This window comes from Catharus ustulatus, chromosome 20 (assembly GCF_009819885.2).
Source record: "Catharus ustulatus isolate bCatUst1 chromosome 20, bCatUst1.pri.v2, whole genome shotgun sequence".
Lineage (NCBI taxonomy): Eukaryota > Metazoa > Chordata > Aves > Passeriformes > Turdidae > Catharus > Catharus ustulatus.
In genome coordinates this window covers 1,911,371-2,039,102 of record NC_046240.1, presented here as the reverse complement: position 1 = coordinate 2,039,102, position 127,732 = coordinate 1,911,371, and the positions used below count along the sequence as shown (strand labels likewise).

Below are 127,732 nucleotides of genomic sequence, written 5' to 3'. Positions count from 1 at the left end.
GAGCCATGATTCTATGATTCTAGCTGAGATCACCTGACTTTGGGGACGTTGCCTTTCCAGTGGCCAAAAACAAAGCCATTCTACTCAGAGAGCTCTTCTAGGTTTTTGCTGTTGTGCTGTGCAGGGTGTGCACCCAGCTGTTTGCACACCCTGAGGCAGGAGTGAGGCACACAGCCAGGTAGCTCTGGGCAGGAAGCTGAGGGAAGTCTAGCTTGAATGGGAAGCAGTCAGTGAGTTGAGGTGTCTCCAGTTATTGACACTTACCAGTGATTTGAGGATTGAACTTAGTGTCAGTAGGTCCCCATAGTCCAGTGGTAGAACATAAACCCTTTTTTTGAAAATGGTCCAAATCTCAGAAGAAGGTTGTGAAGTAGAACACAGCAATGAAAGGGATTCTTTAATCCAGATGGCTATTGAATATCTCCAAGGATGGAGATTACACAATAGCTCTGGGAAAGTTGTGCCAGTGCACAGTCACTCTTACAGGAAAAAAGCATTCCCAGATTTTCACAGGGTGAAAATCTGTGTGTCAGATGGTGCCCATTGCCTCTTGTCTTGTCACTGGGCACCACTAAAAGGGGCCTGGTTCCATCCTCTGTGCACCTCCAGGTATTTATTTCCATGGAAATGATTCACCTGATCATTCATTCTCTTCTCCAGGCTGAACAGTCTCTGCTCCTTCAGCCTTCCCTTAGGAGATGGATGCTCCAGTCTCTCATTCATCTTACTGGCCCTTTTCTGGACCCTCTACAGTAGTTCTATATCTCTCTTATGCTGGTGAGCTCAGCACTGGACGTCACTCCACATGTGGCCTCAGTGTTGAATTAAGAGCAAGGACCACCTCCCTCAACCTGCTGTAACACTCCTCCTAATGCAGACACCATTCACCTTCTTCACAGAAAGGACACACTGTTGGCTCATGTTCGACTTGCTGTCCCCAAGAACACCCAGGTTCTTTTTTAGCAGAGCTGCCTTTCACCTGGTCAGCACCCAGCATGTACTGGTGCCTGGGCTTGCTCCTCTCCAGGTTCAAGGCTTTGTGCTTGCTTTGTGTTATTGGGTCCCATATGGACATCAGGGTTTTGCTTCACCAGTACTCATCTGCACACTGTCCTTAACACAAAAAACATGAAATGTTTAATGGGCCTCAGCAATTGCAGAATCACAGAGACCCAAATCTTACTGACACATTTATCTGTATTGCTAATTAAGCTATAAAAACAAGATAAAATGTTAAAATATCAACAACTTGAAAGCTCTAAACTCACCCCCATTTCCTTTTTTCCTCTTTTGCATTAATGAAATAGGACAGAGAACAAGACCTTCTTTTTCAATACTTTGAGTGCTGTTTTTAAATAACTTTTTGGTGGAAATTAGAGCTAAAGCAATGGCAACTGTAAAAGCATGCATTGTGAATACAGGTAGTATATGAACTCTCAGACAATGTCTACAGGGGAAAGACACTATGTTTGTGGAGGCTGGAAGAAGAGACAGGAGCAAATGCAATACAAAAGACTGGGCAAATAACCCAGCACTCCATGTTGTACTGTATGACAAAAAGCTCATGAAAAGTGAAGTGTTTGGTCAGCTCTCATAAGCACCCCTGGAAAGCAGTCTAAGCTACTGAGCATCTGTTTGGATTTGGTTTCATTTATACAGTTCTTCTCTTTCACCATGGTATCATTTATATGACAATGGTATAGTGGTTTCTTGCAAATAAGCAAGAAGTCTCTAATCTGAAATGGATCACACAGATTTCACTGTAGTTTCACTCTCTAGGTCCCAAAAAATTACTTCAGGAGAAACTTTGCCATGTTTCCTCTATCCAGGTACAGCAAGGAGAATTCTGTCCAGGAAGCAATCTGTTGAAATAAGTGCAAGCACCAAAAAAAAAAGGAAGGCAATGTTTCCTGGGAACCATTAATATTCTGTCAATTCTATTTCCATCTCTGCAGGGTGAACTTCACTGGGACCAGAAGCAAACCAAAGGGCAGAGATAAATGGGAAGAGGCAGGCTGGAAGCCATCTCTGGATACAGACTGTGCTGCACAGCAATGCAGTATCATTAAGGTGCACATTCCCCAAGGAGGAGAAAGGATTCAGTCGTGCTGAAAATAGATCCTTCTTGAGACAGTGATCAGACAGCTGCTCCCTTTCTGCCTGGGCCTAAGATGGGTATTCTGTTCGACCCAACCCAGCAGTTAACTGAGAGATAAGGAGTGAGAAGGCACTTTTTACCCAGGCAGCAGCCAGGCTGGGGAGGGCAAGGGGAAGTTCCTGCAGGTGCTGTGTGTTGGCCACTGAGAACCTCCCCCTCCTGCCTGTTCAGACTCATCAAGCTCATGGACTGGAAACACAAGAACGGCCTGTATGGGCAAAGGTTTTGCAGTTTTGGAGTTTTTGCAAAAAAAGGAATGTTTCTTTGTAGTCTTTACCCCTGGGAGCTACTGTCAGGCTATATGCTCTGTGATTCCCTGAGACAGACGGCCCTCCAAGGTGGCCCCTATGGCTGGGGACGTGTCCAGCAGTCCCCTCTGGCAGGGGGAGTCTCCAGGTGTTCCTCTGACAGGGGTTTGTTCAGGTGGTCCCTCTGGCTGGGGGAGTCTCCAGGTGTCCCCTCTAGCTGGGGACATGTCCAGCTGTCCCCTCTGGCAGAGGACATATCCAGGTGTCCCCTCTGGCTGGGGAGGTCTCCATGTATCCCCTCTGGCTGGGAGTGTATCCTGGTGGCCACTCCCATGCAGCTGAAGCCATGGCCATCAGTGAAATCTTTTATTTCACTTCATTCAATTAACAGACAGGTAATTCCATGCCACTTGCCAAAGCATATCCCTCCAGAACACCAAATCCATAACACTGCTTCTCATGAACATCAGCTGAGATGTCCTCAGCAGCAGCTGCTGGCTTTGGTTGCTTTCAGTCCTTGAAGAGCAGCATGACCTTCAGGCAGTCAGAGATCTGTGGAACTCATTGGGGCAGCAAAATGCATCACACCACATCTGGAAGGAGCCCTGCCAGGTGAGGAGCAGCAAGGCAGGCAGAGTACAGGAGAGTCTTCTCATTACTACAGGCTGGACATATTCTCAGTGGTAACTGTATGCTGGTAAGCATTTCTCCAGGTCCATCACAGGAATTTAAGGGTGTGGTACAAATACTATTTTTTTTTCATTCTGAGTTACCCAGCATGATTTTTCAAAAATATGTTTATGATACAGCAGTAACATCACCTCTGTGGGCTATTTCTGACAATAACACAACACTGAAGGAAATAAGATTGCATGAGGTCCCTACCCGTGTCAGGGAGATTGGATTAGGTGAAATTTAAATGTCTCTTCAACCCAAACCCTTCCGTGATCTGTGTGACTCTCTGAATGGCTGTATTGGGTGAGTCCAAAGGAACAGGCAGACTCTCACAACCAAGACGTTTGTCATCATCCTGCTCTCCCCAGACACCCAGCCTCTGCATGACATTCCACCCAGGTGGTGGCACCTTCAAGAGAAAAAAAACACCAGTTCAAGATGGTGAAAAATGTCGTGTGAATGGAACAAAAATCAAGTAACTTACACATGGAAAACTGTACTGAAAACAGCAATGTGTTCTGTGTGTCCCTGCCAGTAATAGGAGACAGAAGCACAAGCACATTCCTGCTATCTCTGTATGAAGCCTAAGAAACCTTTGGCCTTCTCAGGTCTCAGTGACCTATTTGTACCCCCACGTGGAGCCTGTAATGGTCATGAGACAGAGCAGATATCCCGGAATATCAGGGGATATCAGGGATCCCCTTGCACACTCTGTTAGTGAGCCCTAGGAGACTGGAGAGGGCTCAGAGCTGCTCAGCTTCTGCTTCAGTAGGAAACCTCTTGCTGTGGGTCGAGGATCTGTAGATCAGCTCAGGTGCCTTACACAGAAAGAGGTGTCTGCTTCTGCCTGGGGACAGGTCACTGCAGCTCCTTCTCTGGCGATTGGGGTCCCTGGTGCCCTGACAAGCAATTGAGAGGTGCTCAGGGCCATGGAGGTACCAGGTATGAGCAGGATCTGCATGGATGTGCTGCTCCTCTGAGCACACATTACAGCTAAGATGAAGGGAAGTCAGTACTGCATGTCATGGGTCACTACTGGTGATTACTCTGCCCTACTTCAACCAAATCAACTTGGTGGGTGACTGGTGCCCAGACCCTGATAAACTGTGGTAGGTGTTCCATAACGTGCAATCTACAGACATCTGTTCATTGTTTACACACACATTTGATGTGTTATCAACTCTCTTAACGTGATGTCACACGGGAACAGACAAGCAGCTGTGCTTGGGCATGCTTCTGAAATTGGGTTCCTCTCAATGACAGTGGGTGAGACTCGAGAGTGGCACAGCCCAGCTCAGAGAGCAGTGGGGAGACAGATAAAGCAGCAAACTTTCATTTGGGATGAGAAGTCTCCGTTGAGTTGTGCTGTTAAGGACTCCTCCTGTTCCCAGCAAACACCAGCGGAAGAGCTGACCTAGGAGGTGACATTCAGGATGTCCTTTCTGTCACCCACCACAGCAGCTGAGGAGCTCCTGTTACAGCGCAGGGGAGTGGGGTGGGCAGGCTAAGACGCCTCCGGGTAAGACAAAGTCAAAAGACACCAAGTGGCAAAAGGGGGAGGGAAGGAGAACTAGGATTAGGTGCATAATATTAGCACAAGCAGCAACTGCATCCTAAAAAAGACAGCAATGAGGTGGTGTCTTCCTCAGTTGGCACTCATTTGGGACAGATGCACAAATCCTCCTTCTGGGCAGGTTTCAGTGCTGTAAATGGAAATAAACTGGTATGGAATTTCTATAAATCTGCTCACTTGAAAAATTAGACTTTTCAAGATTTAGACAACCCAGTGGATTACCAGAGAATTTTCTGAGTGACACTCACTGTAGTGAAGTTGCAAACAGGATACACAGCAGAATCTTCTAGTGTCATTTCTAAACTAACTCGTTCTTGAAGAAAAGTTCCTTTTGCATCCTTAGAAAATTTATCAACTGTTTCATTATTTTGTATTGGAAAACAGATTCCCTTGTGTGTCAGGCTAAACATTTCTTTAATTGCTCTTTGCATTCATCTCATGTGCCAAGGGAAGAATACTGCTGCTTCTGAAGGGCAAATTGGTTGTGCAAAGCAGAGCAGCTCCAGGTTTTTTTTCTTGAATGATCCTATATAAAACATATGCCACATATAAAACACAGGCCACACAAAGAGTGACAAGCCAGGTCCTGGAGGGGTGGGCCACAGCTCAAAACTTGGACCACTTTTCACCACTCCCATCCACTTTCCCTCTGCCAGAGAGAAAAGCAGCTCCTGAGGCTGCTGGACTCCAACCCAAGCTGCCTTCCCTGCCTGGGGAGCAGAGGTCTGGCCATGCTGGGGGCTTCCAGGCTCCACCTGAGAGTAGCCCCTGAAGTCTTCAGCCCTCTGGGAAGGCCTGGATTTTCTCTTTGTCCTCCCAGTACAGCTTGTGTTCCCAGGCTTGGGAAATGCTGCCTGACGATTTGTTCCCTGCAGTGCAGACGGCTTTGCTCAGCACTGTGTCTGGGCATGAGTGACAAGCCTTGTATCTTCTCAGCAGTAATGAAACAACAGAAAAAATACAGCAAATTATTTCTTCAGAACTAAGCTTTACAAAGAATTTCACAGGTTGAGTATGAGTCAGTTGTTTGCAGATTACCAGTGTAATGTTTCCCAGCAGTTCCCCTCAGATTTCTCCTGACCTTTAATCCCCAAACTGTTCTGTTTTCATTCCTTCCACCCCTACATCCTCTGTCTTATCACCTTGCACATATCCATCTCCTCTCTTCCTCCTCCCAGACCCTTTCTGAACTCCCCAGCACTGTTTCAACCTCAGCTCAGTTCTGGGCTTAGTTTTCCACACTGCCTCTTACCAATTTTTTTCTGCAACAAGAGTTTTAATTAATATATCAAGTTCAGCTGCTCACACCTAATGCATTGGGGCCCAGTTCTATTTCATCTGAACATGTTCAACAGGCTGTTCCTGCTCCACTTGGCTAAAAGAGGGGACAAGACTTTCTGCAATGCTGCTGTTCCTGCATCAAGCCCTGCCTCTGCTTTCCTCACCACGGAAGGGATTAATGAACTGGGGCCTCTTGTTGATCTGCAAAGCAAAAATGGTCTTCTGGGCTCACAGGCATTGCATTAATTTGTTGGTTTACCCAACAAGGGTAAACCTTGAGAGAAGGGTTGCCCCAGCCACATCCACCTTGAGGAGCCCCGACTGACTGCTGGGCAGCTGCGCTGTTACCCATGGACAGCACATCCCAGCAGGGAATGGCCATGGAGCAGGGCTGGCACTGGGCCATTGCACAGGCTCCAAATGGGAACACGCTGGATTCAGGCTATGAGCAGGGAGAGCACTGTGGGCCCCATTCTGATGTTTAACCTTTCAGCTGGCAATGGAGCTGTGCTGCAGAGGGTCTCTCTGGGGTAAGAATAGCAGCTGCTGCCTTGGGACACAGCACACGTGTCCAGCTCCTCCACGGCAGCACGTTGCACTGCCACATAGAAGGCAGCCTACCCGCCCAGGAATGTCTTCAGGCGCTATTCGTGGAAGCAAATCATCCCCACAAACAGGCACGACCCTGCACAGGAGTCTTAGGAGAGTGGGATTATTTTGGGCTTTTGACATTGAGGATGAAATGAGACACGTGATGGGCTGATCTTCCTGGTAGGGGCCTCCTCCAAAGCTCCTTTCAGCCTCATCTCCTCCTCCAGCAATGGCTCTTGTGAAGGCTGAGGGGCAGTTTGGTGTGGCCTTGGAGCACAGGAGAGGGCAGAAGGAGCTGTGAGTTTTCTGGAGGGCAGGGCCAGTCCTCAGTGCCATCAGCAATGCCCAGCTGGGCAGGTTGTGCCTGAGGGTGTGCATCTGCCCCTGAGCTCAGGGTATGGGGCTGCCTGCTTTATTCTCAACCACACCCCTGACAGTGAGAGAGATACCAGAGACTACTGTAAAGGTCCAAACAACTTGCTGAAAGCATGCATGAAATACAAATCCTTTGCATCCAGGAGGGTATTTACTTCTTTCCACCTGAAGCTCTCCATTTCTGAGTGGTTCTTCAGCACCAGAAATGTTTAGAGGTCTGTTTTCCCATCACAACTTCCCTCCCCAACTTATTCCCATCCTTTTAACATCCTCTTTCTAGGGTGGATTTCTTCCATTCCACTTTTTAATGTCTCATTTATATCTGTTTAATTTACCTTACTTTGTGAAAAGTTGCAGATTAAACTGTCAGAAAAAAGATCACCACTTTCCCAGAAGAGTTTTCTGGCTGGACCAACCAGCCAAGCTGGTCTCCCTTGTGACTCCATATTCAGCTGGACTAATACACAGCAGCAGTGTTAGCAGGCAGGAACAAGTGGTCAGGGGACTGTGTGTGTATTGGGTAGCTTATAAAGTGCTGCCACTAAATGCAGTCCCACACTCTTGGGGGTCAGTCTCATGCTGGCTCCTGGAGGGAGGCCAGCTGGCACAGTCACAGTCTTGTAGGGCATTCCCATGCACATCCAGCACTGCTGCAGACAGACTCCATCAAGCAGACAAGAGCCCCATCTCCTCATGTATGGTCAAATTATTTTTCCAGCAGCCTAATAAGTCATCCTCCTAAGTCTGGATTTGCCAGCACCTCTGTGTTTGTTGGGCATCCCCTGAGTCTGTCAGAACACATTACAATGGGTGTGGGCACTGTGCACACAAGTCCATGCTTGGCTGCTCACTTCAAAGTCAGGCTGGTGATAAAGTCAGTCTTTACCCCCCATTTGGTGCCATATGCTGTGGTTCAGGCTCCTGTGGATCACCTTGTTGGGGAGGATGAAACAGGAAAACCCTATAAATATGATTGCCTGGCAAAAGATTTTGAGAATATGGAAACTATAAGCGAGATTGAAATGAAAGCCATCTTTGAGATACCAAACCTTAGTTACTAAATAACTAGAAAACAATAGAATGGCTGGCTGAAAGTTATCCCCTCTTGATTGAACAATTCCCTCTGCTTGCAGCAGGTCCAAAGGTCAGAGAAGACTCTGCTAGCTTGGCAGAAGGGGTCCAAAGAGTAGTTTTTAAGGTTTAAAGTGTAACACAGTATGGTAATGTAATGATTCTTATAGGCTGTAGGTAAATGCTATAGGATTTGTATCTTGTATTAGATTGGCTTGTGAAAATTAGAATATTCAACACAGAAGAAGATTTATTGTATTGTAATGGGAACCTTGCTCTCTGAACTCTTTTTCTTAGCTTTTTCTCTTACCACCCTCCTATCTCTTTCTCTTACTCTCTTACTGCCCTGCTCCAAGCTGCAGCTGGCAGCTCCAGGCAAGGCCCTTCCACCCACGCCCTTTTACAATAAACCACAAGTTCCAATACCTGGCTTTAGAGATCTCTCCATCTGTCCTGACCATCCAGCCCACTGTCACCTCCTACATCGCCTTGCCTGGTGGTGACTTAACCAGTGGTCTGTGCTGTGGCAGGCTCTGTGACTGGGGTGTTGGACAGGGCTGTGTGCCTCTCTGAGGATCCCCAGCACTGCAGTGCTCACCTTGTGCTGCCCTGGACCATCATGGCTCAGCACAGGCCAAGCTTCTTTGCAGAAACTCAAGCTGCAAGGATTTGTGCCCCATGGACGTGCATTTCTTTCTACCTGTTTTATTTCTTACTGTATGCAATTGGCAGTGCAGGCTTTCCAGAGAGCTCCATTGCTACCAGCAGGCCCTGAGCCCAAACCTGCCCTCATGCTCTCAGGATCCTCCCTTCCAAACCAGCCAGACCTACATGCATGGTGTGTTATACCAACACAAGCACCACAGTCCTGGATAGAGTCAGCCCGGGGACTCCAGGTGCTGGGTGGGAAAGACAGGCTTTGGCACTGCCATTCAGCCAACCCTGTCGTGAGTCACAGCCAGCACAAACCAAAAGTGAATTCCACTTTGTGAAATGGAAACTGCCAGCAGAAAAGTGCAGTGAAGGTGGGGATTGTCCTGCTAAAGTCACATCCATGCAGAGCCTTGCAGGGGCTTCTGGAGCTGCTGTGCTCTGCCCCTGCACTTTGAGTCTCAAAGAACCAGGAACTGTGTAGCTGAGGCAAGAGCAAACAGCAAACTTTGTACCAAAAGCAGGCAAGAGGGCTGGGAGGATTACATAATAATTGCCATGTTGATGCCTGGATGCTCTGGAATGAATAATGACAGGCTGGTAAGGGTTCCCAGACTTGCCTAGCAGATTTTGCACAGCTACTCCTAAACAGTTACGACTGTTTTTCTGCAGGCTCCTGAAGGAGAGTATTGCACTGAGTAACCAGGCATTGGACATTGGGCTAGGGTCAGTGACATGGCCTAGGAGCACAGCAGGACTTTGGATTGCACCCTGAAGCACAGCACTGTCATGAGCTGCGGAGAACAAGGTGCAGCTGGTCTCCTGAGAATGTGCTGCTTCCAGGCCACAGGGGCTGAAACAGAATTCAGCCCCTGGGAAAGCAAAAGGCCTGTCAAACCTCTAGGTTTTAAATTCAGGATAAAAATTGGTCAAACTGGTCACAGAAGTAGTGAGACTCAAACCCTCAGTTTTGACTTAATTTAGTAACAAAATTTCACATTTGGAGCATCTGAATTTGCAGGTATCTATTTTATTGACACTGGCACAGCAGCAGCAACAGAAAATGTTTGTGTTGATAAACAAAAGAAAAATTACTTCCATAGCTGGAGAGAGACTTTGTGGAAGTTGTAGTTATCCCAGAGGAAGCTCATTTTTCAGTTTTCAACACCGCCTAGAAAGGAGAGGCTTTGTTTAGTCTACACATGCCAAGATGAGTCTTCTGATCCCTAAAATAATCCATCTCAGTGCTCCATCCAGCTAGGATGTGCAAGTGGAGCCTGAGCCAATGCAGGGATGTCTGGAACCCTTAAAACCACTGTGCGAATTGAATTTATGCTGGTAACACCAGGATGGCCTCCATCCACAGCTGAAGCATGAAGAAAAGATTAATTCCATTATTCCACTGGCAAAATGAGGGCTCATGCCCTGCTAAGCTTATTCCATCTTAAGAGGGGCAAAAAGCAGCAAGGTCTAAGCCTTGCATTACTGGCCTGGAGTGTTTTACAATCTCTGAACTTCTTATCTCCCTTCCCCCCTTACAACGAGGCCCCAGTCTTGTGAGAAGAAAGTTTCAAGTTTTTACCAACATTCTGTTACCTGCTTTCAGAAAATTCCATTTCTTCTCTAGCACACAGAAAACAACCCAAAGCAAACACATGATAAAACACGCGCAAAAAAAAAAAAAATCTGCAAAGCAGATACGTGAATTCTCTCACACTAAGTGGGATTTTCTGGGATTTTCTAATAGCTCCTAGGTGCAAGGGAGTATCAGGCACCTCAAAGCAGGATCTAAACCCACAGGATATTGCAGAAAGTCTGTTCAACCAGCATTCACCTGGGGATATCCAATAGAAGACACCTGAAATCTTGCCTCTGTCTGGGTTTCCAAATCAATTAGATATTGAGCATTCCCTCTATAAGGTTATTTCATGTCAGGAGACTTTGCTCAGGAACCTGGAGTCAATCATCCTAGTGCATCCCCTGGGGTGTTGGCAAGATAGCCTGGCAGGCATTGAGTCAAACTTTTACTGATGTACGGGTTAGGGTGAGGGTAGGAGGGCTCTGCAGAGGGGCCTGGGCAGGCTGAACTGATGGGCCAGATCAAACAATAAGAGGTTCAAGGAGACCAAGTGTCAGTGTTGGCCACAACAGCCACTACAGGGGGACTAAGGGCTGGGGACGGAGTGGATGGACAGCAGCCAGGCAGAAAGGGACCTGCAGATGCTGGTTGACAGCTGACTGAACATGAGCCAGCAGTGTGCCCATGTGGCCAAGAAGGTCAATGGCACCTGGCCTGGATCAGGAATAGTGTGTCAGGACCAGGGCAGTGATTCCTCCGCTGTGCTCAGCACGGGTGAGGCCGCACCGTGAGCGCTGTGTCCAGCCCTGGGCCCCTCGGTTCAGGAGCGATGTGCAGGTGCTGCAGTGTGCCCAGAGAAGGGGTGAGGGGTCTGGAACACCAGTGCTGTGAGGAGCAGCTGAGGGAGCTGGGCATGTTTATCTTGGAGAAGAGGAGGCCCAGGACAGACCTCATCATTCCCTACAAGTCCCTGACTGGAGGGTGCAGCCGGGGGGGTGAGCTCTGCTCCCAGGGAACAGTGACAGGACAGGAGGACACAGCCCTGAGCTGTGCCAGGGGAGCTTCAGGTGACATCAGGAAGAATTTCTTCACAGAAAGGATGGCTGGGCATTGGGATAGGCTGCCCAGGGAGGTGGGGGAGTCACCATCCCTGGAGGTGTTTGACAAAGCCTGGATGGGGCACTCAGGCCATGCTTTAGTTGACAAGGTGGTGTTGGGTCACAGGCTGGACTCAAAGATCTCAAAGGTCCTCTCCAACCTGGTTTTGTGACTGTGTGTGATTCTGTGACTCACTGAAAGCTGCAGATCAGCTTCTGGAAGAACCAACACTGTCTGTTGAGTCCCAGGCCAGATCCTTCAGGGGAAAGCAGATTCTCCATAGGGTGTCTTTTAGTGCAAAAATGCTTTATGAGAAAGAGGATTCTGCAGAAGGCAGCCTGAAGCCAAAGTTCTTCATTTCCTGGGTACATGCTGTAGGCACTACTTACTCTTCCAAAACATGGACTGAGAGTATTTTACTTTCAACCACAAACTAAGCTAGTCTAGTGCAGCCAAAAGGCATTACACCTGCTCAGACCACACTAGGAAAGGCAGCTCTAGATCTTGTACCACTCTTGGGCTGGAGATAGACAACTCCCCAGGAAGTTCAGCTAAGGACACAGAGCTTCTGTTCTTTTCTCAATCAGAATGCTAGTTCTTCCTGAGCTTCAGAGAAGTGCTGTTCTAGAAATGTTCACAGTTAGGTTGACTCTCATTACTTTGACTTTATGAGGCAACTCCTTAAACCTGAAACAAATGTGCTGAAACTGGCCAGGAGACTCAAGCTCAGCACCAGAGCCAGAAACAACAGAGTCACAGAATCCCAGCTCACAGAATGGTGTGAGCTGGTAGGGACCTTCAAAGGTAATCTAATGCAAAACCCCTGCCATGAGCAGGGACATCTTTCACTAGACAAAGTTGCTCAGATCCCATCCAACCAGAGCCTCAATATTTCCAATGATGGGGATCCACAACTTCTCTGGGGAACTGTGCCAGTGTTTCACTATTGTCATCATACATATTTCTTCCTTATGGTCAACATAAACATACCCTGTTTCAGTTTAAAGCCATCACCCCTTGCCCTGTCACTAAAAGTCCTTGTAAGGACTCTTTCGCTGTCTTTCTTATACAATCCATTTAAGGGGGGCAGAATAAAGTCTGCTCAGAGCCTTCTCTTCTTCAGGCTAGACAACCTGAATCCACTCAGCCTGTCTTTAAAAGCCCCTTCCGTCCAGAGCTGTCCTTTCCAAATGATGCCTGTACCACTGGCAAGGCACAAATCTGCTGCTAGACTCATTTTGAGCAAACAGCACATCTGCAGTAAAGCCTTACCTTTGTAGCAGGGCTTTCTTGGGCCTTAGCTCTGAGTTTAGTTACTTGGCTCTCAGCAATATCTGCCCTTTCCAGGGCCTCGCCTATCCTGTGCAGTGCATTTTTCAGTTTGGAGAGATCAGTATTGGCTTGTTCACTCTGAAATTACAAAACAAAAATTTAAAACCATCTGGCAACATGCAGGGGCACAGAGGCAACTTTTCAACAGTCCTATGAACAGGTAAGTAAGTATTTGCTTCATTTTATGACTCACAGCTTCCTCAGATTGTCTTTTGTAGGATTTGATTTTCATCTGCAGTTCATCTGCCAGATCTTGTAACCTTATCATATTCTTCTTTTGTTCTTCATACTGTGGAAAAAGAATATACAATTTTACATCCTTGGGAGGCAAAATATCAGAATTATTTTCTCTTTTTACCCACCTGAAAAGTGAGCTCTTTGTAACGCTGTTCATATTTGCAGATGTTTTTCATAGCCTCTGAGGATTGTTTATGTTTTTCTTCCAGTTCAGCTTCTAATTCTCGGATCTGGTGAATTAATCAACAATTGGCTTAAGCCCCCACACAGGACTTGGAGACACAGAGAGTGCTGGTACCCACCTTGGCCTCCAGCTTCTGGATCTGCTTCTTCCCTCCCTTCAGGGCCAGCTGCTCAGCCTCTTCCAGACGGTGCTGCAGGCCCTTCACTGTCTGGTCCAGGTTCTTCTTCATCCTCTCCAGGTGGGCACTGGTGTCCTGCTCCTTCTTCAGCTCTTCTGCCATCCTTGCTGCCTTGGAAGGGAGATGACACAAGAAACTGAAACAACGTGAAAGAACAGCACACACTGTGCACCAGCAAAGGATTGACTGCTGACCATTCCTGCTGCCCCACTCCCTATTTTGTTTGTGTTTTTTTTTTCCCCATGACATGATAATAGCAAAAACATGACAGGAAATAGTAGGGGAAAGGGTGGGAAAAGTCTGCCTTACTGTGCACAGAGCTGGAATGACAGAAAGGGTAAATGTTCTGTCTCACTGCACGGTCCCACTATGACCTCACTAACAGCTGGGTGCCAGGGGGAAAACAGCCAGAGCAACAGCAGAGTCTGGAAACAGAACATGGCACAGCTGAAAGACTTCTGTGCTCAACACACCTGGGGTGTGCTGAGTGCTGTGCTTCAGTGCTTGCCCTGCTACTGCCACAACCTCCTGCCACAAAGGCACAAAATAGGTTAAAATAATCTATCTTATTTAACACTAAGATTTATTTTGCTCTCAAACATTGGACTCCTACACAATACAATTAAGCACTTTGCTGAAATACTGAGTGACATTATAGTTAATGTTATAATTATATAATTACAATTACAATTGATGTAGAATTCAACAAATTGCTTTGGCAGCAAAATATCTGAAAAGGTCTAAGTTGAAAAATTAGAAAGCACTAGAAGCTTTAGATAAATATATATGTATATGTATGTATAATTTATTGTAATGTTTTCTTTCTCTTTTATTCAAACAGAATAGAAATCATTAAAACACAAGAACATCTCAACATGAGGAAGAGATTCTTCCATGGAGGGTGGCAGAGCATGGGTTGGGGGCATGGAGGCTCCCTCTCTGGAGACATTCCAAACCTGCCTGGACATGTTCCTGTGTCACCTGCAGCAAGTGACCCTTCCTGAACAGAGGGGTTGGAGTAGATGATCTCCAGAGGTCCCTTCCAATCCTAATGATTCTGAAATTGTATTTGATTTTTATTCCATTTAATGAGCAAGTCAAAAATTTTTCTTTCTATTTTAATTCCACATAATGTATCTAAGATTTTGGTTTGCTCCTCTGCATCAAAAATCATTAGCAGATTGAGTTCCATGACACACCAGTCCTATTGCCTGGCTGAGCTTTACAGATCTTGCATGGGAGGATTTAGCACCAATTTTGAATGGAAATTTATTGTTGTTAAATAGGATTTTGCAAAGATAACTATTCAGATAACTTAGCCGCTTTACTGGTTTCAATACTGCAGGATTTCTTTGCAGACTGTGTTTTCATGCAGCACTGAAGAAAGTTATTTTGTTTTCAACTGACTATATGTGAATTTAATTCTTTATGAGGGCAACAGCTCCGTCTGTCAGCAGGACATGTTCCCTGTTGCTCTAACCCTCCTCTGGCACAAAGCCTTTTAACCAGGCCCACAGACTGGCTCCTTGTCCAGCGTGTGACAAGAGTATTTCCATTAACTCCTAGCAGCAATGCCACTGGAAGCCTTGAAAATTCAAAGTGAAAAACACAGTAACATCCTCACATCTGTCATTGCCTTCTTAGCTCTTTCTTCAGCACTTTTAGCTTCATTAGTAACATCCTCTATCTCTGCTTGGAGTTGTGCCATATCAGTTTCAAGCTTCTTCTTTGTATTAAAAAGGCTGGTGTTCTATAAAGGAGAAAGAGAGAGGCTTTGAGTGTCTGTCTTTAGTCTCTTACACACAGAGACCATCAACTACTATTCATTCTTCCTTCATCAATCTCTGGACTCCAAAACACATCAGTCTTAGCAAAGCAAACTACCTGTGTGTGGAGGAGCTGTGCACGTTCAGCAGCATCCAGAAGCTCCTGCTCAGCCAGTTTCCTTGACCGCTCTGTCTGCTCCAGGGCTGCCCGGAGCTCCTCAATTTCAGCCTGCAGCAGGTTTGCTCTGCGCTCCACCATGGCCACCTGCTCCTTCAGGTCATCCTGGGCTCTGACAGCATCATCCAAGTGCAGCTGGGTATCCTGTATTTGAAGAGTCAGTTTTTTCCTAATAAATTTCTCATATACTGTGCTTAAAAAATAAATCAACCAGAAGGTAAAGCAAGACCTTGAGAGCTCCCTGGATGCTGTGCAGGTGTTTCTGTGCCTCTGCAGCCTGGTGGTTGGCACGGCTCAGCTGGATCTCCATTTCATTCAGGTCTCCCTCCATCTTCTTCTTCAGCCTCAGGGCTTCAGTCCTGCTCCTGATCTCAGCATCCAAAACACCCTGCATTGTCTCCACAATCCTTTCATGGTTCTTTTTTAGCTGGTTGATCTCCTCATCCTTGTCAGCAATCTTTCTGCTGATTTCTGACTTTATCTGAGTCAGCTCTTGGTTGACACCAAGGATTTTGATTTCTTCATGCTCAAGAGCTGCCTTCAAAAGAAAAAGGGGAAAAAACCAAGATGAAGGTAACATTTCAGAGAACATGATTACTGAGGTGGTACTCAATGACTTCACAGAACTTCCTAAAGTTTGTGGCAATCAACCTTGCACACAGCTACTGCTAGAAAAGGGAGCAGAAAGCGGCTCAGCATGCTCTTTACTTTTTACAGTAATATTTAAACTAACTCACCTCTGCCTCCTCCAGAGCTAATCGCAGATCATTTTTTTCTATTTCAGTTTGCTTTTTCCCTTTCTCAAGGTCTCTGATCATTTTGCCATTTGCAGTAATTTGCTCTGTGAGATCAGCTGCTTCCTCTGTGAGAGAAAAATGGCATCAACCAGAGGAGCTGAACTCCAGGCTTTGTTGCTGCAGTCAGCATCCCTTCTGCACACATAAATATGCATGGTACACGTCTGTAAGTATGTACAGATAAAACCAGACACAACCAACTCATGCAGGCCAAGTGGGCATTGGTGTGGTTTCACAGCCCTCCTTGCAGAGAGCCTAGAAGAGCCCTGAATGTTTTACATCTACAGATATGGCATCAGGGTCTGAAACTACCTGTGTAGTCCTTGTGTTCAGTGCATCTGTAAAACTCACTTTCAAGAGGTGCTCAGTCTCCCAGTCGCTACCTTTGCCTGGGAATGGCACCTCAAGGTCTGCAGCACATGAGAGGCCCAGGACATTTGCTTTATTAGTTTAATCACTTTACAAACATGCTTGACAGCTTTTGGTAAGACACTGATATTCTGCATTGAGATGGAGGGCACAGGAAGGACAGTGCTGTCACTTGGTGCCCTCCTGCAGCCATGAGTGTGCTCATGAGCACACCTTGCTGTGGTGGGTCTGTGAAAGCTGATGGGAAACCAGAGCCAAACACATACGCTGGAGAGCAGAGTTCTCCCGTTTGATTGTTTCAAGCTGATCTGAGGTTTCCTCATAGGCATTTTTCACTTTGAAAAGCTCTGTGTTCAGCGAGCCTGTTTCTTTAGAGAGAGCTTCCCGCTCCAGCTGGCTCTCCTCATACTTCCCCTTCCACTCTGCCATGACCTGGAAGACATCATAGAATCACAGAATGCTTTAGGTTGGAAGAGACATCAAAAATCACCTAGTTCCAAATCCTCTGCTATGGGCAGGGACACCTTCCACTACCCCAGGCTGTTCCAAGCCCTGTCCAATCCGGCCTTGGACAATTCCAGAGGTGGGGCAGCCACAGCTTCTCTGGGCAGCCTGTGCCAGGGTCTGCCCACCCTCACAGGGGAGAATTTCATCCTCATATCCAATCCAAACCTACTTCCTGTCAGTGTGAAGCCATTTCCCCTTGTCCTGTCTCTCCAGGCCCTTGTAAACAGTTTCTCTCCATCTTTCTTGTAGCTCCCTTCAGGCACTGGAAGGCCACAATTAAGTCACCCTGATGCTTCTCTTCTCTAGTCTGAACAATCCCAATTCTCTCAGCCTTTCCTCATAGGAGAGGCTATTATGTTTCATTTCCTGCTGGTACTGGGAATGTTATTTTATCTGTGACTACATGTTGTACTAGATAAATAATGCAGTCTCTGAAACCAGGACAAATTCCTATTGTCATGCCTTAGTGACCCTAGATTCACCTTGACTTCAGCATTGACTGAAGTACAGAGTGTTAATTTGGTTTTCTGAAAAGCTACATTTGAAAGATACTGTGCTCATTTAGCACCTTATCAAAATTCTGTTGCTTCCTGTCCAGGGCAGCTGCTGATGTGTTTGCTCTCTCTATGTCCAGTGTCAGATCCTCCACTTCCCCCTGCAGCTTAAACTTCATCTTCTCCAAGGAGGCACACTTGGAATTCAGCATGTCTGCCTGCTGCCCGGCTTCCTGGAGACGCTGAGAGAGCTTTTTCCTTAAGCACACAAATAAAACAAGAATACAATTTAAAAAATCATTAGGTTACATGTGTCATTTTAATTAATACTATATGCAAACCCCAAAAAAAAAATTTAGGTTAGGCTACTAAAAGTGGGTCTATGTTCTGCCCAATATAAATCTGGACATGTCGGGTCATCTATTCTGTACTTGGCCTCCTCGAGCTCCTCCGTGCGCCGAATCACGTCTGTCTCGTATTTGGTTCTCCACTGGGCCACTTCGCTGTTGGCCTTGGACAGGGCTCGCTGCAGCTCCCCCTTGGCCTCCTGCTCCTCCTCATATTGTTCCCTGAGTAAGTCACAGTCGTGGCGAGCGGACTGCAGGGCGTGGGCCAGGGCATTCTTGGCCTAAAAATTACCCACAATATCAGGCATTTCTGTTACTGTGACCAGTAACATGTGTCATCTGAAATATCATCACTGCAGCGTGGACAGAAGACAAAAGGCTGAAGTTTTGTAAGTGTTCAGGAAGCTGCTTTTACCTGTCACCAATTCTATCACTAGAAAAGACCGAAAGTGGTGCTTTCACCTTGGCATATGCTGTAACTTGTCTACAGAAGCTAAAGAAATCACATAGACCATGGCTTTAAAATTTAAAAACATGAAAGAATACAGCAACTTTCAGCATGCCAGAATCATCCTTACTGAACTTACTGCACACAGTGCTTACATGTCCTTCCCCGGACTAATTTTACTGTGTTGGACTATAGGCAATACTTAAAATCTCCCAAAATGAAACTGAGGACCTGATAAATTTTGAAGCCTTATCAGGTGCTCAGTAGTTCACACTACCTTGATCTCTTCCTCCAGATGTCCCTTGAGTTCTTCCATCTGCTGTGTAAGTGCCTGCTGGCTTCTGGACAGCTGCAACCTTACGGTTTCTTTCTCTTTGAGTTGACGGCATAGTTCACCTGTGACAAGAGAGGGAAAGCTCTCAACACTGTCCAGATAAAGCATCCTGAAAACACTCACCTATAATAATAATAATAAGTAAGTGGAATCACACAGCACTGCTTACCTTATCAGTTGCTCCCATTATGTACATATATCTACCATTGAAAAATATATTTCAATCCTTCAAAATGCTTTTGTTGTTGTTCTTTCTTTATCTAAATTTACCTGATTCCCTAATTCTAATTGTATCCCTTATTACAGTTGTCATCCACTAGATGCTATTTTTTTCCTGAAGAAGAATGCTTTCAAAAATTTGCTTGTTTCTTTTAAAGCCCAATTTTCATTTTGAAGCAGTAGGATTTTATGCTGTCACACTGGCTGAACTGACACAAAATGCTGTAGCAGTTTTGCATAATTGGCCTTGTAATGCAAGAGATAAACCTGAAAGTTTCATTTCATAAGATTTACAGTAACTGGAAAACATTTATTCCATGTCACCCTCTGTCCTGGGGGCTGAAGTACAGCTCTCCCCTTTCTTGTAAAGGTGCCTATAGCTTATGCATCATCTCCAAAACGCTCAGTAGTTCTTGTAGCCTTCCAATATTGTCTTTTCCAGATTTTTTTCCTGAGACACTTTACATTTTTTCTCAAATTTTCAGTTTTGTTCTAAGATTCCCCTTGAGCACCATGCTCAGTGACCTTACAACAAACTGGTCAGGGAATGGTACACATGAGAGAATCTGTTTGCTACTGAAGAGAAAAAAATATCCTTTCAGCACATCTTTGTGCCTTCCTTACCAGACTCTGTCTGGAGCTGCGCTTTTTGCATCACCATCTCATTCACATTCCTCTGGTGGTCCTCAAGTTTGGCTTTCATCTCACTCATCTCATCTTCCAGGGTGCGGCACCTTTTTTCCAGAATAGCCTGAAAGAGAATAAGAAAGTGGAAAGTGTGAGTTTGCAAAGTTCCCATCATATAGAAATATTGGTAATTTGAGTATTTAAGTTATAAAGGAACACCTTGGACTTGGTAATGGTCTCTGTACGACTGGCCAAGTCATCAATCTCCATCTTTAGCTCGCTCTTCTCCTTCTCCAGCTTCTGCTTCACACGTTGCAGGTTGTCGATCTGCTCCCCCAGCTCAGCTGTGCTGTCCGCGTGCTTCTTGCGCAGGGCAGCAGCCGTGGCTTCGTGCTGCAGCGTGGCCTCTTCCAGGTCACGGCGCATCTTCTGGAATTCTGCCTCACGCTTCTTGGTGAGCTCTGCTTGAGCAGTGGTGGCTCCTCCAGCCTCTTCAAGGCTCCCACGGATTTCCTCCAGCTCCCGAGCCAGCTCAGCACAACGCTTCTCTGCTTTTGCTCGTGTCGCTTTCTCACTCATGGTCTCCTCTTCCAGCTCTGCAGCACGGGCCTGGGGAACAGGAGGGAATAGTACATCAGGAATTAAATAGGGAACAAGTCATTCAGTGCTTAGGTTACTGCGTATTTGTCACAGTAGAACACCAAGAACTTTGTTTTGGAGACTGTAAGCAAAACAAACTTCCTTTGAATTTCACTGTTTTGGCATTGTAGGTAAAGACTAACTGACAGGAAAGGACCTATGGATCACCTCATTCTGGATTTAGATCACAGCTCTCTTGTTGCATTGGGTTTGAATGGCCAGATTTGGTAGTGGGGGGATACAAGGGTGACTGCTGTGAGAAGTTACTAGAGGTTTCCTCTGTGTCTAACAGAGCCAAACTGTGGGCAAGCATTATTCATGGTACTTCAGTTTAAAACAAGCAAACAGTAATGATGAATTAGGTGCATAAAGTCTCTTGCCTGCATTTCTCTGATCTTCTTCTGCAAATGAGCACCTGAATTTCGCTGCTCCACAATTTTATTTTGCATTTGATTATAATCGAAGTCTTTCCTGTCAAAGAGATGCTCTTTTTATTAAAAGAATATATGTCCAGTTAAAGTCAAATAATAAATTTTTTCACTATTTTTTCTCATACTTCCTTAATTTTTCATCTAAATGTTGTTTGTCATTCTCCAGATCTACTATGGTTTCCTGTGCAAGTTTCAAGTCTCCCTCAAGCTTTCTCTTTGCTCGTTCAAGGTCCACACGTGCTTTTCTTTCAAGTTCCAAAGATCCTTCAACCTGCAACATAAACATATATAAACATGACTGATGGAACAACTAAAGAATCTGTTCCTTCTCCTTGTGTTGAACATGCTCACGTGGTTCACTTGCTGCTCCAGCTTGATCCTGGCTTTGGTGAGGATGTTAACTTTGTCCTCCTCTATTTGCAGGTCATCCAGTGCCTGTTGCTGGGCTTCTTGCAGGGTCTTCTTCTCCTTGACTAGCTTTGCAACAGTCTCATCCAAACCTGTCACTACTTCAGTCAGATTTTTGACCTATTGTAAGGCAAAATACTGAAAGGTCACTAATAATTTTGGCCCTCACATAGGCAATGAACACAATGAACTTGCTGTTAGACTCCCAAAGAGGCTTTTACCATTGTATGGTCACACTCTACAATCTCTCTGTTACATATCAACCCTTTAGAAGTCACAAAGCAATGCCAAACTTTAATTTTAATGCGTTTTTGCATGCTTATGGGTTGGTTTTCCTGCACAACAGAAGTGCCCAGGTTCAATAACAGGCCCACAGATCTCCTTACATAGCAGGATGTAAGCATTCAAGTTTACTGTATCTTTATAGCCCATATATTGCCTAACAAGAGTAACTGTTATTAAACACTGCAGAAATAAACATCACCTTGTTTTCAGTAGCATGCTTTTCCTTTTCAGCCTTGACCAATGTTAACTCAAGTTCATCCATATCTTTCTTCAGCTCAGAGTATTCATCCTCCAGTTTCCTCTTTCTGGCTGACAGATCAGCATTCATCTCCTCATCATCTCCCAGCTTTTCCATTACCTCCTTTATTCTTGCTTCCAGCTGGAATTTTAGTTTGATCAGCTGGTCACATCTTTCTTCAGCATCAGCCAAATTTTCATTTTCCTTTTTATAGAGAACAGAAATGTGTTTCATTATCACACACTGGCACTGACACTTGCAGAAATCACCTGCTTATTAAGTGGCTGGTACATGAAATAACAGAATTTCCTTTCAGCCCTTTCCTGAACACTCAGAAAAAACTGATACAATCTGAAGAGCCAAAAAATTATTTAAATTACATACAGTTTGTACTTGCAGCTGTAGGTCCTTTTTCTCCTGCACCAGAGCCACCATTTTTTCTTCCAGTCTGTTCCTCGTGTCCTCTGATTTAGCCAGTTCTTCTTTTGTTCTCTCAAACTCTTCCTTCATCATGGCCAGTTCTTTCTCAGTTCCCACACTTTTTAAGAGGGGTTTTAACTTGAAGTACAGCTTCATCCAGGGCCACTGCTTGACCTTCATGAAAGCACGGATGTTGTACTGGATGCAGAGGATGGACTCCCTGAAACCAAAGTGATCCATCAGTACTGTGAATAAAGCCCATCTTTGAGCAACCAGACCTGGCAGAGGACACACACCTGTGGTCAAACATTATTTTCAACTCAAGTCTCCGGAGGTATCCCCTGCACAAAGCCTGGGTCCGTGTGATCAGCTGTCCTAAACAGTCATCTCTCATCTCTTCCAGGACACCCAGCAAGCCTGTCTTGAAGAACACCTGCAGCCAAAGAACAGACACTCATTGCTGGGTTTACATTTCAATGCAATGAATGTTTTCTTATCGTACGGCAAAATTAAACACTTACCTTAGTGTGTCCAAATTTGTACTGAGTATGATCTATCTCAATGGAAGACAGCAATTTTTCACACGCCTTCCTGCTATCAACAAACTTTCCTTTTGGAATGACACTGGCATTCAGAAGGTGGTATCTGATAAAATAAAGAAAAAAGCTTACCCATCGGTAGCATTTTAGTGCACAGGATGCCACAAGAACAGCTGTCAGTTTGGAGATACAGAGGAAGGCTGAGTCTGACTCACACCTCCAGCCTCAAACAGCAAAGTAGTAAGAAAAGCAGCACATAGCAGTGGATTCCAAGGATGTGTTACAGTCCTCACTGAGACTGAAGGCATGGACAGTCTGTTCTCTGGACCTGAGACACTCTGCTCGTCTGTGTCACAGTCACTATCACTACTCTAGGGGTTAGCTGTAAATTCAAAAAATGGATGGATTTTAAGAGTAGGGGAACTGCTTTTCTGAACCATATCCAGCTTCTCACATTCCTACTGAACCATGTAACCCAGAATTACACTTTCTATCCAGCAATGGACTTCCTAATCCTACACTGAGAGATTATTCCACACCTATTTTCAGCATTGATACACAAATCTGCCCTCCCACACTAATGGGCCAATGCCTTCAATTAGTGCCCAAAACACCATTTCAGCCCTTCTCAGTGTCCTGCTCTCTAGCACACCCTGCACAGAGTTCTGACTGCTTTGTTCTTAGAGATCTCACCCTACATTTGGCTTTGCTCTAACACAACAAGCAGATGACCCCAACAACAAGCTGGGTTGCCCTGAATTTAGCAAGCCTTTATAAATGTTTTATTTGCAGCAGTTCCCAAGATAAGATTTTTGGTTATGGGACTTTATCTATAAATTAATCTACTAATGCTGTAGAAATGTTAGCATGTAGAAATATTAACCCACGACAAAATGAGAGGGCCATGAGGAACTAACTTGGATTTCCTGCTGGAGTCCCTTTTGTTACTGCAGATCTATTTGTCAGTCAAACCTAGCATTTCATCAAGAAGTAGTATTGGATTTAACATAATTTCCTCTTTGTAAAACCATTCTAGTCAGAGTTATTTAAACCACACTCTTCAAAGCTCTACTAGATAGCAGTTAAACACAGGATGTGCATAGACCACCCTCTGTATTTTTGCTGAAACATGTTTGTGCCTAATTTGAGAATTAAAGCACATATCCAAACATTCAGATTACAGGAATGAATTAAAAATAGGTTTTGGCATACAGTATTAAGGAAGGCAGCTGGGTGGGCACTGCCCACACAGATCATATTATTAGATATGTATTTTGCTTTCCATGCATGTTAATATTAAAATAGTCTTTTCCCTTCAACTGTATTTAGCAAGAATCTTCTTTCAAATGAAATAAAAACTCAAATAAAAATTCAATAATGTTATTACTGACCTTTGTTTGAAATCCCCATAGGGTATCTTGTTAGGAAATCCTTTCCTGCAGATCCGAATGCCTTCCAGAACACCATTACATCTCAGCTGGTGCAGAACAAGCTTGTGATCCATCAGGCCTGTGACAAAGCATGGGGACATACTGATTGTTCTAGCATTGCTCTTTCTGTCCCTTTCTATTCTACATTTTATTAATTACCTGGGGTCTTTGTTTCATTGGGAATGATGCAACGTACAAAGTGAGGATGAGTTGTTCGTAAGTTAGACATCAGCTTATTTAGATTTTCCTGCAACACAGAGACAATTCCTAATGTCTATAGCATCTCAGTTCTCAAAGTGATTTGATTCTGCTGAAAAGAAAAAATTCAGAACTTTCTCCTTACTCTTCTAGTAAATATTCTACAATCCTGTGTAGGCATCAGCAAAGTAAATGGTTGCTACTGAAAAACTTGCCTCTTGTCTTAAAATAAAAATGTGGCTGTCATAGGTGTGAAAGTCTCTGCCAGAGAACACACTCACCCGAAAGAGTACAGAGACAGTTTGGAAGGAAGAGCCCTTCTTCTTGGTTCCTTTCTTCTTCCCACCACCTTCAGCTGGAAAATGAGATGACAGTCCAGTGAGGACCTGCTGCAGATCCCTTTGACATTGTGCATCCAACACACAGCACTGACTCAGCACTGATCTGTGTCAGGTGAGAAGTACAGTAGGAAATCTCAAACTGGAAGCATAATCTTCTGAGCTTACCTTCATCTATGGGAGCAAAATTGGCATAAAGATGGCATAAAATTTTCATGGATGATTTCTGATATAGCCCCACAACAGTTTCATTCAGAGGGTCCTTGTTCTTCTCCAGCCAACCAGTGATGTTGTAGTCCACTGTGCCAGCATAGTGCACCAGGGAGAAGTGGGCCTCAGCCTTGCCTTTGCCAGGCTTGGGCTTCTGGAAGCTGCTGCACTTGCCCAAGTGCTGGTCATAGAGCTTGTTCTTGAAAGAGGTGTCAGTTGCCTTGGGGAACATGCACTCCTCTTCCAGGATGGAGAAGATGCCCATGGGCTGAATAAAAAAATGGCATTTGCAAATAAGATGAATTCAAGCTGTAATAATACAGAGTGAAAGACATGGCTAAAATTGAAGTACTGGAGGTATTTTATAGAGAATTAGCCTGGGAGGAGCAGGTAAGCAAGATTTTTTGTGAACAGCTGGAAAGATCCTTAAAAGAACTCATAAGATTTTAATATACAGGGTTTTTTTAATACAACTACCCAGACAATGTGTGCAAAACAAAAGAAGTCAGGCAAAAACTGTGCAGTAACTTCTCAGAATACAGTAGTGACTTCTTACTCAAAAGGAACAAAAAAGCAACCAGACATGAAACTTTCTGGAATTTGAATTTAACTGAGAAAAAACCTGAGAGAGAACCAATACACAAATACAGGACAGGAAGGGAGGAAGGAAGGAAGGATAAAATCAGTGTCTTATTAGAAGACGGGATACATTCCCAGTCAGTGGATAATTAATTAATCACAAGGGTAATATTTAAAGAAACAGAGGTGGTGAAGAGATCTGAAAGCTTCCCAGATAGTATTGAAGGCACTCAGTGCAAACACTCTCAAGAACCCTTTAGAGATCCAATTTGTGTGATTGCACAAGATGCTTAAGAAACTCACCTTCTCAATGAGCTCAATGCAGGCAGCCAGGTCCATGCCAAAGTCAATGAACTCCCATTCAATCCCTTCCTTCTTGTACTCCTCCTGCTCCAGCACGAACATGTGGTGGTTGAAGAACTGTTGCAGTTTCTCATTGGTGAAGTTGATGCACAGCTGCTCAAAGCTGTTAAACTAATATTTGAGTAAGTGTGTTAGTAGAGTTAAACTGCCTCTGATCAAATTTTTTCAAAGAGATGTCATGTCAAGGTCAGCCAGACTGTCTCAAAAGGGTTTGATAACAGGGTAAAGAATGTACCCCGGGTATCCAAGCTTACAAAAAAGTTGTGCAGTGCAGCACATGGCTGCTGCAGCCTGCATTGGCCATGGTTTGGGTGGCCCTAATGTCCCTAAATACAGATTCTTTGGGCAGAGAGACAGCAGCTTCATGGCTATGCTTCTGCCATGCCCCTTCTCTTACAAAGTGGGTGATGGATCTACAAAGGCAGAAGCAGCTTCAGACAGATTTGCCCCTCTATTGAGGGCTGCACTGGGGCGAGGAGGAGGAAAGGTCTGAGAAGACAAACAAAATGGAAAAAAAAGCATTTAGAGACAGGCAGAAGTCTGAGAGCACTTCAAACCTCAAAAATCTCAAAGCCAGCAATGTCTAAAACCCCAATGAAGTGCTGTCTTGGCAGCTTCGTGTCCAGCTGCTGGTTGATGCGCATCACCATCCACAGGAAGAGTTTCTCATAGACAGACTTAGCAATGGCGCTCACTGCCTGCTGCACCTGCAGGGACAGGGTCACACAGCTGTGTCAGGGCACTGCAGGTGCACCCCAGAACAAAACAGCCCTCACCATGCCCACATACACTGCATTAACAGGCCTTAGTGGCCCCAACCATTCTCAGCTGTGACCTGCATTCACTCCTTTTCCTCAGGGAGAGGACAGTCCCTGCTGCTCCTCGGCACTCACCTGATCCACTGTTTGGCCCTTCAAGACATATTCATTCCCCACTTTTACCCGGGGATAGCACAAAGCTTTCAGCAAGTCTGCTGAGTTCAGGCCCATCAGATATGCTGCTTTGTCAGCCTCTGGAAAACAAAATAATAACTTGAAATACTTCTTTTTAGCTTGGACACACACAGGGCATGGGAACCAGCCAGAGCTCACTCTGAAACTTGCAATTTGATTGGCTTTACCCCATCCACAAATCTTGACTAACATTCTCATTTACTTTTCTGAACAGCCTTGTAGGAGTGGTCCACATGACAGAGTGGCTACAGCAGCACCAGAAGATCTGGTGAAACTCATGAGTGCACTGTTGATGGGACAACACAGAGTTTTTCCTATCAAGCCACTTCTCCACAATGTCACCCAGGCAGAAAAAACGCGTGTGTGTAACCAGAAACTGGAGAACACTACAGTGATGTGTCCCAGGCATAGGGTCCTACAGCAGAGTCATCAGGAATAAACTGGATGCAGAAAGGGCTGCTACTTGAGGAGGCAAGTTGAAAATCAAACCTACTTTTTGTACTTATCAAGGAACAACTGCATCTCTCTTGGAAGACTCCCTCCATTTCTAGTGAAAAAATGACATGGAAACAGTTGGAAAGAGTTCTCTCCCAGCCATGAAGGTATTACCTTCTGTGCCATCAGGCTCTGCCTGCTCCTCACGTGGTTTCTGCTTGAACTTCATGTTCCCATAGTGCAGGATTGCCCCTGTCAGCTTGTAAATCCCCATTCTCTCATCGGGGCTGAAGCCCAAAGTGTCAATGGCCACCTGCACACCAGAGAGATCAGCTGATGTTAACAGCGGTGAGAGGAAAAGTGAGACTGTCTCTCCTTGCTAACTGTACTCACATCTGTGGCAACAAGCTCCTCCTGATCATCGATGCTGGCCACAGAGATCTGCCCTTGGCTGATGAAGGGGTAGTCACAGGGGTTGGCTGTCACAAGGAGCATCTCTGAAAGGCAAACACAGGAGTCAGAGCCAGAGCCTGCCAAGGAAGATGGAACAATGGCTCACAAGGTTTCACAAATTCTCCTTCCTTTTGCATCCCAAACTCTTGGTTTTCTATTAAGAGACCAGAAATATACAATAAAGCATTTTATCTGCCTTCTCCTGGCTTCTAGTTTAGTGTGTTGTGAACTGAGAGCCTGGCACTCAGCACTAGCAGACACAGAACACAGGCCATGCACAGAAACAGCTTTTAAGAAAGAGGCTTTTAGATAAGGCTCATTTGTACTTGTCCTCATACATGATACACACACAGAGTGAGAGGATGGGAGCAGGAGCTCCACCTTGGCAAATGTTGTGGGTAGCTAGGAAGGATGGGCAGCGTGGACTGAGGAGGAGTAGAGTAGCTGGGTGTGTGGCAAAAGGGTCAGATGTGGGTCCATTGGTAGGGAGTGCTGTGGCAGTGGGAAGGGGGAAAAGGTCAGATGGGCTGCACTGGAAACAGGAAATAACCTTTGTTCATGTGATGAAAAGCTCAGAAAAATGGTTTGTAGATCAGGGTACCTGCCCATCCTGCACCCAGAATTGCTTACCTTTCTACTGAATATTATTCACAGGATCTGGCCCATCTAAGTTGGAATTTCCACATCATGGAGAACAGCAAGGTGTGAGGCAGAGAATATTGGCCACCTCACCTCACCTGCACACAGTTTGTGTTAGAACCCACCCAGGGAGGACCAGTGGAGATGGAGTAAAGCCCTAGTGTGACCCTGTAATGCAGAGACACAAGTACAGCTGGGGGAGCCTGGGCAGGGCCCACTTTGCAATGCTGAGGATGTAAATCAGCCCATGATCCCTGCTCTGCACAGCCTGAGGCACTCACAAAGGGGCACCTGGGGGCATGTGACACAGGCATTGTGCCCTGGTAGCTGTCACTGAGCTGGCACATGGAAATGCTTCCCACACTGACTTTACTCAATGTCACCAGGTGGTGGCTGTCCTTACCAAGCAGTTCAGGCTTCTTATTGGAGAGGATCTGGTAGAAGATATGGTAGCTTCTCTCAGCTTTCAGTTGGAAAGTGACTCTTGACTTTTCCAGCAAGTCTGTAACATGTATGCACATTTTAAAAATTTTTCATGTTCTTTATGTTCTAGCAAGGCTGTCAGCCCCCTCAGTTACTCACAGGTCTCAATGTCACCGGAGGCCAGTTTTCCAGAGGTTCCAAAATGGATACGAATGAATTTACCCTGGCAAGCAGACAAAAGGTGGTGGTCAGTGCAGCAATCTCAAAGTGTTTTTATCTCTTCAGTCCTAGTGAGAGCATCACCAAAACAGTCTGATTAGCTTTGATATATAAAGGTAGATAAAGGGGAGCACCTTGCTGCAGCAATGTGAGCATGAAACAGCTGCTAACACATCAGCATTTCATAAAAAAAACAAGAAATTGGTCAGCAAGAACATTTTTCCAAGCCAAGGGGCCCACAGTCACAGCTAACAAGCAGGCAAAGAGCATTAGAAACACAGAAAGGCAGAGGGACAGACACAGGATGACTCACAAAGCGTGACGAGTTGTCATTTCTGACAGTCTTGGCATTCCCAAAGGCCTCCAGCAGTGGGTTGGCACTGAGGATTTGATCCTTGAGCATACTCTGCAGGAATAATTGAATAATTGTTGAAAAACACCATGAGCTATGTGGTTGGATGAAATTCCTCTATGGCATGATTACATGTGCAGCCATGTGCATCTCATTGCAGCTCTACAGTGCTACTGCAGCACCTTCTTGACTCCAGTGCCAAGAACCAGCACTGGGGGTAAACAACAAATAGCTCATTTTTCTCTTATTCAGAATTTTTCCCACAGTTAGAGCTCTCAGGTCTCAGTCACAGGGACAGATTAATCCATGTCAAGAAACTGGAGACTCTGATTTTTCCTGGGCACCTATCCTGCAGACCTGGTTTCAGTCCAGGTAAAGCTACACCTTGGCAGTGTCAGTGGCAGCTCTGATGGCTTATATTTGTTGTGGTAATTTTGAGGTATTTTGAAGTAAATGTGTGTCACCAGTGCTGTCCACAGCCACAAGGGATAACATCCTGAGCTGCCCTTCATCAAGCCCTTTCTCCTCACACCTTCACCTGGGACTCCTTCGTGGTGGCTGGGTCCCCGCTGGCGGCGATTGTCGCGTAGTACTGGATGACGCGCTTGGTGTTCACCGTCTTCCCAGCGCCAGATTCTCCACTGCAGAAAGAAAGCTCAGAGTGAAGAACAATCTGCCCACATCTTGTCAGAAACAAAGTCCAAAGTGGCAGATGCACTTACGTGATCAGGATAGACTGGTTTTCACGATCTGTCAAAGGGAAAAACACCTGCAGTCAGAGAAGCCGTAGGGAAAGTGCTGGCTCTCAGGTAACTGTGACCTGCTGTCCATCAGGAGGAATGAAACAAAATCTCTGCAGGCCAAACTGAAAAGGTGCATGGTCTACTCTCCACATCTCTTCCCCTCCCTATATGCCACTTTTTGTCTTTTCTCCTTGTCCTTTGCCCATCCTGTGCTTGTTTTTGCTTCTGTCTTTTCCATTCTTTACCTTTAATACTATTAAATATGAGACAGGACTTTATTCATGTGTTTTGGTGACAATATTTCTACCAGCTCTTTTCTGGATCTATCTGCTGTTTCTACATGCAGGTGTGCTGCCAGGGACTTCCCAGACAGCATGTCCTGTCCAAGTCTACTGCCCTTTGCAGAGGTCCCTGTAAGGCTGCTTAGCTTAGTACTTAGAGCAGATAACGTGCAGCACAACGTCACTGTGCTCCAAAAATGAAGAAGACATTTCAGGAGATGGGGAAAACTGTCTGGAGCTGGTTTTGCATCAGTTAGGGTTGATTACAAAAACCAAGCTGATAAACTGCAATATTACATAGACCAAGCATTCTGCGAGAGATGGCAAAGGTGATTGAGCCATGGCAATAAGGAATGGTGCTTGGCAGAAGGCCCTGACACATTTTTTTACTCCAAGTCCTGTTAAAATAGAAAAGCTTACCAGTCAGCATGAACTGATAGGCGTTGTCAGAGATGGAGAAGATGTGTGGAGGGGCCTCCTGGCGCTTCTTGCCTCGGTAGGCCAACACCACCTCGGGGTTGTACACCGGCAGCCACTTGTAGGGGTTGACAGTGACGCAGAAGAGACCCGAGTAGGTCTGCAGGACAAAAACAGAGGTGTCACTGAAGTCCAGCTCCTGTATTTCCTCCTTTGCCAGAAGAAGGAACTTACATAGATCATCCAGGAGCTGTAGCGGTCCTTGAGGTTGTAGAGGACAGCAGGTTCATGCAGGTGGGTCAGCATGGCCACATCCTCAACTCTGTCAAACTTAGGTGGGTTCATGGCATACACATCATCAGGTTTGACAGCAACTGTCTATAATTCAGAAAGAAAGAGCAAACCTTGGTCCAGCAACTCTTGACAGTCCTTCCACAACCACAGAGAAGCAATAACATCTCTAAGACTGCACTGATTCATAGTTTTGTTCTTGTTTAACTGTGCTAAGCAAGAAATGGCTATTTCAGAGCAAACACTGCAGCCAGCCAGGAACTCTACAACACTGGTACATTGACAGGATGTAAATTTACTGGAATTGCTATGATCACATGGACATGATTTGTGCTGGACCAGACCTTTCAACACATTATCACTGCTTATGAACTTTAGATCTCTGCTACTCATGGCTGTAGGAGCCTGGGGCACATCTGCTGGCCAGCCACAAACAGCACAAGACTTATCAACAGCAAATCCATCCTTGGGACACACTTGTTCCACTTCTGCCTGTGGCCATTCCCAATTAAAGAAAGGCTCTGTCTCTACCAAGCAGCACAGTCAGCTGGGCTCACACCATGGGGGACCATCCTGTCACACAGCCAGAGCCCATGGATATATTGTGAGGGCGGCAGATGTTCACAGCTGGCAGCAGCTTCGCTCAGCCACTGCTTTCTAAAAGCCTTGTAGCACCTACTGCCAAGATGTTGGTTGTGGTTGTTCTTTGAATTGCTGCAGTTATTCTTACAAAAGGTATCGGGACACAAGCTGCTAAGACATTTCAGCGTTTTGGAAGATTAACACCTTGGATGATCCTCTGAAAATTTGCAGCCAGTGACACCAACAATATCATATGCAAAGGTGACTTGCAAGGCATCTGTCTGCTCAGCTACTAGTAAAGGAAGGAATTTATGAGTGGATATCACAGCATTAGCTGAGAAAGTGTTAAAAACTAAGTTAAGACTGGCAAGGCTATGATCCAACCTGGTTTAGAGCATTGCCTGATTTTTAGAGCCAAACCAAGAATAATTATCCAATGAATTCTTTTATCCCACCATCCAGAGCTATACTTTGCTGTGGAGACTGTGCTGGTCCCAGTCAGAGGACAGGGGAGGGCAGGGCAGATTTCCTGCCTGAGCTAGCCTGGTGCTTTCTCAGTTTGTCCCCAGCAGATGCCCTGGGTCCCTGAGCAGGGTTGGGAGAAGGGCCAGAATGAATGCACTTACTCTGCCATCCTCTGTCTCAACAGTTATCTTCCCATCCTGTGCAGCTTTAATTCTCCCCCTGGTGTACTCCACCTCGGGGTCAGCCACAAAGCAGTAGGTCTTGGCATCGAATGGCTGGTTCTGGGCTTCTGTTCTCTCCTTCTCGGATTTGCGCAGGTATGGTGCAGCCTCACCAAAAATCTCCATGCCAGCGTCTCTGTTCATGGTTCTGAAAGACAGACCCTGCTGGGCTGGTCCCCTGTGCAGTGCTTAGGGCAGAGTGGAGCTGAACATTCACCCCCAGCTGGCTGCTCCAAGCTCAGCCCTCCCAGCTCGCAGGTGTGTGCAGCGAGATCTTGAGGGAGTTGTTTGCTTTTCCAAGCTGGAAGGTACAAGGGCAGTGAAGAAGAGTTACCGTCCTTCATGGCCCCAAGGAAAGGAGATCCATGTCCAAAGGAAGGGGAAGGCTCCCCAGGAACATGGTCAGATCTGAAGGATTCTTTTAGTCCTTAGAAAAAGTGAAGCCCTGAAGATTATTTTTCTTCTGGTTTTTAATTTATTACTTCCCCTACTCTCTATTAACATGGAACCTGTCCTAGTCCTCTGGTGATCAGCCACAGTGGGCAGGAATGGAAATGTGCTGTGGCTTGTTAAATGAGCTCATAGAGGGGGAAAAACAGGGACTTGCCCAAGGGGAGCACAGGACAAGCCAGCCTGTGCTCATGCCAGCCTGGGCAAGCTGTTAGTTTTCATGCCTCAAATCCTCACCTTAACAATCAGTCAACAGAAAGCAGGAAGGAACTGGCTGGCATCTCGTATCTCTGAAAGACAAAGAGTCAAAGGTCAGACTTCAGCTAAGCTGCAGCCTCTCCAAAGGCCCAACATCTCTCCCAGCAAGTAACTGTGCCTTTTGAGGGCCAGCAAAGTTCACCAGAGACCACTCCTTCCCTGCCCAAGGAATGGCCCAGCAGGGAATCTACAGCAGAATTCCCACCACAGTGCTATAGCCTTGCGAGGCTCCAAGCATAGGGAACAGCACCTGGGGTAGGAGCCCTGTGTCCCTCTTCAGGTCAGTCACAGCACGGCTATGAGCATGGCCAAGACATCAGGAGCCACCAGCAAGGGCTTTCTCCCTGACAGCTTTTATGGGCTCAGCTTAGTTCCCCTGGTTCAGCCCCTTCCCTATATTTGGAAGGAAGGGATCTACTCTCCCGCCTGCTCACCAATTCATGTTCATTTTTTGCCATATACAGTGTGTAAAGAAAGGACCTGCTCTTCTCTCCCAATTTTAGTAACTCTGGGATCTAGCTGTAGTTTGTAGACTTTTCTTTGGTGGAAATTTCCTTTACTGAGAATGTGTTCTCCTGCCAGCTACAACCATAGCCAGCACTTCACTCTCACCAGTATGTAAAACAAAGGATAGCACAGACGGGACCTGCCTCACTGCTCCTGCTCACAGATTGCCTGGGCAGTGCTGCACAGGGCTGAAGGAACCCAAACCAGCTCTGTATGGGAGTGGAGAGCAAGGCCACGGGAAGGAAAAAGAGGGTGAGGATTCATGTCAGATCACTTACGGCAATTCTTGTGGCTTACACCACTGCATGGGTCAGGGTGGACAGGATGAGAGGCCATGACTGAAATACAATGGGACAAATACGACAAATTAGAGAAAGATCTAATTCTTTCTAATCAGAAAAAACAACACCCACATCTGGCTGGGGTGTACTGTTCATGAATGTCAAATCATGAATACACTACACAAGTTTAGCTTCAAATTGGCTGCCCACAACTTCACTTCAAATGCAACTTTCACTCCCCTTGCTGCCAAAAGGAGCTGTAGAAGCCCCATTACACCATGCTAAGGAGGTTCTCAGACTGCAATTTCCACGTGAGAAGGATACTGGGAAAGTGTGCTTTAAATGGAGGTCTCCCAGTCCCAAACACACTGTTTGGTTGGTACTGAGCAGCCATGCAACTGGCAGAACAGTGGGAGCCTTCATGCATAGCTGGAGTGAGCTCCTGGCACAGGAGAAGAAGGGTCTCCTCCAACCTGAGCCAGTCTGGCTGTTCTGGTCATCTGCCATTGTTTAGCAACCCCTGTTTGCTTTCTGCACTTCATGGACATTCACCCAAGGCTGCAGGACCAGCCTTCCCTCAGCAGAACAGAGCCAACAAGACTTGTGTGAAGCCAGAAGCCCCCTCCACCCTTTCCAAAGAGCTCCTGCCACCTCCCACAGCACCACTCTGAGCTGGAGCACCCTGGGACACCTGCAGCTGCTGCTACAGCACAGGGATGTCACCCTGTCTTTTGGACAGTGGCTGTCCCTGTTTGTGTTGGCTCAATGAGAACTGAGCCTGTGGGCTTGCAGCAGAGTCGCTGTCACTAGTGTTTTGAAAAACATGTTTCATGTTGCCCTTAATTTCATTTAAGGTCACTAAAAATGGACACCACAGCCACATATCTCATGAACCATAAATTCCTAGAATCCCCCTAAGCCTGGAGGATGAGGGAAAAGCTTATTTTAGCACACATCCCTTGTGATCAGCCCTTTGAACTCAGTACAGTGGATGTGCTGAGAGCAAAAAGCTGAAGCACACCAGACCAATGAGCAGTCTTGGGGCATTGTCCTGACACCAACTTGCCACTGCAATTCAGAAAAGACATTCCCTGCTCCCAGGCATGCTCAAGGCAAGAGGGCTGGACCTCACCAACACAATCATTGGGGTTGGAAAAGACCTCCAAGACCAAGTCCACTTTTGACCGATGTCCACCTTGTCACCCAGCCTAGAGCACTGAGTGCCATGTCCAGTCCTTCCTTGAATACCCCCAGGGATGGGGACTCCAAACCTCCTTGGGCAACCTCTTCCAGTGCCTGACCACTCTTTCAGTGAAGAAATTCCTGCTGTGTCCACCCTGAGCCTCCCCTAGCCCAGCCTGAGGCTGTTCCCTCTGCTCCTGTCTCTGGAGAAGAGCCTGACCCTCCTCAGCTGTCCCCTCCTGTCAGGGACTTGTGCAGAGCTAGAAGTTTCCCCTGAGCCTCTTTTTCTCCAAGCTGAGCCCCTTTCTCAGCTTCCTCAACTGCTCCTGGTGTGTCAGACTCTTCCCCAGCTCTGTTCCCTGCTCTGGACACGCTCCAACCCCTCAATGCCTTTCTTGTTATGAGAGGCCCAGAACTGGACAGAGCACTCAAGGTGCCTCAGCAGTGCCCAGCACAGGGGGATGGTCGCTCTCCTGGTCCTGCTGGCCACACCACGGCTGGTACAGACCCAGCTGTCCTTGGCCTTCTTGGCCACACTGCTGGCAAAGTCCCCACTCCCAGCTGTGGAAGCAGAACAAAGAGAACCTTCAGGCAGTGAGAGCCACTGTCCCGGTTTTTCCTTGCTGGTTCAGGTGCCCAGGTAGGAGCAGAGTGCAGGAAAACAAGTGGCACTGAGGAATGACCCATAGCAGCTGCAGGTACATCTGTTGCTTTGTGCTGCCAGCATCGTTGCAGACATGGAGCTGTCCTGAGGTGAAGGTCACGAGGGTGCTGTCACCCTGAGCCACATTGCCTTGCAAGGCTCTCTCATCCCATCCTGGTGCTGCCAGGGACCTTTTACTGCTGCCCTTCATTCAGAAAAGGGCACATTCATAGCTCAATATACCCCTGCAAATTAAAGGTGGATTTACTGGTTGGTGTCTATCTATTTTTGCACAAAGAACTTTGGGAGAACAAGGAGGTTTTGTAAGCTGCAGCTGAGTAAGTTCCCTGGCACGCTGAAGGAACCTGCTTTATTAAACTAGTAATACACAGCTTAAAACATGAAATGAGCTGGCTCTTGCACAGAGACAGGTGCAATCATTCCTGCCCAGGTCTCCCCAGCACAAATCTTCACACTCCCAACCACATGTACAACTAAGGTAGAGCTACTAGAAGTCAGCATAACTTCCAGCATAACTTCCTTTAAAAAAACATCAGTTTCCAATTGAACCAAACCAAACTTTAAAATTGTCTTCCAGGAGGCAAATAGTCAGGTTTTTTTTTTCTCTTAGACCACCAAACCTAAGAGCAGCCCAGTAAAAGTGAGGGGCTTGTCAGTTCATGTCTAAAGTAAGGACTGTGGCCATTCCCCCTGCAGCACAGAGCAGCACATCTGCTTCACTGAGTACAGACTCACTGCCCCAGGGCTGGGGAGGTCCTGAACAGCCCTAGCACACACTGTGCTGGAGCCACAGCTCCTGGAAGCTCCAGGTGAGTACAGTGCTTCAGCAGCAGGGGCTGCAAAGCCCTGGTTGCAACCAGCAATCTCTATGCATTGGGACATGCTGTTCCCAGCTGTTTGACTCCTCAGCAGTCCATGCATCACTTGTTCTACCTGACTGAAAACATGTATTGATTTACAGAGGTGGTGAAGAGCCCAACTCAATTCTCGGCCTCCAGCTCCATCCTGCAGTTCACTGAGGACCACAAGAGCCTTCATTTATCCCAGATCCTGGTTGTGGCTGATGGGAGCATGTCTTTGGAATGCCAGATCAGTGCTGGGACCATGCAAGTCTGATGGGTGAGAAAAGGCTCAGAAAACGTAGATGTCTTCAAAGGCACTGGAGAGAAGGGGAGAAAGAGCAACAGTATCTCCATCCACCCAGGACCTTGACCCAAGCTGGGGATGAGGAAGACTTGCTTTCTTCTTCAGGCTGTGAACGAAGATGAAGTGGCACTGGGTGACTGCAGCAGGAGATTGGACCACAGACCCCTGAGAGTCCTTCTTACCTAAATCTTCCCATGATCTAGACTGAAAATGCAACACAGGTTTTTGCAGTTGTTTAAGGTCACAATCTCTGCAGCTCTTCAGGCCCTGATTCTGCCCATGCTGGTGCTGAGAACATTCCTAAAACAGCCAAGCTTCACCCCTCTGGCTTAAGTATCACTCATTAACTGAGCTCCTCCATGGGCTATGCAGGCAGCACATGAGGAATGTGTTGCCTTCCTTGGCTAGACAAATGGAGCCAATCCTCATTCCTCAGACATCTTGTCACTGGTCCCCAGCCTGGGATGGCAGCAGCTCCTCAGCTGGGGTTATGGATGTCAGCCCCTCAGAGGCTATTTTTTTTCCACTGGTATTTTCCAGGACAAGCAGGCCAGGGCTAGGTGTGCTGTGGGCACATCCAGCAGAGCTCTGTGGATTGGCCCCTGCCAGGACTGTGCTCTGTCTTCCCCCTGTCTTGGCATACCCAGGGGTCCCCGCTGGTCCCTGGGCAACACAGGCTCACTTTGCACAGCACCAGACTCCAACAAATCTGGTTCCCAAATGAAATCTGTCACCTGGTAAAGTTTCCAGAGAGGAGACCCAGCCTGGGCAGCCTGGCCCAGCTCAGCCCCATGCCAGCACCCAGCACAGCCCCAAGAGATGAGCCCTGTCACAAACCTTCCCCACCAGAGCTGAGCTCCCTTCTTGTGGGCTGGGCACTGCACTTGGCGATACAGGGAATTTGGGTACAATGAGTACAGAGGGAGTTTGCTTCATTTCTAATACTGGACTGGAAAAACATTTAATATCCACTGACAAAGCATCTCCAAGCACCTCCAGCACATCCCCTTTCCCTCCTTGACCAGCTCTATCTCCTCCCAGGGAGCACTTAGCACAACCCTTGGCCTCCTAAACACACAGGGAACACATCTGTGCTCCCTGCTGTCACTGAACAGGGAAGGGAAATCCTAACAGTTACCTAAACAGCATTTTTGGGTTTTTAATAAACAAACAAAACTCAAAATAAAGAAAAAAACAAATGCCAAATAACAAAACCCCACAACCAACCACACAACAAAAATAAACTCCTCACTTCCAAAGAAAATCTCTCTCCTGGAAAAGCCAAGGGAAAAGTGATGGGCATGGTCAAACTGTGAGGCTGAAAAAAAAGCAGGATATCCATTGCTCCCACTGCCATGAGACAAGGGACACATCCCTCCATCTGAAATCTTCCTGGGCCTTTGCCACACTCCCCCCAGTCTGCCATAAGCTTCCTGGGTCAGCTGGTTCTGCCTTTCAGGGCACAGAACAACAAGGCAAAGGACATGACACTGCTGCCAAAACATTAGGGAGAAGGCAGGAATGCTGTATTTGTCTCTGCAGTACAAGTCAGCTGCAAATGAGCTTTAGAGAAATCAGTGTGACAGGTGACTGTTCCCAGGCTGCAGCTCATGTGCTGACTTTGCAAAGCCTTGGGACAGAGGTTTGCCTTGTCCAAATTCTGCTTTAACTTGGCTCAGCTCTAACACCAATTCTTTCTTCTGAGCAGGTGCTTTAACTGATTGTTGTATTTTTACTTACCATTGCTTCATATAATCATGATTTTCCAGACTCTCCTCTGTGCAGAAAAGGTATTTGGCCCTAACACACTGCTGCAATATTTAAAATAGAGGCCTGCTGTGACAGCAGAGACCTTGAGAAGGGCAGACAAAGGCTGCTGTGCAGAACACAGCCACAGGATGGTAAGAGATGTGGCAGAGATGGGCCCTGATCACAAGGGACCAAATAAATATAGACCTGAAGGTGAAACTCATGGAAGAGAGCCAGTAACCAATATATTTAAAAATGTGTGAGAGATATCACTGCTCTGAAACAGGCGAAGTTTAGTTTTTTGCAATTCTGGAATGACAGGAATTTTCCACACGCTTTGCACCTTCCCTTGGATAGGAATGTTGTCTTCCAACCCCCATACTCAGGAGAACACCAGTGCTACCTGCAGGAACACCTGTGCTCAGTCTAAGACTCTCTGGAACTCACACCAAGAACTGTTCTGGTTTGTCCCCTGGTGGGCCATTCTCTGAGGTTCAGCTTAAAAAGGGACATTCAGCTCCTGATGTGCATGACTAGAAATAAGTACTGCTTTCTAAAAAGAAAGCAGAGTAAGAATATGAAGTTTGACCAGTATACAAAGTTCTGCTGATATTCTAGTCAAACTAAGGAAAATAAAAATATATATTGCCTATAAAATCAATCTTTATTTCCAAATGTTGCACTGCATAGAATGTATCTGATTGCCAGCCCTGTGCATGGACACAGACCCCTCCACTTTCCCCACTTCCCCTCTCAGCACAGCACAAGCAGAGCAACTACACACACCATCATTTGCACCAGAACAAAAACCTATTTACAACCCAATTCTCTTTTCTTTACAAGTGAATGGTGTTCACCTGGAAAAATCACCAGAAAAATAGATTTCCTTTCTGCATTCAGATGAAATGATCAGGCTTGCTACAGGGCTGGTCCTGTGTGTGGAAGCTGCTCTTTCAGTGCTCTTCACCTTCTTAACCTGGATAAAGAAGCACTCTTAAGGCTTCTCTGCTTCTAATAGTGCAACTGCCTCTCCCAGAAGGCAAAACAGTGCAGAGCAACCAGAGGGCAGAGCTCCTCTGAGAATACCATGGCCCCATGGCTTTGCATCAAATAATCCTCCTGCAGTGACTGTTCTTCCCAGAGCAGCAATTTTTTTAACCAGCAATATTTTACCAGCAACATGCACATTCTTCCCAAGTGACAAGTGTTTTCCATCCTTTGCTCCCAACAATGTTTCAGAGAAGTCCCAAATTTCATTCTGTGCCCAAGACCTTGTTGGAAATTATATCCATGGGGAAAGCTCTGTAGAGATTTTTGGTCATGGGAAATTGCAGAAACATGGATGCCTTTCTTATTTGGAAGAAAGGAGACCTGCTTGACAGGATGTTACACTTGTGTGCTCCTGCTTTAACTCCAATGTCCAATCACAGCCAAACCCACAGGTGACATTCACAGCAATGTTTGAAGACCTTCTGATTTAGGATCTGTATTTTCTCATATGTGCAGCAACAGAAGCTGAAATCTCACCACTCTTCTTATTCTGGCCATAGTAGTCCACAAAGTCACCATCAGGGCCAACGAGGTACATAATTATTGTGTGATCCACCTGCAAGAGAGCACAGCATGACTTGGTAAGAGACACCACAAAATCACAGCACACCAGCTCAGAAAGGAAATATGGGATTGGGACAGGCAATATGGGATTGGGACACAGGGACACGTGGGATGGGGACAGGCAGTGGGATACAGGAACATGCGGGATCGGAACCAGTGGTGGGACACAGGGACACGCGGGATCGGGACAGGCAGTGGGACACAGGGACACATGGGATGGGGATCGGGACAGGCAGTGGGACACAGGGACACGCGGGATCGGGACAGGCAGTGGGACACAGGGACACATGGGATGGGGATCGGGACAGGCAGTGGGACACAGGGACACGCGGGATCGGGACAGGCAGTGGGACACAGGGACACGTGGGATGGGGATCGGGACAGGCAGTGGGATACAGGGACACGCGGGATCGGGACAGGCAGTGGGATACAGGGACACGCGGGATGGGGATCGGGACAGGCAGTGGGACACAGGGACACGCGGGATCGGGACAGGCAGTGGGATACAGGGACACGCGGGATGGGGATCGGGACAGGCAGTGGGACACAGGGACACGCGGGATCGGGACAGGCAGTGGGACACAGGGACACGTGGGATGGGGATCGGGACAGGCAGTGGGATACAGGGACACGCGGGATCGGGACAGGCAGTGGGATACAGGGACACGCGGGATCGGGACAGGCAGTGGGATACAGGGACACGCGGGATCGGGACAGGCAGTGGGATACAGGGACACGCGGGATCGGGACAGGCAGTGGGACACAGGGACACGTGGGATGGGGATCGGGACAGGCAGTGGGATACAGGGACACGCGGGATCGGGATCGGGACAGGCAGTGGGACACAGGGACATGCGGGACAGGGCCGCCCCCTGCCGGCGCACTGACGCAGCCTCACCCATGCACATCCCGGATATTCTAATTGGATTTATATCAAAATTAACTCCACCGAAAATTTATTTGAGCACCTAACCGTGACAACATCTTTGTCAGAAAAGACAGAGTTCTGGTGCTGGAAGCATGATTTCTCAGGACTGAAACACAGCCGTTCAGTTGCCATAGAAGTGAGAAATCACAGCGACTTTGGAGCACAAAGGAAAAGAGCCAGTCAAATATGTTACAGATCAGAAAGAAATACGACTATTGTCAGGTTTGCTAGTTCCTGTGCTACTGTCTGCATTTCTGAGATTGTTTAGAACACACTGTGGTAAGGTTCTGAGCTTGTAGGAGGGCATTGTGGTTCTGACAGCTTAACATACCACTGCACATGAAGCTTCAGTAAAGATCCAGTAGCTGGTTTTAAAATGTACACGCTGCTCTTATGCACAGTCTTTCAGTAAGCAAAGGCTCCTTTTACTTACTATGTAATCATTGTCCTCATCCTTGGGCCCTTCGCTGTAGTACACACGGTACGCTTTCGCCACCTGGTCAATCTGTGCTTTGCTACCAGTCAATCCCACCAGCTTTGGAGAAAATTCTGGAGAGAAAGAAGACATCTGCACATTTTAGTGAAAAGAATTCCTTTAAGAGGTTCTTTTTCAGTGCTCTGTACTGCATGCTGTGAGACACAGAGGAAGAAAGCAGGAATACCTTTAACATATCTGGCAATGGCTTCTTGGCTGTCCCTCTCAGGATCGATGGTGATGAAGAGTGGGGTCAGATTAGGCAAAGATGGAATTCGATCTGTGACATTAACAATTGTTATTTATTTCAGAAAACCAGGTATCATCTCTCATCTTCCTTCAAACAAGCTCATAGCCATGTAACATCAATCCAAGCCCACCCCAAGTGACTAAAAAAAGACAATTTTGTGCAGCTTTATTTGTGTAATTTGTGAAGGAAGCAAATGCCGTGAGATGCAATGCTCTGTGTCTGTGCTGGGAGCTTCCAGCCCCCCAGCCAGAGGCCCTGCCCTTCTCAGCAGGGACGACAGACTGGCTGTGCTGCAGAAGATGCTGTGGTGTGATGCACGTGTTGGAACACTGGCTGACACAAGGAAAGCACACTGGGATGGTGGAGCAGGAGGAAAATGAAAACACAAACCAGGCTCTTTCCCTCATGTTCCAGCCAAGTCTTTCACTTTGGTCTGATTTCCCCATGCGGGGGTACTATTAACCCTGTTCAGTAATTCTTCAGTGTCTGCAGGCTAAGAAAACACAGCTAACACAGAGCCTGCCTCCTTCCTCCATTCCACAGCACAGCCACTCTGCTTCAGGAAAGAATCTCATACAGATGAACAAAACAGAAAGAAAAAAATCCTAGCACACCTCACAGTCACTTCGTTGCAAAATTAGAGTGCAATATATTTCCTGTAACCTGCCACCATCTTTTTATTCCCAATTCCCCTGCTGTGGAAATATCGTTGCTGTCACGTCAGACCCTAGGGACTGACCTATGTACCCCTTAGCAATTAATTCAATTACTGAATAATAGCCAGCAGCATTAAAAAAAAAATATTACCAGTTATCACCATTTGTGGTATCTTATCAAAATAAACCTGACCTTCCCAAAACCCCTGTTTATGGACCCCTTACAACGAATGAATTCCCATACCAATTTCATCTACCACTGCAATCATCTTCTCCAGTTCATCGGGACAGATGTCAGGGCAGTGAGTGAAGCCAAAGTAGATCAGCACCCACTGGCCAATGTAGTCCTTGCTGGTCCTGGGCTGTCCCTCATGGCTGACGAGCGAGAAGGGCCCTCCCAGCAGCGGCTTCCCAATGCCTCGGTTTCGTTCCTTCTCCAGTTCTACAAAACACAAGTGGGAATCAAGCACACTCATGACACAATGCACAGTGCTTCCCAGGCAAGCCCTGGGAGCAGTGACTCAGACATTGCTGACGGGCACGTCAAGATCCACCAGCGCCTGCCATGCAGAAACCCAATGTGCACATGCCTTCCAGAAAGCGTTTCTTTCGGACAAAATCAAATATATCACTAAAGCCCTTTGAAACATGATATTATCTTCCATTGTTACCTGACTGCATTTTTGCTTAAAAAGGGAAAAAAAACAGATATCTGGCTTGCTGTGAAACAGTGAAACCAGCATCCATTGAAAACTGAACATACCCTAAAAGCTGCAATACCTCTGTTTTCAACAGTAAATCCGTGGAAAGGAAACGTGCAGGCAGCTCCTGCAGGAGAGGGCGAAGCTCACGGGCTGCATTGCAGGAACCCAGCGAGCCCACAGCACCCAGCTCTGCACGGCACGGGCTGGCACAGCGTGCGGTCAAACACAACTGCTCCAACCTAGGAACTTAATAAATTAACACTGAACCTCGAACTGCTTCTAATTTTCGAATTTTTTCTGCGACACAGTGACGATGCCCGAGCAGGTAAAATACATCTGAATGCAAACCCCTATGAAAAACACGAAAAACGCTTCTTCCGAACACGAAACGCGTCACCCCCGGCGCTCCTCCCGCACCCCGCACTCACCCTCCTCCTTGTACCGCTTCATCACCTTCATGCCGGCCAGCAGCCCTCCCCCCAGCACCACGGTGGCCGCCAGCGACCGCCACGACACGAGCTGCGGGGACAAGGGGTTTGTTCGGTGACTCCTCAGGGCACGGAAGCGGCCCGGTCCGCCGCCCGCGCTCCCTCCGTCCCTCCCCCACTCACCCGCCTCTGGGAGCCCGCCCGCGGCCCGCGGCCCGGCGGCAGCTGCGACAGCGGGCGGCTGCAGGGCACGGGCAGCAGCGCCCAGCTCCGCACGGCCGGGCCCGCCAGCGGCCTCAGCCCCGCGCGGGCCCGCACCGCGCCCGCCCGGAGCCGCCACAGCTCCGCCGCCGCCCCCGCCATGTTGGCGCTGCCCGCGCCGCCCCTTCCGCCCCGCCCGAGGCCGCCATGCAGCCTGCGCCGCGCCTCGCCTTCGGGGTCGTCGCTGACATCCAGTTCGCGGATGCGGAGGACGGGTACGACTTCGGCGGCTACCGGCGGCGCTACTACCGGAACAGCCTGCGCTTGCTGCGGGAGGCAGTGCGGGCGTGGGCCGGCGAGAGCCCACCGATAGACTTCGTGCTGCAGCTGGGTGATAGCATCGACGGGCAGAACGTCCGGCGCGGCGAGGCGGAGAGCGCCTTGCAGCAGGTGCTGGATGTCCTGGGGCAGCTCTCGGTGCCGGTGCATCACACATGGGGCAACCACGAGCTCTACAACTTCAGCCGGGCCCGGCTGGTGCAGACCGGGCTGTACAGCCGGCCCGCGGGGGGCTCGGCCGGGCCCGCGGACACGGAGTGCCACGCTTACCACTGCAGCCCGGCCCCGCGCCTCCGCCTCGTCGTGCTCGACGCCTACGACGTGAGCACCCTGGGCGCGGACCGCGGCAGCCTCCGCTACCAGGAGTCCCTGCGGGTGCTGCGGGAGAAGAACCCCAACGATGACCTCAACAGCCCCGAAGGTACCTCCGGCTTGGCAGGGGCGCGGGCGGCCGAACCTTTGCTATCCGGAGCTCCTGGTGCTGACAGCGGGATGCTCAAGCATATGCCCCATCGCTCCCACGTCCGCCGCCTCTCGGCTGTCAGTGCGGCCGCAGGCGGGCACAGGAGATGCTCCTCCGCACAGCCGGTGCTACCGCGGTGCCTCTGGGCTGGGGATGTGCTGTGATGTCTGCCCCGCGGTATCGAACACCACGCAGCTGCTGGGGAAGCGGCTGTTGCAGAGCACTGAGTTGTGCCCACCTTGTCCCATGCCGGGGGCTCACTCAACCCCTGTTTGTGTAGTGTGACCAAAGTTCCTGAAAACACTAAAAAATGATCTTCTTTGTGCAAGGGGGCTGGAGTTTTGATCCAAGAAATGCAAGAAAAACCCCCAAAGGTTCTGAGAGTACACCAACCATCAGCAGATTTACATAAGGCAAGTAGAGGAACCATGTGAGGTATATGCATTTGTGGCTAACCTTTTCCTTCATTGCAGGGCTCAGAGAACCTCATTTTGTAGCATTTAATGGAGGATTTAGCCAAGCCCAGCTGGACTGGTTCAATGAAGTCCTCAAGTTCTCTGATGAAAACCAAGAAAAAGTTATAGTTATGGGTAGGTGGATATGGAGGGGGATAAATAGACAATCACAATGGTAGTTCCAACTCCATATTTGATGGGGGGTGTATACTCCCATGGAAACAAGTGGGGGGAAAAAATTAGCTAGCCCATGTATGTTAGCTGCAGAAAACATGTCATTGGTCTGGTGAGGCACAGATGGAACCTATGAAAGAGCAGAACAGCAAACATGCCTCGCTCTGGGGGTGAGCTTTCTGTACTCACTTGGATCACTGAACTTCCCAGCAATGAGGCAGATTTGTTACACTTTAACTCTCTTTATTCTTTCTTTCTTTCTTTCCCTCTGGACTGCAGCTCACGTGCCCCTTCATCCCTCGGCTTCCAATGGGGTTTGCCTGGCATGGAATTACGAGGCTGCCCTGTCGGTGATATACGCGCACCGGTGTGTGGTGTGTGTCCTCGCAGGGCACCTGCACGACGGCGCCTACTGCCTGGACTGTCACGGAGTTCATCACCTCACCCTGGAGGGCATGATCGAGACCCCGCCAGACAGCAACGCCTTTGGAACTGTCTACGTCTATGAAGATAAAATGGTACTGAAGGGAAGGGGCAGGATTCCTGACAGAGTTATGCATTTCTGAAATTCTGGGCAAATACAGCTTGCTCTTCTTCAGGAAGGACTTGGACAAAAACATAGGAGATTCAGCTGTTTGCTTTTAGAAAGCTGCGCATGGCTGATCCTTACTGCTTTAGTTCAGGCGTTTTTCTCTTGGCTACAGAATTCTAGAAATTATGTTTCTGTAAGAGAGTGCCTGATTTCTTTTGGGAGACTAGAGAAGGTCAGTACAGTAATTTCACGATTATAAGCCGCACTGAGTATAAGCCGCACTTCTGGGTTTCAGCAACTTTTCATTCTTTGTCCATATACAAGGCACACCTGATTATAAGCCGCAGGTTACAATACAGAGTGTGATAAAAGGTATCTGTTCTATCACCATCTGTTGAGGGTGGGGGCAGTGATCCTTATCTCAACAGCAGATATTCTGCTAATGGGCCATCCATTGAAACCAGGCAGGGCATTGTTCTTTATCTTTTCACAACCCATCCTTCCTCCAGCCAGTCATTTTCTGCTAATGGCCATTGAGTCCCACTGTGGGACTGATAAAATTACTGCATCCCATTGGGAGTTGCTCCAGCCAGGGGGAAGAGCCCAACATTTCTTACCAAGATAAAAACAGAGGTTTGGGGACACTAAGGGAGCCCCTTTCTCCACTGGACTCCAGAGGAAAACCGGATTTCTCCACATCACCACTGGACCTCCAAAGGGAAACTGCACCTGCTACAGGAGCACTGCTCCAACTGAATCACATCTGTCACTGCAGGAGGATGCAGCCACCATGGAATGGGACTGCTGCCAACACCCTGCCTGACGGGTGTCAGGTTGTACTCTGACTTTGTCAGGGTTTGGAGTTTGTTTCTTTGTAGTACTGTATTTCTATTTTAATTTTCCTAGTAAAGAACTGTTATTCCTAATTCCCATATCTTTGCCTGAAAGCCCCTTGATTTCAAAATTCTAATAATTTGGAGGGAGGGGGTTTACATTCTCCATTTCAAAGAGAAGTTCCTGCCTTTCTCAGCAGACACCTGTCCTCCAAACTAAAACAGCAACTTTTTGTTCTTTGTCCATATATAGGCCGCACCTGATTATAAGCCGCACTTTGGGTTCGGACCAAAATTTTAGTCAAAATGGTGCAGCTTGTAATCGTGAAATTGCTGTACTTGAAATACTGGGATGCAGAATGCTGATTTCAAACACCCAGTCCGGACTGGATTGCTACTGTGAAAAGATGCAAACCATATAATGAATATTGTTCAAAAAAAGCTCAACTGCTGTTCTCTCAGTGAGCATTAAAGCATGCAGAGTTGTATCTGCCCAGCCACATCTCTATTTATTTATTTTTTGTGAACATTACAGTAAGGTTTCATGTCTGGAAGAATATATCCAACCTGTAGCCTAATTCACTCTTCCAACATTGCTTTAAAAGACTGAAGTAATCGTCAGAAAAAGCTGAGCCTAAGGAGAATGGAGACCCATCTGTGCTGCACCAGGGAATGCTGCAGACACCGGGGCTGTTCTGTGTGCACAGCTGAGATCACCTGCAGCAGTGCTGAGAGAGCAAACCCTGACACCTGTCTAAATAAAGGTGTTGTGTGTTACCCCTGGAGCTGTCCTGGCTCTGTCCCAGCCACCTCCTGAGTCCAGTGTATCCACCTGTGCTTCCTTCTCCGGGATGGATAGTGGGACATGCTTGCTGCTGCAGGGCTGCTGCGTGGGTCCTGCTTTCCAAGAAAAAATAGGTAAGCAGCAGAGTTGTGACATGCCCACATATGTTAGTGACAGGCTTGAACATGCATCTCCCAGAAAATAAAAGATACGGAGACTTTCATTGAGTTTTCTTTAAAAAAATAGTTTTATTACTCAGCAAAACCAGTGACTTTCAGTTAAAGATAATAGCAAAAATAATTTTTTTCAGATATATTCTACATGTGATTTTAGCACAGGACAGAAATACAGACTGTTCACTTTTCCAGTAAGTTTGAAATGGATTATCCAGGCACATTTTTGAAAGTTCTATGGCTGTAAATAGTCATTTAGTAAAATAGTATTTGCTTTACTTTTCCCTTATGTTACAGAGTAGTAGATTTCCCAAACTATTGGAGAGTGATCCAGGGATGCAATGACATCTTGAATATACCATCAACAGACATTAGATCAATGCTGCTTGGAAAATACAAGAAGCAGCAAGGCGAACAGTTTCCATAGAAAAATTCCCTACTCAGATTTGAGTGTTCCTCAACATTTTACCAAATCTCAGTTGGCACTGCTGGAAGCAGCCAGGTATTCTTGGGTCCTATCAATCTGACACTCATCTTTTGTTAAGCAGCAAAACCAAAAGGCAAGTAAGGTTAGCATAATTACTGTAGACTTTCTCCCACCCCATTACATCACTGTTTTGCAGTGCGTTGGCCAAGACTCTCGCATGTCTTTGTTCACATAAATGTACAGCCACGAAACAAAGGGGAAGAGGGCAATGATGACTGCAGCAGCCAAGAGAACTCCTCCCAGAGGATTCCTGTAACAGAACAAATCCAACAGAGCTACTTCAAATCACTGAATCTTTAAGGTTGAGAAAGATCTCCACGATCATCAAGTCCATCCTTGGACTGCATACCACCATGCCAACTCAACCCTCTGGTGCAATGCCTCATCCAGTCGGGTTTTATTTAACACTTTCAGGAATGGTGACTCCACCACCTCCCTGGGCAGCCTGTGCCAATGCTTACTCACTCTTTCAGTGAAGGAATTTTCCCTGGGATCTAATCTCAACCTCCCCTGGCACAGCTTGAGGCTGTTTCCTCTGGTCCTGTCCCTTGTTCTCTGGCAGCAGTGCCTGACCCTCGCCTGGTTGCACCCTCCTCCTGTCAGGGAGTTTTAGAGAGCGAAAAGGTCCCCCCTGAGCCTCCTTTTCTCCAGACTGAGCCACTCCAGCTCCCTTGGTGACTCCTAGTGCTCCAGACCCTTCCCCAACTCTGTTCCCCTCCCTGGACATGCTCCAGTCCCTCAAAGTCCTTTTTGAAGTGAGGTGTCCAAACCTGACCCCAAGACTGGAGGTGCCTCAGCAGTGCCAGCACAAGGGACAGGCACTGTCCTCATCCTGCTGACCACACCATGGCTGGAACAGGCCAGGATGTCCTTGGCCTTCTTGGCCACTGCTACAGCTACCACATAACATTCACATCTGCCTGTAGCTGGAAAGACAGCACAGAGCCTTTGGCCATTTTAATGGGGCTCCTATGGATGTGTCACCAGAGTCTTTTATGGAGAGGCACAAAGAATTTTCTGACAACTCAGGCGACATAAACTAGCTGGAATTTTTAAGAAGCACCTTAAAAGAAGCACCTAAGCAAAGGGAAAATGCCCCCATTATGGCAGGGGGCCAGAAAAAGTGCTTTGTGTAGAGATTATATTCCCCCCTGCCCCAAAAAAGTCCTCCAGGCTGTAGCACCAGCTGCTACTGCTTGGGCATCTGGAAGGTTCAGAGAGTGACATGGAACAGGAAAACAAGCTACCAAAATCAACTGTGTATTTTCAAGGAGCTAGTCACTAACTATGAACATTGGAATGGATTATTAAAAAAGAGAAAATAAAACTTACTTTGCTGAACTGCGACAAAGACTCATCCATACTGTAATAATCACCAGACCAAACAACTCTCTAAAAAGCCAAACAGAAAACAGGTCAGAAAATAATACAAACAGATGTCTACATTCCGACAATACATATTTTGCCTCCAAAACAGTAGTGGCTGCTCCTTTGGAGAAGTTCAATATATTTTGCTAGGATTATAATTATAAAGATATTTACAAAGAATAACTTTGTTTCACACCATACATCTACAAATCAACACGACAGCTAAACAGCTGCAGAAATTCCTGCCTCTGTTTTGTTCTACTGCTGGACTTATATTCCACAGCACATTTCTCTAATCAACATAGACAAAGCAGGCATATTTCTCTCTTTGAAAAAGAGCAAAGCAACATCCCAGTTTTCCAGACTGTGACTGGGCACAAAGAAGCTGCCAGGGCTTCACCTTAGTACTCTGCAAGCACCTACTTGTTTAGGCAACTCCTGAATGTCCAAGTGAGAAATTCTCCCTTGTCCTCAATCCCTTGGAGGACTCAGCAACCCATGCCAGATAAACATGCATTTGGCATTGCCCTGAGAGTTTTTAAAACATTGATTATCATTCCTACAGCTCCAGGAAAAGAGCACAAAGCTGTTTCACTGTGCTTGTGCCAGACAAGTAAATCTAACTGCCTGCCACAATCAGGGAAACAGTGACTGGTTTGGAGCACTGTAGTCCCTCCTCTTTGGTCTGATTCTTCTGGACCAACAGCACTCACTGCAACAGCCCAGGAAATAAAGTTTTGGAAGGGGACATCGGAAGGAGATGGTCTGGTGAGTTGGATTTGGGCAAGGGCAAAAAAAACCCACTGCTTACCTGCCTTCCTCTTCATGAAAAATGTTTCCTTGAGCATGGGCAAACAAAGAGCAAGCCAAGGCAATGGTCCCAAAAATGCAGCCAGCAGAATGAAGGTCACAGAGGCTCCTCCAAACACCATTATCTGGGGGAAAAAATAGACTGTCAGTCACTATCATGAAGCATGAAGTAAACCCATCTGGATCATCTACAGACCTGAATGGCAAATACCTCTCGGTGAATTTACATAAACCTACAGTTTTACAAAAGTTGTGCTATTATAATCTTTATTTTCCACAGATCTTGACAAAAGGAAAACCCTAACTATGAGTTTAATATGCAGATTATCCTGACCAGCCAAATGCCATTATGCCACCTATTACACAGTAAACCTCCCCTGAAATACTGAAAACCACAAGCAATCAACCCTCATGAATTCTGAACTTAGGAATGCTGCCACTTTATAAGCTTAAGATAGCCAAAATGCCAAGAGACTGCAATGGTGTCATTTGTAACAATACTGTGCACTCCTGAAGTTTCTCTTTTTTAAATGTGATTTTAGTTTATTCAGCATAAGTATTCATCCAGAACAGATACAGTCACTTTGTGTATATAAAATGGCCTTATTTAAAATTATTTCTACTAAATTAAAATGTAAAAATCCTTCCTGTGTTCTGAAGTCCTGAAACAATTTTGATCGGAATGATCCTCTGAACTGCCATTAGCCCCCACAGTAAACACAGCCTTCAAATGTTCCTATTGCTGCCCATTGCTCTGTGGGGCAGTTGCAATACCTGGCACTGAACAAGACCTTTAGCACCTTATTTTTTCAACGGACTGTGCAAAGCTCAGCTGCTCTTGCATGAGTTAGATAAACAAAACCACAGATTTACAACAACAAAACAAAGTCAATTAAAGTGCTAAGGTCAACATAGAACCAGGTTTCAGAGCATGCTCCCAGGATGCTGCTCCAGTTGGTCTTTAAGCTGGAATTGGGGTGCAAAGGCAGGCCCATCCCAGCAGCTGAGCTTTCTGCTGGGCTCCTCTCCTCACCTGCAGCATGCCCAGCCACCAGCACTAAAACAATGACCAGCTTCTGTAGAAATAGGTCCTGCAGCTCTTTGCCCTCAGAAGGTAGTTTCCACATAGTCTGATTTTAACCTGTGGTTCAGTTTAAAAAAAAAAAAAAGCCAAACAACAACCTTTTGAGGGCAAAATTTGAGCAGAGACTGTTTTGTACACCAGTATCATACCTGTTATTGAAGGGTTGATGCTGACAAGCAGTGTCAGGGCAGCTGGCACTAAGTAGACAACCTGTTAATGACATATAAATCTACTCGGTAGCAAAACTTAGCAAGGCCAGGAAGCAGAAACGTCCAGCAGCAGCAGCAGTTTGTCACAGAGAGACACAGAGCAGAGCCCAGTCTCTCACCCTCCAGCATGCCCTGGCCCTGCTAGTGCTCATCTTCACCATCACCACCCAAAATCCCGGCCCATCAGCTCACAGCCAGCCCTTATTCCTCTGCTCCTGGGTTACGGAATACTGGCTGCCTGACCAACCACTGCAGAGCCCTCTCCCTGAATCCCGATCCTCCGGGGAAAGCACTGAGGGGACAGGGTCCTGCCCGGCCCTGAGCTCCCCAAACGCTCCGTGCCGCTGTCAGAGGGGCTGACACACCCCAGGGCACGCAGGGGCAGCCGAGCCCAGCCAGCGGCTCCTGTCGCCCACAGACTGTCCCCAGGGCAGGACGGGCACAGCAGCGGGGCTCGCTCCCCGATTCCCCGAGGCCCAGCTGAAGGGAGCGGCACAAGGCGGCTCTCGCTGGAGACTCAAGGCAAGCACAGGGCCACGGGCACAACGCGGCAGGAGGAGCGGGAGCAGCTCGGGGTGCTCTGCACAGACAAGCGATGCTCTGCAGGGGCAGATCTGGGGGGAAATGAGGCACATCCTGGAAACAAGGTCGGATTCCAGCCGTCGCTGAGGTACAGACATCGTTTTCCCGGTGTCCGCCCGCTCTTCAGCTGAAGCCGGGACGTTTCCTCCGGCGGCCCCGGATCGGACGGGCGTGAGCAGAGCGGGGCTGGGGCCGCCAGAACCTCCGGGGCAGGAGGTGCCGAAGGGGAAAGGAAGAGCGGCCCGGACTCACCATCCACAGCCCCGCGTCGGGGTCGTTCACCTGCAGCGGGAGGCGCGCACTGAGACCCCGCAGCCGCCGGCCCGGCCGGGGCCGCGCTCCGCAGGACGGGAGCGGAGGGGACGGGAGGGGAGCCCCGGCCTCACCTGCACGGCGGCCGCCAGCCCGAAGAAGGCGGCCATAAGGACATTGCAGAGCCGCCACAGCCGCGCCGCCATGGCCGGGGCGGGACAGAGGGGAGGGACGCGGGCGGGCCCCGGCGCCGATCCCGATTCTGATCCCGGTGCCAATCGCCATCGCCCGGGGCGGCGCGGCCAGCACGGCGATACTGTGAGGGTGGGGAGGCCTCGGCACAGGTTCCCAGAGAAACTGTGGCTTCCCTGGATCCCTGGAAGTGTCCCAGGGGTTTGGAGCGCCCTAGAACAGTGGAAGATGTCACTGCCCATGGCAGGGGGCTAAATGAGATGAGTTTTAAGCCTGCTTCCAACCAAAACCATTCTATGATTTTTGTAATGGTTCCGAATTATTTTTGTGTTTAAGAGATTCAGTCATTTTGTGTAGTCTGGAGAACCAAAAAGGAAATTGCTCAGAAGAATAGCACTGTGTCTTCGTTCTCGGATCATTTATGATAGAAAGTGATAATGATGAACTGAAAGTGAGTCCTTTAGAAATTTGATATTTACCAAAACCAAATCTCTGTGAGATCATGTCTCCCACCAATTTCAGTATCAGCATCACACAGTTCCTCAGCACCCAACAGAATCAGGTCTTGCTGAATTGTTACATGGACAACATGTAAATGTCTCCACATTTGCGGAGAGGATTAATTCTCCTCTTATTTTTAACCGAGTCTTTCCTTGAGCAGGTTACAAGAGATGAAATTACTGCAAATAAAGCCACAGAGAACTAAAAGTTGTCTTTGTGAGAGTCCTACCCCTCATCTCAAAAGAAGCAGAAATTTAGTAATGAATCACCTTCATGCCTTGTTTCCAGGTCAAGGACAGGCTCTTGAATGTATTTTCTAACAGAAGGGGATTCATTTTGGGCCAGAAAATGGAAATGTCAAGGATTAAAAAGTAACAGTGGTGATAAAAAGTGTAAGAAGAATGTAAGAGACAGCATGTCTTTCATTAGCATAATAATTACTACCATAATATCATAGGAAAATAAAAGAAGCCAAGCTTTTCAAGCACACCAGTTCTTCTTTGTGTGGGAAACAAAATTATGAGTCACTGCCCATTTTTTCTAACCATACTAGCTGATCTTCAAAATGCAAATTATTCTGTGATTAAGTCTTTGGCTCTTTAATTTGTTTGATCACAAGTTATTGTGAAATTTGTTAAGCCCACCTAGTTTCTGTCACAGCTGGGCTGTTCCTTGACATCTCAAGGGCTGCATGGTCAGGAGGAGAGAGAGCAGATGGGAGAGACTGATAGAGACTGGGAAGGAAGCAGAGAAACAGCTGGACAGACACATCCAGGGCCCTGTGTGGCACGGGACAGGACTCTGCTGAGGGGAAGGGAAGGCTGGGCAGGCAGAAAGCAGCTTCTAATGGGCACTTGGGACGCACGGCATGGGAGGTTTGTCAATCCTGTGAGTGACCAAAGGTCAGTGACACAAGAACAAGGGAAGGCAAAAGGCCCCTCTGTCTCTCCTGAGGATAGGGTTGGAAGGAGGGATTGGTTTACCAGCTGTGGCCTTCTTTACTGCTCTAATTTACAGAATCACAGAATATTCTGAGCTGGAAGGGACCCATGAGGATCACTGCATAGCATCATGCAGTGGCCAGCTGAGCTGAATGGAATTCAAAAGCAATCAGGCTGTAACTTGCCATAGATATAAAAAGGTCTTTCAGTGTTGGGTGTGTTTATTGCAAAGAAAAGGTCGAGGCTGTTCACTTTAAAGCTTTACCAACTATCCTGAGCACTTCCTCCAACCACCCGCTGCAGGGACACAGGAGGCTTTGTCAGCAGAAGGCAGTACTGACTTCTCCCATGAGAGGGAGGCCAAGAACCTTTACTATCCTTGAGTAGAACTTGAGCTACTTATTCCCCGATATTAGAAAAAACATCTTCCCTCCTTATGACACTCTGTATCTGCTTCTCACCCCCATAGAGTCTGAGTTTATCTTCACTGTGGCAACTCCACCTGTAAAGAACAGAGGCAGCAGGGATGGGCCCTGCAGCCAAGCTGTGACATTTCCCAAGGGCCTGTACCAGAGATGTCACTACAACACAGCCATAGCCACCCACCACAGTGACCCATTTTATAATGGCCCTCGTCATCGTGTCATGAACGGTCATAGATTAGATTGCATCAAAAGTGATTAAAAGGCTCTGGTTGGGCAGGTGAAAGGTTTGGGGCCTTTGGTGTATTCCTGGCTGCAGAAACCTGACTGCAATTCCAATAGGGACATCTGGAGATAAATGCATGGTTGCACAGCTGGTATTGCCAAAAGGGCTCTGGGTTTAGTTGCCTTGATTGGTGAGTCAGGTGCCAGGAGCAGAGAAGGATGAAGCCCACCTTCCTGAGAATGGGAACAGCCCCGTGTTCCCTGATTGACCAACTTTGGAGGACACATTTCTGAAGCAAAGGCAAACCCATCCCTGGGATTGTTTTTACTCAAGGACCTGGGTGCACCAGGTGAGTAATGCAGAGGGACAGGGAAACATGATATGGACCTCAGGGGATTTGATTTTTTGCAGACAACAGTCTGTAAGATTGAATTTCATATGTAATACTGGTTGTTGAATGACAATGCCACTATATGTCATAGCTACCAAGGACAGTGAGTACAGACTGCTCCAGACACACCAGTCATGGACTAACTGAACTCAACAGACATCTTGGTGGGGATGGCCAGTGACTACTGAAATAACACCTGCGCTCATGTAGAATTATATGAATATATATGTGTTATGTATATAACATAGTTGGAAAGATCCAGCACAGTGTAAATGGTACAGAATAAGGGGTGGATGATGTCCCAGTTGCAGAGAGAATGGCACATCAGGAAGAAATGCTGACAAACCACTCTCATGTCCTGGTGTGGCACAATGTTTTAGGAATAAAGTCATGAGTAACAGATGTCACATACGTTGACTTTAGGAAGGTTTTTAACATTGGCTGTCCTGACCCCTTCTTAAGAAGATATAAGGGGATGGTGGGTGTAAAACTGGTGAGATCACTGCATCTCAAGTGCTAATTATCAGTGTTTGTGAAAATGGAAGTACATATTCAGAAGATTTTTGCAGGGGTCCGTTCTGATGCCAGATCTTTTTAATTACTTCTGTTAACAGCCTGGATGGTTAACACCCATGACTGCTTTATTAAACCTGCTAATTACTCCAGTCTGTTGAGGACAGCAGACAGTAGGATTCAGCACTAGATGGAGAAATGGCCTGCAATATCCAGGACGATATTTGACAGGTACAACTTCCAGCATTACTTTTATGAGCCGTGAGCAACATGGGTTCAGGTGAGAGAACTGGGTGGATGCAGTTTTCCAAAAAACCCAAACCAAACCAAAAAACAAAGAAAACAAAAACTGCACAACAAAACAAAACAAAAGCCCACAAGTGTAATGGAGAGCAAACTGAACACCACCAATTGTAAAAGAAAATGCCATCTTGGAGCATGCAAGCTGCAGCCTCCAAGGCAAGCTAGGGTAATATGCCTAGCTAGGGATGCTGTACTTCAAAAAATGCAGATGGACAGAGAAAACATCAGAGGAGGTCAGTGAGGATGCTGGGAGGCATAGAAAACATGAAGGAAGGCTAAAGGAAATGAATTGATGTAATGCATAGAAGAGAAAGCTGAGGCAAGGACAAGAAGGGAAACATTGCAGTTCAGCATTGCACATCATCAAGTGCCCAAGGGGTCATTTTGAAGAAGGCTATGGCCATAGTGAAGAGGGCAGGATATAAAGGATTTGAAATTAAAGAAAAAAACAAACCCTTGAAGTTAGGCTTATGGATGATGTTAGGATGTGTGCCAGAGCAGACTGCCAGGGAATGGCACAATCCCCATTGTGCGAGGTCTTTAAGGAAAGGTTTCAAAAAAGTGTCAGAACAGGTATTGTTGATCCTCCCAGATTTGCAGTGAGGGGAAAGTATGACTAGCTAACTGTAAGCAAACCGCATGTAGGGGGCACACAGCAGAAGTGGAAGTCACCTTGTGCCAGTGCTTGCCAGTAGGCACTGGTTTCTGGATCAAAGACTGCATGGTGTTAACCCTGGACTTGCCCTCAGGGATTAATGCAGAAGAGAAGGCTTAAGCAAAACAGGGGAAAGAAAGGAAAGATGTGGAACTACGGATGGGAATGTTTTTTGTGTCAGGACTCAAACTGCACACTCTGCCCCTGCCTCCCAAAAGAAGTTTAACTCTCAGCATTTAAGATCAATTTGCTAGTAAGAGCAAGTGGTTTAATCGCCATCAGGTGGCTTTGGAGCATTTGGAAAAAAAATGGAAGAAGCCATATATGTGTATGTATGTATGTATGTATGTATGTATGTATGTATGTATGTATGTATGTATGTGAAACACTCTTCACTCATTCATCTGGCAGCTGTTTTTAGCCAAAGCTCTTACTTTGGCTGCTAACAAAGCTACATTACAGCTGTGTTGCTGCTGTGTACAGCTGTGTCCTGGGGCTGTGAGCCAGACCCTGACCTCGGAACTCGAACATCAGCCCTGCCCATCACAGAAGATGTGTCTGAAGCCCAGGCTGAGCCTGGTCACTGCCATGGGACTGCACTGCTCACCTGGCTCAGGTCCGGCCACCAGGTGTGGAGTGGCTGTGGAGGCCACTGCCCATCCACCATGTTATGCTGCACTTTTCTCACGGAGCAGCCATCCCTAATGCTCTCCAGTGTTGTGTTGGTGAAGGTATAGGGTTGGGATTCTGGTGGTGTGAGTTGTATGGGGATATGGGAGGAGAGGAGAGAGGCACACCTTCACCTGGTGTGTGGCTGTGGGCTTTCTTACAGGCGCTTTTAGGTGCTGGCACTGATGGTTGCCACCCATGGTGCTCACACTAGCCACACCCAGGAAGGGCAGAAGGAAGGAAGGGAGGGAGGGAGGAAGGAAGGAAGGGAGGGAGGGAGGAAGGAAGGAAGCAAGCAAGCTTGCTGAAGCTCTGGGTATAAGTGACTCCCATTCCTCTTCTAACCAAAGTGGTGGAGGGGCCAGACTAGAAGCAGCTTTGGAAAAGTCAGCAATGTCCCCAGAGAGGGCAGAGGCCAAGATGGGACAGTGAAGAACAGCAGCCTAACTTCAAACCCAGCAAAGAGGTTACTGGGATCTTGGCTTGTGTGAGAAGGGTTATGGGGCTCCCCAAGGCAAAAGAAAGCTGCATCCTTGGCAGGGAGGGAGCTGAATTTGCTGGACTATCAGGAGCTGGGAGCAGAAACAGGAAATGGTCAGGACCAGTTCTGACCTCTTCTTCCACTTCCTGACGAAGGTGAGCTTCCCAATGTGAGTTTTTCCCTGCAGAGCAGGGTTTGGGCAGAAGGCTGGGCTCCCTCTGTGCCCCAGGGACTATTCCAGCCTGTCTCCTTGACCCTGTACAACTGAGCAGGGAACCAGAAGACTCTAGGATGGAAGAAGATGCTTTTTTTAAGTTCAAATCATATGAGCAAACAAAAATCTTAGTCTTATCATGAGGCAAAAGGAATCAATACAAGCTGAAGTGGGAAAGAACGAAGGAAAAAACGAAGGCAGGATGAAGAAGCAGCTCCTGCCCTGACTTCCTCCCCCACTGCTCAAAGGGTGATAGTTTGTAGATTCTGGAGGCTTTTCCAGTGTGTGTTCAGGGCTATTATCACCTCCATGGTGACCGGGGCAATGGAGCAGCAGTCCTCATATTTCTAATACATGGGACATCCAGCTCTTTCCATAGCCCATCTCCATTCATAAAGGGGGTCAGTATTGTTTCTAGTACAAAGGTGAGGACACAAGGCCTCCTGTAGGTGAACGGACTCCCCTATGTCATGCAGCAGGCTGGAGAGGGCCCACAGCTCTGGACAACAATTTCACTGCTCTAATTCATGGTATGTGCTGCCCCTATGACTGGGAGTGTGGGTTTGCTGGAGTTAAGAGGAATGATCAAAAAACATGTGCTGGCATGAACAGCAGTGGCCAAGAGAAGAAAGAAAATGAGGGGGAGACTGATGGTGGCAGAAGAGGCTAATGCCCTGGGTGCCCAGGAGAGCACGGAGTTGTGGAGTTATGCCCTGTGGTCCTGAGGGAGCCGGGAGAAGTTTGCCAGGGGCCAGCCAGGGGCTGCCCGTGTAGGAGAAGTCCTAATCCTAGGGCGAAGATGAGAAATAGGATAAAGCTTTTCGGGCCGACTGCCGGCCCCCGAGGGGATGTGAGACAGGACAGCAGATGTCTGGGCGCCGCCGGCTGAGGGGCTGGCGGGGCCGAGCGCGGTGCGGGGTCCCCTGACGGGCTGCGGGCGATGCCCCCCGGCCCGAGGGAGCAGGAGCGGAGCCGCAGAACCGGCCGGGGATGCCCCGTCCCCCCTTGGCAGGCAGCGCCGCCTCCGCCCCGCCGCAGCGGTGCCGCAGGCGCGGGGCCCCGGCGGGGAGGGGTTTCGCGGCCCCAGCCGGGGGCGGACGGGCGGCGGGGCCGTGTGTCCTGCCCTGCCGGGGAGGGCCCTGCGCAGCGCCGCCGCCGCTGCTCCCGCTCCGCGCACAATGGCGACTCCCAGCCCCAGCGGCGGCTCCGGGGGGAGCGGGAGCGGGCCCGGGCCGGGCGCCGCCAGCAGCAGCAGCAGCATGCAGGGTAAGCACCGCCGGCCCGGGCAGCGCCGGGCCGGGCCGGAGCCGCCGCAGGTCTCGCCCTGCCCGGGCCGTGAGGACCCCTGGGCGCTGCCGGCTCGCGCCCCCCGCGCTGGGCCGCGGCCGTGGAGCGGCGCTGCCCGCGGGAAGCCCCGGCCCCGGCTCGGCCCGGCCCTGGCGGCCCCGCTCCGGGCCTGCCCCGCTGGCGGCCTGGCCGCGCCCGGCGCGCTCGGCGGGAGGAAGCGCGGCCCTGGCCCTGCCCGCCGGGGCTGCCGGGGCGCAGGGCCTGCCCGGAGCTCGGCCCCGGCCGCCGGGACAAAGGCCGGGCTGGACGCGGCTCCGGCCTCTCCCGGCGGGGAACGGTTCTGCGGCCGCTCCGGGTGAGCGGTGCAGGCCGCGGCTGCAGCAGCATCTCTGGGGGGGGCCGGCTGGAACCGAGTGCGCTGGGGGCGGCCCGTGCCCGCAGCAGCCCCGCGGTGCGGCCGGGCCGGGGCTGCGGCACCACGGCACTGCCCTGGCCAGCCGCGATCTCCCCCGGCCCTCCGCCTCCGGTGTGGGCTTCTCTCAAGACAAGCGTTTAAGTAAAATCAGTTCAGCACGAACTTGCGGTTTAGTTTCGTTCCGTTCCGATGGAAATTTACCGTGCTGCAGCGGGTCGCGTTGGTTCCCACCGGCACTTGTTGATGGTTGAGCAGCCTTGCAAAAACGGTGGATATTTGTTTTGCAGAAAGGCCTCAGCAAACCCTTTGAGTTTCTCCTTTGAAGTTGGACCAGTGAAAAATACTCTCTGCTTGAAAAACGTTTTAGGCCTTGTTAGGCTGAGGTGGTACAATGCTGGTTTGTTTGGTTTTTTAAATTAAATACCTGGACGGTAATATTAAAGAAGCAGTTTACCCTGTTTTGGGACCAGAAAAAAAGGAACAGTTGCTGTCTCAGACAGAAGTGCAGATACTGTTGTTGAATAATGTTTTCACAGTTATTTGCTATATTCTGTGTTCTATCTTCCTGGTATGGATTGTGCTGAGACTGGTGGGGACTTGTTTGGGCAGAGAACTGATGGTTAAACTGAAGAGTTTGGTATATTTGGTGTAAAAAGGTGAATTTTGCCTCCTTGTGGCTTCCCCTGTGTGAAGGATACCTTTTGGGCCTTGTCAAGGTAGTATTATCTGTCTTTCAAAAACCAGAATCCCAGACCTTGTGAATTAAATGCATGGATTAAATCTTGACCATGATATGCCAAAGCAGTTGTGATTTAATAAGAGCAAGCCTTGTTATTGTGGTGCAGTTACAACCCTCAGTTACCCATTGTTTTGTACCTGATCCCTTTTTCATATTTGAGTCGTTGCTCAGAATTACCTGTATCTTCCAAGGCTGAGAGTTGATTTTACACCCTGGCACCTGTGATGCCCTGTGAGCTTGTAGCATCTGCATGCTCTCTCCAGTGGAGGAAGGGCAGTTGGTTCTGGTTTAAAGTGGCTGTTTAAAAGTGGATTCAGGACCATGGGCCAGTGCGATGGTGCCCAAGTGCTGGTGGTTTTTCCTAAGGTAACCAGGTGAGTGTTTAGGTGTCCCAGGAGGAGTTGTGTGTGGGATCCTGGCTGGGCTCTGGAGCAGCAGGTTGCTGTGACTGTGATGGTTCCTGGAACCTGCAAGAAACTCTGTCCCAGGAGGACCTGTGCTGCCACACCACCTGGGTGGGATGGGAAGGAGCTGGAGGTGGCTGCAGGTGGTGTGCAGGCTGCTGGGTCAGCTCTGGCAGCTCACCAAGATGCACAGTGGTCTTGCCCACATCGTGTTCCTGCTGGTGCCAAAGCAAGCTGAGCTGAACAAAGAAAACGCCACAAAAGTGTTGAGTGTTGTGCAGTTGGGATGCCCAGCTTGTGCTTGTAGTGGGGCTGGGCTGGCACTGGAGGAAGGGAGGTGCAGGAATGCATTGCTGGGTGGGGAGAAGAGTAGGTAGGACTGCATGAGTGTTGATATAATTGACTTAAACAGCATGACAAGGTGGAGCAGGGAAGTCATTAAGCTGGAAACAAGTAATTATATCTAGAAAAAAAAAAGGTTTGCTCAGTTAATTTTCAGACAGAAACACTCTGACCTGGCTTGTGCAACTGCTGCTGCAAGGAAGGTGGGAGAGGGTGGAACTCCCATGCCAAAGGACTGTGACAGTGCTCCCCTGGGCAGCAGTCTGTTGCTTTTGGAGACCCTGCCCAGAGGCCATGTGCTTGGGCAAGCACACCTGAGGTGAGAGTCCCTCTCAGTGGGTTTCTGCTTTGGTGTCAAGGCTGGCAGTTTCATAAGGAGTGTCCGCTGTCAGGGCATTCATCAGGCCTGGGGGTAGGGAAGAATTGTGAGGATGGTGGTACAGGGGAGAAGTATTCAGAGAAATTGAGACCCATCACATAGATGTTCAGGGCAAGGGCAGCAGATCCAGAAAGTCTCTACAGGCCACCCAGTTTTGGTTTTAGTTCTGTATCCTACACCATTTTTTGATTCACACAGGCTAAAGTCCTCCAGGTGACAATACAGAAGTGAAGGCACGCTGTACTGTCCTTGTGCTGGGCTGACTGTGCAGCCATGGCCCTCAAGCCTGGTGATCAGGCAAGGGGTTGCTTCAGGCCTTATTATTTGTTATTCACCCTTATTCTGCGTGCCCCTGCTTCACTCTCATGTCTTGTCTTGGCTACCTGGATCAGCTGTCCATGCCAAAGGACCTGGAGCTTCATTTCTTCCCAAAGAGTCTCTGGGCCAGTGCAGTTCATGGTGCTGTGTGTTCAAGGCACAGGTTGGAGACAAAGGAGAGCTGGAATTCTGAATATTAAAACACATTCTATTCCATAGTTTTTTTAATGTCTGTTGTGTGCACACTGAAGTCTGTCTGGATGCTGGTGACTGCTGGTGTGTAGAGTTGGTGTCGTTCTTGCTCATGTGTAATGTTAATGTTCAGGAGCAGTCCTGAATATTTAGTGTCCTGGATGTTTTCTGGAGGAAACAGATTCTGTGGGAAGTAGGATACCTTTGGCAGGGATTTAAAGAAAAAACAGCACCCAAACTGTAATTGAAGCAATTTTGTGTTTCTCTCATTGCCAAAATTAGTAATAGTCATTACTGCTAACATTACTCAGAAGATGATAATTTGAAGAATGGTGGAATGAAATCTAGAAATGTAGTTTATTCCAAGGCATAAGGAGAATTTTGATTCTAATTACAACCTGTGGAGTCACTCATCCTAACTACAGTGCCAAAGAGGAACTGGAAGCACTTAAAACTGATGGTTATGGAATCAGCTCAGCTGTAGTGGGCACTCAGGAAGACTGAAGGCAACTGGGACTTCTCCAAACACTCACTGCCTGGTGTGCTCTGGCATCTTTAAACAGCAAAGCAGAGTTACTGCATATGTCTTCTCAGAGTGTACATCTTGGCTCAGGTGTGTTGTGTGGGAATTCCTGACCAGTTCAACCAGAATTTGGGATTCTCAGTTTCCTTCACATGTATGTGGTCCTGTTTGCTCCCTCATTGGTGTCTTTGCCCTTATCATCTGACTCCAGCCATTTTAGCAAAAGATGGCAGGAGGTCTGCTCTGGTGAGAGAGTCCTTTGTGAGTGTGAGGCAAGGAGCCTGGACAGGGAGGTTGTTAAGAGGTGTCTTAGTGCATGAGGTGATGAACCTTGGGTGCCATTCATGACATCAGTGGCTTACTGAACTTGGCTGATCAATTCCTATTTACAAGGAAACTCTGTCCTGTGCCATTCTCCTTCTGGCAGAAGAGAGCTGCTGGGAGGCTTTTTGAGAGACCAGGAATTGTTCATATTTGACTGGTGACAGAATTGATGAGTGCTGTGATGGACTTCGTCCCTGCAGTTAGGAGAGTTTGGTATAGGTGTGTGATGGATGTGCACTGTGTCAGTGCAGAAATCATGGCTCCCACACACAGCATTGGCAGAAGCAGTGTGTTTGTGACCAGACTGATCCTCAGTTTGGGAATTCACTAAGAGATGCCATGGTTCCTGTGTCCTCCTCTGTTGCTTGCTGCCTTGGTGAGTGCAGGGAGTGACTGGAGCTGTTCCCCTCCCCATTCTTGCCCTCAGTGAAGTTATCAAACCTGTGTGTGTTAGCAGACAGCACTGGTGCAGGCTGACTCTGGCAGATTGATGGGTGTATGTTTACTTGGACATATTTGCATTTGTTAAGAACGATAAAAATTGTGCGGTGAGCAAATCAGTGTATTTTAGTTCATTTGTGCCCCCAATTTATTCTTGTATGGCCTTTTGGCCATGTCTGCTTTATGTTTGAATCTTGGCATAAGGATTGTATTGGTATATGAGCATATGGTTTTGCATTTTGGCTTTATATTTTGTTATACTTTTAATCAACTGATGTTTTTGATGTCTGTTTTCCTGATAAATGGGCAGCCCAAAAGCACTGAGTTAGTCTCCTCAGATGCTGGGAGGCCTTTTTAGTTATTTTATGATGATTTGAGGAAGCCGGGAGGTATGGAAGTCACACTGTTGCCTGTCAAAATGAGTTATCCTGGAAGAGAAAGATGGGTTTTGTGAGGAAGGAGAAAAAGCCAAAATGTGTACTTTCCAAACTTCATGTTGTTGAGGAGTCCCTGAAACTGAATTTGTGTGTATGCAGTGAAGCACTGTGTAACCACATCAAGCTCTGCATGTATCAAATACACATAAACAGCGTTTTAGCATCATGCAACTTTGAAATTGGATGTCTTCTGTTGGATTTAGGTTTGATAAGATTTTATATGAAGGAAAATGTGGAGGTCTGCTATCTGTTGTAGCCTGTGGAGACTTAAAAGGAAAACTGTGAGGGAAAGAAGCAGTGTAGGGTGTTTGTGTAGTGTTCTGCCCTGTGGGTAGGAACTGGCAGCAAATATCCATCTCCAAGCTCTACTCAAGTGATGTTTATAAAGAAGATATAAAAATCTCTGAATGGATGTGATGCTTCTGGCATCCTCTCAAAGACTGGAGTGCACTGATGTGGACCAGCATTGGAAAGGTGCTGGTGATGTTCCCTGCTCTCATGCAACTTATTTAAAAAGAGCTTTACTGTATTTAAGTGCCTCCTTAGATGTGCACGTGTGTCTTGCCCTTCTGCCTTGCGCTGAGACAGCAACATCCACTCAGGAAGGTGGGGATTGCTATGCTACAGCAGCAGAGTGAGGAAAACCTGCCTGATACTGGCAGTTGAACCTTTTCACTGGGGTTCAAGAAGTATCACCTTGGGATATGGGCTTTTTCATGGATATTCTGGTCAGGATGGATTAGTTGTATTACTGTACAGTGTTGTCTACTGGCTTTGGAGAGATGAACAAATGTTTTGGGGATTCCTTTGTTGATCCTGGTCATTTATAGTTGCTGGGCTATAACATCTCTTCTTCTGTGAAAAGCTGAGTCCCTCCGATGACACTTGTTCAAAAGAATCTGTCTTTAAGTCTATTTGCCTAGGATTTATTGCATTTTTAAAGTGGCTTTATATCAGTCTGGTTGATTACTGGTTTTTGGTTCTCCTGTGCAGTTGTGCTGCTGCTCCCTTGGCCAATGCCTTCAGTAATGTGAATCTTCCACCGTGTTATTCCAGACTGCTGGTGTTCCCTGCAAAGGGCTTTTGTCTTCTGGGTACTCGGGTTTCTTTTCATCTTGTGGATTTGTTTGATTGCAGAAGGAATGTGTTAGCAATGGGTAAATGACAGTGCAGTGCTTGTTGAGCATGGAAAAATGTCTTTCAAAAAGGTGTGTTACTATAGCTGGTTTACTTAATGTGCAGTAGTTACTCATGATAAATCCCTGAAGAGAGACTTCATTTGTGTTTCTTCAGTTCAGCTCATAGATAACTTGAATACTGTGTCTCTGCTAGGCTGAGAATGGAACAGCTATTGCATGTTCATTGTCCCTCTGTTTTGGAGGATGTCTGGAACTTGAATGGGGGGCTCACCCCTCGCAGTTGGCACTGACTTGGCTGTCAAAATGTTGAAATACTTGATTACCAAAATCAATGAGAAAGAAAGTGCTCGGAGTTATCCTGAAGGTGCTGAGGGGTTAAGCCATTGTTCATAAAGTGTGAAATGCAGGGAGAGTGGGTTTCCTGTGGTTCTCCTGGGACAGAATTGCAGAAAGGATTTGTGTAGCCTTAGAGCTTTGGTTTTTACTTGTGGTGATGTTAATGTCTGAACAAGACAAAATAATTTTGCTGTGACTCTGCATCCTGTTTTCTATCCCCACCCACCTCTTTGTACTGCTCCTGAGTTGTTGGACAGGTTACCTCTGTTACAGGTCTCTTACTGACGTTTACTGAGTGGGTTTATGTAAACTATATATGAGATGCTTGGAAAACTGCCACTGCAGGTGGCACCTCATGTGCAACCTCTCAAAGTCTTGCAGTCTTGAACTGTCTACAAGAGCTGGTGTGGTTGTGCCTTTTACATACACCTACCTTTAGCATACACAGCCCATCTGTTCAGCTTGTAGGTATTTCCCATACTGAACGCTGTTTGTCCCCTTGCCTCATGAGTGGTCCCAGCTCAGGACCTGACTTCCCTCTTTGGAAGTGTCTGAGTGAATTGACCTTTTTTCTGAGACCCTGAAGCTGAGGGGAAGGATAGACTGCAGGAGAGATTTGAACTGATTTCTGTGATTTAATACAGTAAACTCAGAGTACAGTAAGTATGTGTTTTAAACCAAAGGATGTAAAAGACGACTGATAAACTTTGGCAACCAAATACATTTAGAAATAATGATAAGGAGGGAAGGGAGAGTTGAGAACTTGCTCTGCCTCAGCAGTGGAGCTGCCACAGCCTCACCAGTGAAACTTTGTCAGCCTGAACATTTGCATTTTGGTACTGGTGTTCTGGACAGGCTGTGGTACTGACTTTGGTTCTAAACTTCTCATTCTAATTTTATGTTATGTTAGTCTGGTTCTTACGGAATCTTACTGGGTTTGCTTTCGTTTGAGGGGAAGCTTTAAACCTTGAAGCTCCTCGTGATGTGCATTTCCTGGTCTGCTTAGGTGGCTATTTCTTCAAAGTTAGTCCTGCAGCTTATGCGGGTATAACATGTCTGTGTCTCCTCGTGATTAGGTGGAAAGGTGCAAACGTGATTTTTATCACATCATAGGTTTAAGCATGGTCCCAGTGGAGCTCTCTGCAGCCCTGTTGAGTGCCTGCTCCATGCCTGCACAGATCCTTTGCAGGCATGTGAGGTATCATTGGCCTGGATTTGCATCAGGAGTATCATGTGATGCTGCAGAGCATCTTCCAAAATGTGTGACCTTGACACCTCAGGCTGTACCCGCGGTAGTGAGATCCCTGCTATTACTGTTAGTGAGGAAATACAACACGGTGTTGCCAAGTATTGCTGCCCATCTCCCTCCTGTTTCTCCTCTCAGGTGAGCTGAACTGCTGTGCACATGGATGGTACAGTGACATGGGTATGGCCCATTAACTTCCCTGTGAACATCAAGGGAGATGGGTGTATGTGTATTGCACAAATTGTGTATTTATTAGCTGCTAAATTGATTTCCTCTTCTGCAAATCAAAGCCTTGGTGTTTGCCCTTTACTGGAGGCAGGGTGAGCCCTCCAGGAAGCAGACAGCTCTGCTGGTCCTGGAGCAAACAAAGAGTCCAAGCGCCAGGAATTAGTCTGTGTTTTGAATAATTTATCTGATCTTTCTGAGGTGCTTCGGGAGATGCCTTGTGGTGTAAGGAGGACAGCTGTTGGGAGCAGACAGCTGAGCCGAATGGGAGTTTATCCTTTATCTGTTTTTGTCTAGGCTTATTTTTTTTCTGTGGACCCAAAGGGTTGTGTGGTTTGCTTTGGACCTAATTCTCTGGAAGTGGTTCTCTGAAGTGAATTAGCTATCACTTTGCTTTTGGACCAGAAAGCAAAGTGTTTGTACTTTGAAGAGGTTTGTGGACAGAGATAAAACAGTTTCCTTTGAAAACATATGGCTGTGTTTGACCTGGGAGGGGTTGTGGACTAAGATGAAAGCGTTGTGTTTGGAAATCTCTTCTGGGGAGCAGTGGGACCATGTCCGAGTTTTCCTGTGAAGACCGGTTCCTCTCCTGAACACTCAGTTCAGGACTTGGTCTCATGCCAAACTCTGGAAACCTCATCCTACCTTTGATATCCTCGTTTCCTCTTGTCCCACTCAGAAACCTGCATGGGCAGAAAATAGGAAGGGGGAGGATGGTCAGAACAGCTCTGTGCAGTACTGGCCAAGAGCTGAGGAGATGTTCTTCATGGTCCTTTTTGCCCTGGGGGTAGCTGCAGCAATCAGCATGTGCAAAGTGAATATTTGCATGTCAACTTTTAGAACTGGTTTGCTTTATGATTTGGGGAAGAGGTCAGCTTTCTGATCTCATATAACCTAGCTGTTGCCACTAGAAAGTGTGACACTAAGCTGTAAGTTATGTATGCAAGTTTGCACAAAGGAGTTGTGAATGAGCTCTGACTTCTGTTGGAAGAAGAAAGGGTTGGATGCAAAGGTTTAGATATGTACTGCTTTAGGCAGCAGCTTAGCAGTTGAGTTCTTTCTGCACTGGAGTCACATGTTGTGGAATATCTGAACAAACCTGACAGCATTCTCCTGGAAATGCAAAATCTATTTTAAAATGTATTTCTAATTAATTTATTTTTGAGAAAAATTGGAGAAGTAGCCTGCAGCTTATCTGCCCGGCTGGTTATGCCAGAGTCATACATGACCAGATAGGCTTTTTATGGGTTAAGCTTTGCCACTGCATATCAATGCTTGATGTCCATGGGGCTAAGAACCAAAATTTACTCTGACCTGTTTCTGTGGTTTCATCCCTTCTGATCCTGCTGATGAGGACTGCAGCTGAGCAAATGGGAGAAGGATCTTCTCAGCAAGTGTGGAAGTGGCAAAGATTGAGACAGGAGTGGTAGAAGCTGGTGTCTGAGGCCCGTTTGTTCCTGGAGGGTCATGTGGGAGAGCTTAACTGGCTTCCCCATCAGGGCCATGATTTGGAATCTTCTATGAGTTGAAAACATTCCCTGTCTGATTTATCAGTATGGCTGCTTTTTTTCCTACCCTGCAAAAATACGGGAAATTCAGAATGTGTGAATGCACAGTTTATTTCAATGAAGCCCTGCAGTGTTTCTAGGTCTGGTAATTTGCTTTATTATAGACGGGCCTTAGTCAGGACTGACTTGAACGGGAGCCTGGAACTGAACTGGCAGCAGGAGCCTGCTTCATCGTGAACTGCCAAAAGTCTGAGCGGCACCCTGCCCCATACCAGGGCACTGTGCTGCTCTCACAGGGCCTGGGACACAGTCCAGGAGCCACTTGTCCACAGTGTTGTTTCCACATAGTAAATAGCAGCTTTCTGGGAAGATTTGTGTAGCATTTCCCTCTCAGAGCTGAGTGATACTCTGACTTGGGCAGCAGAGCTCTGACTACCCAGTGTTCTCAGAACAATCCTGTGCTGGCATGTCCTGACTCCTTGAGACCCAAACCAAACACAGGTAATGCTCTGTCAAAACATTCTTCAGCAGGTTGATGTCCTTGCTGTTGAGCAATGCAGAAATGGAGGGTGTTATAAGACTGAGGTTAACATCTTCCTTCATACAGTGTGTTCAAGAGTTGTGGGTTTAGCAGCCAACACAGATCTTTCCATGGAGGCTGAGCTGGTAAAGGGCAAGTTTGGGTCATGTTCATCCAAGCTCTCAGGAGCTGTTGCTGCTTTACTGCCCAACAGGAGCATTGACTCAACTGCTCTTCCAGCCTTGATGATTCAATCCCGAGTATGGCAGTTGTTTTAGATGACTGTCGGTTTCATATGATCAGGTCCATGTTAAGACTTAAAGAGGAAACCTCTTTGAGAAGAGAAAGAAAATAATGTAATATATAGCAACACAGTGAAAGAATTGTGTCTGCACTGCATGGTCACACACATACTGCTGGGAGCAGCCAGAGCCCAGCTAATGCCCTTCCCCCGCCACTAAGGGAACTGGCTAGCTAGGTCCCCGGGGATTTCTATGATCAGTTTAATATTTTATCTCCACTAGTTACCCCTTTCTACCTCATGCATAAGCATATCCAACTCTTTTTTGTTAGCACTCTTGGCTTTCAATAGACAATTTCAGTCATTAGCTGATATATTCTTTCTGTTGCCACACCTCGGTGATTTCATGGCAACTGTGTAGCTGTGGATGTGGCATCTTCAACATGCAGGTGCTGCTCCCTCTGTAATGCCTGTGTCTCAGAGGTGTTTTAGGGTGTGATGGTATTCCTGCTCTGGTGTGCCTTGGGCTAGGCAAGGAACTGGCCTCCTCTCCCCTTTCCAGCATATGGGTGTTCTGTTCCCACTGATGGGATGTTATTTGAGGTATCTTTGGAGTTCACATTGTCTCTGGAGTTTGCTGATGGTCTTGTATGGGAGCAGAAAACACGGGCTGCAAGGCCAGGTTGATACACCTCAGCTTCCCCTCTTCTCAGATGCCTCTGAGGGCAGCAGCACCAGGAGCAGGCCTAAGCTGTGCTGGTGCCACGAGCAGAGATGTCCCTTGCATCATTGATACAAGGTCATGCAGCTCCCACTGTTGGAATCCTTCTTCTTCATGATTTCAAGTAGTAGTAGTTTTTGGTTGGATAGAAAATCCTGCAGTGCGGGTCACAGGTGTTTGGTTATTGGGTCAAAAGTATAAATAATATAGATGTTAGTTTTTAATTGGATAGTTAGCCTTTAAAAGGCCTTGTAACTAGCTAGATACACCCCCATTTTCTTACTCTTAACTAGAAGTGCTGAAGAACTCTCTGTATTATAGATAAGATTTAATAAACAACCACGTCTGAACAAGAAAATTTCTCTTGAGTTTCAATCCTGACTTTGAGTGAAGGCAGAAGGAAAAAGAAGCCAGCCACTAATATCTGGTGCCACTAATGAGGTGGTGTTGTTATCATCCCACCTTCTCACCAAAAACTTGGGAGCCCTGCTGTAGTGGAGAAGTTGCAGCATCATAAACTAAGTGTGGGTCAGTTTGCTCTGAGGTGAACATGGGCCAGGCAGGCAGCAGTGCTGGCTCTGGCCATCGGCCACACGCGTGTGCTGCAGAGGTGGAAAACTTTGTGGTGCTGGGACACCTTGTGGGGCCAGGAGGGGACTCTTGGTGCTTTTGTGTGGGATAGTCTGTGTGCAGGGCTGGTGCACACATTCCTTTTCCTGGAAGCTTGGAGGGAGAAGGAGTTAATGGGGACAAGGGCAAGGGAAGAAGATAGCTGGATCTGAGTTGGGGCTGCTGGCTGATATTTTTGCAACAGTCTTCTGTTACGCAGCGTGAGACCGCGGGGATTAGCTGGGCAGACTCTCAGGCTCCTTCTGGGCTGAGGGCCCGCCTGCCCTCTGCACACCAGTAGAGCTTTTTTACACAGACTTTCAAAATCCAGTACACTTGGGGAATTTTTATTGAGAGATTTTATGGTGCTTATTTCTTTAGCAGCGAAATATTGTGTTTGCCCCTAGTTATTTACCCTGGTAAAAGGGTAAACAGCAAGGTTGCTGTTTCCTGAGAGTGCAGTGGTGCTAAATTCCTCATGCACATTGCTGTATGCCTGCATCCCAGAGCCTGCTGGATCATCCCTGCCTCTTCCAAGTGTTGGTGGGTCAGGTCCTTGTCACTGCTCAAAGATTGGGAGCTTTGCCATGACCTGCTCCTTATAACAAGCAATGGATCTGTACCCTTGTCTGCAGTGTGGTTATCTGGTGTGATCTGTGAAATTAGAAATAAATCTTTTGCTTGGGCAGAAATTATTCCCTGTGAGGGTGGGGAGGCCCTGATACAGGTGCCCAGAGCAGCTGTGGCTGCCCCTGGATCCCTGGAAGTGCCCAAGGTCAGGCTGGATGGAGCTTGGAGCAACCTGGGATAGTGGGAGGTGTCCCTGCCCATGGCAAGGGGTGGAATGAGATCAAAAGTCTCTTCTCACCCAGACTGTTCTGGGGTTCTGTGAGTCTGGCTTGGCTGCTGGTGAGGATGAAGAGTGGGCTGCAGCAGTGCTGCTTGCCCAGGTTGCTGTTGTACAGGTGAACTGTCATTAGCAGCACCTGTGGGGGAATTTTGCAAAAAGCCACTGTATGTATCCTCCCCTACTCTGGGAAGGTGTCTAATAAAAGTGTGGAATGCTGTGCTTGACCAGGTCTGGTCTTTTGCTGTGGTGGCAGTGCTGGAGAGCTGGGCTTCCATGGGAAATTGCCTGGGCATGAGCAGCTGGAGCATCTGTTCTAAAATATTGCTTAATATGGGCAGATTTACTTCAAAACTTCAGCTTTCTGGGAACAAAACAATCTTTTCAGTCTTAAAGTTTTTTACTTCATATGGTACCCTGGTCCATTCCTTTCCTGCCAGATGCCAGTGTTTGTCCCCTGGATCCTAGTGATGGAACTGCTCTGTACTCAAGCACTGTAGCCTAAAGTTTGATAGAAAAAAATCTATTTTATTTAGGATTTTAGAGTAAATGTTGAAAGATAAAAGGAGATTCTTAATGCTGGTGCTCTCCTTTGAGTGAATGAATGAGAAATGGTCTCTTACTTTAGGCTTTCAGATAAGCTTCTGTGCAAAAGCACAAAGAGAGAAAACTGTGCCTTTTTTTAGCATTATCTTTGCTTTTTTATCAGTATTGGTACTGAGAATTTGCTTTTTCTTGCAACTAACCAGATATGCAATTTTTACTCCTGAGAGAACCACTGTTTCTCACAGTGCTAGTGCAGCAAGAACTCAATTAAGACTTCTTAAAAGACCACCAATTGTTGAGGTAGATTTGTGCCTTCTGCTTTGCCTGTCACATAAGGGTGGCATGGTGTGTTTCAGTTTTTAGTTTTTTTTTTTTTTAAAAAGATAAATCAGAATTGTAGAAATCTTGTGCTTTTGCATTTCTTTCAATTTGCATAAAGTTTTTTTTTTGTTATTACTCCATATACAAATTTGTTGCAGCAATTCTACTATCAGAAAAGATAATTGTTAATGTTTTTTAAATAGTTGGTGTCTCTGGGTTTTATCTCAGTATATTTTGTGACTGCTGTTCAGAGATAGTGCTTCTGAGATACTGTATATAGAAAATCCTTTGTTCATTATTTTTCATAGACAGGTATTTTTCTGTCTTGGAAGAGCTGAGGCTTCAATGTTCCAGCACAGAGTGAGCCTGTGTGTCAGAATTAGTCCCCTGGGACAGAGTTGGAAAACACCTATTTATTCTTTAATACCTTTCTATTAACTCGGCATATAGAGATATTTAGGAAACGTGGTGTTTGAAGCTGGAATTTCAAACCTCTTTTGCAAGCTAGGGTTCTGTGGAGGGTATTGAGATAGATTTATAGACCTTTCTGGTGAATACCAGAGAGGACAGTAGCTGAGGTGTGAAAAGAGATGGGAGGGAAGCATCTGCCCCAGGGAGCTGTTGCCTGGAGGTGTCTGGATGGGGAGAAATGGCCTGTGGGCACAAGGGAGCAGTGACCTGCTGGTGACTGTATGATGGAGCTGTGTTAATGGCTCTGCAGGTGAGGCTGAGTTAGAGATGGGACTTGCTGGGAACAGCTGGCACCCCATGGTTCATATGAACTATGGCAGCCCAAGAAGGTTAATTAATATTTATTAAGGGCAATGGCTTGCTTTTGTGTCAGACTTTCTGCCAACTCACAGTTGTCTGGCATGTTAAGACTGTAAACGCTTCTGCAGGAATTTAGTTACTTCCCCAGCAGTGCTTTTCAGCTGAAGTGGAGATCTGCTGTCAGGTATGGAGTGTTAGAAGGGTTGAAGTCTGCTACCAAACAAAAAATCTTGAATAAAACATATTCCACAGGAAAAAAAGGAAATAAAAAGGTTTTGTCATCAGCAGATTTTGCAGTATAATGAGGTTTTTCCAGAGCTCAGCAGCTGGGTCTAACTGGTAGTAGCCCCTGCAGTAAACTGGTGATGAATGGGATCTTAGGGAAGGGAATTTATTGTTTTTGTCATTTCAGGAGTTAAGGGGTTCTGAGGCTGCCACAAGCTGAGGACTGATAACCAGTGAATCCTTTGTGCCCAGCCCTGTTCACTGTATTGGCTACCTGGAAGTGTAGGAGAACATGGGAACTGCTTTGCTGCTGGCAGGGACTGCAGAGCACAGCTGCTGGTAGCGTGGGGCCAGGCTGCCGCCGAAGGGCTTCCAGAGAGCAGGTGATAAAAATCCCTGCAGCATCACTGTGGCTTTCTGACCTTGACAGTTTTGGAGTGAAAATGTGTGCTTCCAGCTCTGGAATCTGCAGTGCAATTTGCCCTGCAAGCAGTGATGTGCTGGTGGTTTCTCATCTGCCATGCCGTGAGCTCCCTGCACCCTACAGGCAGCCGCGGACTGCCCGGGGAAGGCTGTAAAATGTAAATGTTTCCATTAAATTCACTTTGCTGACTCCTATGCCTGGAGGCAGGAATGCAGCTAGGTCAGACCCAGGAGGCTGAAAGGCATTAAGAAAAAGCCTTAAACCAATACTTTAGCACCTCTTTGGTAGAGCATCACAGTTTGCCTTAGAAATGCAGAAGATACACAAGAATAGTTGATAATAGGGGTTGTGCCCATGATGCTCTTGTAGCTGGGGAGTTCCTGAAGAGTTGTGATTGTCTCTTTCTCTAGGAACAGCTACTGTTGTGCATCTGAGCATGGATGGTCTTGTTTTGCACACTCGAAGTTGTTCACTGCCCGAATTTTATTTCAGGGAAGGTTTCATATCTCACTAAGGGGAAGAGTGAGTGCCTGCTCTCTTGCTGGGGCTGTTGACCTGGTTTGCTGCCTTGGAAGTCTGTGTCAAACATGATCGGTTGGCTGTTCCTGGAGTTAGTCATTGAATCATAGAGTGGTTTGGGATAGAAGGGATCTTTTTTAGCCTGTCTCATTCCACCCCCCTGTCGTGGGCAGAGGCACCTTCCATTAGACCAGGGTGCTCCAAGGTCTGTTCAACCTGTCCTTGGACGCTTCAGGGATGGGGCAGCCACAGCTTCTCTGGGCACCCTGTGGAAGGGCCTGCCCACCCTCATGGCAAAACATTTCTTCCTCATGTCCAGGCTGACCCTGCACTCTGTTAGTTTAAAACCCGTGCAGGTAAAGATGAGACTCTTTGTCAAGAAGTTCAGTCTAATATAAGGTAATGGGAAGAGGCCTTGTCCAGCCTGAGGAGTGGGACTGGGGGAGCCTTTGATGGGCTGTGAGGGCTGGATCTGGGACCTTCTTGTGGGCAGAGGCATGGCTGGAGCCAAGGCTCCCTGTGCTGCAGGATGGGCACCGTGTGTCAGCCCAGAGAGCTGCTGAGGGGTGCCCATGGCTTGTTTCCTCTGTAGATTTTAACCAGGCAGATTAAGAAGTGAGCTATTAGGAAAGCACTCAAGAAGATTCTTTTGACAGAGCAAACCCCATTTGTTCCTGGCAAAAGCAGTTTACAGCAAAGATTTCCATTAAAAATACTGTTAACTCCTAAACAGTGTCAGTGTGTTTGCTTTAATTACCCCAGAGTATATTTTAATTGTAGTTTTCTCTTTAAACCACTTGTTAAAGTGCTGGAAGCGTGTTTGCTGACTTTGTTTGTGTTCCATGCAAATGTCACAAGTATTTTGAAGGAAGGGATGACAATAGCATGAATGCGTTTACCCATTTAGCTTTCTCTTTCATAGGCAATTACTGTAGGTCGTTCTTACCAGCTATTAATGAGAATGATGGGAGCTCTTGGGGGTTAATTTATTGTTTTCAAGTGCTCAGTAATTGTTGATGATGAAACCGGTGGCACTTACAGAGGGCAGGAGGGATCTGGCCTGGACCTGGCCCGTACCTGTTGTTCTCTCCCATTAAGTGATGGTTTCTGCTGTGCCTCCACTTCTTTTTCTCCAGAAGACCATCTTTAATTTGAAGGTGGGGGTTATTTTGTGCTGAGAAGGAAAAGGCAGTTGCTGTTCTCAGTGCTGGAAGATCAAAGGTTTTTACTGGAGAGAGATGCTTTGCAGATTCTCTGCTTGTTGTAAATGAAAGGAATGTAACACAGGTGTCTGAATTTCTCTTGTAACCATTGAGAAGTGGCAGGATTTGATCCTCAGTGCTCTGCAGCCCTTTCATGGGAAAACAACAGCAAGTCTCATTTCAGGATGGCAGCTTTGCTTTAGTGAATAATTTGGCAAAACTGTGTGCTGTCAGGTGAGGCATGACCTGTGTTGATGATCTGCTAACCTAGATTTGGGAAACCCTGTCAGTAAGCAGTCAGGGTATTAATAAATGGTGAAGGAGGAGGGAGATATGCAATGGAACTGACCTCCTGCTGGCCTAAAGAGAGCAGCTTTTAGCTTGCAGCTTCTGGTGTGCACTGGGATGCAGCTCTGTGGAGCAGCAGGATGCACTGCTGAACTTCCCCTGGCTGAGGTCCCTCTCCCATGGCATTCCTTGCCCAGGCAACAGCCCAAGCCATTCTCTGTTTCTATGTGTTGGGCTCCTGCCTGTGCCCAGCTCTGCCTTGTCTGTGGGAAGGACTGTTCCCAGGGGTAGTTCCTTCCCATTTATGTTTTGCTGACAAGTCTGTATAAAGAAAATTAAAGGGTCAGGGACGCTTCTCTTTTCTGTTTCTATCAGGGTTGCAAACCTCAAAACTGTTTGAAATTTATTTCCCAGACTTTTACATGAAGATCCTTTCCCAGTGTAATTTCATTGCAACGAGACCACCACTCCTATGGTCAGGGCCTGTTAATAGTGCTGCAATATACATACGAAATATTAAAAAGCACTCTTTTTTTCAGTTATAAAACTAGAGCAATAAAAAGGCAGCAGGAGTTCCCGTGCTGTGGAAATAAAGGGTTTGTGTCCTTTGGGGGAACAAAACCCTTTGGGGGAGCTGCGTGGTGGAAGGACACCAGAGCTCTCTACAGAAGTTTCACTTCTTAACTGTGATCCATGTGCTGGAGCCAAGCTCTGCAGAGGCTTGGGTTTGTCCTGGCTGGCAACACTGGGTTTTTACTCATCTGGAACCATACAGAAAAGGAAAACCACAAAACCCTCAGCTTCCTGCTCTGCAGGTAACGTGATTGCAGCTCCTCATTTCTGTACTTTCACTTTCTGCAGTGTTTACTTGCCTTAGGAATAGCTATATTAAGGTCTTTATTTAAAATATTATTTGTCTTTTTAGATCTGTTCTCTCTTCACTGACAGGATGCAAGGTCTTTGTCTAGAGTTGCATCAGCTGATGTTCTAAAGCCAGTCTGTTGTTCATTGCTGCAGAAGTGTCTTGCTGCAGATCCCTTGACTGTTGGTTTGGAGTCAGAGTTGTGTCCATCTGTGCGGTTCTTCCTCCAGGAAGAAGTTGAATTGTCACACTTCAGTATTAACTTCACTAACAAGAAAAGTGTAGATTTCTGCCACATAAGTAAATATCCACAATGCTGTTGAGAGCAGTCAGCTGTAGAACCTCCTGCAATCTACCAAGCTCCTGAAGGCAGCGGCCCTGTGCCCAAATCCCTGGTTGACTCCAGCCTTTAGTGCAGTTGTGAAAAAGGTTTGGTACCTGCTGCCTTCGCTCCTGTCAGAACAGCAGCACAGCACCAGCTCATTCCTGGCATTCTGTGTGTTTTGTCACTTGAATGACAATGTTGGGCAAGAGTGCCATCAACATGTGTCTTTCTGAAGAGGATTTGATGCTGCCAAGCTATTAAAGCTGTAAATTCTGTTGGAAACATCAGTTATTAGACAATGCCTGACATGTCTCAGCAGTGGGGATCAGTAGTTCCTTCCTGTGCTTGTCCTGCTACAGGGTGTTGCTAATTTGTACTGAATGCTTCACAAGACAGTACAAAGCCAGAATTTTTATGAGTGCACAAGACTTTTTTTTTGGTAAGAAAAACATCAGCCCAAAAACTGGTGTTCACAGAGCCGTGGTGTGATGTTTAACAAAGCCTCTGAGTGTTCATTAAGTTATTTTGGTGTTGAGAAATAACTGGCCTGTGGATGTTCCTGCTGGATTTCAGCATGAGGAAAGGTTTGAACAAAGTAATAAAAATGAACCAAAGTTCATTTAAGTGAACTTTTTTAGATTTTTTTTTCCTTTTTTGTTTTTTTTATTCCTTGCTTACTATATGAATTTTCCTTCAGTTTTCCTTCTCCAGTTCCTTGGAAAGCAGAACAATTTAAATGCTGGGAGATGAGCTGTGACATGGCAGCAAGGCAGTCCTGGCCATAGTGGTGGTATGCTGGTGATAGGTTGTGTACATCCCTTGTGGCATCGAGGATCTGCTCTCCTGCAGACAGGGAGTGGATCCACTGGGTACACCCAGACCTGTTGTGTGGTCATGGTGAAATCTGTGCTGCTGCTGCACTGGACAGAGTGATGGAAATTCAGCAAACTCAGGTTGTGTCTCAAATGCAAGTGTCAGGGCAGGCCCTGTGTGACAAGGGGAGAAAGTGGGTGGTGACAGAGCACCAGCCATAGGTGACAGGTTGTGTCTCTTCTGACAACCTGCATATAACTGAGCTACTGTGTTGGGTTCATGTTGTTCAGCTTGACTTTGAGTCTGAAGACTTCAGTCAAGTGTTGGGTGGAGTTGGGTGAGCTTTTGCCATCCTGGCAGGATGGGGTCTGGTGCTCGCAAGATGATGAGATTGGGATATGACTGGGGAAGTGAAACCCAGCAACAGTCATTAAATACAGAAGTACCATGGCTGGCTGAGGAGGGCCTTGAGCTGGAAGTGGTTGGAAGATGAGAGAATATCCGAAGGAGGGATGTTGCAGCTTTGGTTATCACTCTTTTCGTTGACATCTCAGTACTGTGATAAAGGGCAAGATGATGTGTTTGATGGACCACTGCAGCTATTCTTGTGCTCTTTGTCTTTGGATCTAGCCCTTACCCCTAGAATTAGAACATCTTTTTCTGAAATCCAGATTGTCCAGAAGTACAAAAACAGATCAGATAGGTCTATCTTCATATGCTCTGTAGACTTGTGATTTGATTTCTTGCTTAAGCAACTCTACACACCTCCATTATAATTCAGCAGAACTAAGCAAAAATGCCTATTAGTACCATGTGTTCCAAGGTGTTCTTAAGATCCAGATCAAAATCTTTCCCAGTGTAACAGTGCAGAAAGAGCCTTGCAGCTGAGACCAGATTTTCAGAAGGGCTCAGTTGCTCTCTGAGGCTGTGAAGATACTGATCAGATGTTCAGAACAACACATGTGGGCACTCACAAGCAAGAGACCAGTTCATGTGAAGCAGATCCAAACTTGAAAAATTGGCTTGGTGTATTTTTAGTTACGCATAGATGTCAGGCTGGTAGTATTTGGAAAAAAGAAACCCTATATATTGCAGAGTTTTGGATCCAGACATAAAAATCTGCTATGCTTGTATTATGTAAAGGATTATCTCTTGTGGAAATAGTGGTCAAAGGGAAAAGCAGCCCAGTGCTGGGGTCAGAGCATTATCCCTCCCCAGAAAAAGCTGAAGGCTGTTAGAAACCTGCTCCAGTATTAGTCTCCTCACTGTAGTGCAGGTTGTTTCCAACATTTTATTTGTGCATGTTAGTGAAGCTTGAATATTTTCACACATGCACCTTCTTGGCTTATTCTTTTTAGCTGTTTAACTAGTTGGTGACAGGCAACATGTAACTATTTGTATTCCCCTGCCTCTGGAGGATTTCTTATTCTGTGAATCTGTGACTCTAGGATTCAGTCTGGTGTCTGGGTCCAGGGTGTTTATTGGAGCCAGTGGGACACAGGCTGTGATTGGCATTGCCACTTTGCTGGCCTAAGGTATCTAGAGGGATGATGGAAACATGCTTGTTTCTTTGTCCAAAGAAATGAAATCCTTTCCAATTACCTTAAGTAAAGGCCTCAAGGGCCCTTTTTTTCTTGCTTTTACTCTTGAATCCAGGCTCCTAAAATTAAAAAGTAAAGTAATAAAATCAACCAAACCCCCTCCCCAGTCCTCCTTCCTGTGGTATATTTTATAATTGTTGCTGTGCTATTTCATATTGAAAAAGTACCTGGCATGGCCTTTTGCATAATTTATTATTGTTGTTCACCAGGAGAGGCTCCAGGTGCTGTATAATAAATTTCCTAGGGCAGTGTCACCCTTTGTTTCTGACAGCTGCTCTGTGACAGGCTCAGCTCTGCAGGGTTATGCCATGGCTGCCTCAGGCACAGGTTGCAGGAATGTTTTGGGTGAAGCAAAGTGCTGCTGTGAGAGCAGACACAGACTCCTGGTCTGGCAGCACCTGCTGTGTGGGCAATTGAGCCCTCCAGGTCCTCTCCAGCAGTGTTTCACCAGGCTTGACACTGGGCTGTGACTGTGAACCATGTGTTAAATGCTGTTCTCCAGCTAGAAAATGCCTGAATCCCAGTTTGGACTGGAAGCTGCTGTCTGACTCACGTGCTGCACTCTGTTCTGAGCAGAGAGTTTTAACCCTATTTATACAAATGGTGCTTCCATGCAAGGTAGCATCAGGGATAATATTAAAGGCTTTCAGTGGGTTTTGGATTTAGAGAGTCCAGAGATTTCATTCTCAGATTTTGCTTCTGGGAGTTGCCAGTCTGAGGGAACTAATCTTAATCCGATTGCAATTTCTTGCCCTCTAAGCTTAGCCTACTTTACCAGGCATTGTGGTGGAGGTATTTATAGATGCTGGAAGTGCTGTTGGAGGTAGCCCATATCCTGCATTGCCAGTCATGGAGGTGGGTGTCTGCTGGTGCAGCTGTGAGCTGCCTCCCATCTCCAAACCATGCAGATATCTCACTAAAATATTGTCTAGTATGATTGTTTTGCCATGGGAGTGTGTTCATGAAGACAGTGGTCAGTAATCCTTCCAGAGTCCTGGCTGCTCTAGGCTTGGGTGTTTATACTCCCTAGTTGGAAGCACACTTGGGGCTGTGGGTGAGGTATGGCTAAATCCTCTTTCTAATGAGATGACTTATAAAAATGAGCATACTTAGTTTACTCCTGCAGTGCAAAATCATCATTTCAGATTTGAATGCTGACTCTCGGATTATACAAAATTGAAGGTTTCATTGAAGGACTGAAAACGTCAGTAACGGATGCACTGAAAATATTTGTACCCTTTAAAGTGAATTTCTGTAGTTGCAGCTCTTAAAACTAATAACTCAAACCCCAGGCCTCTTCTTTCATCCAGAGTCCTCAAATAGAACTGCATGATACACTGAAGTTCTTCGGGTTTTGTTTCAAAATTTGGTCATTTTTTTCTTGAAAAATAGTTTATCTTGAATGTGAGACTGGAAACCTACTTGAGTCTGAAATTAGCTGTGCTGGTGTTAGAGTAGACCCACGAGTAAGACTGGAAAGGAAGGAAATATAAGTGCAGGATGGTAGGTCGGAAGGGTCTGCGGGCAAGCAGAGCTGCTAGCAGCAGCAGGAATAACCAGCTGGAAATCCTGGGAGCGTTCAGGATGTCAGCAACTGCAGGGCTGCAGCTCTGAACACAGATAAATGTTCTTTGCTGTCTCTACATCAAAGCAGGCATTTTGTTAGCAGACAAGATACAGCAGTTTGGTTATTTAAAGCTGTTGGAAGAGGAGAGATCTGTCGTTTTTGTTTTTATTTTTTTTCCCTGTCTTGCGTTAGAGTTTGCACTACCTTTGCTTGGAATTACCTTGGAAGAAATCAGAACTGATAATTTTCTATTAAGAAAATGACCTCGAGCATTCAGCTCTGTTTCCAAATAGAAGTAAATAATCCATTCTTCCCTGTTTCCTCTGTCATTTTGTTGATGTGTTTTAATATTGCAAGGGAGAGGTGGAAAGATCGCACAGTTCATTGTGGATCCAATGACATTCCTTCCTGCTGTTTGTCACAGCTTGTGTTTCTGTGGTTGTATCTCTTTTTTTCCTGATTACAGTAAGGAAAGAGAGTGCAGCTTTGATTCCTGGTGTATCATCACTCCACAAACAGAGAGTGACTTCAGCATCTGACCAGAGAGAATATTTACCTGAGCACTGTGACTCACTTGAACACTGTGATCTGTGCTCAGCCTGTGGCAACAAGAGATTGATCCTGCAGAGTTGAACTGAGTGGGAAACATTTTGACAAGGATCAGTTTGTACCCTTGCAAGATAGAAACCTTGGGAAAAAATCTCTTAAACTACTGCTGTTTTGAAAATCTTACTGCTTGAAAAGGGAGGGAATATTTTGTTCTCTGTAACCTGAACATGGTAAGCAGTGCTCTTGAGGCGTTGGCATGCAGGAATGGTGATGAGGAAATTATAGGAAGAAGTTAGAATTGCTTTCTCCAACAGGAGGTGGCTCAGAGGCTTGAAGAAATGGCCAAGGGTATCCTGTACCAGCCACAGTGTGTCCAGGAAGACCAGGAGAGTTACAATCCTCTATGCTGGGCACTGCTGAGGCACTTTGAACCTCTCGTGACGAGACAAACTTTGAGGGGCTGGAGCATGTCCAGGAAGGGGAGCAGAGCTAGGGAAGGGTCTGGAGTACCAGGAGCAGCTGAGGGAGCTGGGAAAGGGGCTCAGCCTAGAGAAAAGGAGGCTCAGGGGGAACTTGTGGCTCTGCACAACTCCCTGACAGGAGGAGGTGGGTCAGACTCTGCTCCCAGGGAACAGGGACAGGAAAGGGAACAACCTCGAGCTGTGCCAGGAGAGGTTTAGAGTGGATTATTAGGAACAATTTCTTCAGCTGTCTGGTATTGGAAGGGTCTGCCCAGGGATGTGGTGGAGTCCCATCCATGGAAGTGTAAGGAACATGTGGATGTGGTGCTTGAGACTGTGGTTTGATGGTGAACAAGGTGGTGGTGCAGCAGTGATGGTTGGACTTGGTGATCTTAGAGGTCTTAATGATTTTGTGATTCTGTAAAACATAGATGTCCTAGGTGAAGTAAAAATAGAAGTACACAATCTAACTCTGGAGGAATACTTTTGGCCTGCATGTGATCTGCTAGACAGCTGTTTCTTGTTGTGTGAGGTTGGTTGGCTGTGGTGGTGGTAAAGGGGCCTCACAGTGATGAGAACTTAACTGCAGAGCCAAGTGCTTGGATTAATTCTGGTGACGGATAGCAGCACATAAATAATCCTGTCCTTGGCCTATCACCCATCCACCAGTGCAGCAAGGAACAAGGGGTGCTATGAGCCTGAAGTTCTGTGGGGCTGTTGTGTAGGTGCTTTTCCCACTGTCTTCTGGCTGTGGTCTCTATGCAATGCCAAGGGCTGTGCATTTGGGGACCCAAGGCATCACTTCTGGACCTTGGTTCCATGCACAGGTCTGGTGGTAGAATGATGACATCCTTTTAAAAATTGTTTTGAGGACACCATTACCACTTTAAGGCTGGGATGATTTGGAGTAAAGATTGCTATCCTTATGGGTAGATTAACTTATTTGCAACGGGAAAGCTATTTTTGGCTGTCTTTTTTCTTCTTGGAGAGCAGCCTAACATAGGATACAATCCTGTTTAGATTCCCTCAAAACATAAGGTAGTACTTGCCACTTCTGCTCAGCCAAAGTCCAGACCATTCTGCTTTCAGATATGATCTGGACTTGGTATAACCATTAACATGCAACTGGACAAATACAATAGTCACAATTGGGAAGACCATAAGTCAAGAAACTTCATAATTTCAGGTCTGGTGTTGAGGATTGCCCTGATTTGTGAAAAAGTTATCTATTCCAGAGTTAATTTTCGTTTCTTCCAAATTATTCACTCTCCCATAATCTTTACTTTAAAAGTTCTCAGAGAAGTAGATGTAATAATGGTCAATTATTAGAATTATGTGTTAAGTTAGCAGGACCTTTAAAAGACAATTTATATAGGATGGATATTTCTGCAGCACATTTTCAGACAGTTTTGGTTGCACAGCCTGGGCAGTGACAGGCATTAGTGAATTCCAGAAGCACCATAACCTCCACACACCTTTGTTGTAGTGAGGCAGGATGGTCTGTAATGAACCTGTGCATAGCAAAATCACAGCAAAACTCCTGCATCTGAAGGGGCTCTTTTGCCTCCAGTTAGAATGATGTGTCTCCAAGGAATAGAGACATGGAGTCAAAAGTCTTTTTTAGGATGAAACTCAAGGTTTGGAGTCCAGAGCTGAAGCTACGGAAGGCTGCTGGGGAGCACAGTTTGCTTTGGCTCTCCTCAGACTTTGCTTCGTTTGAGTCTGTTGTTTCACTTACAGTACGTTTCCATGTGATCTGTGCTGGATGGAAATTCCTGGCATTTCTCAGGATGTTCCTTTTTCCCGGTCGCATTCCTAGTTCATCAGCTGAGCTGAAACAAACCATCCTGTTTGCTTCCCAGGGGCAACCTAAGCTTCTGTATTTGTTGGATTTGTAGAAAATCTAGCTTCAGATGGTGGATCGACATAATTGAAACCATCCTTAGAAACCTACTGAGGTAGAAATCAATAGACCAATATTTAACTGTGTTATGAAGTGTTCTGTCCCTGAGTAAAAACAGGAAGCAAGTTTGTGTATAAAGTTTACAAATGGTAAATAGGAGCAGGCTGTGAGGAGATTTTCTTAGGGTTTGTAGTTAATTGTGTCAATTTTAGTCCTGGGCCACTTCAGGTTTTGTGTTCTCTTGAGCTGTATAAACATTGCTGTGAGAAAGGGAAAATCTTACAAAACAACTAACCACCCTTGACAGAGTGTCAGGTGTGTGAATGGAACAGACACAAAGGATAATGGAAGCAATCCCTGGACCCCGTCTGAGGGCAGATGTGTGCTGCCATGGTGGAACCAGCGAGCGAGGAGCTGTGTGGCCATTCTCCATGGGCTCCTGCCCAGCACCACCCCTGTGCCTGTGCAGCCCTGGGGCAGGGGAGGTTTCAGAGATGAGCATCGCCTCCTCCAGACCCTTTGCAGTCGAACACTCAGTGTGGTTTTGCTCTGTGTGGGGGGGAGATGCCCTCAGGGGAGCAGTCAGAAGAGGTGTGGGAGGTTGGTCAGGGGTTGGTGTGGTGGTGTGCCAGGCTGTGCACTCACACAAAGCCCTCTGCTTGCTGCACACCTGTCCTCAGCTGCGTGCTTTGCTCAACAGGCCGAGGTACAAAGTGCTCTGCTGAGTGTCCTTAGTGTCAGCTTGAGATGGGTTGTTACAGCGGAAGTGCTGAGACACAGGCTGCCCGAGAAGCTGTGGTTGTCTCATCATTCAAAGTTAGGATAGGGCTTTGATCAACATGACCTAGTGGAAGTTGTCCCTGCCCATGGCAGGGCTTGGAATGAGTTAATCTTTAAGGACCTTTCCAACACAAAGACATCACCCGGGCAGTGAGAAGCTGGCAGGGGGATTCAGTTTTGGGCTCCTGGGAAGGTGGGGGGAGAAGAGGCCTCGTTTTAGGTGTTTTGGTGTGGAGGAATGCAGGTTTCCTGCAGGCAAATGGGAACAAGACAGGCGCTTCTGTACCCCAGTGGGAGGGCTGGGGAGGGAAATCTGCCTTTGTAGTCCTGATCCTGCTGTTGCTTGAGCAGCTCATCTCACCTTCAGTGGAAAATACAGAAACAGTGGCTGGTGCAGTGACCAAGACCCCTCCCACAGTATTATTTATTTATTTTGTGTTTCTCTCTGCTTCCTCAGTTGGCTGCAGAGCTTTCCCTCACCTGGTCACTCCTCAGATGCTCTCTGCTTGGCAGTTCACTTGGCAGAAGGAGTGCACAGATATCCATCCTCCCTCAAGCCTGGCTATGTCCATTTGCTGCTAGCCTGAGGAGGGTCAGGAGCCCCAGCAGCCATCCTGTGCTTGGAGTGTCACATAAAAGACATCCCAAGGTGCCCTTTCCCTCTTCAGTGCCATTTCCCCAGGTCTGGTGATGTGCCCAGGCTGTGTGTGGCAAGCTGGGTTTCTGTGCCCCATGGGTGTCCATGGAGGGTGCTCAGCCCTGGGGTTGGAGGTGCTGTGGTTGCTGGAGCCCTAGCAGGTGATACAGGTGCTCCAGCTGTCACAGGAGATGCTGTGGATGCTTTGCTTTGGCAACTGCCTTGGAATGAGCTGGGGAAGACCTTGGTATGAGAGCTGACTCTGTGTCACCATCCCCGTGTCCTTAACACAAGCTATGATTTGCGAATGTTGTAAAATGTAAAATCTTTTTCTTACGATATGTCATTTTTTTCTGTTTATTTCCAGATGCTCTCAATATTTTGTGCTGACAAAAAGTTTACTTTATGTTCGTTGTCTCCCAGGTAAACGCAAAGCGCTGAAGTTAAATTTTGCAAATCCACCTTTCAAGTCCACAGCAAGATTTACTCTAAATACTTCTGGAGTTCCTTTCCAAAATCCACACATGTGAGTATAAAGCCAATGGCACAACTAGTGGAACAACTTTGAAATGAATTAGCCAACACCCAGTGTTAGTTACATGCAATTTGATTAGTCCAGTTATTTGTAGGTTGTTTAAATCTCTCAAGATGAGTCACTGTAAAAGATTTTTTTCCCAGAATTTAAAAAAAGGTTAAATTGGGATCTTCTTGGTTTACACTGGAGCTAATGCCTTCCAGAATTGATTGAATTGAGTATTGTAGCTGATAATGCTAAATACACTTACAATTAGTGTCTAGACTGTTTCACTGTTATTTTTCTATCTCTTCAGCTTATTATTTTTTGTTAGAATTTATTGTTTTTGTGGTATTTGTGAAAGCCATAGCTGTGATAAAATTGTTTTCAACTCTAAAACAGATGAAGGTTGAGGACTATCATTTTAGCAACAGGAGTTTTGCACAGATTAGGTCTCACTGAGTTTTCTAGCCAGTTTAGCCCCCAGGATATCCCTGTCCAAAGTCTGAGAGCAAGTGTGACACAGAGCTGTTCCTGACTCTATTAAATACCAGGATACATCAGTACCAAAAAAGATCAGCTTTGTATCCTCAGATCCACCAATCTAGCTGGACAGTGCTGCTCTGTAGCCAGTCCCTGTGGCAGATAGAGCAAGCATTCAAAAGATGTCCCACATTTTTCTTCTCTAAGGTCTCAGGAGTTTTGTCAGTGTCAAATCTCAGAAACTGCACCTGCAGCCTCCCTGCTGCCTGGGCTCTCTGGATTGTCCCTGTCACAGGCTACTCCTGCTTGGCTCTGCATGTCACTGCCTCTGTCCTGGAGCTCAGTGCCTTCTGCTTCCCCAGGACATATCTGCTGGGCTCTGGGAGCTTCTTTATGCTGGGGATTTCCAAACAGGCTTTTATCAAGCTAGGAACATATTTCTGATGAGTTATTAATGGTAATTACAATATAAGAGAAATTTGATAGCATACTTTAGATGATTCTTAAAATCTTGAGTGATCTGTCCAGCAAATCCTCCTCTTTCCTTCTCTCTCCTCTCTGAAATAGAGTGTTCTTATTGGTTTTGGATCTCACATTTAGATACTCACTTTTTGTGTCTCATCACATCATCAAACTCTTATAAAGATTTTCTGCAGAAACCCTTCTGGGTCTCTTTCATTTCTCTGACCTTGTTAGTCCGTTAAATAAAGGGCTTAGTCTCAGCTAGCAAGTCCCCACCATGAACGATCTATAGGGATTTGACTTTCCTGTGTTTATCTGTGCAGATTTCTGTCTTGGATTCACTGGAAGTCGCAGTGGTTCCTGTCTAGCACAGAAGAGCTTTCATTGTTAGTCTGTGACATCTGAAGTTTCATGTTTGTGCAAGTGATTGTCAACACTGTCCAAGACAGGTGCTACTCTTTCTCTGTGGGAGTTCAGTTGTTGGCAGGGATTGGATCCTGGACTGGTTAATGGTATTACTAGGTCTGAGAGCTTGCAGATGTTTTGGGTTGGATATGATAGCTTTTCAAGTGCCAGAGTTGATAGTGATGTGTCTGTGCTAAAGCTTTCTTGGGAGGCTGCAAGCTGTAATGGCCATTTCTGTTTGAAAGAGATGGATGCTGTTAGCTTGGTTGCTTTCTCTGTGGTGAGGCTGGCTGAGCTTGGATGCAGCAAATTGTCCTCGTGTCCTTTCTGTGTCCACAGCAGATACTGTTCCTCAAAAGCAGTGTTGACATCTTCTGATTGCACGCTTCTGTAATGTGTTTGTCTCGCAGCTGATGTATCTCTGTCTCCTGCCTTCTTCCCTGAGATGCTGGAATGATTTTTTCCTCAAGAGACTAGAAACCTTTTCTAGACTTTGGATTTGAACTGGATATTTCAGACCTCCTTGCCCGGACGTGCTCCTGACACAGAGTGTGTTTCTGTTCACCAAGTGACTTCTCAGCCTGGTGGAGCCCAACAGGCTGGGTGTCCTCCAGAAATGAGCACTGGCTCCACACTGCTGGGATTGTCATGGACAGGCCCTGTAGGGCCAGATGGGTGGATCTGAAGATACAGAGAGGTTAATTCCTCACATGAAAGTTGGAGTTCTGTGGTTTGGATCCACTGATCCGGGGGTGTCCTGTTGCTTCTGCCTGAGGTGGTGTGTTGAGCAGCAGAAAGTGAGGCAGGGGTTTGGAAGGAAGGTCCATTCTGGTTCTGTGACTGCATGTGGTGGAGGAGTGTCTTGTTTGGTTCAGCTGGAGCTGCTGCCAACAAATCTGCTTGAGAAGTGCAAAGAGATTTTCATCTAGACATGGTATGTTTCCTGCCTGTCTGTAGGGCATCCAGCACAGTTGTAAACATAATTTTACATGTGACAGGGCAAGGCAGACTAGAGTCTGAATTACAGACAGTAGTTGGGGAATATAATTCATACTTGAAAGGATGCAGTCTAGAAAAGAGGTAAGAATTTTACTCATGGCTGATGCCTGGTCAGAGTCAGTGAGGCTGTGCAGGCTGGGGAGCAGTCGAGGCTGTGGAGACCTGCCAGGTTAACCCACAGCTCTTGTGAGTTCAGGCTGACTTTGTCACTTAGACCAGATTAACAGCTGCTAACTTTGTTTTCCCTGCAGCAGACGTTGCAGAGGCTGGAGGACACAAGCCATGGTTAGGGTGAGCTCTTCAAATTCCAACCCATTATACCAACTGGAAAGCATCCCACCTTTTACCTCATCTGTCCTGTGTCCAAGTAGGATTTAGGTCACAAACAAAATTAGATTACTCTGTTATCTATGTGGAAGCTTTACAGAGCTGCTTGTAGCTGGTTGCCTTTGCTAAAAAGAGATTCAGATCACACTAACAGGAGTGATGTGGTGAGGTGTGACTGTGGCTGTGCATGGCAGGATTTCTGGCTGGGCTGTGCTGCCCATTGCTCTTGAAACCAAGGTGGGAACCATTTGGCTGTAGATGAGATTTTTGGTTTTCTGGAAAGCTTTGTATGCTTGTGCAGTGATACTTGGATGTTGACTTAGAGGATTTAGATTGACCTGCTAGGAAATGGGCAAGCACAGACAATATTGTTTGGCATTTAGTTGACAGCATGCTGCTTCTTGAGTCTTCTGTCTGCTGGCTGGGAAGTCTCTTGACTCTCACCTCTTGAGAACCTGATTACCAGAGTATTGCAGTTTCCCCTGGAAAGGTGACAAAATTAAATATTCTCTCTTCATGTACAAACTTGATGTTTGATGTGTCTGGTGTCCAGTTGAACTCCACAGTCTCCCTATAGCTTGTGAGTGTCTTCATGGATTTATTGGGACTTAAGCTTTCCAGAGCTGTCCTGCATGGAGCTTCTCCTTGTGACACCTGGAGAGTTACAGACTTTCCAGAAAGCTGCCCCAAGAGTGTGCTGGATGTTCTACTGAACTGTCAGGGCTGGATTCTTCAAAAGCCAGTGGAGGTCCAGTTGCATATCCAACTCTGCTGTTTCCTTTTTTTCTGTATAGTTCAGGGACTGTTATTCCTGGAAAGGTTTTGTTTTTTTTTTCCTGGCTGTTCCAAAGGCTGTCTGCAGTGTCTGTTGCTCTTTTAATCTGCTCTTAGGCTTTCCCATACCCTTCTGGCATGTGGGGTCAGGATCTGTAGCTGGTGGAGTTTTTTAGGAAGTAACGTGAGAGTGTTCCTACAATTTTTGAAAAAAAAAAACAAAAACAAAAAACAAACCAAAAAACCAAAACTTAAACCCCAAAGGGGAACATCCTTATCTGGCATGTTCCCTACTGCTGGTGAATTTTCCTGTAAATATTTCTCTGTCTCTTCCTCATTTCTGTAATTGTCACTGCACATCTGATTTCTGTTACCTTTCTACTGTGTGATACCTTCCTGTGGCAGGGACTGCTGCCTGGAAGGCTTGGAGGCAGAATTCCGAGTCAAAGGTACCAGGAATTTGAGTTTTTTTCTGTGACTGAATCTTTCCTGTTTCCTGAAAGTTGAAGAATCTGGATGTAATCACTTGTATTTTCAAGTCAGCACAAGTAAAATGCAACCTCCAAGGCCTCAGCAGAGACATTTCAGTGTTTGAGAGAGCCTTTGGTAACCAGGCTTTCACTTTTCATACAAACATCATCAGTGCTGTAACAATGAGTTTTCTGTAGATTTTTCAGGAGCATTTTTTGAAAATGGATGAATTTTGCCTTGTATTTAACATTTCTCTTCCTTCCAAGACTTTACAAGTTCATTTGGCCAGTGATCTCTGCATGACAGAGATTATGTGTCTGTAACAGACTCGAGTATCTCTGGCTTCAAGTAGGTCACTGCTTCTGAGAAGGTGTTGCCAGAGCTGCTTTAAGGTCTGGTGGGGGTTTTTTTGGTTGGTTTTTTTTTTTTTTGTGATTTTTTTTTTGTTTGTTTGTTTTTCCTTTTTTGTTTGGTTTTGTTTTTGGTTTTAGTTTTAGTTTTTGTTTTTTTAAAACTTTCTAAGTTTTGGTATTCCTTAAGTGCAAATCCTCTCTGCAAAGGAGCATTTTGCTGTCTGCAGCTTCCAAGTTAAACTTCTCTAGCAGCTTCCACATCCCCTGGAGTTTCACTGCCCTGGTAGGACCGTTATTTCTGTAAGAGTTTGATATCCCAGCACTCAGCTTCTGACTTCAGGCCTTCTGTGTCTGGAACCAGAGTTTGGACCTTGTCTATCTCCATTCAGCTATTTCACATGAATTTTTCAAGGGTGCTGAGCACCTTGTGGCCTTTCTGCCACACTGCAGGGACCTGGGCTCCTCAGGACTTCTCAAAACTAGTGAGCCATCCTTGGGTGTCTAAATCAAATCCAACCTGACTCCCATGGGTTCCAAGTGCTTCACAGGTGCTGAGTGATTGAGCTGTGCATTTATAAATTGTTGCATGAATCTCTGCATTCCCCATCCTGTGGGTAGGAAACTGGGACATACTGTCTTTTGGAAGAGGAAGAGTTAGGCCAGAAGCTTGTGATGGAGAGTTCAACAGGGATCTCTGATCTGTGATCCACAGGTAGCTCTGTGTTACCTGTCCCATCTGGGCATGGTTGGGAGCTGCTGTCCTGGTTCTTGTGCACACAGCCATGGTCAGAGCTGCTCGTTTGGGGGCAGAATTTGGACCTTGCAACCTTGACCCTCTCGGTGTGATGCATAACAGGACCCCTCTCCAGGGCTTGGGATAGGCCTGTCCCCTCCATGGTGGGAAGAGCAGTGATGTGTGAGAGGATAGTGATGGTGGCAAGTCACCTTCCAGAGCCCTGAGACCTGACCAGTCTTACCCAGACAGGGACAGCAGCTGGGTACTGAGGTGGCAGAGGAGCTCTGGTGGCAGAGACATTGGGTTATCCAAGGTGGGAGAGGCTGGAGGCTTCTGTGCCTGTCCTTGTGGGTCCTCATGGCAACACAGCCATCTTTGACCACTGAGCTGGGACACAAATGTCTCACACATCAAGGCACAAACGTCCTGCAGTTCCTAATTCAAGGTGCAACAGCTGATGCTTGGGCTGCCTCCTCAGGGCTGTTTTCTGTGGCATGTTGGGCAAAAGAAGGTGGGATGGGGTAGTGGCAGAGCTGTGTTACCTCTAAAGGTATTTTTAATAGTGTTGTCCTCACTTTTTCAGGGACACTTTAGGTGGTATCTGGGGTAAGTCACTCAAGAGTCGTGGTTTTGAGTTGGCTACCAGATTTTTTCTACTGAGTTGAATGGTGTGGAGGGAGGTGAAGCATTCTGGGTCAGTGGGAATGAGAAAGATAGAGCAGTGAGCTGAAAATGTTCATTTTCAAACTGCACTTGACTTCATTCAACATGAGATCTCCATCAGTGTGATCTGCTGGGGTATATAGTGTCTGGACAGAAGAGCAAAGCTGAGGATGTCTCCCTTGGGCAGGAGTTTCCTCTAGACTTCCCTTCTCATGCCTGGCTTTTGGTGAGCTGTGTTGCCTCCCCTTCATCCAGTGACATGGCTCCATGGGTGACCTGTGGTTGGCCGGGTCCTTCCCTGGGACATGTACAAGGCACCATCCTTGACTCCATCCATGCTCATGGCAAAAGCCCAGTGTCTGCAGCCTGAACAGGAACAAGTTGCTCCAGGAGCCTGGAGGAGAGCTGGGGGTCACCATTTTCCTTTCTTAGTCAGCTTGGTTCCAAAAGCACAGGTCTATAAACCTGAATACAAGGTCAGTACTTGGATAATAGCTTGTGTAGTCTGCTGAGGAAGGCGATTTAGGGAAGTCTGTCATCCTGGCCATGAAGAATTGGAATTTTCCCCATTCTACTTGCTATGCATGAGATGAGGTTGGCACTGCCTTTCTTGGAAAGCACTTCAGGGCTTCAAGCTGCAGAGGATTTGGTGTGGTTTTATTTTTGGTTTATGTAATTCTTCTGGTTGTGTCCTGATGGTTCCAAGGTAGCACTGGCTCTGGCAGGAGCAGAGCTGTCCCATCAGTGTCCAGTAGACCCCGGGAATTCCCGAGCTGCAGCCCTCTTCACACATCCAGGGGACACCTCTGCTCCTGGCACAGCTGCACAACTTACACCAGGATGTAACTGCTGCAGTGCTTGTTTCAAAGCAGGGAAGGTAGGTTGAGGAGTTTCAGAGCTGGTATCAGCTTCTGCCTTCATCTGTTGTGTTGCCAGAAGCAAAATTTTCTCCCCTTGTTTCCTTACCTTTATTTTGAGGTGCTGCATCCACCTGCAAGGACAGCTGTGTATATGCTCTAGGAAAACTGGTTGTAAGTCTTGGTGTGTGGAGACTTTCAAAGCCTTCAGACACCAAAATACCTCAGTATTCTTTGGAGGGCTCATGAGAAAGTGGGAGACCACAGCTACATTCATGCTGGACTTTTTCCATAAATAGTATCTGGATCTATTGTATTGTCAGAGTATTTTAAGACTGGTGTGGTTGTCCCTTTATCATTTAATCTGGAAAATTCTGTAAGCTCTTCTAAAACTCGCATTTCATACTTTGTAGAGAGGGTGAGATGTGATGCCATCTCTGAGCATTCAAATGATCTGATTGATTATTCACCAGTAACTTTTTATGGTAAAAGCAAGATACAGAATTCCATTTGACAGCCAGAAGGTGCTAAAATTTCTCCCTTTCTCCCTCCTGCTATGAGCAGTCCTTGGGACTGGAGCTCTTTGATCAAAATGATCCCAAGCCACCTGTGTGTTTCCTGCATACCAGAGTGTCCCAGGGATGCTCTGAGCTGAGTGCACTGCTGCTGTCCTGCCCAGGAGGGAACTGGGCATTGCTGTGTCTGAGCTCATCAGTTTGCAAGGCAGGCTCTGAAAACCCATCAGATGGAACTGACTGCCATAAAAATTTTTCAAGGGAGCAGGAGATGCTTTTGCTCACCTTTCTAAGCTGAGAGTATGGAATGCCCTCTTGGCTTTCTGTAGTTCTTTCCCTTTCTTCTATCCCCATCAATCTGATCTGTTTCTTGACCTTTTTTTTTTTTTTTTTTTAATCTGAGGTCAATGGGGCTAGGGGCTATAGTTGTCCCATCCTCACATCCTGTGTTAGGGACTGGTGTCCTGGCACGTGGCTGGAGTCCTCAGGCTGAAGAGAGCCCAAAATTCCCTTGTTCCCCCCTCTTCCTTGGGCAAGTCCAGTAACTGCTGGCTTCCTATGCAGAACATGCTGATGTTTGGAGAGGAAAATGGGATGAAGTGGAATGTTATGGGTAACATCTCTGAATACGTTTGTATAAATATATTTGTGTGTACACACAGGTTTGTGTGTACACCCGTTTTTTGGATAAATATCTTGTTCAATAATTATTTGCAAGTAGCAAAGTAGAACATGGCTTATGCTTTGGGCTGAGCTTGGTGCCTGAGTGTCTCTGCTGTGTTGAGCAGCTGGTGGAGCTGGGCTCTGACCCTGAGGGGCTGTCAGTGTCACAGTTAATCTGAGAGGGGCAGGCATGGACCACCACAGTTTATATCTCATTGGACTCCAGATGGAAAACCACATTGCTGCAGGAAACCGCAGCACTCGGAATAAACTCTGCTCATTGCTGCTCTGTGTACTTGGGATGCCACGTTTCAGAGCATCCTCTGCCTTTCAGGCACATCTTTTATCTCTGCAGACTTCAATCACCACCTTGTAGTAAAATGGCTTTTGTTTTCCCCTGGCTACAGAAAAGTGAGTCAACTCTTGTGCTTTGTGGGTTCCAACTGAAGGAATCAGTCATTGCTTTTATCTTCTGTACACATCGAGGAATGGAGAACAGAGAGAAGAGCCTTCAGACTCGGAGACTGCATCACCTCAGGTCTTTGTTGACGACTTCTGTCCTCATTCTTTGCACAAAGGAGTGACTTCCAGCTTGTGCTGTGGAGGACCTTGTGTCTGAATGAACAGGATGCACACAGGAAAATCAGCTGTTGAACAGAATGGTCGTGGAAAGAAAGTATCTTGTGGTGGACAGGGTGAATGTGATGGAGGTGGGGGTTGGCCTGTGGGGCTGAACTGGTTTTGCTATTCTGCTTGTTTGGGAAACAGGCTTCTGAAAGTGACTTAAATTGTCTGGGTTTGCTGTGTATTGTGTATGTGAAAACTACAGACATCCTTGATATCAGATGAATGTTCTTGCCTCATACCACAAACACCTTTCCATTTTGGGAAACTTCAGTAAAGAGAGAGCAAATCATAAAATCATAGCATAAACTGGGGTGGAAAGGGCCCACAAGGATCACTGAGTCTCCTGGCCTTGTGCCCTGCAAAAATCCCACCCTCTGCTTGGGATTGTTGTCCAAATGTTCCTTGAGCTCTGGCAGCCTTGGGGCTGTGACCATTCCCTGGGGAGCCTGTTCAGTGCCCCACCCACTGGGATAGCCAACCTAAATCTAAATGGCCAAGCCAGTCTCCAGTGGATTATGGCAATGCCAAATTGTCTTCTTTGTTGAGCCTGTTTTAATTCCTTCCTTCCTTCCTAAGATAAGCTTGGAATAAATCCAGGTGAGCAAATGATCCTTCATGCGTGGTGTAAGTGGTGCCTTTGCAGAGACAAGTGTGGATCAGCTGGAAGTGATTGTTCCTGAAATCTCTTGCTCCAGCAGTGTGAAGGTGGTTGTCCTCTCTGAGGAGCACAAGGGGCTTTGCTATAAAGCAGCGTATGTTCTTTTCTCTCTGATATTCTAGGTGGGTATTTCACACCAGTGATGAAGGGGAAAGGTGGTTGTCTAGGAACAGAGATTTAGCTCCTTACTGCACCCTTAGTTTTCTGTTAGCATCCTTGCAGAGCTTACAGCAGAGCAGCTCTTGTCTCTGAAGGGTCATTGAGAGCACCGTGCCCCAGCAGCCACCATGGAGGAGGCCAGCATGGAAAATCTTACCACACTACTGGAGCCTGGGAATCTTCACCTTGTCTGCACAAATCTTTTGTATTAGAGAGGGGACATTTTAAATAAAAGTCAAATTTGGTCTACTTGGTCTTATTATGACTCTTTTGGTCACCACATTGAAGTAGCTGCATCTCTAAATCAGCAGTCTCTGTCTTGCAGTCAGGTGCTTTCTGTGTCTCCTATCTGTCCTTGTCTGCCACAGAAAGAAATACATGACCAGGTGCATTCTTGGCAGTGAATTTCAGGTTATTTCAGGCTGTGATGCAGCCCAAAGTTTGTGGGATATTGTTCAGCTTAAATCTCAAAAGAGAAGTTGGACTTTTCTAGGTTTGGATTGTAATTTTTTGTCCTACAGAAGTTTATATTAGAAAAATCACTTCTTTAGAGTATTTTAAACTAAACCATTTCTTATAGTTGAATTAGCAGTGCTCATTATCTGCCCCTCTCAGGTGATTCCCACAAGAAGCTGAGCAGAGCCCCTGGTTCCTTTGCTGGCCATGTGTCCATGGCTGCAGTGGTTCAGTGGTGCAAGGATCCAGGGCTTGTTCTCCACACAGTGCTTAGCAGAAGCCTGTCTCACCCAGGCTCCTCCAACTGCTCTGAGATAGCAGGCCCTCATGTTGAGAAAAATTTCTAGAACTGGACAGCTTGAAGGGACTCTGAGATCCAGAATACAATTTTTGTTCCTAGAGAAGTCTCCTAGTGCAGAGTGGTGATTAATTCTTGTCAGTTGTAGGGCTCTGAAGGGAATAAGTAAGGATGTAGCTGTTCAATTCATTCAGACTTATTTGGGAGAGGGCATCTGATGAATGGCAAGCCCACCTGGAAGATACCACCAGTCCTAGATTGGTGGATTCAGGATGGAAGCTCGATTTTTAATTTTTTAAAGGGGAAAAAAGTTGTTAGTAAGATCTGCCTTAGCACAAGAAAAGCAGAGCAGGGATGGTCAATGTGCCTCAAGTAAAGTAGCATGTCACTAACATAGAGATATTTGCCTAATAAGTTAATAATGCATGTTTCTAATTGTAGTAAGGATACAGTTGGAAATAATAATTCTCATTGCTATAAGAAAACAAATTGCTTATAACTTAATGTGTTAAAATGAGTTCAAAGCATTGGGTGCTGCTTTGCTCCCAAGGAGGGGAGGTTGCTTAGGTCGAAACTGGAAGAAAAAAGGTCTGGCTGTGATTTGTGCCACTGAGTGCTCAGTGAGCAATGTGAGTAGCTGAGTATTGTGTTGCACGTTATTGTGTCATGTGATAACAGCACCATGTTTTCCTGTCATTTCCACAACTTTTCCTGGCTGAAGTGACACACAAGCAACCCTGGGTAGTAATCACATTGTCCCGTTCAGTTTCAAAAGGAGAGAAGCGGACCTCATCCAGAAACTTTCCAGCAGGCTACAGTAAGCTTTCCTGTCTGTTAGCCATTGTCAAATCTTCTCCATCCTGCAAAAATGGCATCTCTTAAAGTAATGAAATTGTCTCAGAAATAGTGTCATTCCATCGGGTGATTGCTGTGTAATGATTTTATAAACTATTTATGGTCTGTATTGAGGTTGTTTTGTTGATTCTTATGGCTGTCCTCATGTCTCTGTTTGCTGTTCTCTCAGGGAGCTGCCCATGACCCAGGAGAGGAAATAAAAAGAATCAGCATTCTCAGAAGTGTTGTGTAAATTAATTAGCTCAGAGTTTTGCAGTATTATGCTGAAGTTCTTGACTCCAGTTTAAGCTTTGAAATCCCAGCAGTGGTGGGTTCACTGATTGTGCTGCAGTCTGGTTCATGACCAAGTTAAAATGAGTTAGAGATCAATGTGCTCAGTTAAATTCAGCTCAGTCTTCACTATGAGGGTTGGAGAGGTTTCCTCCATGTAAGAGCAGGGTTAATCAAAATCCATTGTAACTCAGTGTTTTATCAGGGGTGCTTAATGCAAGATATTGACATTTTAAAAGCCTCAGTCAAGCCCCATTGAAGCCAGGGAGATTTTTAGCAGCCTTGAGCACATGCTGGGCTGAGACATGTGAGCTGTGGAAGGGCTGTGCCATCTTCTGCTTTTTGTTATTATCTTTATTTTAACATTTTGGAGGAGCCTAAAAAGCCAGAGCACTGCCAAGGAGAATTTCAGCTTCTTGCTCACAAGGAAAGGGAGCAAATGTGCTTTGCTCTAGCCTGGGTAGGTCACAGGTGCAAAACTATTTTCTTCCTTTGCCACATTTTCTTTATCTCTTCTTCATGTCTAGGAATCTGTTCCTGAATATATTGAAGCCTCAGGACAGCTTACATGGATCAGAGCAAACCCAAATTAGTTCTGGCCCTCTTGCAATGATGATGTTTGTTCATGAAAAGCAAAAATTTCTTCCTTTGAGAATCCAAAAACTTTGTGACAGCACCAACATTTCTACCCCTCTAGGAAAAGAAACAGAACATTTCTTCTGGAGACTTGTTCTAGTGAAATTCACACCAGGGTACATTCAGTATTAGCATTGCCCTGCAGGGTCTGGAAACAGTTTTAGAAATGACACAGACTTTGAGGTAGAAGAAACAAAGCTCTCTAAAACCTCTCCAATTTTCTTTGGTAGGAATGTGTCAGCCACAGTCCTAAAGCATGTTTGGACTCTGAAGTTGCACAGTGTCATTTGAACTCTGCAGTTTACCTGGAAGCTTTTTTGTTAGGATTTACATTTAAGCTTTGGCTGATGGACTGCAAATAATTTTTTAAAATATCAGCCTTTTTACCAAACCTATGGTGGAATATATTGTCATTAACCCTAGTGAAGATAGGAGCTTTAATGAGAGACTTCTGAGCAGACAGGCTTGGGAAGCACAACTGGTTCACTTGGATCTTTCTGCTTCTGCAGATTTTATTCATGTCAGCTGTACCGTCGAATATATCAACTTTTGAGCTTGAGTCCTGCAGAGCTCTCTGCAAAGTGAAACAGAGGAGATAGGCAGCTACCTACAGCCTCTTTTTGGCCTTGCTTCCTGTCTGTTGACTTCCAGTTCTGCTTGAAATACCCACCAACTTTTCTCTACTTCTTTCAACAATCCTTCTTTTTCATGCCAAGGAAATGCTTGTTTTTAAAAGTTGTGGCCTCCCTGTAGCTGGTTGTTAACAGCAGGGCTCGGGGAGCTTTCACATCCTGTCTGGGAGCTTCCCAAGGTCTCCGTGGGTTCCACAGGAGATTTTGGGGTCCTCTGGCCATCCCAGACCTTCCCATGTGTGTCCAGCTGTGCACCTTGTGGCAAGCAGCCTCGTGCCTGTGCCGGGCCCGGCGGTGCCTGGCGCCAGCGCCTGCCCGCCTCCTGCCAAGCTGGACACAGCTCTGACAAAGGACAACTGTTTGGAGGAGTTGTTGTCTTGCTTGGTGCTCCTAATCCCTGGGATAACTGCTGTGACAAGCATAGTAACCATCTGCAGTGAGACCGACACATTGGTGCCTTTCAAGTGCAAGGATCACAGCCTTCTCAGCCTCTTTTTTCTTTGCTTTTCAGAAATCTTTAAAAGCAAGACTGGGAGCTGGAAGCTCAAGCCCTGGATGAGTTTTCAGGAGTTGTAGTCACTCTAAGGTGCTTTTGGAAATGCTGCTTTTAACTAGAAGAGTATCTAGCCCACTTTAGCTATTTATATTGTTTTTTAAAATCATATATGAAGCTCCACAAATCTGTTTTATACATCCTGGGAATTTGGAGAACATGTGTCCAGTCCAACATTCCCAGCCTTAGACAGAAGGTTGGATTGCACATCTTTCAAACAAAATGATAAGAGAAGGCACATGTCTGCACTAATCCCAAGGACTGGGCACTAACTGCTTTTTACCTTCACTAGATCCTGGCCTGTGTGCTTGTCCTGCTATTCTCTGAAGCAGGCTGCTGTAGTATCCAGAGCACCAGGATGTAGTGCAGGGTTTAGGCAGGCTTTTTTGCTTTTGGAGGCATGTCCACCTTAAGGATTTATGTCCTCATACATCTGCAGCAGTACAAACATACAGATAGGTGTCCTGCACTCTTGATTTAGTTTTTATTGCCTCACTCAGATTTACATCCAAAAATCCCCAATTTAGATCAATGCAGAGAGTTTGTGTGGTTTTGGCATGGGACTCTTTTGGGCTTTTGATTTACACGGAAAAATTCCTGATGCAAAGTGTAGTTTTTTTGACATTAAATTGCATTCCAGTTATGACTCTTGAGATTGCCACACTGCTTAAAGGAAAACTGCCCTGCTTGCATGTGGCAAATCAGCTAAATGAGCAGAACCTCTATTCAAGTATCTGTCACTCTGTCAAACTGGTAATTTGGTTATTTGACCATTTCCCTGGGTATTTGAGAAGAGCTAAGCAGGAGCTGTGGTTGCGAGACAAGGCAGATGGCATCATAAATACATAATGGAAATTAAGCCAAGCTCCAGGACAGGAGGGTTTGGGGGTGGATGATAATGGTCTGTCTTGATCCCAACCCCTGGAGAGCTGCAAATCCCTTGGTGCATCCCTGGGGAGGAGGGGGTGTCCCCCAGCTCCCACTTTCTTCCCAGCAGCTCGAGGCACCATCCTGCAGCTGTGGAACAATGGCCCAGATCTGCTTTCACACCACAGCTGGGGACACACAGGCTGCTTGTGTGACAGGGGAATAATGAATTCCAATTTGCTTTCTCTTCTGGTGTAGGGTCAGAAAAGCAAAGTTTCCTAGTCTGAAAAGCAGAGGGAAGAGAGGAGAAGGGTTTAATTGCTTATTTGAATAAATTACCTCAGTGTTTAAATTTTTTAACTCCATGAGAACTTTAATATGTAGTGTTATTTTCAAACAAGAGCTGAAAAAGGAGCTCAGTCAGTGAAAACTCAGCATTTCATCTCTCTACCGTTTTTCCTCTGCTTTTTTGAAGAGGATTTAGCTCTCAAAGATCAAGCTCCTTCATGCCCACCAGCTGGCAGGAGGTGAGGCAGGAAATGCCCATTTGTTTGTGCTTCCTTGGCATGGTGCTTCTCACCTCCCTTCCTCCCTCAAAACAAGAACTATTTTTATGGCACTGACTAAACAGGATGGTGGAGCAGTTAGACAGAAACCAGTTCCCAACAGAAGCTGTCTGTGAGACACTTGGCACATGTGGATGTCATGTTTCTTTTTTTTCCTTTTCCATTTCTTTTTTCTTCTGTTCTTTTCTTATTTGTCATTTTGCTGCCTTTTTTTTTCTTTTTTCATTCCTTGCTTCTTAGTAAGTAATTTCCATGGAGAACCCCACTGAATGCAGGGTTTGTTACGCACAGAAGCTCTGAGATGGCATCAGCCCCACCTGTGCTATGTTGTAGCACTATCAGGTGCTTTCCCAGATCATTCCTAAGCGCAGTGCAGGGGCACTGTAGGGACCAGCAGATTGAAATCTTCAGCTGGGCAGGTTAGAGAGCAGAAAACACCATGGCAGACACAGCCTAGCAGTGGGGAGAGGAGCTGCTCCCAAATGCTTTCATCCAGCAGGTCAAGGGTTCAGGACATGCAGCTGCTCCAGTGCAGCAGCACTAACCCAAAGTGCAGCAGAGGAAGCTATTTAAAATGTAGCTGCTCCAGTCAATTGGCCTTTTGCCCTCTCAAAACCTGGGATCCCAATAAATCCCTGTCATGGTTGGGTCCCCAGCTGGGTGGTGTTTGCAGCTGCTGGTGACCAGCATGGGATTTATCAGCATGGAATCAGCCGTGACCTGTTTATTCCTCGGCTGATAAACTCAATAAGCTCCATGTGTTTGGTCAAATCCTCCATGTGTGTTCTGCTCATTGGGCCAGACCCTGGACAGGCAGTGGGGGCTGGATCAAATATCCACCAAGTTTGATAGATATCTCCTGTACACAGAGTGGTCACAAGTACTTGTGTGCTTTAAAATCCATGTGAGATCAGTGTGCCCTGCAGTGGGAACTGTCTGCATTGCTCTTAATGCATCTTGAAAGTGGAAAATGTGGGCTTTTGGCTTACTTTATGACTCAAGAAGTGTGAATCAGCTAATTAACTAATGAAAAACTGAAATTATGCATGGCATTTTAAGATGAAAAGTGTTGCAAATACTTGTGCATTTCCTGCTAATTCAATGGTAGCATTGCTGCATGTGAATGAGCCATTGGGGGCACCTTTGAACTCTTCTGTTCACAAATTTTGGACATTCATCTGCTCCTTACCTGGGCAAATCCTGGTGGCTTCAGTGGGGGCAGGATTTACCTGAGAAAGTTAATTTTGGTGCTTGGTGAAGACACACCTGAACAGGCAGATTTTGCTTTCATATGTCACAAAGAATTTCGCTTGCTTTTTATAAATGATTGGCTCTTTATTTGGTTTTGGATAAATTAAATTATTATCTAAATGTATTGAATTTTGGGGTATTTGGGTTATTTTCTTGTTTAATTGCAGTTCTCCATTAAGGGCAAACTTTTCCTTAAGTCTGGTTCACCCAGAAGAGCTTTGCCTGTATTGATAGAATCCCAGCTGGAAAGGAGGCAGGTGCTGGGATGTGGTGGGGTAGAGCAGCAGGAGCTTTGGGGAGATGGGGCTGGGAGTGCTCTTCAGGCTCTTGGTACTGCATGTTACCAGATCTCACTCACAGCCTGATGTATTTTGTGCAAAGTAGAAAGAACTGTGTAAATGAGTGCTTAGAATGACTCTATGAGACATATTGAATTTTATGCTGCAGCTGGAGAAACTTATCCTTAATTGAAGCTGTGGGCAAGTGTATGTCATTTTTGATTTAACATTTTCCCTCACCCCTCCACCCCCACCCCAACCAAAATCCTTTGTGGAGTCAGATTGTTGCTGTAGCTTTGTGAACCCCTCTCTTCTAATGTTTAATCAAGTGCTGAAAAGAGACATTTAAAGACTATTTAAAATGTGGAAAAATTGCTTCCCAATATTTTTGACAGAGAGAGACTGAGAACACACAGCATTGAATCATCAGGAAAATTGAAGATTTCCCCTGAACAACATTGGGATTTTACAGCAGAGGACTTGAAAGACCTTGGAGAAATTGGACGAGGCGCTTATGGTTCTGTCAACAAAATGGTCCACAAACCAAGTGGGCAAATTATGGCAGTTAAAGTAGGTGATGCCCATCCTTACATTTGTACTTCAGTCCATTGGGATGCAGTGTGATGGAGAATTAAGGTTCTTCCATCCAGCACCCATCTACTGCTCTGTTCTATTTATTTCTGGTGTAAAGGCTGCTGTTTGCTGAAAATGCAGTGTATAATGGGCATGTTTTCAGGTGATTTGTGAAGTTCTCATAATTGCTGTGCCCTTTTCAAAATGTCTGTCAGGAACCTGCTGTTCTGAGGGGATCACACGGCTCTGGAGACTGATGATGGGGCACGGGCCTTTCACCTCTGGGTCACTGGTTCAGGTACAGCCTAGGCTGGTGGTAGGCACAATTTGACATCTCATAGCTTCTTGGTGTCTTTTGTGAAATAAACATAATAATGCTGTTTATGTCAGCATGTGCCACGGTATGGCCTTGCCAGGAGGAGCTGGAATGGAGTGGATGTCTTTTAGGGAATGTTGTGTTCTTGCTGATGTATGATGGAGTGTTTGCTTTGTACTTGCCACGTCAAACTGTCCTGGAGGTGCAAAGTGTAGCAGGTTTCTTGACTGTCCATTTTCTCCTTTGTGCTACCCAAAACCTCACCTTAGAACCAGGAACAGCCTCCATTCCCAGCTGGGCAATAATTACCTGTCTTGCCACAGCAGTGCTGTTCACTGGCCATCTTTGAGGAGCTGCTTGTCCATGGAGGTGGGCAGCAGCTGTTCTCTGTCTCTCTGGACCTTTCCTTTGCTCACTGCAGGTTGCTAATGACATCTGTCTTTTAACTCTGTTGATGGTATCAACTGTAAGTGCTCTCATGGCTCCCAGGAACAGCAGAAGTGAGCTATGCAGGAGTCTGCGTTGCTGTCTTTTCCAACTCTCTGTCTTCTTTGGAATATTCCCTGATCCAATCTGGAAACATTTGCCCCTGCTGGTCCCACATGCCAAGCAGACGTATCTCAGCCCTAGCTCCAGCTGCTCTGAATATAATTCCACCTGTCTCTAGTGTGTCAGGTTACTGGAGTAACCCCCATCCTTTAATCTTCTCCAGTAAATACTGTCTTCCTCACAGTGCTGGGATCACTGGCTAGGTCTCTTGAGTATTTTTGATCACCATGCAGTGCTTTTTCAAGCTGGGTTTGAATCCCTGAAAGTCTCCAGTGGAGCTGGATGTTGCCTGTAGCTAAAGGCTGTTTTTTTGCAGTTGCCTTTGGTAGAACTCACAAGTGTAGTTTGCAGGTGACAGGTTGAAAACCGTTGATGTAGTGAAATGATTCCTGGACACCTCCATCTTCTCAGACTCAGGGTGTGTGACCTGGGTAGCTGTAGTTTTGCTGAGGGTGTGAAGGGGGCACACCCCCAGAGCTGAGTGGCTGTTCCCCAGAACTCTGCAGTGGCTACAGCCATGCAGATAAGGGCACTTTGTTGGATTAGTTTATGTCATGGAGAAGATGTGTCTGCTGGCACAGGGGTTCTCTTGTCCCACATTGTTTGCATAAGGGCTTTGTGAGGTGACCCTCTTGAGGGCCCGTGGTGCAGGTACAGCCATGTGGGAGACAGAAGGCACCAGTTCTGTGTCCTTGAAGCTGTCCGTGGCTGGAGATGGCATGGTGCAGCATGTTGAGCTGGTTTTCCCAAGGCATGAGGTGTGTTCTGAGCCTTGGGGCTTCTGGGCTTGGGGGCTCACTTTTAAACAAGGAAATCCGATTCGTTTGCAGTGACTAAACTGTGAAATGGTGAAGTTGTGGGCTGGGCTGGTGCCACCTTCTTTTCTCTGACCCTATTTCGTTTGGGTGGGCCTGCTGGGAAGAAAGGTTGGAGGGTTTGGGCATCAGCATAATTTCTAAAACAGTAGTGGTAAGTTCTGTTTATCCCAGTGGGGAGAAAACACAAAATTGAGCAAAGGAGGAGATGTGGATGGAACAGTCAGTAAAACCTCCAAGGCAGCAGCAGTAATTCCCCAGACTGGATGGTGCAGTTCTTTGAGATGAGGTTTCAGGATGGGGCTAAGCTTGTGCTAGTGACTAGTTCATCCCACACTCCTCAGATTTTCCTCTCTCAGCCTCCTGATGCTTTTGGGGCAGCCATGGTTGTGCATTCATTTTCTGCTCCTCGTCCATCTTAATCTGTCCATTTTGGGGACTGTTCCCCTCCTGCTCACTCTTTCTCTCAAGCTTTGTGGTCTCTTCACCATGGAACTGTTACCTTCAGCCGTGTGTTCTCCTTCAGCATAAAATTCTTCTGTAAGAGAAGGGAAATGGAGTTTTGTGAAAATGTGTCAGTTTAGTGAGGTCTTGGCTATGATCTCCATGGCACCTGCAGCTCTGTAGTGTGGCACCATGCTGGGGGCAGCTCACAGCTGGATTGTGGAGCCAGTGTCTCGTTATTTGGTTGAGCTGCTGTTGCTCCTGTGCTTCCCCAAGAGCAGCACCAGTGCAGCAGGCACTGAAAGGACATTCAGCACAAGGAAACAGCTTTGTGGAAGCTGCAAGTGAAAAGTTGGCTGTTCTGTACTGCTCACTAGATGCAGAGAAAATTGGTGCAGGGGCCTGTTCCAACCACTCCTCCATCCTTCACCACTCCCCAAATTTCCACTACTGTTGCTGCAAATTCCCAGCCTGGTCAGGAGGGGTTCTGCTTACAGCTACCATGACCAGGCTTGTCACCCCATTCTACTCCAGGGAGATTCAAATCCTCCTTGTTCTGCAAATGTGCAGTTGGTCATTTCCCCTTGCTGGAGTCTTTCTCTGACTGAAGGCAGCTCCATGTCAGCTGAGCACCTCTGGTCACTCATCCTGCTCCCCTCAAAGGGTGTGGCTGCCAGGGCTTATCTTCAAATTCTCTTCCCAGCTCCTTTCTCTTGTTTTTTGTTGCCTGTCCTGCTTTTGCCCAAGGAACAGTTCTTTGAAGATTCCCAAGCTTTCCTCTGCTTGGTGCATGTGGCATCAGTGCCATGGGGCACACCGGCTCCTGTGCCCTCAGAGCTCCCCCAGCACAACCTTCTTTTGCTGCACATCAAGTTTTTCTTACCACTGAAGGAAAATAGTTCCTGAGGGATGAAATATCACCAAAATAACTTGAGAGCTGCAGGTGGTGACTCTGTTTTCTTTCATTTTTCCCTGTAACTCATTTTGGTCTGTCAGCCCATGGGTCCTGACACATGCAATCCTGGCACCTTTAATGAGTCTCCTGGCATGGGCAGGGCTGCCAGGCCCTGGGTGAGTCAGGCTTTTCATCTGTGCTCCAGAGTCAGTAGAAAAGGAGGGAAATGAGCCTGAAATGAGCCTCACTGTATCACTGGCTAGAACACTGCAGTAAGCTTCAGCTGATAGAGCATGGCTGGGATGATGAGCTCTTGTCCCTCTCCTTTAACCTTGGTCATTCTCTGTGAATATGCATTTCAATGACAAAAAGGCATTCTGTACCTCTTTGGGAGTAGGCTGGAGGCTGGAGTAGCTTGCAGGGGCAGGTTCTTCTGTTGCTGCCACCTGCAGTTGTTTGTGCACCCCTTAGGCTTTCTGCCATAGAGAGCTGCTTCCTGGAGCTATCAGGAGGAGGGGGAGAGGATGAAGGAAAGAGGGATCCAACTCAAGAAGATTTGCGTTTAAACCTTCTTCATTTTTACTCCTAGAAAATGTTGCATTATGTTTTCCTAATCTTCCAAATTTTTATTTCCAAATAAAAACCACTCCTTTCATTCTTTAAGTTGCTTCCTTTCCTGTCTTCCTGGAGATGTACCTTTTTACTCTGGGTCAACTGCCATCACAGTCTTCCTGTCATTGAAAATACCCTTTTCATTTTCTTAAGGATTTTTTGGCATATGAGGTCAAGACTTTTCCAGGTGGGAAAGAAAACAGCCCAGTTTTGTCCAGTGCCAGATCTGGCTATGCAAACCAATAAATGCAAGGCCAGTTCATATTCTGAATCCTCACCTTGTCAGGTTTCTCTTCCTGGCTCCTCATTTTCCTGGGAGAAATCTCTTTTCCTGGCTGGTGTGTGTTTGCTGCATCAGCCCTTCATGATCTTGCCTGGCTGGGCTTCCAGTTCTACCCACTGTCCTTTGATTTTGCTTCTGGTTTCTTGTTTTTGTGTTAGTCTGGTTTTTCCTAGTCTGTGGCAGTCTGTAAGTGACTTGTGACCATTGTCCTGGGCTTCCCACTGTGCAGAGAGCCCTGGTTCCTCCTCAGCATCTGCTCCAGTGCTGTCCTGATTTTGTCTGAGAGGCTCCACAGTATGTGCAGTCCTCCAGCCCTTTTTGTATTTGCCCTCCACCATCACCACATGGTGTTGTCCCAGTTTCTCCAGGGGCTGTGCCTCTTGTTCCATGAGGGTACCACAAATGAGACGCACATAGAGAAGCCCCATTTATTTGGATGAAATGTTTTCTTGGGAAACTCACCCAGCTACTGAGGGGTGTAATTTCTGTCCTGAAGTTTCCTTCTGGCCCTGGTGATAGTTCACACAAAAAGGATGCTTTAAAAGATCCCTGGAATATGAATTAAAAAAAAAATAGCCCAAACTGGAATGAAAGCTGGAGAGCATTCTTCCTGTTAGAGCAGGATGCTCTGCTTTGCACTGGAATACTGTACATGGTGTGGGTTTTCTTAGCCAGGGTACTTCATAGTGCTTCTGGAAGGCTTGGAAAGCTGCATGTTTGAAGAGTTCATAAAATAAATAAGAACATATTTTAAATAGTCAACCTTTCATATGTTGGGTGGCTCCTGTGCAGGTCAGAAGCTTAAACACAGCAGTGGTGTCCTGAGGATCTAGTGCTCCTGGCAGTGACGTGTGAGCCTCAGGCTCAGGCAGGAGATCTTCACCTGCTCCTCACCTCTTCTGCCCTGCACCAGGGAACACCTTGGACATCTGGGGTTCACCATCAGCAGCTTCTCCCAGTTTCGTTTCAACCAGTTCAGCTGGCTGAGAAATACGTCACCAAGAGATGAGTGGAGTGGTTTGTGCTTTGGTTGATCTTCAAGCTTCTTATCATGGAAACATCCTGCACTTCTTTTTAATTGAATTATTTTTCTGTCAGGAATGGTTACAGCTGGGAGAGTAACCCAGCTGGGGCAGAGGGTGGTTTTGTCCATGGTGTTCAGTTTTCCCCCACCTTAAAAGGAAGTGATTTTCAGCTGTAGGCCAGAATTTTCTGTGTCTTCCAATATCCTCAGCCTGGCTTAGTCTCACTGCAGTATTGCCTAGTCCAGCCTCCAGCTACAGTCAGTGTCCTCAGCCATTGTTGCTGGTTTCCTGTTTTCTCTTTAGTTTAATAATAATTTTGACATGCTCTACTTGTTCTCTAAACTTGTCCTAAGGAAATCAGAAGCATTTTCAAGATCAGTTGGGTAATCGGAGGTGTCAGACCCATGGTCTCATAAGAGATCCTAGTTTTTCCTGGGGAAACCATGGAGCTGTTTCTTGTTCTGAGCACAGTCTCTTGTGCATCACTTTGGTAGTCAGTGCTTGTTCTCTGATCCACAGCTTCAAACCAGAAGTTCCTGTCTGATTTTCTCAGGTTTCTCCATGGCAGTCTCACAACTGAAGGAGGTTGCTAAGTATCAAATGCCCCTGAGAACAGAAATGTAACATTTTATTTATACCTCCATGATCTCTTAATCCTTTCCTGGATGCCCATAGCCCATAAAGGCCCATCAGAATGATAGATTAGTATATTTAGCTCTATCCAGGGGCAAATTTCTCTGTCCTTCCCATGTCCATATGACTTCTGAAGAGAAGTCTTGGAGTTTTATTGCCAAACCATCATTGTAATTCCTCACACAATTGAGTGACACCTTCAGAATTTTCTGTTTCAGTCATTTGTTTAGGTCTGCTGGCTGAGAGCTGGGGAAACCAGTGTTCCCAGTCCTGCTGGTAAAGTAGCTGGGGAGGGAGTGGATGAGTAAGAGCTGAAAATGAATGGTGAGAGTTAGAGCCTCATCACAGGAGGTGGGAAACTAGTTGTGATCTACTTCAGTCAGCATTAAATGTGTTTCAGATGGGGGGATAGATATTCCCATCCTCAGCAGTGACTGGGCAAACCCTATTTTTGCTACTGGTTTGTTGTCCCAAATCCCTGCCATCCCATGGAAGGACCACTTCTCCCATGGCACTGCCTGGCACCTCTGTGCTAAGCTTTCTGCTGAGGACACAGGTGTGCCCTGTAATCAGGACATTTCTGGATTGTCTCACAGCTCAAGGAGTTGAGTTTCAGTTTGGTGTTGTCAGCTTATTTTTCTTTTCCTTTTTTTCCTAGATTTTTTTTTTCCCACCAGTCACTTCACGCTGCACCTGAATCTTTCTGTGTGCACATTGGGCTGGATGATGTCCCTTCTGTTTTGGGTCAAGTGTCTGGAATCTGCCTGGTTTTAGTTTTCAGGGTGGCACAATCCACAGCACAGAATGTGCTTTTGCTGTTAATGCTACTCAGAGCATGGCTTCAGAGCTCTTCTTCATGGTGTTGGAAGGCTTTGTACCTAACCTGTGTCTGAGTAAAAAGGGCTGGAGAATTTTTCTCCCACAGCATTTGATACAGTTTAAATTGGAGGCCAACAAGGAATTGTTAAAAAGGAGACTCCATGAGCTTCTGCTACAAATCTCCTTTTTCCATCCATGGCTTGTTTGGCCATCACTTATCAGTGACTGCCTGCAGGAAGGTGACTGGGCTGAGATCTGTAAGGCCTGAAGTGAAGTCAGCCCCTGTCCATCCCTGTCTGAAATGCTGCCTTCAAGCAGCTTCCTCACCTTGTGTCTTCCTTCCCTGCCATGTCCCATGTTCTTGGGGAGTGTCTGTGGGAGCTGCTGCAGTGCTTTGCACTATGCCTTGGATTTAGGTAGCAGGTTGTATCATGGCTCATGTGCTATTTGGGTAGTGGCTGCTGTTGACTTTCCTCACCTTCCCTGTTCTGCTGCTGAACTGGGAGTACTGGGCTGCAGCTGGCTCCCTGGCACCCTGCAGCTGAACAGAGCCACCTTGTCCAGCCTGGGCTGACCATATCTGTGTGCTGTTCTGCATGCTGCTCCTCAGAGTTCTCCCTTTCTCTTGACTTTGCCAGTCTCCAGCACTGCTGTATGAGACCTCCCAATCTTCAATCATAGCATTCCTTTCACTCACTGAAGCAGTATTTGTTGTAATGTCCATGTTGGCTTCTCAAGCTGCCCTCTGCCCTGTGCCTGACCCACTGTCTGTGCTCTGGGTCCTCTGCAGCCCTTTCTTGTTGGGGAGCTTCTCTTTGAGGAGTGTTTGAGTTCAGTGTTGTTCTGGAGTGCCAATCATGTCCAGCATATAGCATATATTTCACATGGTTTCCAGAGTTGGAGAAGTGACAGCAGAGGAGGAATGTCAGAGGTGGGAGGAGATGCTTTCAACTATGAGCTTTGAGGAGGATGCTACAGGGTTGGCTATGACAGGATTGTGCAGGTACAAGGGCAATGCAGAGCAGGGCTGGGACAGCTCTCAGATGACCAGGGAAGAGGCTTTTTGGAGACAGACATGGAGTGAGCACAGAAGGAGAATACAAGTTACAATATGGAGAAAAGCTCCTTTTGGTTCCTCACCAGAGCTGGCCTTTTCACAGTGGGTCATGTCTCAGTGAGAACCTGAACTATTGGTCATAGGCCTCACCACAGTGGCTTTGGCATCCATCACCTTCCGTGGAGGTCAGAGCAGAACATTGGCATTTCCATTTCACACAGTGCTGCTGGTGTGCTGTCACTTGGAGAGAGACATTCACTCTGCTTGGCCTTCAGCCTCTCGGGGGGATTGCAGAGCTTTGTACAGTGAGGGCATAAGAGCAGGAAATGGCCAGTGGCTGTCTGAACCTGTGTGACACAGACCTGAACCAGTGACCTGGAGGTGAAGTGTTTTAGTTCCGTTCCTGGCTCATTGAGCTGCTTCTTGCTCTGTTGGTGACACAGAACCCCACCTGCTCAGCACATCACGGATATTATGGACTGTGGGTGCTGGACAAGTCTCCTGACAGGTCCCCAAGAACTCTAGAATTCACAGGGTGGGAAAAGGGCAATATAAACATATTATTTACTGTCTAGGCCAAACTAGAGGTACTAGAACATTAAGAACAGATGGTTAAATACCAAAATACCGGGCTACACTACAGGTAAGGAAAATTACAGCGTTGATACTGTCCTACTGTCCTTGTTTAGTATGGGTTATCACAAAATACATCCTAAAGTACTTAATGGTGCACTGTTTCACATGTGGTGCTATATGAACGGCCAGCCTTGAGAGTACCTTCATTCACCTGGCCTGTGCTGGCTGATGTGTGTGGTCCTGGTGCCACCAGCAGTTGCCTACAGGACCATAGTATTGGTGAAATGGGTGCTAGAATCTTGCAGATTTTTTCCACAAGCTTGAAAAATTTTTATTTCTTGGCTAGCCATGTTTTGTCCCTGTGGATGGTCCTGGCTAACTCTGTTGCTTTGGACTTCTTGCCAGATACTTTTTCTTGGTTTTTTTTAATGGTTTTTCAACATGAGTCACAGCTTCAGGATCACGATTTCTTCACTTGTGAGTCAGAGAATGTATTAATTAGTGCAAGATGTTAAATATATCTGTAAAATCACATGAAAAACTGGATGGTTGTCTCCATCCTTCATTTAACCAGTTTCATATTTGAAAATGTACAGTTTTCTGTTTTCAAATGTGCATTGTTCTTTCAAGCCCAAATGAAACTTTTCATAATATATAGAGTATATAAAGTATAGTGTGTGCATACATATGACCTCTGTATACACATGGGGTATGTGTCTATATAAAGTATCTTTTATACGGTGTTGATGTCCCCTCAGCCAGTACTAGGTAAAGGATTGTTAGTTTTATGAGGGGAGCTCACAGGACTGCTGCCCATCATTAACAATACCAGAGAAATGTGTTCCCTGGGTTATGTGCAGTCCTATCTCCCCAACCATGGTGGAGGCTGTGGAAGAAGCCTTTTTGGCTTCTGTGCTTAGAAATTTTAAACATAATGTTCATTGGTTAGATTTCAAACCAATCTTCAAGCCCTGTCCAACATAGCTAAGAACTGTGTGGGAATTTGTTTTGAAATGGAAGCCTGGATGTGGTGTTTCGCTATAGTTTTCAATGAAATTTCAGGTCTTTAATTTCTTCCTGACATTTCATCTGAAAATGTTGATGCTTATGTGAGGACTGAGGGTTTTATAGTCTGATTAAACAACTTTAGAAGTGTTCAGTTACATTTCTTCTTTGAGAGCACTGCCTGATTCTCCAGAATGTTTTTGAGCATGCCAGGGGGACTGCCTGCTCTGCTTGGGTTTGTTCATGTCTCTATCAGCAGGGCTGAGGCATGGAGTGATAAAGTCTCTGGCATGGAAGTGATAAAGTCTCTGCCACTCTTCCTCTTTCAGAGAATTCGGTCGACAGTGGATGAGAAGGAACAGAAGCAGCTTCTGATGGACCTTGATGTAGTGATGCGAAGCAGTGACTGCCCCTATATTGTTCAGTTTTATGGCGCGCTCTTCAGAGAGGTGGGCACCCCAAACATGCTTCACTTGTAGCAGAGTTTGGGTTTTTACCTTGTTTTTTCCCTTTGTAATTTCAAACTCGTGCTGAGGAGGAGAAAATTGATTCATGTTAGGTTTCTTGGTTCTCCACTTTTACTCAAGGGTGTTTAGCCAGGAGATCCAGGGGCACTGCTAAGCAAGCATTTGGTCCCTTTGCAGCTGGAGATTTGGAGAAGATGAATGTTGAAGCCTGACTGCTGCTTCTGCTTCCTCTTGTAGTTCTTCTGCAGTCTTGGATTATCCCTGCTCCTGTAATTGCTCTGTTGTTGAAACTACCACAGTATAAGGGGACAGACATAGAGCCCCTGCCTGTTTTTCACTACTTCAGCACAAATCCAGTACCTCTATTCAAGGAAAGAAGGAAAATAGAGACCTAAGGACTGCAGGTGTTTTTTGGGAATTATCAGGCGTAGCAGCCTGTGCAGTCTTGTGGGGTTTTACTGGAAAACTTTCAGAGAGAGGTCAGTGTTGTAGGTAAAACCCAAAACTATGTCTGAATATTCAATTTCTGCTTCTGGAGAGTCTGCCTCTGTAATTTTGCCAGGTCACTCCTCTGGCTTTAAATCTCATTCTCTAAATTAAGCATAATAATCCTTCCTTTTCCCATGCTCTACTCTTTCTGATATTTTTGAGCACAGAGCCATTTTGGGCCAGCAGTCATTGTCATGCTCACACAGTACAAACTCCTTCCATGTGTGGAGCCTCAGCTTGGCTGGAAATTTCCAGCTTTGATGAGATGAAGGTGGCAGTGCTGTCAGTTGGTATGAGGAAAAGTCTGTGGACAAAACAGAGTGTGTCTTGCCAGATGCTGATGAGCAGCATGCTCAGAGCTGTGCAAGCCTCTCACCTCCATTCAGCTCTGGGCACATCCCAGGATGTAAATGTAAATATATAAACAATATAAAAACTTACCTTAATCAGCACCCACATGTTGGCTTGGCTACACTCTTTGTCATGTCCAAAAATCTCATCATCCTGCAGCCAGACAGGGCTCCCAGGGCTCCTTGCATGCTCTGTCTGGGAAAGGTTTCATTGGCATTGCTCTGGTTGGAGTGAAATCCCCTTTTCCCCCTTTCAGCGTAAGTGGTGTTTGCTTCAGAGAAGAAAGCAGCCTTCTCCTCTGCTTGGTCCCTCACTGTCCAGGATGTTCCAAGTCACATTTCTAAAGGGTACACAGGTACATGGGAGGCTTCCATGAAGTTTTCTATCTTGTCCTATTAATTACTTGTTCCAATATTAAGTAGAACCTTAATCTTTTAAAGATAGCGAAGTGTGACAGCAGAGAAGCACAGAAAGGGAAGAAAGGAATTTCACGAGGCTATTTGGATCTATCTGACCCCCACAGTCTGCTTATCATATCTGTTCTCAAAGAACTGTGAAAGATCCAGGTCACTGCTGCACCATCCCCTGGGGTATACGAGCTGATGGGATATTGGTAAAGACCAAAACTCTCTTAGGAAATCTGCAGCAAACTATATAAAACAAAGCTCTTTGTTCTAGCATTTCAAGGTGAAAAGTAAGGAAATCCCTTTGGGATTACCAGCTCTGAGCTGGGATTCAGGTTCTCTGGATGGAGCAACAGATGAGAAATATTCTTTGCCTGCTCCTCATAGGTGAAAGACTTCCATTACAGAAGTTTACCACACTGAATAGGCAGCTTGTGCAGTCAGAGGGTTGGCAGGGTCTGAGCAGCTCCAGGAGAAGCAGCAGGGCAGCTGGCACAAAGGAAAGGCAGGCAGCCTTCCACAACTGGGAGTGCTTGATGTGGAGAGGCAGAGCTAAGCTCTGGGATCCAGACAGTTTGGGAATACTAAACCAAATTGGACAAAATTATGCAGGTCTTACTTTGTAGCCAGACAAATGTCCCAGCTTGTAGTCAGGGAAGTAGCTGTGAGCACAAGTTAATGTGGCAGCCTCTGTGAATACCAGCAGTTAGATTTGGGAAGGCAGAAAATACTACACAAAAATTTCTGTAGTTGTATTTTCTCTTACTTGTTCCACATTTTGTGATAGGGAAAGTCTTCTCTGGGTCCTACTTGTCCCTCAGCAAGCAGCACATGAATTTTTATCGGTTACTGCCTGTTCTTCAGTGAGAAGGGACATTTCTGTTACTGTATGTCTGTGCATGTGGTGGAATGTTTAACTGCAACAAATACAAGTTGATTGCTAGGTACAGAACTTTGCTTCAGCCAACTGGCACCCACTGCATGAGATTAAATTGCCTGGTCAATGAAACAAGAACAAAGCTGAAAAAGTAAAAGACAGTGTTTCAGTCTGTGTGTGGAATCAGGGGCTTCTGTGCACTGTGGCCAGGACACAGTTGTCTTTTTGGGCTGCAAGCACATGCTACCAGCTCATGTCCAATTTTTCATTCACCAGTATCTCCTAGCCCTTCTCCTCAGGGCTGCTCTCAATCCCATCACCATTATACTGGTGAGTGCCCAAATGCAGGATCTTACACTTGTTGAACTTTGTGGGGTTCCCACTGGCCCCAGGAGACCAGCTGGTTTTTCCATACTGCACCCAGGAGAGCCCAGAGTCCTAGTGCACACAGGGCTGTCCACATTGGCCATCAGAGATCTGATTGAAGAGGATCTGGCTACTCAAGCTCATGTGTTTCCTCTCAAGGCTGTACTTGCTAGAAGAAAAAAAAATAAATTGGTTGACACAGGTTCTGCAAACATTTCGTTTGAGTCTCTCCTTGTGAGAAAAGAGGAGCTGTGGGCTGTGCCCACAGGGCTGCACTGGGACCCCCAAGACTTTGGCCCTGAGCATAGCTGTTTTAAGAGGCTTTTAGGTCTAAAAAAAAAAGGTTTTCTTTTCTTGCCTGTCTGCTACAAGCTTTACAGCTGCTCTGATTTGAAACAGTATCTGTAAAGCTGGGAATGTTTGGGTCGTTACCATGACCACACTATGGCTCTTCAAAGTACCTGTTCTGATTGTGTTTCTTTTTAAGAGGGGAAAAGGAAAGAAGCCTTACCTGACTTGGAATCTCAGGAGTGATTCCTACACAGTGCACGTGTAGTTGAGCCAAGTTTAAACCAACAAATTCAATACTTGATAAAATTATGCAATGAAAAATTCATTGCAAGTTGCAGAACATGCCTAGGAAGCTGGGTAAATCAGCCCATGGGGAACTTCTGCTGCCAGGAGAGAAGAGCTGGGATGTGTTGGTAGCACAGTGCTGGGCTGGTGTGAATTGCTGACATAGCCTTGCTCAGTTGTTTGATCTCTTTGCTGTTGATGCACCTCATGCTGTTTTTATGGAAATTCTTGACTCTGCTGCCATGCCTCAGCATTGTCAGTCCCTGGTCTGTAGGAAAAGTGTCCTTTGTGCCATGTAAATTTATAGTGGTGGTGGTGACATTTGTCAGTCTCTCTCACTGGTGTGGCTGCAACTTGGATAAAGAGCTGGCTGCCCCTGCAGTGAGCAGATGTGCTGAACCTTCAGCGTTCGAACTGTAGAGTGGTGGGTGTTGGCAGGGACATCTGAGATCACCTTTTCCAACCCCCATGATCAAGTAGGGCCACTTGCCCAGGACTGTGTCCAAATAGCTTTTGAATTTCTCCAGGGATAGTGTCTCCATAGTCTCCTGAGGCAACCTGTGCCAGTGATGAATCCCTCTGACAAAAAGTGTTTCCTCATGTTCAGAGGGAACTTCTTGTGTGTCAGGTTGTGCCCTGTTCATGTTGCTCAGCACCACTGAGAGAGCCTGGCTCCATCCCCTGTGCAGCTGATGATCTCATCAGGCTGATGAGATTCCCTGAACCTTCTCCAGACTGAACAGTCCTGGCTTTATCTACCTTTCTCATGGGGGGAATTCTCCTGTTCCTCAGTCTTCTTAGTTGCCCTTTGCTGGAGTCTCTTGTGCTGGGGAGCCCAGCACTGGTCACAGCACTCCAGGTGTGACCTCTCCATTGCTGCATTTAAGGGAAGGATCACCTCCTTCCACCTGCTGGTGATGCTCTGCCTCTTGCTGTGATCCTTCAGCCTAGCAAAGATGCATTGTTGGCTCATGTTCAGCTTAATGTCCTGCTGGACCCTCAGGTCCTTTCTGGTGAGCTGCACTCCAGATGAGTGACATCTTTGTGACGCCTGCTCCCTGGTCAATGGGAATTCTCTGCATTGAGAAGCTGAAGCATCTCCATTGCTTGTGAAGTGGCTTTTGTGTCTGTCCTCGACAGGATATTTTGGATTAAATGCATGGGGTGTTCCTGGACATTTTTTGGAATATCTACAAGATGTGCATTAGCATCTGGTAATTTAATATCCAATAAAGACCAAAATACATTCTTTGGAAGAACAGCTCCAACAGGAAGATAGAATTAAAGTGCTTCTTTTGTCATTTTATGATCGGAAATCAACCTGAAACTTATTAGGGTGGTTTTGTCCTCACATTTCACAATGGAGTAGACTTGTCCATGTACATCAGCAATTCTTGGTATTTGTTCAGGAAGACAGCTGAGTCCCCATTGCCCAGCCAGTCTTCCTTTTTCTTCCCATTAAAATTCACCAGTTTGCCAACAGGTAAGGCTCTCCAAGTCCCAGGAAGAGTTTGCCTCTAGAGTTTTGGATCTTGCCACCAGCCTTAAGGATGCTGCATAGTGCAAAAGGCCTGTTATCTTTTTCCATTGATCTTGCTGACATGAATTCATGTAGGTCAGGTAGGTTTTTATATTAGCAGATCAATAAATGCCCCCATTCAGGAGTTCTGTATGGCATCTACTTCAGGAGACCAGTAAACCAGGTCTTGAGTGCTTTTGATCATAAAAGGGTTTTTTTATGCTTAAAAATCACCATTGGATAGATATTTGTTGTACTTTCTTGAGGTTTCAGCACCATACCTATACCAACCTGTAGTGCAGAGTACAGGTGAAGCCTTTATTATGAGAGCCTTGATAATGGCTCTGCTCATGTGCTTTGTGGTTTGTTTTGCTGTCCAAACATCAGCTGTTGTAACCTGGGCAGTGGAAGCCACTCACAGTACTGGTGCAATTGGACATAAATACAAGTCTGCAGGTGGTCAGTGGTATTCTGGCTCTCTAGAACCAGTCCTCTCCCCCACAGTCTCAGTACAATAGCACAGGAATATAGCCCTGTCCCAATTTTTTTAAATCTGATCAAAACAGAAGCAGTTTTTGAATGATCCTGTGGCCAGTAGAACCAGTCCATGAGAGAGAGGCTGCTTTCACTACAGGTAGTTCATAAAGCTCTGGTGGGCTTCCTGTCCCACTTGATTTATGCACATCACTGCCACTGGAGCCACTCTCCATCGTATGGAAGTGCTTCATCTGCACTTTGCCCTTGTTGCTAGTGTGGAAAAGAGGAATTTTCTACATGTATTGTCCAATTTCATTTCTGTAGTTTAAATCTGAACAGTTCCTTAGCCAACTTCCTCTGTAACCAACCTGTGGTCCGTAGCAGCCCAGGTTCACCCTTTCTCCAGGTCTCCTGAAGTGTGCTTGTCATGCCCTTGTCCTGCTGTGCTGCTGTGGCCTCTTTCACTGTGATGTCCCTGCTTCTGTGTGTCACAGCACTTACTCCATCTTCTGCTTTTTTTGGGTGCAGTGAGAGTTTTCTGGGCTCGGGCTTGTAGCAGCCCTTGAGTGGATGACATCAGCTCCTGCTCTGCCTTGAGCTGATGTGAAAAGCCTGATGCCAAATGAGCAGGGTAAATTGCAGTTGGCTGTAACCCAAAGTCTTCTTCCCCAGCCAGCCAGCCCTTCCTAGGACAGCAGCTCCCCTCTTCTGGGTGTTCCCCTGTGCCTGCAGCCTTCTGGAGAACAAAACAGTGTGTGAGGCCTGGATTCATCTGGGTTCAGGCATCTAAATTCTGATGTCATGTGGGAACTGGGCAGGTAAATGCTTCCACTGTGGATGGAAGCAAGTCTTTCATTGCTAAAACTAATCAAGCTGAATTCCATCCGTTCTATCAAATGCATGTTGCTGTTAATGTATTTCATAGGATTCAGCAGATCTGTGTATGCTCTCTGGATTTCTATTTCTCATTTTTATCTCAACACATTCTTTTCTCTTTCCAGGGTGACTGTTGGATCTGTATGGAGCTCATGTCTACCTCGTTTGATAAGTTTTACAAATATGTATATAGTGTATTAGATGATGTTATTCCAGAAGAAATCTTAGGCAAAATCACTTTAGCTGTGAGTATTTTGTTAAACCTTTCTGTTGAAGATAATTGAAAAGTTCAGATCCTTGTTCAGATCACTCTCCATGTGAAAAGCTGGTTGGTGTGTGGAGCAAAATTGCTGCTGCAGTTTGCACCACACTGGGAATGGTTCTTCAGGGTGCTCATGACTTTTCCACAGTATGTTGCATGGTGTAAAAGGACATCCTGGGGTCAGTAATCAGTTCATAGACAGACCCCAGGACCAGCTTCCTGCTCTGTCTGCTTGAATGTGAGCACCAGCAGCACAGGCACCAGCCCAGACCAGAGAAGCTTCTGGCAGTCTTGTGCAAAAAGTACTGGAGAACCTGGCAGATGTTTTCTTGATATAACCTGTAAGTTCTGGCTTAATGAAAAGTCAGGTAATTGAAACAGTTGTGACCTGCTGAAAAAATACAGAACAGCACTTGAAATAAGTTACTGCTCAGGATAATTAACATCAGAGATTGTTCTGGCTCCACCCCTTGCTCCCCTCTCCCAGAGTGGGATCTTTGCAGGTCACAGGGGATGTGTGTTCACTTATGCCCATGCCCTCTCCTATATCACCTGCTTTTATTACATGGCATATTACAGCATAATAAATATCTCAATGTATTAAATGCTTTTTACCCCTGTTCTTGGAGTTCCAAAAAGTTAATAATCACAGGACTCGTTTACGACATCTGCTTATTTTTCGTCTATTTTTCTTTCCTAGACTGTGAAAGCACTAAACCACTTAAAAGAAAACTTGAAAATCATTCACAGAGGTGAGTTCTCCATGTCTTTAAGTTCATGTCTTCTCTTCTTGTCTGTTAAAATGATTGCAAGAATTGCCAGTGGCCTTTGGTTCACTCAAAGTTTAAGCACAGCAGCTGTACCGCCATGAGTCTGAGTGCAGGTTTTGAACAAGTGTCCCAGTGCCTATTCTATTGCCCCTTCAGCCTGTACTTTTTCCATGTAAGTGTGATTTCAGGGTGGTTGGGCATCTGCCTTTGGCACGTGGCATCTCTGGGGCTACCTCCATCCCCTTGTGCTCCCGTGCAGGATCCAGCACCAAGGGTGACAGCGATGGCGCAGCACTGCCGGCCTCGATCCTCTGCAGCTGCTCTGCTTGAAATTGAAACCTCCAGCTGTGACTTACTGGCTTAAATTTCTTTCCCCTGCAGACATCAAACCTTCCAATATTCTTCTGGACAGAAATGGAAATATTAAACTCTGTGACTTTGGCATTAGCGGACAGCTCGTGGACTCCATTGCCAAAACGCGGGATGCAGGGTGCCGGCCGTACATGGCGGTGAGTGGGATGGGCCCTGTGGGATCTCACCCTCCCTGTTAACGGTGTTTCCTGTGGGATGAGCACCCCATTCCTGGATGAAACTGAGCTCTGCATCAAGCACTGCTGTGGCAGTGTCATCCAGGCTGTAGCAAAGTGACCAAATTCCTGGTTTTTTGCTGAATTCCTCTGCTGCTGCCAGGGCTGTGGTGCTGGAGTGGAGAGAGCTCTGTGCCTTCCAGCAGCTCCAAAACACCATTGCCCAGGGGAGCAGGGCTGTCAGAGTGTGGGTTTGTCTAGGTCTGCAAGAAATCCATTTGCTCTGGTAAGATTATGTCACAGAGCAGAACTACAGTGATTTTTGTAAACCACTTTAATTCCAAAGTGTGCCAGAACTTCATTCCAGGAGAATGTGATTCTGGAGAGCAGCAGTAGCAGAGCAGCTGTGTGGAAATTGCTGGAGCTGAGTTGTGGCTCCTGGGAGTCTGCCCTGCTTCTTTGCTACCCTCCCCCTCCCAGAGAGAAAAGCTGTAGTGGTGATTTTGGAAGCTGTCTAAGGGTTCTAAACACATCAGTGCTTCAGGGTGCTCTGAAAATGCATCTCTGTTCTCACATGAGCCGAGGGTACCTTGTGCAGGGAGCTGTGTGCCTACTGCTGTTCATATAACTTTAATTTTAGTGCCTGTCTTTATTTATAAAGTTTTTCTTATATCTTTATGGCTCTGTATGCTGAAAAATACTGTTCTCAACTTTTTATCTACCAAGTAGAAAAAAGGAAAATTCCTGTCTTTTAAGGTATGGTTCCCATCTGGCCCAGGCCATGGCTCTCAGATGGCTTTTCTCTCACTGTGGTGTCCAAGGCAACATCTGTCTGCCCTGGCTCTGATCTTTCTTTGAGCCATGGGTAGTGGTTCCCTCTCCTCAGGTTCTTGGTGTAGTTTTGCCATGACAGTTCCTGAAATGTCTAAATAGCTGCAGTGCTCCCTTTTCCCAACCCTGATGTTGGTGGATGAGTGCTTCCACAACCTTTTGGTTTTCTGTCTGTCTACATGCACTCTGTGATTTGCTCCATTGGCAGCTCCAGACTTGGGTGGACTTCTAAGTGAGCAAAAGTGTTGCAGTTCAGTTTGTGTTTTTCAGAGCCTTGGCAGGGCACAGGGTTTGTGGGGCAGCCAGCAGCTGGCAAGTGATGTGGGAGATGATTGGCCTCTTCCTTGCTGCTCTGCAGCCTCAGTGACTCCTTTCCAAGTACATGAGCATTTCCACGTACCAGGGAGCCTGGAAAGTGGGGAGATGTCCCCAGTGTGCAGGCATATCTGCCAGCTATTTCTCCAACCCAGCAGAGGCTGATGTCTGAAGGAATATCAAACTGAATATACCTGGGAAAGAGTCAGGCTGCCAACTCCTCTCAGAAGGAAAATAGTATTAATTAGTGTAAATAGGCCAAGAGCAGTAGCTCTGTTCAGCTAGGGAGGCTCTGCTTAGGGCTGCTGGATACTTCTCTCTGATGATAGTGTCTCATTTTACAAGGCACATCAACCCCGTGGCACTTGCCCCCGAAGGAGCCTGGTCCCCACATAACTGTTGGTAACAATGGCACTGGATGTCAGCCAGTCTGGCTGTGAGTGCTCTGAGGAGGCAGCAGGAGCCATGTCCAGCTGCCAAGCAAGTGCTGTGTGCTTGAACCAAAATTGTTGGAGCTGTCACAGCAAGAGGCGCCTCAGCCTTGGAGCTGCGGTGCTGAGAGATTGTTTTGCTTTTGGCTTTCAGTTTCCCTGCAATTGTTACAGTGAGCAAAGGCCTTTAAGTGTTAGTACCTCATGTTCTCTGGAGGAAAGAAAGGCAGGACTGAGTTCCCAGGCAGCTGCTGTTCCCTGGAGCAACCCTGTTGTGAGTCCTCCTCACCCGTGCCCTGTGCTGGTGCCAGTGCTGGGGGTTTGCTCCAGGTGAGGTTCCACAGCCTTCACCTAGCAGTGTGAGCTCCTGGGCAGCCCTGCATCCTCCCTGAGTGCTCCCTGTAGTCCCTGCCTTGCCTCTGGCTGTGTGGGTGCTGCTGGGAGTAGGCTCTGTGTGCCATACTGGAGCTGGTGGCCTTTGTGCCATTACTGGTTTTTGCCTTCTGAATGCCCCAGTGAACCCCGTGCCCATGTCAGAGAGGAAGGGTGAGACTGGAAGTGCTTGGTTTAGGCAGGGGTGGAGGGGCAGACCCAGCCATTGTGAGGATGGATGTTCTGCTCTGCTCCTTCCAGACCTCCAGGAGTGAAGTGTGATGGTCACACTCCATCCTTGATCACTCAGGTCCTTTTCCCAGGTCAGCTGGGAGCCTCTGGCTGCAAACTGTGGCTTCTCACTTCTCCCTGGTGAAGTGGACAGTCACTGCTGGCAGTGCTGTCAGGGCCAGCTGGATGTCTCATGTCCAGGTGATTCAGGCAGAGAGCAGGCTGTGTATGGCTGGGTTTGTATTGCTGGGTTTGGAGGAGAGGGAGGATCTGTGGTACCCACTGCTCATGTTTCAGTCATACCCTGTCCCTTCACCCCATCAGCACATCCAGGGATGGGTCTCTACCTCAACCATTTCCTTTCCTGCTTGCACTTGGCATCAGAAGGACACCTGGCCTGAGCCAGGCTTTGTCTGCAGCCCTCGCTCCAGGTCCTCAGAGTATGACATGGTGACTCTTCCTTCCTTGGTGTTAATTGCTCCCATGTGATCTACATGGAAAATTCTCAGCATTCTTCCTGCTCTGTATTTAGATGGGATTTATTTTGGTCTGTCCTGTTTTCCCTTTAACTGTGCCACCATGGTCTAGGGCCAAATATCCATTCTGTGTTTGGTCACAGGATCAGGGTGCCCCTCTTGGATGCCTGAGACAACCAGCTCTGTCTCACCAGTGCCACCATCCCTGCTATCCCTTTGAGTGGTTTGGCCCTGCCCAGAGCAGCTGCTCCCCATGCAGTCCCCTCCTTCATCTGCAGCCTGGCCACTGCTCTGCTGTGACACATCCCTGTGCATCTGTGGTGTGTGGGTCACAGCACTGGCCAGGCCAGCATCCTCATGATTTGTTGTATTCTGAGGTGGTCCATCCCTGGTGGCAGCTTCCAGGCATGGTGTTTGTCCTCAGTAGAGTTCAGGGCTGGGCCACCTCCACTTTGCAGATGCATCTGCCATGAAATTGTATTAAAATGTATCTTAGAAAGCAACCAGGGCTTTCAGAGTATTTACTATACCCCATAATTTAGAATTTATTGCAATGCAGGTATCTTTATTATTGTTGTAGTCAAAAGTGAATGAGAGCCTGTTTCTTTCGACATGTTAATTATTATATTTTTAACTAAGTAAGGCAGACTGAGGTTTCTCATAAAAATGACATTCAAGGCATAAAAATGTTTTTTGCTGGCTCATCTCTCTGGATAACTTGCTCTTAGGTGTGAATCACCCATGTCTGGCTCAATATTGCTTTCTATGAAAGACATTTTAGATGTCTTAAAGCCATGTAACATCATAGTTGCCTTCAAGGGATGACTAAAACCTTGTTCAGAGGAGCTTTTCTAAAAGCACATTGTTTTTGATAGTTTCTTATTGGCTGGTTGGGGAGGAGAGTTCTGGTAGATGCTGCTAAGCCTCACTCCCCAGGGTGGTGGATGAGATGTTGATTCCAGTTCTTGTGATCCCTTGGGAACAACTTGGCTGTGAAAACAGAGAAAGTCAGACTTCATGTTAAAGAGATCCCAAAGTTGGACAAACCTAAATAAGTCAGTCAGTCACAATTACTCAAAGTGTTTGTGCAAAAGGAAAAAAACCTGAAGCATTGGACTGTTCTAAGTTGCCTTTTCTGATCACCTTTTATACTCTACCTCCATAAAATCAGTGTTTCAAGGGATTCCTTGAGCTATTTTCTCTGCTGGGGTTGGATGGCTGCCCTGGCTGCAGGTTTGCCTCTGGAGCTGTGCCAGGCTCAGGGTGCTCTCTAGGTTTGCAGAAGGTTCTGGCTGCTTCCTCCATGGCACAGAGCTTGACTGGTCCTTCTTGTTGTTGCAGCCGGAAAGGATAGACCCCAGCGCGTCCAGGCAAGGCTACGACGTGCGCTCAGACGTCTGGAGCTTGGGGATTACATTGGTAAGTGAGGGGCTTTGCAGCCTGGCTGCCCTGGGCACTGTGGGGGTGTCACAGCTGGGCAGCACAGCCCAGCTCTACCGTGTGTTGTGGGTGAAGTGGGCACTTGCTGGCTCAGGAGCAGCCTGGGTGCTTTCCACGTAAATGGTTCTGCTGAGCCCTGTGGCTGTGTGAGCAGGGAAGAGGTGTTGGATTGTAAATGAATTTTGTGTTCACAATCTGAGATGAGGGTGCAGAGCAGAGCACCCAGCTTGTGTGAATAAGCCTCTGACAGCCCTGGCAGCCGCTGTGCTTTGGCTGCACACAGACTTTGGTTAATCCTGGATTCTGGGATTCAGATTCCTCACTGGCCTAACCACAGCACTGCTAGCTGCACACATTGATACAGTGAGAAGCTCTTACTTTCTCCAGGTTGTGAAGCAGAAGAAAAAGCAGAAGCAATTAAATATGAACCAGTGGCTTCTGTTTTCACCACTGATCTTTAAAAAAAATTCATTTTCATTATCCTGCAAGGAGTAGAGAGTTGAATTCAGGGGTCCTTATGGGTCCTCTCCAACTTGAGATATCATGTGATTGTGTTATTCTCATTATCCATTTTCTCTAGTGGTTTTTAGGATGCTTGGGAAGGGACTGCAGGATTTTACTCTTCTACACCCATCAGTGCATGGAAGCATGGCTTGGTCAGGGCAAATCTGGCCATGCCCCTCACCCAGGCAGCAGAACTTACTGCTGGGTAAAACCTTCCCTCTACTTAGAATCATACAGGGAATAGGATGAAGAAGCTCGTCTCAGTCTTCCTTCTGAGGGGTGTTCAAGGTTGTTGCAGACATTTTTTTTCCCCTGGCCAAACTTCCCTCATGTAAACCTGCCTGGTGCTGTTGCTGTCTCCCTGCAGTACGAGCTGGCCACAGGGCGATTCCCCTATCCCAAGTGGAACAGTGTGTTTGACCAGTTGACACAGGTAGTGAAAGGAGACCCACCACAGCTGAGCAACTCAGAGGAAAGGGAGTTTTCCCCAAGTTTCATCAACTTCGTCAACTTGTGGTAAGTGTGTGCTGCTGAAAGGACTCGAGCTTGGCTCGTTTTGTTGGCTGGTGTTTGGCAAGGTCATGTGTCCAGCACTTCTGCCTTATTTTCACATTCCTGCAGCAGCATAAGGGTGAGGACCTCTCATATTTTAGTGGTTTGAAGGTGATGGGGGATTTGTTTGGGTTGGGACTGAAGGGCAGACTTGGAAACTGCTCTTCAGGAAAGGAATTAGGAGAAAACCTCTAACAGGCTGTGCTAGCAAGAGGAGACATGATAAAGGAGGGAAGTTTCCATGGTAAGAGTTTGTGGCACACACAGCCTCAGCCCCTGCCTGCATGGCTGGGATGGCAGCAAGGGAGGGAAGCAAGTGGCCACTCACAAGGAAGGGTTTTCCAGAAAAAAAACAAAGGAAGTGAGTCCCACTGCAACTGCACTGTGTGCTGTAAAAGTTTGATGTCTGTAACATTTTCCCTGATCCCACATTCTCCTAATTATCTTTATGCTTTCTTTAGCCTTACAAAGGACGAGTCCAAAAGGCCAAAGTACAAAGAGCTTCTGGTGAGTTCTCAGTGCTGCTTCTGAAAGCCTCCAACACACAACTTACACGGGGCTGGGCTCAGGCAGAAGTGAGCTCTGAAGGAGCAGAGCCCTGGAGTCAGGCAGCAGCAGGGCCTGTCTGTGGTGGGGGTGCTGAAGGAGAGAGGGCAGCAATGCTTTTGGCTTGGATCAGTCACATGTGGCAACTGTGACTGGCCCAGAACCTCCCTGATGTTATGTCCCAGCTGCTCTGATTTGGGTCTGGCCAGTGCTACCTGCTGGGCAGAGCAGAGGGTCAGGGCTCAGGAGAGCAGAGCTTGGGTTTGACCTCTGCAAGTCACTCCCTGTCACTCCTGCCACTCTCTCCACTCTGACAGTGCTGATGATGAAACTTCTTCTGAAAGTGTAATTCAGTAAATGTCTGTGCTACAGAGGAGCTGCAGATCCTGCACCCTCAGTGCCTCCTGCCTGTCAGCTCCTGACACTCTGGAGTCCTGTCCTGACTCCCACTTCCATTAACCTCCCAGGGGAGGGATTCCCAAGGTGGAAAAGCCACGGAGCAGGCTGTGTCCTGGTCTCCTACAGCCACCACAAAGTGTGTTCTTGTACCAGACAAATTCACCTGCTCAGTTTTTATCTGAGGGGCACATGCCAGGAGGGTGACCATAACTTGTTGCTTTTTATCTGCTTCCAGAAACATCCCTTCATCCTGATGTATGAGGAACGCACAGTGGATGTTGCATGCTATGTTTGTAAAATCCTGGATCAAATGCCAGCAACTCCCAGCTCTCCAATGTACGTGGATTGATACTGCTGCTACATCCAACTCTAGAAAAAGGGCTGAGAGAAAACAAGCTGTAAAGAATTTTCATCACATATTGCAGTGTTTTTAATGCTCGCCCAGACACCATGTGCAATAATATTGGTGTTATTTCCATCCTGTCTGTATACTGTTGTCACATATAAAGTGCATCCCTGTAATACCTGATCACACAGTGTTAGTGTTGGTCACAGAGAGACCTCATCTTGCTCTTTTGTGGACATATTCATGAAATGTGGAAATAAGTACATTTATTTGTTGACTGTGATTGGATAGCACCTAAAATTCATTTCTAGACTCAAAACTTGGAGACTCCTCAGCAGCTACTGGAAAGATTTTTCTCTCAAACTCTTCCGATTGTTGTTTCAAGTAATAATAAAAAGCAAACAAACAAAACTTAGGCGTTGTCTGTCTGAACATTAAGAGACTTTTTGCCTGGAGGGAGAAGAACTTGCTTAACCAACGAGATGCTTTGCCTTCTGGAGCTGGAAAGGCAAAGGAGAATTTTATTCTTCACAAAGTGCAATAGATTTACTGCTATGAAATTCTGTTGCTTTACAGTCGCAGTGTACTTTCTGGGGACAGTGTGCTCAGCTGAACTTCCTGTTAAAGAGAGATCATGTTAAATATAGTGAATATGTCTTTACCAAAAATATGTTGCGTTGAAAGAGGCTAACATTAAACTATTGAGATGGGAAATAATGTATTCTTCCTCCTTTTACCAAGCCAGCCACTCTTCACTCTTAACTAGGTGTCCTGTAAATTGTTACCTGGTAAGATAAGACCTTTGACCTGAAGAATTATTAAACTACTTGATTGAATTTAACCTGCTTGTTGACCTGATTTATAGTGCACAGTGCCCACCACCCACTGGCTTTGCTTTGCCTTCACCCAGTGCCATCCACAGAGGCTGCAGCTGCTTCAATGGGCCACCAGCTGATGGCTGTGAGTCCTGGCCAGTGTTTCTCATGTTCCTGCTTCTCATGTCCCCAGCCCTACTTCTTGTGCCTGTGGCCCAGCCCAGCCCTCCCAGCCCATGTCCTGAGCTCCTGAGTCCCAGTCCCAACCTGAGCTCTTCCTTCTCGCCGTTGCAGGCAGGATGGAGGGGTGGCCCGGGCTGCCACGGTGCTCTGTGCCCACCACACCCTGCTGGGCTTGCTGGAGACAATTCACCACCACCTGCAGACTGAACCTCCTCTGGGACCTCCATAGCTCCTGGTGCTGCACCCAGAGCAAACCTCTCTGAGATTGCTGGGTGCAGAAGATGAGGTGGAGATGAAGGAGCCTCTCACTCCTCTCAGCTGGCCCAGCAGGGCCAGGCAAGCTGTCTTAAGTGAAACAGCACATCAAGCTTTTCTGTTTTGTTTAATTGACATATTTTTCAAAGATTAATTTTTCCCCCCAAAATTTTTTTCCCCCAAATACTGCAGTTTTCAGGTGTTCAGTAACACACCAGGGATAAAATGGAGGCTGCAGAGTCTCTGCTTTCTGTTTTGAGCTGATTCAGGTGCTTGGTAGGATTTCATCAGTGCTAGAGCAACCTCCCCTCAGAGCCCGGCTGGATGCAATGGGAATGAAAACACCGTGGTGCTGGCAGGATCCCCACATCCAACCACAGGCACCTGTGCAAACTGAAGCACTGAAGACCAAGCAACACACCCCAGCCGGGAAGGAGAGCTGGGGCAGTGCCCTCAGACACAGCTGGTGGAGGTGACACATCCTGGTGCTCCTGCTGGCACCAGGGCTGAGCCCGTGGGATCCCTTGGTCCTGCCCTTCCTGGATTGTGTTCTTCTTGGGCTGCTCCTCAGGCAAGGCAGTTGCCAAAGTCTTCCCAAAACAGACAAGGCAGAGGTTTTTGCAGTAACTGTTCCTTCTGACAGCTCTGGTGCATCCTGCATAAAGATCAGTCAGACCCATGCATGTCTAAAGCAGTCATTGTATCCCACCCTCAGAGTCCTTAGGCAGATCCCCGAGGAGCTGTGATTCCTCTCCAGCCTTCAGCCCCTGGGATGGGACTGCAGGGGCTCCAGGTCTCAGGGGTGCTGGCTGTGGGGGCTGAAGAGACCCAGACCCAGGAAGGGCAGCCACAGGTGGGGCTTTGCCCCCCGCTTCGGTGTGAAAGCCCGACTCACTTCTCCCAGTGACAGGGAACCCAAAAACTTCTCAGGGCCAGCCCTGAGATGGAACCTCCCAGAACACACAGGGCTGCCTTGCTGTGCCCTCTCAGGATGGCTGGGTCTGTGCTCTGGTGCCGTCCCATCTCCAGCCCAGGACCAGTTTGCTGGGAAAGGAAATGCAAAGCTTTGAGCTGCCACTGACAGGAGTGAGGTGCTGCTGCCTGAGTGACTGTACAGGACAGGTTTAGCCTATTCAACATTATAAATTAAGGGTGCACCATTTATTGCAATGTATCTATTAAAAAAAAAAAAGAAAAAAAGGTGTATAGTGTTCAGAATCTGTGAAAATAGTGTAAGAACTGTACATTGTGAATTCTGGTTATTATTTTTTTTCTTGTACCATAGAAAAAATGTATAAAAATATCAAAAAGCTGATGTGCAGGGATGTTGCCTTATTGTCTGTAAAATGAAGCTCAGGAACATAACTGCTTCAAAGAGCTTCCGAATATTTTATCCGGTATCCTGGTTTGACTTCCTCCTCTATTTAAGCTATTATACATGGATCAGAGTGTTTATGTAATAGTTCTATCCTTTTGCCTGCAGGTCAGTTGTAATAAAACTAAGATGCGACTGTGACCTTGTTATTTTCATTTTGTAAGGTCAGACATGGACGGGAAGGTTCACTAAGAGCTGCCTTCCAGGCCTGTCCTTGAGGTGGAAGAGGAAAGCAACCTTCAAACCTGCTTGTGCCAAATGAAAGAGGTGTAGGGAGCTCTGGATATGTTTTCTCTCTCTGGAAGACTGCTGGGCCCTCAGAGTGTTCTGGTGCCTCTCAGGTGAGCACTGTTTGCAGCACAGGGAGG

General features: G+C 46.7%; 5 protein-coding genes across 12 annotated transcripts; 2 read left to right on the top strand and 3 right to left on the bottom strand.

Annotated features, from left to right (window-relative positions):
- Window positions 1–9,633: 9,633 nt before the first annotated feature.
- Window positions 9,634–39,051, bottom strand: LOC117005181 (myosin-3-like). 6 transcript variants are annotated; one of them, XM_042779871.1, is made up of 42 exons: window positions 38,964–39,051; window positions 33,363–33,422; window positions 32,557–32,609; window positions 31,810–32,017; window positions 30,545–30,688; window positions 30,314–30,470; window positions 29,592–29,619; window positions 29,402–29,510; window positions 28,831–28,923; window positions 28,458–28,521; window positions 28,279–28,377; window positions 27,177–27,280; window positions 26,958–27,096; window positions 26,289–26,407; window positions 25,953–26,102; window positions 25,336–25,506; window positions 24,412–24,721; window positions 24,187–24,260; window positions 23,867–23,954; window positions 23,669–23,786; window positions 22,260–22,383; window positions 22,035–22,171; window positions 21,703–21,958; window positions 21,280–21,522; window positions 20,739–20,915; window positions 20,513–20,658; window positions 20,337–20,427; window positions 19,537–19,926; window positions 19,315–19,441; window positions 18,415–18,533; window positions 17,774–17,970; window positions 17,417–17,600; window positions 16,608–16,773; window positions 15,913–16,037; window positions 15,405–15,713; window positions 15,116–15,319; window positions 14,856–14,981; window positions 13,172–13,342; window positions 12,995–13,099; window positions 12,826–12,921; window positions 12,573–12,710; window positions 9,634–9,794 (listed from the first exon to the last, which is right to left on the bottom strand). In XM_042779871.1, exons 4-42 carry the CDS (start codon window positions 32,011–32,013, stop codon window positions 9,771–9,773), a joined length of 5,826 nt encoding a protein of 1,941 aa, XP_042635805.1. In that variant the 5' UTR covers window positions 32,014–32,017; window positions 32,557–32,609; window positions 33,363–33,422; window positions 38,964–39,051; the 3' UTR covers window positions 9,634–9,770. The 6 variants fall into 6 exon arrangements, with proteins under 6 accessions (XP_042635805.1, XP_042635804.1, XP_032932476.1 ...); XM_042779870.1 differs by lacking the exon at window positions 9,634–9,794 and having other exon boundaries at window positions 11,313–12,710; window positions 31,810–32,170; XM_033076585.1 differs by lacking the exon at window positions 9,634–9,794 and having other exon boundaries at window positions 11,313–12,710.
- LOC117005191 (protein SCO1 homolog, mitochondrial) lies at window positions 38,752–43,665 on the bottom strand. Of its 2 annotated transcripts, none has more exons than XM_033076620.2 (6): window positions 43,593–43,665; window positions 43,162–43,252; window positions 42,274–42,471; window positions 41,311–41,403; window positions 41,082–41,197; window positions 38,752–39,712 (listed from the first exon to the last, which is right to left on the bottom strand). In XM_033076620.2, the coding sequence occupies exons 1-6, from the start codon at window positions 43,611–43,613 to the stop codon at window positions 39,584–39,586; spliced, it is 648 nt and encodes a 215-aa protein (XP_032932511.1). In that variant the 5' UTR covers window positions 43,614–43,665; the 3' UTR covers window positions 38,752–39,583. The 2 variants fall into 2 exon arrangements, with proteins under 2 accessions (XP_032932511.1, XP_032932512.1); XM_033076621.2 differs by lacking the exon at window positions 43,593–43,665 and adding an exon at window positions 43,345–43,387.
- Window positions 43,548–45,636, top strand: ADPRM (ADP-ribose/CDP-alcohol diphosphatase, manganese dependent). The gene is made up of 3 exons (XM_033076619.1): window positions 43,548–44,122; window positions 44,638–44,754; window positions 45,073–45,636. Exons 1-3 carry the CDS (start codon window positions 43,570–43,572, stop codon window positions 45,357–45,359), a joined length of 957 nt encoding a protein of 318 aa, XP_032932510.1. The 5' UTR covers window positions 43,548–43,569; the 3' UTR covers window positions 45,360–45,636.
- A 787-nt stretch (window positions 45,637–46,423) lies between these two features.
- Window positions 46,424–52,113, bottom strand: TMEM220 (transmembrane protein 220). The gene is made up of 6 exons (XM_033076994.2): window positions 52,042–52,113; window positions 51,908–51,937; window positions 51,014–51,074; window positions 49,782–49,905; window positions 48,935–48,994; window positions 46,424–47,852 (listed from the first exon to the last, which is right to left on the bottom strand). The coding sequence occupies exons 1-6, from the start codon at window positions 52,111–52,113 to the stop codon at window positions 47,720–47,722; spliced, it is 480 nt and encodes a 159-aa protein (XP_032932885.1). The 3' UTR covers window positions 46,424–47,719.
- A 6,453-nt stretch (window positions 52,114–58,566) lies between these two features.
- MAP2K4 (mitogen-activated protein kinase kinase 4) lies at window positions 58,567–125,577 on the top strand. 2 transcript variants are annotated; one of them, XM_033076486.2, is made up of 12 exons: window positions 58,567–58,681; window positions 84,826–84,928; window positions 95,544–95,639; window positions 101,126–101,300; window positions 110,662–110,781; window positions 116,860–116,979; window positions 117,697–117,748; window positions 118,148–118,275; window positions 122,291–122,368; window positions 123,261–123,409; window positions 123,907–123,952; window positions 124,626–125,577. In XM_033076486.2, exons 1-12 carry the CDS (start codon window positions 58,594–58,596, stop codon window positions 124,737–124,739), a joined length of 1,269 nt encoding a protein of 422 aa, XP_032932377.1. In that variant the 5' UTR covers window positions 58,567–58,593; the 3' UTR covers window positions 124,740–125,577. The 2 variants fall into 2 exon arrangements, with proteins under 2 accessions (XP_032932377.1, XP_032932378.1); XM_033076487.2 differs by lacking the exon at window positions 95,544–95,639 and having other exon boundaries at window positions 58,569–58,681.
- The last annotated feature ends 2,155 nt before the right edge of the window (window positions 125,578–127,732 follow it).

Excerpts from the sequence above, each read along its gene's own strand:
- LOC117005181 (XM_042779870.1), bottom strand. The coding sequence starts at position 32,013 with ATGAACAGAGACGCTGGCATGGAGATTTTTGGTGAGGCTGCACCATAC. Across the intron at positions 21,959-22,034 it reads AAAATAATGTTTGACCACAG|GGAGTCCATCCTCTGCATCC; the intron begins GTGTGTGTCCTC and ends CTTTGGTTTCAG. Across the intron at positions 18,534-19,314 it reads GCAGCTCCAGACAGAGTCTG|GTGAACTATGCCGTCAACTC; the intron begins GTAAGGAAGGCA and ends CTCTTGTCACAG.
- ADPRM (XM_033076619.1), top strand. The coding sequence starts at position 43,570 with ATGCAGCCTGCGCCGCGCCTCGCCTTCGGGGTCGTCGCTGACATCCAG. Across the intron at positions 44,123-44,637 it reads TGACCTCAACAGCCCCGAAG|GGCTCAGAGAACCTCATTTT; the intron begins GTACCTCCGGCT and ends CCTTCATTGCAG. Across the intron at positions 44,755-45,072 it reads AGAAAAAGTTATAGTTATGG|CTCACGTGCCCCTTCATCCC; the intron begins GTAGGTGGATAT and ends TCTGGACTGCAG.
- LOC117005191 (XM_033076620.2), bottom strand. The coding sequence starts at position 43,613 with ATGTCAGCGACGACCCCGAAG. Across the intron at positions 43,253-43,592 it reads TGTCAGCGACGACCCCGAAG|CTCGTGTCGTGGCGGTCGCT; the intron begins GCGAGGCGCGGC and ends TTGTCCCCGCAG. Across the intron at positions 39,713-41,081 it reads ATGAGGACAATGATTACATA|GTGGATCACACAATAATTAT; the intron begins GTAAGTAAAAGG and ends GCTCTCTTGCAG.
- TMEM220 (XM_033076994.2), bottom strand. The coding sequence starts at position 52,113 with ATGGCGGCGCGGCTGTGGCGGCTCTGCAATGTCCTTATGGCCGCCTTC. Across the intron at positions 51,938-52,041 it reads GGCTGGCGGCCGCCGTGCAG|GTGAACGACCCCGACGCGGG; the intron begins GTGAGGCCGGGG and ends CTCCCGCTGCAG. Across the intron at positions 51,075-51,907 it reads CCGACGCGGGGCTGTGGATG|GTTGTCTACTTAGTGCCAGC; the intron begins GTGAGTCCGGGC and ends TGTCATTAACAG.
- MAP2K4 (XM_033076486.2), top strand. The coding sequence starts at position 58,594 with ATGGCGACTCCCAGCCCCAGCGGCGGCTCCGGGGGGAGCGGGAGCGGG. Across the intron at positions 101,301-110,661 it reads GGCAAATTATGGCAGTTAAA|AGAATTCGGTCGACAGTGGA; the intron begins GTAGGTGATGCC and ends TTCCTCTTTCAG. Across the intron at positions 122,369-123,260 it reads GGAGCTTGGGGATTACATTG|TACGAGCTGGCCACAGGGCG; the intron begins GTAAGTGAGGGG and ends GTCTCCCTGCAG.